This window comes from Ranitomeya variabilis, chromosome 5 (genome assembly GCF_051348905.1).
Source record: "Ranitomeya variabilis isolate aRanVar5 chromosome 5, aRanVar5.hap1, whole genome shotgun sequence".
NCBI classification, from domain to species: Eukaryota; Metazoa; Chordata; class Amphibia; order Anura; family Dendrobatidae; genus Ranitomeya; species Ranitomeya variabilis.
Window position 1 is genome coordinate 5,016,335 of NC_135236.1, and position 144,179 is coordinate 5,160,513.

At 47.5% G+C, this 144,179-nt stretch overlaps 2 protein-coding genes and 1 long non-coding RNA gene across 10 annotated transcripts in view; 1 reads left to right on the forward strand and 2 right to left on the reverse strand.

The window, feature by feature from the left end:
* Window positions 1–27,020: 27,020 nt before the first annotated feature.
* Window positions 27,021–77,736, reverse strand: CHRNB1 (cholinergic receptor nicotinic beta 1 subunit). 3 transcript variants are annotated; one of them, XM_077261492.1, is made up of 11 exons: window positions 77,517–77,736; window positions 52,127–52,266; window positions 41,537–41,581; window positions 41,191–41,300; window positions 40,994–41,102; window positions 40,747–40,894; window positions 40,480–40,671; window positions 36,587–36,810; window positions 36,328–36,491; window positions 32,889–33,036; window positions 27,021–27,372 (listed from the first exon to the last, which is right to left on the reverse strand). In XM_077261492.1, exons 1-11 carry the CDS (start codon window positions 77,572–77,574, stop codon window positions 27,232–27,234), a joined length of 1,479 nt encoding a protein of 492 aa, XP_077117607.1. In that variant the 5' UTR covers window positions 77,575–77,736; the 3' UTR covers window positions 27,021–27,231. The 3 variants fall into 3 exon arrangements, with proteins under 3 accessions (XP_077117607.1, XP_077117609.1, XP_077117610.1); XM_077261494.1 differs by lacking the exon at window positions 52,127–52,266 and having other exon boundaries at window positions 77,517–77,578; XM_077261495.1 differs by lacking the exon at window positions 32,889–33,036 and having other exon boundaries at window positions 27,236–27,372.
* On the forward strand, window positions 70,252–77,610 carry LOC143774153 (uncharacterized). The gene is made up of 3 exons (XR_013215482.1): window positions 70,252–70,315; window positions 70,421–70,456; window positions 77,524–77,610. It is a non-coding gene; the product is annotated as an uncharacterized LOC143774153 (long non-coding RNA).
* A 9,776-nt stretch (window positions 77,737–87,512) lies between the features above and the next one.
* Window positions 87,513–144,179, reverse strand: part of FGF11 (fibroblast growth factor 11) — a 1,303,510-nt gene continuing 1,246,843 nt past the window's right edge. For all 6 annotated transcript variants that reach the window (XM_077261507.1, XM_077261511.1, XM_077261509.1 and 3 more), the window contains 3 exons: window positions 129,296–129,399; window positions 120,182–120,380; window positions 87,513–88,016 (listed from right to left, as the gene is read on the reverse strand). In XM_077261507.1, the coding sequence (XP_077117622.1) occupies window positions 87,916–88,016; window positions 120,182–120,380; window positions 129,296–129,399 (404 nt within the window). In that variant the 3' untranslated portion in view covers window positions 87,513–87,915. The remainder of the gene's footprint in view (window positions 88,017–120,181; window positions 120,381–129,295; window positions 129,400–144,179) is intronic.

The window sequence follows — 144,179 nt, forward strand, 5'->3', positions numbered from 1 at the left end:
CTGTTCCTGCAGAGGTTGTGGGGCTGTTCCTGCAGAGGTTGTGGGGCTGTTCCTGTAGAAGTTGTGGAGCCGCTCCTTCAGAGGTTGGCTGCGCCTGTAGAAATTGTGGGGCTGCTTCTGCAGAGGTAGTGGGGCTCCTGCTGCAAAGATTGTGGGGCTGCTCCTGCAGAGGTTGTGGGGTTGCTCTTGCAAAGCTTGTCGGGCTGCTCCTGCGGAGGTAGTGAGATGGCTCCTGTGGAGGTTGTGCGCCTGCTCCTGCGAAGGTTGTGGGATGGCCCCTGTGGAGGTTGTGGGTTTGCGTCTGCAGAGGTTGTAGGGCTGCTCCTGCGAAGGTTGTAGGGCTTCTCATGCACAGACTGTGGTTCTGCTTCTATAGAGATTATGGGGCTGTTCTTGCAAAAGCTGTGTGGCTGCTCCTATAGAGATTGAGGCTGCTCCTGCAGATGTTGTTGGGACTGCTCCTGCGGACATTGTTGGGGCTGCTCCTGAAGAGGTAATCTGGCTGCTCCTGCAGAAGTTGTTCAGGCTGCTCCTGCGAAGGTTGTGGGGCTGCTCCTGCAGAGGCTGTGGGGCTGCTCCTATAGAGATTATGGGGCTGCTCTTGCAAAGGCTGTGGAGCTGCTCCTATAGAGCTTATGGGGCTGCTCCTGCAGAGGTTGGGGCTTCTTTTGCAGAGGTTGTGGGGCTGCTCCTGCAAAGGTTGTGGGGCTTCTCCTGCAGAGACTGTGGGTCTGCTCCTATAGAGATTTTGGGGCTTCTCCTGCAGAGGTTGGCTGGCTGCTATTGCAGAGGTTGTAGGTTTGCACATGCAGATGTTGTAGAGCTGCTCCTGCGAAGGTTGTAGGTCTGCTCCTGTGAAGGTTGTGGGACTGCTCCTGCAGAGGTTGTTGGGGCTGCTTCATGCAGAGGTTCGCTGGCTGCTCCTGGAGAGGTTGTGGGTTTGCACCTGCAGAGGTTGTAGAGCTGCTCCTGCGAAGGTTGTAGGTCTGCTCTTGCGAAGGTTGTGGAGCTGCTCCTGTGGAGGTTGTGGATCTTCTCCTGCGGAGGCTGTGGAGCTGCCCATTATAGAGATTATGGGGCTGCTCTTGCAAAGGCTTTGGGGCTGCTCCAATAGAGACTATGGGGCTGCTCCTGCAGAAGTTGTGGGGCTGCTCCTGTAGAGGATGTGGGGCTTCTCCTGCTGAGGTTGTGGGGCTTCTCCTGCAGAGGCTGTGGGGCTGCTCCTATAGAGATTATAGGGCTGCTCTTGCAAAGGCTTTGGGGCTCCTCTTATAGAGATTATGGAGCTGCTCCTGCGGAGGTTGTTCAGGCTGCTCCTGCAGAGGTTGTGGGGCTGCTCCTATAGAGATTATGGGGCTGCTCCTGTAGAAGTTGCCTGGCTGCCTCTTCAGAGGTTGTGGGTTTGTGCCTTCAGAGGTTGTAGGGCTGCTCCTGCGAAGGTTGGGGTTGCTCCTGTGGAGATTGTTGGGGCTGCTCCTGCAGAGGCTGTTGGGGCTGCTCCTGCAGAGATTGTGGGGCTGCTCCTACTTGGGTTGTCGGGCTGTGCCTGCAGAAGTTGTTGGGCTGCTCCTGCAGAGTTTGGGGGGCTGCTCCTTCAGAGTTTGTGGGGATGCTCCTGCTCTGGTTGTCGGGCTGCTCCTTCTCAGGTTGTCGGGCTGCTCCTGCAGAGTTTGTGGGGCTGCTCTTGCTCAGGTTGTCAGGCTGCTCCTGCAGAGTTTGTGGGGTTGCTCCTGTTTGGGTTGTCAGTCTGCTTCTGCAGAGTTTGTGGGGCTGCTCCTGCTCAGGTTGTGGGGCTGCTCCTTCAGGGTTTGTGGGGCTGCTCCTGCACGGGTTGTCGGGCTGCTCCTTCAGAGTTTGTGGGGCTGCTCTTGCAGAGGTTGTCTGCCCTGTAAGATGCTGCTCTGTAGATACAATGTTCGGCAGATCTTGGGCGTCTGGATTTTCCGGCCTCAGAATTATCCCGGAAAAGTTGTTGCTGTTTCCTTTTGTAATTTGTCCCCTTCCTGACGTTCTCCCATCCTCGGTCTGGCCTGTGCACATTCCATGGCTGAGACAGAACTCTTAAGTATATTCTTTCAGCGCAGACCCCCTCTCATACATATGGGGGTCCCGTATTCACCTTTTATATCTTTACTAGATGGTGGCCCGATTCTAACGCATCGGGTATTCTAGAATATGTATGTCCACATAGTATATTGCCCAGCCACGTAGTATACAGCACAGAACCACGTAGTATATTGTCCAGCTACGTAGTATATTGCCCAGTGACGTAGTATATTGCCCAGTGACATAGTATACAGCACAGAGCCACGTAGTATATTGTCCAGCTACGTAGTATATTGCCCAGGCACGTTACACAGGTTTAAAAAAACAAACAAACATATACTCACCTTTCGCAGGCGCGTTGTAGCTCTGTCGCCTGTGTGGGGTGCAGGCGGCAGCTTCCGGTCCCAGGGTGTGATGACGTCGCGGTCACGTGACCGTGTCGCGGTAACATGACCGTGATGTCACGGCAGGTCCTTGTCGCGCAGGATCTGTGATGTCGTTGCGGTCACATGACCGTGTAGCGGTCACATGACCGTGACGTCACGGCAGGTCCTTTCCGCGCAGGCGCGCAGGACTTGTGATGACGTCGCGGTCACATGACCGTGACGTCATGGCAGGTCCTGCCAGACCATCCTTGCCACCGGAACGTTCCGCTTGCATCGCGAGGAGCGGGAAAGGCGGCGTAGGTGAGTATATAATCATTTTTTTTTAATTATTATTATTTTTGACATTAGATGTTTTTCCTATTGACGCTGCATAGGCTGCGTCAATAGTAAAAAACTTGGTCACACAGGGTTAATAGCAGCGGTAACAGAGTGCGTTACCCGCGACATAACGTGGTCCGTTACCGCCGGCATTAACCCTGTGTGAGCGGTGACCAGAGGGGTGTATGCGGGCGCCGGGAAGTGAGTGCGGGGAGTAAGGAGCGGCCATTTTCTTCTAGACTGTGCGCGTCGCTGATTGGTCGTGGGCGTTTTGCCACGACCAATCAGCGACTTGGATTCCATGACAGACAGAGGCCGCGACCAATGAATATCCGTGACAGACAGAAGGACAGACAGACGGAAGTGACCCTTAGACAATTATATAGTAGATTCCTCTTTAATTGTAACTTTTTACATTTAATAGCGACCACAATATTGTACAGTTTCACTTGTCTTTCGCTAGGGGGACTTGTCAGGGAGTCACAGAAACACTGAACTTTAGGAAGGCAAAGTTTGACCGGCTTAGGCTAGTTTCACACTAGCGTTTTGAGGAGCTACGGAGGGCTGCGGACTTCCTCCGTGAAGCCCCGCCCCCGGCCGCACCTCTGCAGCTAGCCCCGCCTACTTCTGCATGCGGCCTGCGTACCTATCTTTAACATTAGGTACGCAGGTCGTACGTCTGTATGCGGATGCTTCCGCATGCGTCGTTTTGACGATGCGGCGACCAGCGTAGGACGCAGCTGGTTGCAATTTCTTTCTTTCTCTACATTGTCAAAACGAGGGGACATTCTCTGCGTCTGGAGGAGAGAAGGTTTTCCACCAACACAGAAGAGGATTCTTTGTGTACACTGCCATTCTAAAGTTTAGGGTCACACAGACAATTTTGTGTTTTCCATGAAAACTCATACCTTTATTAATCAAATGAGTTGCCAAATGAATGTAAAGTCTAGTCCAGACATTGACAAGGTTCGAAAAAAAGATTTATCTTTGAAATAATAATTTTCTCCTTCAAACTTTGCTTTCGTCACAGAATGCTCCCTTTGCAGCAATTCCAGCATTTGCAGACCTTCGGCATTCTAGCAGTTAGTTTGCTGAGGTAATCTGGAGACATTTCCCCCATTCTTCCAGAAGCCCCGCCACAAGTTGGTTTGGCTGATGGGCACTTTTTTGCACCATACGGTCAAGCTGCTCCCACAACAGCTCAATGGGGCTGAGATCTGGTGACTGTGCTGGCCACTCCATTACAGATAGATACCAGCTGCTGCTTCTGCCCTAAATAGTTCCTGTATAATTTGGAGGTGGCCTTTGGGTTATTGTCCTGTTGTAGGATGAAATTGGCTCCAACCAAGCGCTGTCCACAGGGTATGACATGGCGTTGCACAATGGAGTGATAGCCTTCCTTATTCAATATCCCTTTTACCTTGTACAAATGTCCCACTTTACCAGCACAAAAGCAACCCCAGACCATCACATTACCTCCACCATGCTTGACAGATGGCGTCAGACACTCTTCCAGCATCTTTTCAGTTGTTCTGCGTCTCACAAATGTTCTTCTGTGTGATCCAAACACCTCACACTTGTATTCGTCTGTCCATAACACTTTTTTCTTCCTCTGTCCAATGTCTGTGTTCTTTTGCCCATATTAATCTTTTCCTTTTATTAGCCAGTCTCAGACACGGCTTTTCCTTTGCCACTCTGACCTGAAGGTCACCATCCTGGAGACGTCTCTTCACTGTAGACGTTGACACTGGCGTTTTGCGTGTACTATTTAATGAAGCTGCCAGTTGAGACCTGTGAGGATCGATTTCTCAAACTACAGACTCTAATGTTCTTGTCTTGTTGTTCAGTTGTGCAGCGCGGCCTCCCACTTCTCTGTCTACTCTGGTTAGAGCCTGTTTGTGCTCTCCTCTGAAGGGAGTAGTACACACTGGTAGTAAATCTTCAGTTTCTTGGCAATTTCTCACATGGAATAGCCTTATTTTCTAAGAACAAGAATTGACTGTCCAGTTTCACATGAAAGTTATCTTTTTCTGGCCATTTTGAGAGTTTAATGGAACCAACAAATCTAATGCTCAAGATTAGTGTTGAGCATTCCGATGCTGCAAGTATCGGGTATCGGCCGATACTTGCTGTATCGGAATTTCCGATACCGAGATCCGATATTTTTGTGATATCGGGTATCGGTATCGAAACAACATTAATGTAAAAATGTGTAAAAGAAAGAATTAAAATAAAAAATATCGCTATACTCACCTGTCCGACGCAGCCTGGACCTCAGCGAAGGAACCGGCAGCGTTGTTTGTTTAAAATTCGCGCTTTTACTTGGTTACGTGAATTCCCGGCTTGTGATTGGTCAGGGCGGCCATGTTGCCGGGACGCGGACCAATCACAGCAAGCCGTGACGAAATTACGTCACGGCTTGCTGTGATTGGTCCGCGTCCCGGCAACATGGCCGCCATTAACCAATCACAAGCCGTGACGTCACGGGAGGCTGGACACGCGCGTTTTTTAAAAAGTGCGCAAGTCCAGCCTCCCGTGACGTCACGGCTTGTGATTGGTTAATGGCGGCCATGTTGCCGGGATGCGGACCAATCACAGCAAGCCGTGACGTAATTTCGTCACGGCTTGCTGTGATTGGTCCGCGTCCCGGCAACATGGCCGCCCTGACCAATCACAAGCCGGGAATTCACGTAACCAAGTAAAAGCGCGAATTTTAAACAAACAACGCTGCCGGTTCCCTCGCTGAGGTCCCGGCTGCGTCGGACAGGTGAGTATAGCGATATTTTTTATTTTAATTCTTTCTTTTACACATTTATATGGTTCCCAGGGCCTGAAGGAGAGTTTCCTCTCCTTCAGACCCTGGGAACCATCAGGGATACCGTCCGATACTTGAGTCCCATTGACTTGTATTGGTATCGGGTATCGGTATCGGATTGGATCCGATACTTTGCCGGTATCGGCCGATACTTTCCGATACCGATACTTTCAAGTATCGGACGGTATCGCTCAACACTACTCAAGATTCTTAACTAGCTCAAAGGAAGGTCAGGTTTATAGGTTCTCTAATCAGCCAAACTGTTTTCAGCTGTGCTAACATACTTGCACAAGGGTTTCCAAGGGTATTCTAACCATCCATTATCCTTCTTACACATTTAGCTAACACAAAGTACCATAAGAACACTGGAGTGATGGTTGCTGGAAATGGGCCTCTATACAACTATGAAGGTATTGCATTACAAACCAGATGTCTGCGGCTAGAATAGTCATTTACCACATTAACAATGTAATGTATAGAGTGTATTTCTGAATCATTTAATGTTAGCTTCATCGGAAAAAACTGCTTTTCTTTCACAAATAAGGAAATTTCTAAGTGACCCTAAACTTTGGAACAGTAGTGTATACACCCTGATATAGTCACTGCCAGCTCTGCAATAACAATAGGAAATAGCTGGCACCACCAATAGTTTTAACACCGATTGGACCCCTGTTACAGGCAGCTTATGGCTTCAGAGGTGCGGTTTACAGAGCAAGAGCAACAGAGTGATTAAATGTATATATTTTATTCAGAAAGATAGGCAGTGTTAATTAAAATATACAAGATGATACACAGTGGAAACAAACAATGCGATATATAAATGCATAAAGAAAAGAAAGTTGTCAGAGGAACAGCACAGATCTGGAGGGGGGGGCGCTCCGATTAGGAAATGGTGCAGTCCTTACTGCGTGCTGTATCTCCCAGCACTGATCATGGGATATAGGCCAGAACCCACTTTTACCTGGTGCCAGCCGCTCCAACCCACCTCCTCTGGTGACCTCGATGCGGACCGGTTAATGACATGCGGCTCAAGTACCAAAATGGTGAGATCCCCGATCTAAAGGATATCTATCTCCCTCGAGATCCCAGACCGTCAACATTAACACCATATTTCCTATCATCATTTTAGCTTTCTATTCAGACCACACATGAATATGATAGATCCATCATTCGGGGAGATATCGCCTCCTTAGTGCTGCGAGCTAACAAAACTTTTCTGATTTTACCCACATATGAGTATCTGCTCTCAGATCATGGATAAATCCGTGAGTTGGGTCAAACTCAGATTTTATAGCAATGGCATGGAAAATAGTGTACTTTCATTGTCCTGTGGCATTTCAGATATGCAGCTGTGCCGTCTGCCTCCCGACCAGGATTCGTCACCTTGACTTGATTCACACCTCTATAGTAATGAGAATGTACAGTCACAGTTCCTTTCCAACAATTGTCAGATACATGTTAATTTCTCTCTGTGTGCACTCCATGTCTGCTGTCCATCAGATAACCTGCTTCACTTACCTGTTGACAGCGATGAGTGCAGGCAGTGATCTAACTCCCCAGCCTCTGATCCACACCATTACACCTCCCAAAGTTTAATAAACAGAAAGGACAAACCATGTAGCTCACCTCATCCCTAGCCACACCGCAAACCATATATTATTTATATAGCACCATTAATTCCATGGTGCTGTAAATGAGTAAAGGGGTTACGTACAGGGTTATAGATAACCTTTACAGTAAACCAATTTACAATGACAGACTGGTGCAGAGGGGAGAGGACCCTGTCCTTGCGGACTTACATTCTTCGGGATAATGGGGAAGAGACAGAAGGTCGGGGGAGCGGCAGCTCTGGCGGTTGGTGAGGCGGCAGCTCTAGCGGTTGGTGAGGTGGCAGCTCTGGCGGTTAGTGACGTGGCAGCTCTGGTGGTTGGTGACGCGGAAGCTCTGGGGGTTGGTGACGCGGAAGCTCTGGAGGTTTGTGACACGGAAGCTCTGGCGGATAGTGGCATGGAAGCTCTGGCGGTTGGTGGCACTGCAGCTCTGGCGGTTGGTGAGGTGGCAGCTCTGGCGGTTAGTGACGTGGCAGCTCTGGTGGTTGGTGACGCGGAAGCTCTGGTGGTTGGTGACGCGGAAGCTCTGGGGGTTGGTGACGCGGAAGCTCTGGAGGTTTGTGACACGGAAGCTCTGGCGGATAGTGGCATGGAAGCTCTGGCGGTTGGTGGCACTGCAGCTCTGGCGGTTGGTGACGCGGCAGAATGGGTATTGCAGGCTGTAGGCTTTCCTGAAGAGATGGGTTTTCAGGTTCCATCTGAAGGATCCGAGGGTGGTGGATATCGGACTTGTTGAGCCTTAGAGTTCCAGAGGATGGGGGATATTCGGGAGAAATCTTGGAGGCGGTTGTTTGAGGAACGAATAAGTGTGGAGGAGAGAAGGAGGTCTTGGGAGGATCGAAGATTACGTGAGAGAAGATATTGAGAGATTAGTTCAGCGATATAGGGAGGGGAAAGGTTGTGGATGGCTTTGTAGATCATTGTAAGGCTAGTTTCACACTAACGTTTAGCCGGGCTGTGGAGGGATGCGGACTTCCTCTGTGGAGCCCTGCCCACTGCCGCGCCTCTTCATTCAGCTCCACCTACGGCTGCATGCGGCGTGCGCACCCTATCTTTAACATTGGGTACGCAGGCCATGCTACTGTATGCGGATGCATCCGCATGCGTCGTTTTGACAGTGCGGCATCTGCACGAAATTGCAACTCGTTGCGTTCGGCGCAGGTCATCGCACCATCAAAACGACGTATGCTTAGGCATACGCATACAGTGGCATGGCCTGTGTACCCAATGTTAAGATAGGGAGCGCAAGCCGCATGCAGCCGTAGGCGGAGCTGAATGAAGAGGCTGGCAGTGGGCGGGGGTTCACGGAGGAAGTCTGCAGCCCGGCAAAACGCTAGTGTGAAACTAGCCTTAGTAGTTTGAACTGGATTCGTTGGGGAATTGGGAGCCAGTTGAGGGATTTGCAGAGGGGAGAAGCAGGGGAGTAGCGAGGAGAGAGGTGGATTAGCCGGGCAACAGAGCTGAGGACAGACTGGAGCGGTGCAAGAGAGTTAGCGGGGAGGCCACAGAGGAGGGTGTTGCAGTAATCTTGGCGGGAGATGATGAGGGCATGCACAAGAGTTTTAGTAGATTGTGGGCTGAGGAAGGAACGGATTCTTGTAATATTTTTGAGTTGGAGGCGACAGGAGGTGGCAAGAGTTTGGAAGTGCGGCTTGAACGACAGGGCAGAGTCGAGAGTTACCCCGAGGCAGCGGATTTCAGGTGCAGGAGAGAGCGTGATGATGTTTACCGTAATAAATAGATCAGATAGGGGGGATATGTGAGATGGGGGAAAGATGATGAGGTCGGTTTTGTCTACATTGAGTTTTAGGAAGCGAGAGTTGAAGGAGGATATGGCTGATAGACACTCCGGGATTCTGGACAGCAGATAGGAGACATCTGGGCCAGAGAGGTAGATCTGAGTGTCGTCCGCATACAGGTGGTACTGGAAGCCATGGGACTTTGAGTTTTCCTAAGTCAAGGGGAAAAAAAGATGGAAAAAAGTAGGGGCCCTAGGACAGAGCCTTGAGGGACTCCAACAGAGAGAGGGTGGGATGAGGAGGTAGTGTGGGAGTGGGAAACGCTAAATGTGCAGTTGGAAAGGTATGAAGCAATCCAGGACAGGGCAAGGCCTTTGATGCCGAGGGAAGAAAGAATCTGTAGCAGTAGGCAGTGGTTGACTGTGTCGAAGGCAGAAAACAGGTCAAGAAGAAGGCAGATGGAGAACTGTCAGCTTTGGCTGTGAGTAAGTCATTAGTAATTTTGGTCAGAGCAGTTTCGGTGGAGTAGTGGGGGCGGAAGCCAGATTGGAGGTTGTCAAGAAGAGAGGTAGATGAGAGGTGGGAGGAAAGTTGACCATGGACATGCTGCTCAAGGAGTTTGGAAGCAAACGGGAGCAGTGATATGGGGTGATAGCTGGGCATAGCAGTTGGGTCAAGGTTAGATTTTTTGAGGATGGGTGTGATGGTGGCATGTTTGAATGCAGAGGGGAAGGTACCAGAAGTTAACGATAGGTTGAACAGATGGGTTAGGGCTGGAATGAGCATGTTAGTGAGGTTGGGGAGCAGGTGGGAAGGGATGGAGTCAAGTGCACAGGTGGTGAGGTGTGATTTGGAAAGGAGGTGAGTAAGTTCTCCTTCAGTGATGTTGGAGAGGGAAGTTATTAGGGAAGGGCAGAGGTCTGGTATATGGAGTGGTTGGGGTTGTGGAACAGTAAAGGTTTGCCTTGTTTGATCGATCTTGTTTTTGAAATAGGTGGCAAACTCCTCAGAAGAGATGAGGGGAGTTGGAGATGGCAGTGGTGTGTGGAGGAGAGAGTTAAATGTGCTGAACAGTTGTTTTGGGTTGTATGATGATGAAGATACAAGGTTAGTGAAATAGGTCTGTTTAGCAGAGGTGAGGGCTAGTTTGAAGGCAAGTGTATCTTGTTTGAAAGCAGTGAAGTTGCCTGGCAGGTGGTGTTTTTTTTCCAGTGCCACTCCGTGACTGGATGCTTGTCTGTGTTTTTTGGTGAGGTTGTTATGCCAGGGTTGCCTATTGATTTGTCGCACTTTGCCATGCATTAGAGGGGCGACTGAGTCTATGGCTGATGTGAGGGTGGAGTTATAGAAAGCGGTGGCGCTGTCCATGTCGTGGAGTGAAGATATGGAGGACAGGGGTAGAAGAGAGTGAGAGTCTGTGAATGTCTAGGTGTGCAAGGTTTCTGCGAGGATGTGTAGGGGGCAGATGAGGAGGACAAGGATGAGAAGATGAGTACACTGAGAATACTGAGATCCATAGACAATATGGAGAGGAGTCTTCTGCTCACAGAGCAGACGCTCAATGGGATAGATGGGGAGGGGGATGGTAGGATGGAGCTGCAGGACAGTAAGGCAGTTAGCTGGGTGACAGATAGAAGGCGGGGTAGAGGGAAGAGTGCCAGGGAGGCTAGTCCTGATCTGGCACACCCCAATAAGTTTGTTAAGTTGGCAGATGAGGGGGGTGCCAGTACAGGGGTAGCACTGCTGCAGCCAGGCATGTCCTCTGAAAGCCGGAGGAGTGACTGCTCCAGTAAGGAGGGAAATAGGAGAGCAGGGCAGGCCAGACAGGTGCTGGTAGTGGGGGACTCAATTATTAGGGGAACAGATAGGGCAATCTGTCACAGGGATCGTCGGACGGTGTGCTGCCTACCTGGCGCTCGAGTCCGACACATCGCTGATCGGGTGGACAGATTACTGGGAGGGGCTGGTGAGGACCCAGCGGTCATGGTGCACATTGGCACAAATGACAAAGTTAGAGGTAGGTGGAAGGTCTTTAAAGATGATTTCAGGGAATTAGGCTGCAAGCTGAAAGCAAGGACCTCCAACGTGGTATTTTCTGAAATACTGCCTGTACCACGTGCCACGCCAGAGAGGCAACGGGAGATTAGGGAGGTTAATAAGTGGCTCAAGAATTGGTGTAAGAAGGAGGCGTTTGGGTTCCTGCAGAACTGGGCCGACTTCTCAGTTGGCTACAGGCTCTACGCTAGGGACGGGCTGCACCTCAATGGGGAAGGGGCAGCTGTGCTGGGGGAGAAAATGGTTAGAAGGTTGGAGGAGTGTTTAAACTAGGGAATGGGGGGGAGGGTATTCATTTTATAGGAGGGGAAGATAGTGCAGATAGAGACCTGGGCACAAATAAGGAAGTTGGGGGTGGCGGTGGCATGGGGGGTGGGGTAAGAACAGTTAATAATTTAAGAAAGAATAGAGGTACAGAGAGTAACATCAAGTGCATGTATACTAATGCCAGAAGCCTCGCCAACAAAATGGACGAATTAGAACTAATGTTGTTGGAGCATAATTATGACATGGTGGGGATATCTGAGACGTGGCTGGATGAGAGCCATGACTGGGCTGTTAACTTGCAGGGCTATAGCCTGTTCAGAAATGACCGTACAGAGAAGCGAGGGGGAGGGGTGTGTCTATATGTAAAATCTTCCTTAAAACCCATCCGGCGTGAAAATATAGGTGAATTTAATGAAAATGTAGAGTCCCTGTGGGTGGAGATAAGGGGAGGGGGAAAAAATAATAAATTACTGATAGGGGTTTGTTATAAATCTCCAAAACTAATGGAAGCAACAGAGAATATCCTCGTAAAGCAAATAGATGAAGCTGCGACTCAAGGAGAAGTCATTATTATGGGGGACTTCAACTACCCTGAAATAGATTGGGGAACAGAAACCTGCAGTTCCAGTAGAGGTAATCGGGGTCTGACAACTATGAGAGACAATTACCTCTGACAACTGGTTCAGGACCCAACAAGAAGGGGGGCACTGCTAGACCTAATATTAACCAACAGGCCAGACCGCATATCAAATATAAGGGTTGGGGGTCACTGGGGGAATAGTGATCACAAAATAATAAGTTTTCATGTCTCCTTTAATAAGATGTGTAGTAGGGGGGTGACAAGGACACTAAACTTCAGGAGGGCAAATTTCCAACAGATGAGAGAGGATCTTGGTGCAATTAACTAGGACGATATCCTGAGACACAAAAATACACAAAGAAAATGGGAGACGTTTATTAGCCTCCTGGATAGGACCTGTGCACAGTATATACCGTATGGGAATAAACATACTAGAAATAGGAGGAAACCAATATGGCTAAATAGAGCTGTAAGGGGCGCAATAAGGGACAAAAAGAAAGCATTTAGAGAATTAAAGGAAGTAGGTAGTGAGGAGGCATTAAATAAATACAAAAATTAAATAAATTATGTAAAAAGCAAATCAAGGCAGCAAAGATTGAGACAGAGAGACTCATTGCCAGAGAGAGTAAAAATAATCCCAAAATATTCTTTAACTATATAAATAGTAAGAAACTAAAAAATGAAAGTGTTGGCCCCTTAAAAATAATCTGGGTGAAATGGTGGATGAGGATGAGGAAAAAGCCAATATGCTAAATGACTTTATTTCATCAGTATTTACACGAGAAAATCCCATGGCGACAATATGACTAGTGATAAAAATTCCCCATTAAATGTCACCTGCTTAACCCAGCAGGAAGTACAGCGGCGTCTAAAAATAACTAAAATTGACAAATCTCCGGGCCCGGATGGGATCCACCCCCGAGTACTGCAGGAACTAAGTACAGTCATTGATAGACCATTATTTTTAATCTTTAAAGACTCCATAATAACAGGGTCTGTACCACAGGACTGGCGTATAGCAAATGTGGTGCCAATATTCAAAAAAGGGGCAAAAACTGAACTCGGTAATTATAGGCCAGTAAGTTTAACCTCTACTGTGGGTAAAATCCTGGAGGGCATTCTAAGGGATGCTATGCTGGAGTATCTGAAGAGGAATAACCTCATGACCCAGTATCAGCACGGGTTTACTAGGGACCGCTCATGTCAGACTAATCTGATCAGCTTCTATGAAGAGGCTAGTTCCGGACTGGACCAAGGGAACCCAGTGGACGTAGTGTATATGGACTTTTCCAAAGCTTTTGATACGGTGCCACACAAAAGGTTGTTACATAAAATGAGAGTAATGGGGATAGGGGAAAATATGTGTAAGTGGATTGAGAGCTGGCTCAGGGATAGGAAACAAAGGGTTATTAATGGAGCACACTCGGACTGGGTCGCGGTTAGCAGTGGGGTACCACAGGGGTCAGTATTGGGCCCTCTTCTTTTTAACATATTTATTAATGACCTTGTGGGGGCATTCAGAGTAGAATTTCAATATTTGCAGATGACACTAAACTCTGCAGGGTAATCAAGACAGAGGAGGACAATTTTGTATTACAGGATGATTTATGTAAACTAGAAGCTTGGGCTAAAAAATGGCAAATGAGCTTTAATGGGGATAAATGTAAGGTCATGCACTTGGGTAGAAGTAATAAGATGTATAACTATGTGCTTAATTCTAAAACTCTGGGCAAAACCATCAATGAAAAAGACCTGGGTGTATGGGTGGATGACAAACTCATATTCAGTGTCCAGTGTCAGGCAGCTGCTACAAAGGCAAATAAAATAATGGGATGCATTAAAAGAGGCATAGATGCTCATGAGGAGAACATAATTTTACCTCTAAACAAGTCACTAGTGCGACCACACTTAGAATACTGTGCACAGTTCTGGTCTCCGGTGTATAAGAAAGACATAGCTGAACTGGAGCCGGTGCAGAGAAGTGCGACCAAGGTTATTAGAGGACTGGGGGGTCTGCCATACCAAGATAGGTTATTACACTTGGAAAAACTAAGGCTAAGGGGTGATCTTATGTTAATTATAAATATATGAGGGGACAGTACAAAGACCTTTCTGATGATCTTTTTAATCATAGACCTGAGACCGGGACAAGGGGGCATCCTCTACGTCTGGAGGAAAGAAGGTATAAGCATAATAACAGACGCAGATTCTTTACTGTAAGAGCAGTGAGACTATGGAACTCTCTGCCGTATGATGATGTAATGAGTGATTCATTACTTAAATTTAAGAGGGGACTGGATACCTTTCTAGAAAAGTATAATATTACAGGGTATATACACTAGATTCCTTGATAAGGCGTTGATCCAGGGAACTAGTCTGATTGCCGTATGTGGGGTCGGGAAGGAATTTTTTTTCCCCATGGTGGAGCTTACTCTTACCACATGGGTTTTTTTTGTCTTCCTCTGGATCAACATGTTAGGGCATGTTAGGTTAGGCTATGGGGTGAACTAGATGGACTTAAAGTCTTCCTTCAACCTTAATAACTATGTAACTATGTAGATGGTGGTCAGATAGGGGGAAGGGAGAGGTTGTGAGATTAGTGTATGTCCGTCTGCGTGTGTTGCTGTGGAGGACCACTGTGTAAGTCCAAAGGTTGAGGTAAGGGCCAGGAGCTTGGAGGATGCCGGCTGGCGGGTGTCAGTAGGGATATTAAAGTCACCCATTATGATGGTGGGGATGTCAGCAGAGAGAAAGTGAAGAAGCCAGTCGGAGAATTGGTCAATGAAGGCAGTGGCTGAGCCCGGTGGTCGGTATATGACAGCCATTTGGAGATTAAAGGGAGAGTAGATACCGTCAGAGTGAACCTCGAAAGAAGGGAGGATAAGGGAGGGTAGGGGTTGAAGGAGCAGATTTTAGAAAGAAGGAAACCCACTCCTCCGCCATGTCTGTTGCCAGAGCGAGGAGTGTGGGTAAAGTGGAGGCCACCATGGAGCTTGTGGCAAACAGAGCAGGCATTCCAGAGTGCCCCAGAGAGAGTAAGCAGGGGGTTGGGGTCAGTGCCACAGATTTTAAGTGAGAGGGCTTGCGGTAGTTTCTCATAGTGGGAGAAGGATAAGGGTGAGGATTAGTGGGATGTAGAGAGCGGGGGGGGGGGGGCAGGATTGAGGGATATGTCGCCAGCAGTGAGAATGAGAAGAGAAAGGGAAAGCAGGTGGGTGAAGGAGAGCAATCGGCTTATATTATATTTTAGTAGGTGAGGTCTGAAGTTGAAGAGCAGGTCTGCGGATGAAGCGAGGTGGGGGTTGGAAGAGATAGATATTTGGTTCGAGGGTGCAGGGGTTTGGGGTTAGTGAAGGAGAGTGAGGATTAGTGGAGCAAAAACAGTGGGCAAATGTGAGCATGCTTAAGGAGCAGGTGAAGAAAAGAGAGGCAAGTGAAATTAGAAGACGGATTAGTCTTACCGTCTGGCTGATTTCTGACGATACTCTTAAAAAGATGTCACTTTAAATGATGTCATATCTGACTAAAGTCAGATCTGACCAGCTCCATACAACTTATACCATTCAAGTGTCCATGAAATAAAGCCAGGTGAAAGGGAGGAGGAAGGAGGTGGAGGACAGTCACAGCAGGGGACAATTAGCAGATTGCAGTTAATACAACATTTGACTACCATCAAAGATGACAGAGGTAGGATAAGATTGAAAAATGGGGCTGTGAGGAGCACAGACATGTCAATATGCATTCAGAAAATCACACCTGAATCAGATATAACCTCCACATAATGACCTAATATTACCACATACAAGGGACAAATACCACCACACATGACCAGACCACATTGTCATAATATAGTGACGAAATAAAACCACATACATGGAACAAGTACCACCACACCTTGGCCAGATCACATATTACCACTACATACTGACTGAAGAATACCACATATAGGGGACAAATACCACCACACCATGACCAGACCACATATTACCACTACATACTGACTAATACCAGATACAGGGGACAAATACCACCACACCATGACCAAACCAGATATTACTACCACAGTTACCAAGTAATGCCACATACAGGGAACAAATACAGCCACATTGTGACCAGATCACATATCATTACATAGTGACTGCATAATAACACATAAAGGGGATAAATACCACCACACCGGGACCAGATCACATATTACCACCATAGTGAGTGAATACTACTACATACAAGGAACAAATACCACCACACCATGACCAGACCACATATTACCACCACATAGGGACCAAATAATACAACATGCGGGGGATAAATACAGTGACACTATGACCAGACCACATATTGCCACTACATAGTTACCGAATAATAGCTCGGTGCTGTCTAGAATGGAAGCAGGTGGCTCGGTGGTGTCTACAGTGGATAACAGCGGTGACTCAGTGGTGTCTACTGTGGAGAACATTGGGGATGTGTACAGTGGAACTCAGCAGTGGCTCAGTGATGTATACAGTGGAACACGACAAGGGCTTGGTGATGTCTAATAAAAGCATGGCGATGGCATCTACAGTGGAGGATGGGGGCTCAGGTGTCTACAGTTGAGCACGGTGGGGGCTCAATGATGTCTATAGTGTACCACAGCGGGGGCTCTGATTTTTACAATGGAGCATGGCAGGAGCTTGGTGAAGTCTGCTGTGAAGCATGGTGTGGTCTCGGTGATGTCTACAGTGAAGCATGGTGGTGGCTCGGTGAACGTCTACAGTGAGGCATTGTTGTGGCTTAGTGATGTCTAAAGTGAAGCATGGCCAGGGGCTGGCTGGCAATTTTCAGCCTGGGGGGCAATCACAAGGTAGTGGCCCTCGTGTTGCGGTGGCCCTCCTTTTCCCTGATTATATCTGGCCACTGCATTAAAGTAGCAGAGATAACAGACTTTAAAAACAGGCTGGTACACAGATATGGGAACTGAATGGAGCTTGCTGCATAGATATGGGAGCAGAGTCGAGCTTACTCCAGAGATATGGGAACAGAACGGAGCTTACTACAGAGATATGTGAGCAGAACAGAGCTTACTACAGAGATATGGGAGCAGAACACAGCTTATTATAGAGATATGGGAGCAGAACTGAACTTACTAGATTCAGAGATATGGGAGCCGAACAGAGCTTACTGCAAAGATATGGGAGCAGAACCGAGCTTACTACAGAGATACGGGAGCAGAACCGAGCTAACAGCAAGAATATGGGAGCAGAACCAAGCTTACTGCAGAGATATGGGAGCAGAACGGGGCTTACTACAGAGATATGGCAGCAGAAACGAGCTTACTACAGAGATAAGGGAGCAGAACCAAGCTTACTACAGAGATAGGGGAACAGAACCGAGCTTACTACAGAGATAAGGAAGCAGAAACGAGCTTACTACAGAGATATGGGAACAGAACAGAGCTTACTACAGAGATATGGACGCAGAACCGAGCTTACTGCAAAGATATGGGAGCAGAACCAAGCTTACTACAGAGATATGGGAGCAGAACCGAGCTTACTACTGAGATATGGGAGCAGAACCAAGCTTACTACAGAGATATGGGAGCAGAACCGAGCTTTTAGCAGAGAAATGGGAGCAGAACCGAGCTTACTGCAGAGATATGGGAACAGAATCGACCTTACTACAGAGATATGGGAGCAGAACTAAACTTACTACAGAGATATGGGAGCAGAACCTAGCATACTACAGAGATAAAGGATCAGAACCGAGCTTACTAGAGAGATAAGGGAGCAGAACCGAGCTTACTACAGAGATATGGGAGCAGAACCGAGCTTACTACAGAGATATGGGAGCAGAACCGAGCTTACTGCAGAGATATGGGAGCAGAACCGAGCTTACTACAGAGATAAGGGAGCAGAACTGAGCTTAATAAGTCTACTACATGGAACCAAGTCTGCTACATAGAAACTGGAGCAGAACTGAGATTATGACATACATACAGTACCATAATCTAGATTACTACATTGATAGAGTACCAGAACCAAGCTTATTGCTTAGATATGGTGCCACAACGGAGCGTACTTACAAACATACACACAACAATACAGCTACACAGTGCCTAGTACTATCACCACTACACAGAGAATACATAATATTATAATATCACCATTACCTTTACATGAAACTACATTCTATACAAAGACCAATGATGCCACCATACTCCCTGACAGAAGTTATGTCGCTTATCCATGTTATGTAAATAAAAGCTTATAACCTGACGTTAAATTCATCCATTGGTTGTATAAGTTATTCTTTTGAAAGCTGGAACCCTCCAAAATGTGATTTAGGTTAAGAAAATAAATTGTTATCAAAGCAGAAATATTGATCAGTTAATGGACACAGAATGGTCAGATTTTGGCAAGACAAAATTGTTGTTGCCCACAGACAAATAATTAACTTAAAATACAAATATATGTTGCATAACATTGATGAATGAAGTTGTGGTGCTCATCTAGATTCTTTGGTTTTGTCTTCCAAGCTTCCTCTTTCATCCTTCCCCAAACATGCTCAATGATGCTCATGTCTGGTGACTGGGCTGGCCAGTCCTTGAGCACCTTGATCTTTTTTGCCTGGAGGAACTTTGTTGTAGAGATGGATGTATGAGATGGAGCACCATCCTGCTGCAGAATTTGACCCCTTTTATGATTTGGAATATAAGAGGTAGCTAATACTTCTTGATATTTTAGGCTATTGATATTGCCTTCCACCTTGCAAATGTTTCGCACACCCCCATACTGAATGTAACCCCAGACCATGATCTTTCCACCACTAAATGTAACTGTCTTCTGGGTGTATTTTGGATCCATACGGGCTCCAGTAGGTCTCCTGCAGTGTTTGTGGCAGCTGTGGTGTAATTCTACTGAAGAGAAATCCATCTTCTGCCACTTTTCCAGTGTCCATCTATTTAGCAGGTTGTGGGAGTTTCCAGATGCCACACGGTTTTTTATTTGCCTTTTGTTTAGTGCTGGCTTCTGGGCACTGATTCGACCAAGGAGGCCATTTTGAGACAGAATCCTACAAACTGTTCTAGTTGACACAGGTAAAGGTTTAGGTGTGCACTCAGCCTTAATATGGCGAGGTGCTGGTGTAACGGACCAATGGCCCAGAAAAACAGTAAAAGTTAAGTTCACTGCACTCTCTCTAGGTTTCTTATGCAAAGTCTGGTATAAATTTATTATACATAAACTGGGAGCGTAACAGAATATTACAGCATCTGCGATTTTTTATATACAACGTTTCGGCTCAACCAGAGCCTTTGTCACGTAATCGCTTGTTCCAGCTAAGACAGTGATATACAGAGAAGGCGGAAAGTCCCAGCGGTGCAATATAAGCTCTATTGTAATCTAAATGTCTGCCTATGGAAGATCCTGTCCAGTAGTGTGGACCTGCAGTGTCTGTTATGACAAGCGGCGCTCCCGCGCCTTGCTAACGATCGGCGTGTCACGTGCGGTGAATTTAACTTTTACTAGTTGACACAGGGACTTGAGGTGACCAGACCTGTTGGAGCTCTGCTGCTGTGGAAGAGGGGCTTGCTTTGGATTTTCTAACCAACAAACATTCCTCCTGAGCTGTTGTCTTGCGGGGTCTGCCGGACCTGGGCTAGTCAAACACATCTCCAGTGTCATGTCGGACGCTGTTCACACTAGGGCGTCCGACAGACAGCGGTAATTCCTCATTCGTCCACTATATGCTCAGTGGCGCCGGCTAGATTGATCCAGATTGTTCAGGGTTAATCTGGCTGGTACTCGGGTTGGAGGCTTAGTCACAGCCATCGCCTTTAAATAGTTTTGCTGGGCTTTGGGCGTCGCCGATTATAGCTTGTGTCTTGTGCCTGGTGATCTCGGTCTGGAGTGGTGGTCTAGGAGAAGAAATATCGTATCTGGTGGTGTATTATCCTTTTGTCATATTTCTCCTTCCTATATTTGTATTTGTTTTGCCCTGTGCACATTATAGTGTTTTCCTGTGTGTCTGCGGCGTGGTGCGTTTTTCAGTTTTCCCTGTCTGTGCTTTCTGTGGGGGTTAGTGAGAGGTCTAATCACTGGGTGGCGGGTGGAGGTTTCAGCTTAGTACTGAAACAGGACTCAGGGTCAGGCCTGGCGGCCCAGACATGCACACCTTCAGTGTAAACTCTGGGAGAGGGACAGACAGGGTTTCCCTAGTTTGAGGGATATTGCAGGGGCCCCGGTAATCAGCTGTAGTCTACCCAGTACCCCCGTGACATCCAGTCTCTTCAAATCTTTTTTTTAATTCTTTGTACTTGACTCTGAGACACATTAAAGGTGCCCGCCACCTCTGCAGTGGATCTGGTCTTCAGCCTCTTGATAATCCAGGCTTTGGTCGCAGGGTGGATTTTTGGCATGTTGTCAAGAGCTCAAGTTGCAGTTCAAGTGAAGGTCTGGGGTGCTGGGTTTCTTTTTATACACACACACTAAATAACCGATCATTTACTGAGCACAGGTGAGGATGTAATCTAGGATTGGGTGCATTATATGACCAGGCGACAAAACTTTTGTCTTGCTAAAATCTGACCATTCTGTGTCCATTAACTGATCAATATTTCTGCATTGATGTCAATTTATTTTCTTAACCTAAACCACATTTTGGAAGGTTTCAGCTTTCAAAAGAATAATTTATACAACCAATGGATGAATTTAACATCAGGTTATAAGCTTTTATTTACATAACATGGATAAGCGACATTACTTCTGTCAGGGAGTGTACAACTTTTACTACTTGTATACTACAATACTGATCACTAATTTTAAAAAAGTACAACACTAAGTGCCATTGTATACAGGAACTCTGTATTTACGGTCAGTGTAAAGATACTACAGTGATCACTGGTGACATTATACACAGGAGATCTGTATAAGGTGTCAGTGTACAGGTAATACAGTGATCACCGCTGCCAGTGACATTATACATAGGAGCTTTGTATATAGTATACAGTGTATAGTGTCAGTGTACATGTAATACACTGACTCACTAGTGACGTCTCTAGCTGAAGTCCTTCATCTTTGCTTTTCATTTTCATCCAGCACAGACTGCCATCACTTAATAATAATAATAATAATAATAATCTTTATTTTTATATAGCGCTAACATATTACGCAGCACACATTATCATTGCTGTCCCCGATGGGGCTCACAATCTAAATTCCCTATCAGTATGTCTTTGGAATGTGGGAGGAAACCGGAGAACCCGGAGGAAACCCACGCAAACACGGAGAGAACATACAAACTCTTTGCAGATGTTGTCCAAGGTGGGATTAGAACCCAGGACTCCAGCGCTGCAAGGCTGCTGTGCTAACCACTGCGCCACCGTGCTGCCCAATTTTGCCACACTTCTGCAACTGAACTCACCACACTTCTTCCAGCCAGGACTCGTCTCTGCATAAAATAACACAGTTACCTAGAGCATGGCTTCCAGACCACATTCCCCACTTTTTCCCTTTCTTCTATACCATGTTCCAAATTATTATGCAAATTATATTTTTCTCAGATTTTCCTAAATGGTCTGTGCAAATGACAGTGTAATAAAAGTCATCACCCGTTAGAGTATACATCGAATTTTATTGGAGAAACCTCCCAATGATAACATTATAATCTCCAAAATGAATAAAAACTCAAAATGCACTGTTCCAAATTATTAGGCACAGTAGAATTTCTAAACATTTGATCTGTTTTAAAGAACTGAAAAGTCTCATTTGTGGAATTTTCAGCATTAGGAGGTCACATTCACTGAGCAAAAAAGCTATTTAACTCCAAAACATCCTAACAGGCCAAGTTACATGTTAACATAGGAACCCTTCTTTGTTATCACCTTCACAATTCTCGCCTCCATTGAACTTGTGAGTTTTTGGAGAGTTTCTGCTTGTATTTCTTTGCATGAAGTCAGAATTGCCTCCCAGAGCTGCTGTTTGATGTGAACTGCCTCCCACCCTCATAGATCTTTTGCTTGATGATATTCCAAAGGTTCTGTATAGGGTTGAGGTCAGGGGAAGATGATGGCCACACCATGAGTTTATCTCCTTTTATGCCCATAGCAGCCAATGACTCAGAGTTATTCTTTTCAGCATGAGATGGTGCATTGACATGCATGAAGAAGATTTTGCTCCAGAAGGCACAATTCTTATTTTTATACCATGGAAGAAAGTTGTCAGTCAGAAACTCTATATACTTTGCAGAGGTCATTTTCACACCTTCAGGAACCTTAAAGGGCCCTACCAGCTGTTTCCCCATGATTCCGGGCCAAAACATGACTCCTCTACCTCCTTGCTGACGTCACAGCCTTGTTGGGACATGGTGGCCATCCACCAACCATCCACTACTCCATCCATCTGGACCACCCAGGGTTGCTCGACACTCATCAGTAAACAAGACTGTTTGGAAATCAGTCTTCATGTGCGTCTGGGCCCACTGCAACCATTTCTGCTTGTGAACACTGTTTAGGGGTGGCCGAATAGTAGGTTTATGCACCACAGCAAGCCTTTGAAGGATCCTACACCTTGAGGTTCGAGGGACTCCAGAGGCACCAGCAGCTTCAAATAACTGTTTGCTGCTTTGTAATGGTATTTTGGCAGCTGCTCTCTTTATCCAATGAATTTGTCTGGCAGAAACCTTCCTCATTATGCCTTTATCTGCATGAACTCTGTCTGTGCTCTGTTTCAGTCACAAATCTCTTCACAGTATGATGATCACTCTTAAGTTTTCGTGATATATCTAATGTTTTCATACTTTGACCAAGGCATTTGTTATGACCTGGTGGTTAGGAGCACCTGGAATGACCTGATGGTTAAACTAGATGACAGGACAAGCTCTGGGGAGTGGGATCTCTGCTGACCGCAAACCCTAATTCTATTATACACACTAGAAATAGCCGTGGAGCGTACCTAACTCTCCCTAGACGCCTCTTCACAGCCTAAGAGCTAACTACCCCTAAAGATAGAAAATAAAGCCTTACCTTGCCTCAGAGAAATTCCCCAAAGGAAAAGGCAGCCCCCACAAATATTGACTGTGAGTTAAGTGGAAAGTCACAAACACAGGAATGAAACAGGTTTTCAGCAAAGGAGGCCAGACTTACTAAATAGACTGAGGATAGGAAAGGGATCTATGCGGTCAGCACAAAAAAAAACTACAAAAAGCCACGCAGAGTGTGCGAAAAGACCCCCGCACCGACTCACGGTGCGGAGGTGCCACTCTGCACCCCAGAGCTTCCAGCTAGCAAGGCAATATCATGTTAGCAAGCTGGACTAGAACTTAGCAAGTACTAATAAATATATTCAGTACACAATGAACAACAAATGAACTAGCAGGGACTTAGCTTCTGCTGGAGTAGACAGGTCATCAGAAAGATCCGAGAGAGATATGAACCAATACCGATACATTGACAGCTGGCATGAAGTAACGATCTGAGTGGAGTTAAATAGAAAAGCCAGCCTAGCCACAAACGAGGGCACCTGAGGAAGCAACCTCAGAACCAGCAGTTCCACTCACAGCCACCAGAGGGAGTCCACGGACAGAACTCGCTGAAGTACCATTCATGACCACAGGAGGGAGTTCGAGAACGGAATTCACAACAGGCATTGCACTATTTGATGCTTTTCAGCAGCAGAGAGATCCTTTTTATTTCCCATTTTGCTTGAAACCTGTGGTCTGCTTTATAATGTGGAACATCATTTTAAGTAGTTTTTCTTTAATTAGAATCACCTGGAAAACTAATGATCACATGTGTTTAAGATTGATTTCAGTGATCCATTGAGCCCTGAGACACAATACCATCCACGAGTTTATTTGAAAAACAAAACAATTAAATCTTTATGACACTTAAATCCAATTTGCATAATAATTTAGAACATGGTGTACACTAGACATCTGAATACAGAGGTGCACCCACAAACAATATATAATTGGTTATTATGCAACCTCATAGATTGTAAGCTTGCGAGCAGGGCCCTCATTCCTTTTGGTATCTGTTGATCTATGTGTTTATTGTTATGCTTAATGTCCATTGTCTGTACAAGTCCCCTCTAAAATGTAAAGTGTTGGCACTATAGAAATAAAATTATTATAATTATTATTATTAACTGACCATTCCAAATATAAATAATAATCCACCACTGTGCACCCACTAACTATAAATAGCCACTTTCCCCATTTAATATATAAATTAATGAGCACCTGTACTCTTTCCCCCAATTCATTACCAGTCACTTCATCCTCAACGCCCCCCACTATGTACCTACCACTCTAACCCTAACCCCGATTCATTATAGTTACATGCCCCTCCCACCCCAATTCATTGTCATGTCTTTCTCTCTCACCCTCTATTCATTATCAACTGCTCTACCCCACATTCAATACATCATTTACTTCCCCACCCTTAAAATTCATTACTTGTTCTTCCCCTAGATCATCATTTGCTCTCCCCACCCCCTCTTCAATTGATCATTTGCTCTCCCCACCCCCACCTTCAATTAAATTGCTGTCCCCTGTCCCTCACACTGAATTTATCATTTTGCAGTCCCCCCACTTTAATTTGAAGTCCCCTTCATTCATTGCAGTCCCCGATCACCCCCTCACTTCATCTGCAGTGCCCCTTCATCATTTGCAGCCCCCTATCCCCCTTCCATTTCATCATGAGCAGTCCCACATCAGACACATTTCATCATGTGCAGTCCTGCAGTCCCCTTCTCCCACTTCATCATGTGCAGTCCCCTTACCCCCCACTTCATCATGTGCAGTCCCCTTACCCCCCACTTCATCATGTGCAGTCACTCTTACCCCCCACTTCATGTGCAGTCCATCTTACACTCCACTTTATGATGTGCAGTCCCAATTACCCCCACTTCATGTGCAGATCACCTTACCCCCCACTTCATCATGTGCAGTCCCCTTTAACCCCCAATTCATCATGTGCAGTCCCCCTTAACCCCCACTTCATCATGTGCAGTCCCCCTTACCCCCCACTTCATGTGCAGCCCCACTCCCCCTTCATCATGCGCAATCCCCCTTACCCCCACATCATCATGTGCTGCCCCATTCCATCATGTACAGCCCCACTCTCCCCACTTCATCATGTGCAGTCTCCTTTATCCACTAAACTATCATGTACAGCCCCACTCCCCCTTCATCATGTGCAGCCCCACTCCATCATGTACAGCCCCACTCAACCTTCATGTGCAGCCCCACTTACCCCCTCACTCCATCATGTGCAGTCTCCTTTAACCAACAAATTCCATCATGTGCAGCCTCCTTACACCCCCCACTTCATAACTTGCAGTTACCCACCAATAAATTTATTTTATAAAGAAAACAAAAAAGTTCTTCATACTTACCTCACCAGTCGCTCCCCTGCAGTGCCTCTCTGCTCCTAGCATCCGGGTCATGTCGGCGTGTGCGTGAGGACGCCATCGCGCATGTCCAACAGCTAACCTGGAAGTATAGAGAACATGAAGGGAGCAGTAGCTGCGCAGCCGTCAAGGTGACAGCCAAGCATAGCTCCTGGCCCCAGCGCAGACGTGTGCGCTAACTGATGCGGCTGTGTCTGCTGCCAGCCGCGTCACAGTACAGCAGACATGGCTGCTCACAATTTGCTGTGTGGCTGTAGCCACCACCAGGCAGCCGGCCCTGAACAGCTGCTGGGGGAGCGGCCTGGGGGGCATTTGCCTCTTTGCCACCTGGGCCAGTCAGCCCCTGAGCATGGCAATGGCTTGGTGATGTTTACAGTGATGCATGGCAGTGGCTTGGTGATCTCCACAGTGAAAGATGGCGGGGGCTGAGTGATTTTTACAGTGCAGCTCTAGGGCTGGAGAAGTGCAGTGTGTGGAAGCAAAGATACATTCTACAGTGGTTTGCGAAAGTATTCACTCCTGTCCTGTTTGGGCATTTTTCGTGTTTTACTACCTCACAACTTGAAAATTTCACTTTTTTTGACAGTTTGCATCAGTTCATGTAAACGTGCCTACAATTGTGAACATTTGATTTTCCTGTTATGAAGCAAACAATAGGACAAAATAACTGTAAACTCCAGTGTGTATAACTATTCACCGCCCTAAAGTCAGTACTTTGTGGAGCCTCCTTTTGCTGCAGTTATAGCTGCAAGTCACATTGGGTCAGTCTCTGTGAGCTTTCCACATCTGACCACTTGGATTTTGCCCATTCCTCAAGGCAAAACTGCTCCAGCTCCTTCAGGTTAGATGGTTTCCTCTGGCGAACAGCGATCTTCACGTCTGACCACAGATTCTTCATTGGATTAAGGTCTGGGCTTTCTCTAGACCTCTCCAGAACATTTACATGTTTCCCCTTAAACCACTCGAGTGTTGCTTTACCAGAATGGCAGGTTTTGTTGAGGTACCATGTTCTTTCCATTTGAGGATAATGGATTTGATGGTGTTCCAGGGGATCATCAGAGATCGAGATATTTTTATTTTTTTTTTTTTATAACCCAACCATGACTTGTACTTCTCAACAACTTTGTCCCTGACTTGTTTGGAGATCTCCTTGGTCTTCATGGTGTTTGGTCAGTGGTGCCTCTCGTTAATGGTGTTTGGTTAGTGGTGCCTCTTGTTAATGGTGTTGCAGCCTCTGTGGCCTTTCAGAAAAAGTAAAGCATAAATACTGACAGACGTGTGACACTTAAATTTCCCCTTTGAAGATGGGGTGAATAATTTCACAAGCCACTGTACCAAGTATCAGGAAATCCTAGGAGACGGCTTGTCTTCTGTGAGGAGCTAAATTTTGGCCACCAACAGACCTTCTATCAGGACAGTGATCCCAGCACTTCACAGTCCACGGAATCTAGGTGTCTGAAATCCTCGCAGATTCTGGAAAGGCAGTTATAGTCACCTGAGCTGAAATCCATAGAAAGTCATTGGTGAAGATGTGGCTGCATCAATATTCAGCATATAAGATCCATTGTACATGAGGACTGGGCTAATATTCCTCAGAAACATTGGTAAGAGGTGGTGTCTGGTTGTGCGTTGTCTGCAGCAGGTCATCACAGCCAGAAGGGCAGCTGGTCACACAAACCAGAGGGGCAGCAGGTCACAACAGCCAGACATGCTGTACTAAGTGCTAAAGATGCAGGTCATGAATTAGGGAATATTTTATTGCAGGAGTATATACTGTGGGATATTCTACATATAGAGAATGAAACGTCATTGCAAGATCTGAAAAATGAGAAAAATTCTTTATTAAATTAACAAGACCAGCCGAGACCCCAACAGAGTCATGTTTTATCTGACCGTTGTGTGACGTGGGCGGTACATGTTTGGACAGTGATGCTAACAACATGAGAGCTATGGTGATGTTCGTGCTCCCTGTGACATACAGGACACCATTAGAACTGGGCTCACAGGCTCCAAAATGCGGAAACACAAAATCAGGGGAAAGGCACGTCTGGTGGGAGATTAAAGCTGGCGTCCAGGAAGATGGTCAGAGTCCCCAGAGTGGTGAAAATGATGAAAGTCCAGAGAAAGAGGCGGTCGACCACCATCGCAACGTACTGCCAGTCCTCCTTCAGCTGCCACAGGAAAGACAGAGGAATCAGCAGTAACTTATACTCCTGGCAGAGCTCAGTCTACAGGGCTATAATAATACACTGCTCAAAAATAACAAAGGGAACACTTAAACAACAGAATATAACTCCAAATAAATCAAACTTCTGTGAAATCAAACTGTCCACTTAGGAAGCAACACTGACTGACAATCAATTTCACATGCTGTTGTGCAAATAGAAAAGACAACAGATGGAAATTATCAAGACACTCAATAAAGGAGTGGTTCTGCAGGTGGGGACCACCGACCACATCTCAGTATCAATGCTTTCTGGCTGATGTTTTGGTCACTTTTGAATGTTGGTTGTGCTTTCACACTTGTGGTAGCTTGAGACGGACTCTACAACCCACACAAGTGGCTCAGGTAGTGCAGCTCATCCAGGATGGCACATCAATGCGAGCTGTGGCAAGAAGGTTTGCTGTGTCTGTCAGCGTAGTGTCCAGAGGCTGGAGGCGCTGCCAGGAGACAGGCCAGTACACCAGGAGACATGGAGTGGGCAGCAGGAGGGCAACAACTCAGCAGCAGGACTGCTACAGTCACCTTTGTGCAAGGAGGAAGAGGAGGAGCACTGCGAGAGATCTACAAAATGACCTCCAGCAGGCCACAAATGTGCATGTGTCTGCACAAACTGTTAGAAACCGACTCCATGAGGATGGTCTGAGTGCCCGACGTCCACAGATGGGGGTTGTGCTCACAGCCCAACACCGTGCAGGAGGCTTGGCATTTGCCACAGAACACCAGGATTGGCAAATTCGCCACTGGCGCCCTGTGCTCTTCACAGATGAAAGCAGGTTCACACTGAGCACATGTGACAGACGTGACAGAGTCTGGAGACGCAGTGGAGAGCGATCTGCCTGCAACATCCTTCACCATGACCGGTTTGGCAGTGGGTCAGTAATGGTGTGGGGTGGCATTTCTTTGGAGGGCCGCACAGCCCTCCATGTGCTCGCCAGAGGTAGCCTGACTGCCATTAGGTACCGAGATGAGATCCTCAGACCCCTTGTGAGACCATATGCTGGTGCGGTTGGCCCTGGGTTCCTCCTAATGCAGGACAATGCCAGGCCTCATGTAGCCGGAGTGTGTCAGCAGTTCCTGCAAGATGAAGGCATTGAAACTATGGACTGGCCCACCCATTCCTCTGACCTGAATCTGGGACATCATGTCTCGTTCCATCCACCAACGTCACGTTGCACCACAGACTGTCCAGGAGTTGGCGGATGCTTTAGTCCAGGTCTGGGAGATCCCTCAGGAGATCATCCGCCGCCTCATCAGGAGCATGCCCAGGCGTTGTATAGTAGGGAGGTCATACAGGCACATGGAAGTCACACACACTACTGAGCATCTTTTTCTTGTCATGAGGCATTTCCACTGAAGTTGGATCAGCCTGTAATTTGACTTTCCACTTTGATTTTGAGTATCATTCCAACTCCAGACCTCCGTGGGATATTAGTTGTGATTTACATTGATTATTGTTATGTTTTATTGTTCTAAACACATTCCACTATGTAATGAATAAAGATTTACAACTGGAATATTTAATTCAGTGATATCTAGGATGTGGTATTTTAGTGTTTCCTTTATTTTTTTGAGCAGTGTATTATTACTCCTTGAGGAGCTCAATCTATAGTGTTATAATACTATTATTTCTCCTGGCGGAGCTCAGTCAATAGGGCTATAATACTATTATTACTCCTAGAGGAGCTCGGTCTATAGGGCTATAATACTATTATTACTCTTGGAGGAGTTCAGTCTATAGGGCTATAATACTATTATTACTCCTGGAGGAGCTCAGTCTATAGGGCTATAATACTATTATTACTCCTGGAGGAGCTCGGTCTATAGGGCTATAATACTATTATTTCTCCTGGAGGAGCTCAGTCTATAGGGCTATAATACTATTATTACTCCTGGAGGAGCTCAGTCTATAGGGCTATAATACTATTATTACTCCTGGAGGAGCCCAGTCTATAGGGCTATAATACTATTATTACTCTTGGAGGAGCACAGTCTATAGGGCTATAATACTATTATTACTCCTAGAGGAGCTCGGTCTATAGGGCTATAATACTATTATTACTCTTGGAGGAGCTCAGTCTATAGGGCTATAATACTATTATTACTCCTGGAGGAGCTCAGTCTATAGGGCTATAATTCTATTATTACTCCTTGAGGAGCTCAATCTATAGGGCTATAATACTATTATTACTCCTGGAGGAGCTCAGTCTATAGGGCTATAATTCTATTATTACTCCTGGAGGAGCTTGGTCTATAGGGCTATAATACTATTATTACTCTTGGAGGAGCTCAGTCTATAGGGCTATAATACTATTATTACTCTTGGAGGAGCACAGTCTATAGTGTTATAATACTATTATTACTCCTGGAGGAGCTTGGTCTATAGGGCTATAATACTATTATTACTCTTGGAGGAGAATTACTCTTGGAGGAGCTCAGTCTATAGTGCTATAATACTATTATTTCTCCTGGCGGAGCTCGGACTATAGGGCTATAATACTATTATTACTCCTGGAGGAGCTCGGACTATAGGGCTATAATACTATTATTACTCCTGGAGGAGCTCGGACTATAGGGCTATAATAGTATTATTACTCCTGGAGGAGCTTGGGCTATAATACTATTATTACTCCTGGAGGAGCTCAGTCTATAGGGCTATAATACTATTATTTCTCCTGGAGGAGCTCAGTCAATAGGGCTACAATACTATTATTTCTCCTGGCGGAGCTCGGACTATAGGGCTATCATACTATTATTACTCCTGGCGGAGCTCAATCTATAGTGCTATAATACTATTATTACTCCTGGAGGAGCTCGGACTATAGGGCTATAATACTATTATTTCTCCTGGCAGAGCTCAGTCTATAGGGCTATCATACTATTATTACTCCTAGCGGAGCTCGGTCTATAGGGCTATAATACTATTATTACTCCTGGAAGGGCTCAGTCTATAGGGCTATAATACTATTATTACTCCTGGAGGAGCTCAGTCTATAGGGCTATAATTCTATTATTTCTCCTAGCGGAGCTCAGTCTATAGGGCTATAATAGTATTATTACTTCTGGCAGAGCTCAGTCTATATGGCTATAATACTATTATTACTCCTGGAAGGGCTCAGTCTATAGGGCTATAATTCTATTATTACTCCTGGAGGAGCTCGGTCTATAGGGCTATAATTCTATTATTACTCCTGCAGGAGCTCAGCCTATAGGACTATAATACTCTTATTTCTCCTGACGGAGCTCAGTCTATGGGGCTATAATATTATTATTACTCCTAGCGGAGCTCAATCTATAGGGCTATAATAGTATTATTACTCCTGGAGGAGCTCAATCTATAGGGCTATAATACTATTATTACTCCTGGAGGATCTCAGTCTATAGGGCTATAATACTATATTACTCCTGGCGGAGCTCCGTCTATAGGGCTATAATACTATTATTACTCCTGGCAGAGCTCAGTCTATAGGGCTATAATAGTATTATTGCTTCTGGCAGAGCTCAGTTTATAGGGCTATAATACTATTATTACTCCTGGAAGGGCTCAGTCTATAGTGCTATAATACTATTATTTCTCCTGGCAGAGCACAGTCTATAGGGCTATAATACTATTATTACTCCTGGAGGAGCTCAGTCTATAGGGCTATAATACTATTATTACTCTTGGAGGAGCACAGTCTATAGTGTTATAATACTATTATTACTCCTGGAGGAGCTCAGTCTATAGGGCTATAATACTATTATTACTCTTGGAGGAGCTTGGTCTATAGGGCTATAATACTATTATTACTCTTGGAGGAGAATTACTCTTGGAGGAGCTCAGTCTATAGTGTTATAATACTATTATTACTCCTGGAGGAGCTTGGTCTATAGGGCTATAATACTATTATTACTCTTGGAGGAGAATTACTCTTGGAGGAGCTCAGTCTATAGTGCTATAATACTATTATTTCTCCTGGCGGAGCTCGGACTATAGGGCTATAATACTATTATTACTCCTGGAGGAGCTCGGACTATAGGGCTATAATACTATTATTACTCCTGGAGGAGCTCGGACTATAGGGCTATAATAGTATTATTACTCCTGGAGGAGCTTGGGCTATAATACTATTATTACTCCTGGAGGAGCTCAGTCTATAGGGCTATAATACTATTATTTCTCCTGGAGGAGCTCAGTCTATAGGGCTATAATACTATTATTACTCCTGGAGGAGCTCGGACTATAGGGCTATAATACTATTATTTCTCCTGGCAGAGCTCAGTCTATAGGGCTATCATACTATTATTACTCCTGGAGGAGCTCCGTCTATAGGGCTATAATACTATTATTACTCCTGGAAGGGCTCAGTCTATAGGGCTATAATTCTATTATTTCTCCTAGCGGAGCTCAGTCTATAGGGCTATAATAGTATTATTACTTCTGGCAGAGCTCAGTCTATATGGCTATAATACTATTATTACTCCTGTCAGCGTTCAGTCTATAGGGCTATAATTCTATTATTACTCCTGGAGGAGCTCGGTCTATAGGGCTATAATTCTTTTATTACTCCTGGAGGAGCTCGGTCTATAGGGCTATAATTCTATTATTACTCCTGCAGGAGCTCAGCCTATAGGACTATAATACTCTTATTTCTCCTGACGGAGCTCAGTCTATGGGGCTATAATATTATTATTACTCCTAGCGGAGCTCAATCTATAGGGCTATAATAGTATTATTACTCCTGGAGGAGCTCAATCTATAGGGCTATAATACTATTATTACTCCTGGAGGATCTCAGTCTATAGGGCTATAATACTATATTACTCCTGGCGGAGCTCCGTCTATAGGGCTATAATACTATTATTACTCCTGGCAGAGCTCAGTCTATAGGGCTATAATAGTATTATTGCTTCTGGCAGAGCTCAGTCTATAGGGCTATAATACTATTATTACTCCTGGAAGGGCTCAGTCTATAGTGCTATAATACTATTATTTCTCCTGGCAGAGCACAGTCTATAGGGCTATAATACTATTATTACTCCTGGAGGAGCTCAGTCTATAGGGCTATAATACTATTATTTCTCCTGGCGGAGCTCAGTCAATAGGGCTACAATACTATTATTACTCCTGGAGGAGCTCGGACTATAGGGCTACCATACTATTATTACTCCTGGAAGGGCTCAGTCTATAGGGCTATAATAGTATTATTACTCCTGGAGGAGCTTGGTCTATAGGGCTATAATAGTATTATTACTCCTGGAGGAGCTCAGCCTATAGGACTATAATACTGTTATTTCTCCTGACGGAGCTCAGTCTATGGGACTATAATATTATTATTACTCCTGGCGGATCTTGGTCTATAGGTCTATAATATTAATACTTTGTTGTTTTCCATCCTCTTGCCCCATGGCTTCTCTTTTCTGGTTAGTAACTGGTGGTATTATGGTGCAGTTGTCTTTAGTGCCCCCCACTTGCACGATACTCACAGCATCGTAGTCCTCCTGCTCCTGCAGCTGCTGGGCGAGGTACCGGATGGCGCTGACCGCTGACTGTAGATCTGGAGGTAGAGTGAGACCCAGACTGGGACCATCCAGGAACCACTTCATGTCTCTGGAGAAGGCCTCTGCCTGGTACCTGAGTGGTCAGAGGACTCCAGAAATCAGTCCCTGATAAACGAACCCACAGCCAGAGTGGGCAATGCTGGTCTCCGCAGTATGAGAGCCTGGAGTTCCCCACTTTTATCCATCACCCCTGGTACACAGCCCCACACCTGGGGGGGTCACCGCGGGCCTCAACAGTAATGGAGCTTGGAGTCCCCCGATATTATCCCCCATCACCCACGATCCGCGGCCTCACACATGGGGTGGGCACTAGAGATGAATGGACTTATTCGGAAAATGCCAATCTCAAATTTGGCACAAACTTTGCACATTCAGATTCGTGTTTGTGCTTTTTTCTTAAAACTCTGCAAATATCGGTCAAACTTCAGTAAATGACCAAGTTCACTAAGTTTCACATGCCAGTGTTTCTGGTAGCAGCACGGGCCGCAAAACGTCCCAAACACTGATGACTTATGGATGATATCCCTCTGTCATTAGTGTGACATGTTCTGGCGCCTGGGAATCAGCGGTACTGTACGCGCTGTTCCCCTGCGCTGGGTGCTGAAGGCATCTCCCATCACTGTTCTTGCTCAAGCTGCAATCAGCGTTAGCAGGGGATAATGTTGAGTTATATTTAACTGTTAATGGGGTATTCATCAGCCACCGCCTGCGCTATAAATACAAAAATTGATATGGGTTCCCATGTATTTTTGCTAACCACCCAGGCAAAACTGACAGCTGCAACCTGCAACCTCAGCAGTCAGCTTCAGCAAGGGTGGTAATCAAGAATAGATCACCACTCTGTATTTTTTAATTATTTACATAAATAATTTAAAAAAACAGCGTGGGGTCGTCCCCAGTTTTGACAACCAGCCAAGCTAAAGCAGACAGCTGGGGGCTGGTATGTTGAGGCTGGTAAGGGGCCATGGCTATGGCACCCCCAGCCTAAATATAGCACTCGGCAGCCACCCATCTATTAGATGCTCCAATGCTGGTGCTTTGCCCGTCTCTTCCCATTTGCCCTGTAGCAGTGGCAAATGGGGTTCATCTTTGTGGGGTTGATGTCACCTTTGTATTACCTGGTGACATCAAGCCCACGGCTTAGTAATGGAGAGACATCTACAGTTAAGTCCATAAATATTTGGACAGAGACAACATTTTTCTAATTCTGGTTATAGACATTACCACAATGAATTTTAAACAAAACAATTCAGATGCAGTTGAAGTTCAGACTTTCAGCTTTCATTTGAGGGTATCCACATTAAAATTGGATGAAGGGTTTAGGAGTTCCAGCTCCTTAACATTTGCCACCCTGTTTTTAAAGGGACCAAAAGTAATTGGACAGATTCAATAATTTTAAATAAAATTTTCATTTCTAGTACTCGGTTGAAAACCCTTTGTTGGCAATGACGGCCTGAAGTCTTGAACTGATGGACATCACCAGACGCTGGGTTTCCTCCTTTTGGTCCCTTTAAAAACAGGGTGGCACATGTTACGGAGCTGAAACTCCTAAACCCTTCAACCAATTTTAATGTGGATACCCTCAAATGAAAGCTGAAAGTCTGAACTTCAACTGCATCTGAATTGTTTGGTTTAAAATTCATTGTGGTAATGTCTATAACCAAAATTAAAAAAAGGTTGTCTCTGTCCAAATATATATGGACTTAACTGTATAAGACACCTATCCATTACTAATCCTATAGCTATATGGTAAATAAAGACATAGCCAGAATAAAGTCCTTCAATTGAAAGAATGACGCAGACACCTTTAATGAATCTAAATTAAAACATACTCACGTTATTGCCCATTCCTTTGAAGCCCTCGTCTCCTGTAATAAAATAAATATCCCTCACCTGTCTGTCGCTCTGTCCCACGCCGTAATCCATATCTGGGGATTAACAATTTTCAACCTGGACGGTGCCAAGATGCGACCATCTAGGTGCATCCTGGTGCTTTGCCTGGCTCTTCCCACTTGCTCTGTGTCGGTGGCAAGTGGGGTTCATATTTGTGATGTCACCACACAATACAAAGGTGACATCAAGCCCATGGCTTAACAACAGAGATGCGAAAACTCATGAATGAGCTGCTGCGAGCACAGCATCAGTGACCAGCGGTGACGGCATCAATGTTACTGCCGGTCACCGAGGCTGCATTCCCAGATGCACCCCTGAACTGAGGTGACCAACACTCCGGTAAGATCAGCACTGCACCATGAGACTTTTTCATGGTGCTAGCGGGGATCTCACTGAGGTCACCGCAGTTCAGGGGCCCAGCTGGGAACACAGCCTCAGTGACCGGCGGAAACCTTGATGATGTCACTGCTCGTCTCTGAGGCTGCGCTTGCAGCAGATCATTCATGAGTTTTCGCATCTCTGTTGTTAAGCCATGGGCTTGGTGTCACCTTTGTATTGTGTGGAGACATCACAAATATGAACCCCACTTGCCACCGACACAGGGCAAGTGGGAAGAGCCAGGCAAAGCACCAGGATTGGTGCATCTTATAGATGTGCCTTTTCTGGGCGGCTGCGGGCTGCTATTTTTAGGCGGGGGGGCCATATTCATGGACCCTTACCAACCTGAGAATACCAGCCCCCTGCTGTCTGCTTTAGCTTGGCTGGTTGTCAAAAATGGGGGGACCCCATGCCTGCCATTTTTTAAATTATTTATTTAAACAATGAAAAAAACAGTGTTCCCGATACCTCTATTCTTGATAACCAGCCCTGCTAATGCTGACAACTGAGGGCTTCTGCCCACAGCTGCCAGTTTTGCTTTGCTGGTTATGGAAAATAGAGAGGAACCCATGTCAATTTTTCTTTAGTTTTAATGATTTATTTATAGAGCAATTGATGGGTAAATTGATGCCACTTTTCCTGGTGTCTGCCCCAAATTTTAGCTGTTTTGGCAGCTTTTTGCCCCCCCGCAGGTGTTGTCTATGCGTTTGGTTTTGCCTCCCATTGAAGTCAGTGGGTTTTGGGTATGTTCGACAAACCATTCTGCGAACATTGGCGCATTTGCCGATCCCAACTGAACCTTGAAAGGTTTGCTCATCTCTACACGTCACCCTGAGTAAATGGCCTCATAACCAGGGTGGGCACCTCTGACCTCCACAGTATGGGAGCCTGGAGTCCTCCTCTATTACCCATCACCGCAGTACATGGCCTCACACGCAGGGTGGGCACCGCTGGCCTCCACAGTAAGGGAGCCTGGAGTCCCCCTCTATTATCCATCACCCCCAGTACACCCGCTGGCCTTCCTGTTACTATCATCACCTCATTACGGAGTAGATGTGTCCTCGTCTGCGGATGGCTGAGACTCGTTACCTACCGTTCTGGTTTGGGGAAGATGAAGTCATTTTCAGGCCTCCGTATAAAGTACTCGTCCGCGTGTCGTGGAGCGGCAACAGTCCGTACTGGTTGAAGGGTCACTACGGGGGGCTCAGGCTTAGGACGACTGATCCGGAGATATCGGGGCAGAAGTAGGATGAAGATCTAAACATAGAAGGGCAACATTAACACAAGGAGAGCTCTTCTCCCCGATACACAGCCTCACAAATGTGGAGCACCACGCACGCAGCGCACCATACCTGCCGCACCCAGTGGGGCATATGGTGGGTGTTAGGGGAGCGGTGGTGCAGATTCAGGACCACCACACTCAGGATGACGGAGAAGGTGACGAGGATCATAGCGAACATCAGGTAGTTGACAATGATGGGAACGGCCAACGAGGTCTCCGGGACCTTATCAGCCAAAAGCAGCAGGAAGACGGTGAGGGTGAGGAGGGCGAAGATGGAGAGGGTCATCTTCTCACCTGGAGGAACACGGAATAGGAAGGACGACCAGAGGGAAGATCATGGAAAAACAGCATATACAGCGTCCTACTACACCGCTGTCTGTATAAACTGTCCTACTATACCACTGTCTGTATATACTGTTCTACTTTACTGCTGTCTGTATCTTCCATCCTACTTCACCGCTGTCTATATACACTGCAGTACTACATCGCTGTCTGCATATACCGTCCTACTACACCACTGACTGTATATAATGTTCTACTATACCGCTGTCTGTATACACTGCAGTACTACATCGCTGTCTGCATATACCGTCCTACTACACCACTGCCTGTATATACTGTCCTACTATACCGCTGTCTGTATACACTGCAGTACTACATCGCTGTCTGTATATACCGTCCTACTACACCACAGTCTCTATATACCATAAACATAAGGATGAATGACCTCGGGGAGATCAAAACATCCAACACCGCAGAGACACACCATCACGTGTTTCTCAACGCAGTGATCCAGAACACTGTCCACATCCCTAAAGGGAAATATGCAAATGCATGTAGAAAAGCCGCGGAGACACCATCACGTGTTTCTCAACGCAAGCAATGAATAACCAGGTCTTTCACCGGGAAGGAACAACCACACTGATGAGGGGCAAATACCCCAAAACAGCTGTCTGTGGATGTGGAGCGCCCCCACCGCCGCAGGGCCGAGGGGTACCCGGTACCGGGCCTTTCTGTCTCGGTTCTGGGATTGTCACGGTGGCTAGACCCGGTCCGTGACCCTGCTGAGGGGCGTCCAATGAAAGTTGAGAGTGATAGTGGTGTGGTGCAGGTCGCGATGAATAACGAGGACACAGGGTTGCAGTCTCTTTACCTCTTTACTGAAGGCTTCAAGATCCTCAATCCAGAGTACGGTTAACTGGGATATCTGAGACCGGCCGGTCCGATGGCACCTCCAGAGTTCCCTTTGCAGGTGGAAATCTGTGCCTTCCTTCTAGCGCTTGTGTGTTGTAGTCCTTCCCTGCTCAGCACCACGGGATAGTCCTCACAACTGTTGTGTCTGTTTCTGAAGTACCCTCACAACTGATTCTGATGTTCTTCTCTGTCCCCCAGATGATATGGCTAGGACGCACCCGTATGACAGGTAGGCCTGGAGTTCTTCCGGGACCCTAGTGTCGCCCCTCTCCCACTGTTGCCCCCTATGTCTGCTTAGGTGATTTAGGTGAGACAGCCCGCCTATAACTGACTGTCCTGCCGTAGGTTTAAAGTTTTGCTTGGAGCCTAATACTTCCTCGGCGTTCCGGCCACCGGCTACGCGCCTCAGTAGGATGTTGCCTCGGTCTTACAGCACGACTCCTACTGGTGTTATCTCCTTGTTGCGTTGATCTCGTTTCTTACTCTTCACAATAAACCTCGCTTCTTGTCCTTTCTTAGGGTACCGCCACAATGAAGTGCAGGCGCAGTCCCGTAACGTTCTTCCTGTTCGCTAGGCCTCTGTCAGGATCCCACCCCTGACAGGGACCCCTCTGAATCTTCCCCCACAACACCCTCTGCCACAGGATGTTGCCTGGTTCCAACCCAGTCAGCTTCTCTCTAACTTTCTATCTAACCCCCAGTTTTACCAGATTGTGAGGAGTGGCCTAATACATAGCGCCCTTAGCTCCCCCTGGAGGCCAGACTGTGAAGTGTATTGGTGTCTGTGATACCTGGTCAGGTGAACTCCTTCAGTGCCATCAGACGTACCATAGCCCCCTTAGCGGCGGAGCATCAGTACTGCAACGACCAGGACTCTAGGGCGCTGCAGATGGATACCATGTTTTGGCATAGGTGGTTTTCCTTTATTGGATGCTGCCCTTCCCGTGGTTGTTCCTTCCCGGTGAAAGACCTGGTTATTCATTGCTTGCATTGAGAAACACATGATTGTGTCTCCGCGGCTTTTCTACATGAGTCTGTATATACCGTCCTACTACACCGCTGTTTGTATATACTACACTACTTTTCTGTTGTCTGTATGTATCGCCCTACTACACCTCTCTCTGTATATACCATCCTACTACACAACTGTCTATATACACTGCACTTCTACACCGCTGTCTATATACACTGCACTTCTACACCGCTGTCTATATACACCGCACTTCTACACCGCTGTCTATATACACCGCATTTCTACACCGCTGTCTATATACACCGCACTTCTACACCGCTGTCTATATACACCGCACTTCTACACCGCTGTCTATATACACCGCACTTCTACACCACTGTCTATATACACCGCACTTCTACACTGCACTTCTACACCACTGTCTATATACACCGCACTTCTACACCACTGTCTATATACACCGCACTTCTACACCACTGTCTATATACACCGCACTTCTACACTGCACTTCTACACCACTGTCTATATACACCGCACTTCTACACCACTGTCTATATACACCGCACTTCTACACCACTGTCTATATACACCGCACTTCTACACCACTGTCTATATACACCGCACTTCTACACCACTGTCTATATACACCGCACTTCTACACCACTGTCTATATACACCGCACTTCTACACTGCACTTCTACACCACTGTCTATATACACCGCACTTCTACACCACTGTCTATATACACCGCACTTCTACACCACTGTCTATATACACCGCACTTCTACACCACTGTCTATATACACCGCACTTCTACACCACTGTCTATATACACCGCACTTCTACACCACTGTCTATATACACCGCACTTCTACACCACTGTCTATATACACCGCACTTCTACACCGCACTTCTACACCACTGTCTATATACACCGCACTTCTACACCACTGTCTATATACACCGCACTTCTACACCACTGTCTATATACACCGCACTTCTACACTGCACTTCTACACCACTGTCTATATACACCGCACTTCTACACCACTGTCTATATACACCGCACTTCTACACCACTGTCTATATACACCGCACTTCTACACCACTGTCTATATACACCGCACTTCTACACTGCACTTCTACACCACTGTCTATATACACCGCACTTCTACACCACTGTCTATATACACCGCACTTCTACACCACTGTCTATATACACCGCACTTCTACACCACTGTCTATATACACCGCACTTCTACACCACTGTCTATATACACCGCACTTCTACACCACTGTCTATATACACCGCACTTCTACACCACTGTCTATATACACCGCACTTCTACACCGCACTTCTACACCACTGTCTATATACACCGCACTTCTACACCACTGTCTATATACACCGCACTTCTACACCACTGTCTATATACACCGCACTTCTACACTGCACTTCTACACCACTGTCTATATACACCGCACTTCTACACCACTGTCTATATACACCGCACTTCTACACCACTGTCTATATACACCGTACTTCTACACCGCTGTATATATACACTGCACTTCTACACCGCTGTCTATATACACTGCACTTCTACACCGCTGTCTATATACACTGCACTTCTACACCGCTGTCTATATACACTGCACTTCTACACCACTGTCTATATACACCGCACTTCTACACCGCTATGTCTTCATCACAACACTTTCCAGCTTGACTAGCCCTCCTCTACGCTACTGCTTGCGGTGGAGATATGAGCCCATCAGTCAGTACAGTTTGTTACCTGCATCCGGGGGCAGATAAAACACAAAGATGGCAAGGATGGTAATGAGGACACATGGGACAATGATGTTGACGATGTAGAACAAGGGTTTGCGGCGAATCACCAGGTAAAAGGTGATATCTTCATAGGTCGGGTCTGTGGGGAGAGTGTTTTTCCGGGAAGATCGATGGCGAATCTCCCACTGACCATTCTCTGCAAGTATATGAGTCTCATCAGCCACGGTCTATGCAGCAATGGGACCCGCACACACCATGAACATGTCCTCACCCGTGAAGGTGTTTGGAAAGATGACCACTTGTGTTATTTCCTTTCCTTGTGAATCTCGGGGATGCTCTAGGGTGATTTCATCCGCTCCATAAGTTTGAGACCGGAACACCATGCTGCAGTTCTGCCAGTCAAAGGGAAAGTACTTCACCTAGACAAGAAGGATGTAGAGGACCATGGAGAAGGTCAGCGACCATGGGTGGAGGCCTGTGAAGCCAATATGGCAGAAGGATGCAGATGGTCTCCTCACCTCAATGCTGCAGCTGCTGTGATACAGGGATGGCGGGTGCCACGTCACATTCCCCTTCCAGTTAATCAGGACTTCCACCGCTAATGCAACGTCAAACTCGCCGTCATTGCTGCCAAAATGAAGAAAGACTAGGTGATGGTGGGAGCCCGAGGCCGCAGGAGCGCTATCACTGCAACTTGCCTCATGAACATACTCACTTGTTCATGAGCACGATATCTGGCTTCCAAACCTGATCAGAGGGGATCCGCAGGGTCTCGATACCACTGTATTGTTTGGGGTCCCAGGTGAGTCTAAGATCATTCCAAGCCTGTACAAAGCAGAAAATCACATCCAACACTGAAGAGAAGCAGCATGGTGGCTCCAGATCCATGTGAAGAGTGCACCGTTTGATGGAACCCCCATGTTTCCTGAGTGGGGTTCCCTAGACAGGTAGCATAACCTCGTCTATGTATTTGTGGTGTCAACAACCCAATGCTAGGAAGGTACAACCCCTAAAATGGTAAATATGTAGAAAGGAGACCTCATCCGCCGACCACCACTTACCAGATTCATGAAGCCCTTAGTTGTCAGCTCTTCATCCTTTTCGTTCTACAGGAGACAAAGGAAACATAAGTCAAGGGACTTTTCTTGTATACTCTTATCTCTCTCATAGACCTGTCTGTGGATACCATGCAAGGTCCATCGTGTCCCCATACAATGGTCTTGAGAAGATAAGGGCTGAAAACTGTGCATGAGGAGGAGCGGGTAGGCTCTAAGGGGGTATGAGCGGACGACACAGTGGCAGCTCTTCCTGGGAGATTCTGGGGCAGAGCGATAGGGATAACATGGCACCCTGTAGTGACATCTCTTCTTGGGGCAGTAGAATGGTGATAGCATGATGCCCTCTAGAGGCAGTAGAATGGGAATAGCATGGCGCCTTCTAGCGACAGCTCTTTCTGGGGCAGTAGAATGGTGATAGCATGGTGCCCTTTAGCGGCAGCTCTTCCTGGGGCAGTAGAAAGGTGATAGCATGGCGCCCTCTAGTGGCAGCTCTTCCTGGGGCAATAGAATGGTGATAGCATGGCGCCCTCTAGCGGCAGCTCTTCCTGGGGCAGTAGAATGGTGATAGCATGGCGCCCTCTAGCGGCAGCTCTTCCTGGGGCAGTAGAATGGGGATAACATGGTGGCCTCTAGTGGCAGCTCCTCCTGGGACAGTAGAATGGGGATAACATGGTGCCCTCTAGCGGCAGCTCCTCCTGGGGCAGTAGAATGGGGATAACATGGTGCCCTCTAGCGACAGCTCTTCCTGGGGCAGTAGAATGGGGATAACATGGTGCCCTCTAGCGACAGCTCTTCCTGGGGCAGTAGAATGGGGATAACATGGTGCCCTCTAGCGGCAGCTATTCCTGGGGCAGTAGAATGGGGATAACATGGTGCCCTCTAGCGGCAGCTCCTCCTGGGGCAGTAGAATGGGGATAACATGGTGCCCTCTAGCGACAGCTCTTCCTAGGGCAGTAGAATGGGGATAACATGGTGCCCTCTAGCGACAGCTCTTCCTAGGGCAGTAGAATGGGGATAACATGGTGCCCTCTAGCGGCAGCTCTTCCTAGGGCAGTAGAATGGGGATAGCATGGTGCCCTATAGCGGCAGCTCTTACTGGGGCAGTAGAATGGGGATAACATGGCGCCCTCCAGCGGCAGATCTTCCTAGGGCAGTAGAATGGGGATAGCATGGTGCCCTATAGCGGCAGCTCTTCCTGGGGTAGTAGAATGGGGATAACATGGTGCCCTCTAGCGGCAGCTCTTCCTGGGGCAGTAGAATGGGGATAACATGGTGCCCTCTAGCGGCAGCTCTTCCTGGGGCAGTAGAATGTGGATAACATCGCGCCCTCTAGCGGCAGCTCTTACTGGGGCAGTAGAATGGGGATAACATGGCGCCCTCCAGCGGCAGATCTTCCTAGGGCAGTAGAATGGGGATAACATGGTGCCCTCTAGTGACAGCTCTTCCTGGGGCAGTAGAATGGGGATAACATGGTGCCATCTAGTGGCAGCTCTTACTGGGGTAGTAGAATAGGGATAACATGGTGCCCTCTAGCGGCAGCTCTTACTGGGGCAGTAAAATGGGGATAACATGGTGCCCTCTAGCGACAGCTCTTCCTGGGGCAGTAGAATGGGGATAACATGGTGCCCTCTAGCGACAGCTCTTACTGGGGCAGTAGAATGGGGATAACATGGTGCCCTCTAGCGGCAGCTCTTACTGGGGCAGTAAAATGGGGATAACATGGTGCCCTCTAGCGACAGCTCTTCCTGGGGCAGTAGAATGGGGATAACATGGTGCCCTCTAGCGACAGCTCTTCCTGGGGCAGTAGAATGGGGATAACATGAGGCCCTCTAGCGGCAGCTCCTCCTGGGGCAGTAGAATGGGGAAAACATGGTGCCCTCTAGTGGCAGCTCTTGCTGGGGCAGTAGAATGGGGATAACAGGGTGCCCTCTAGTGGCAGCTCTTACTGGGGCAGTAGACTGGGGATAACATGGTGCCCTCTAGCAAAAGCCCTTTCTAGGGCAGTAGAATGGGGATAACATGGTGCCCTCTAGCGGCAGCTCTTCCTGGGGCGGTAGAATGGGGATAACATGGTGCCCTCTAGCGGCAGCTCTTACTGGGGCAGTAGAATGGGGATAACATGGTGCCCTCTAGCGGCAGCTCTTACTGGGGCAGTAGAATGGGGATAACATGGTGCCCTCTAGCGGCAGCTCTTACTGGGGCAGTAGAATGGGGATAACATGGTGCCCTCTAGCAGCAGCTCTTACTGGGGCAGTAGAATGGGGATAACATGGTGCCCTCTAGCGGCAGCTCTTACTGGGGCAGTAGAATGGGAATAACATGGTGGCCTCTAGCGGCAGCTCTTACTGGGGCAGTAGAATGGGGATAACATGGTGCCCGCTAGCGGCAGCTCTTCCTGGGGCAGTAGAATGGGGATAACATGGTGCCCGCTAGCGGCAGCTCTTCCTAGGGCAGTAGAATGGGGATAACATGGTGCCCTCTAGCGGCAGCTCTTCCTAGGGCAGTAGAATGGGGATAACATGGTGCCCTCTAGCGGCAGCTCCTTCTGGGGCAGTAGAATGGGGATAACATGGTGCCCTCTAGCGACAGCTCTTACTGGGGCAGTAGAATGGGGATAACATGGTGCCCTCTAGCGGCAGCTCTTCCTGGGGCAGTAGAATGGGGATAACATGGTGCCCTCTAGCGACAGCTCTTACTGGGGCAGTAGAATGGGGATAATATGGTGCCCTCTAGTGGCAGCTCTTCCTGGGGCAGTAGAATGGGGATAACATGGTGCCCGCTAGCGGCAGCTCTTCCTAGGGCAGTAGAATGGGGATAACATGGTGCCCTCTAGCGGCAGCTCTTACTGGGGCAGTAGAATGGGGATAACATGGTGCCCTCTAGCGGCAGCTCTTCCTAGGGCAGTAGAATGGGGATAACATGGTGCCCTCTAGCGACAGCTCTTACTGGGGCAGTAGAATGGGGATAATATGGTGCCCTCTAGTGGCAGCTCTTCCTGGGGCAGTAGAATGGGGATAACATGGTGCCCGCTAGCGGCAGCTCTTCCTAGGGCAGTAGAATGGGGATAACATGGTGCCCTCTAGCGGCAGCTCTTACTGGGGCAGTAGAATGGGGATAACATGGTGCCCTCTAGCGGCAGCTCTTCCTAGGGCAGTAGAATGGGGATAACATGGTGCCCGCTAGCGGCAGCTCTTCCTGGGGCAGTAGAATGGGGATAACATGGTGCCCTCTAGCGGCAGCTCTTCCTAGGGCAGTAGAATGGGGATAACATGGTGCCCTCTAGCGGCAGCTCATACTGGGGCAGTAGAATGGGGATAACATGGTGCCCGCTAGCGGCAGCTCTTCCTGGGGCAGTAGAATGGGGATAACATGGTGCCCTCTAGCGGCAGCTCTTCCTAGGGCAGTAGAATGGGGATAACATGGTGCCCTCTAGCGGCAGCTCTTCCTAGGGCAGTAGAATGGGGATAACATGGTGCCCTCTAGCGGCAGCTCTTCCTGGGGCAGTAGAATGGGGATAACATGGTGCCCTATAGCGACAGCTCTTCCTGGGGCAGTAGAATGGGGATAACATGGTGCCCTATAGCGACAGCTCTTACTGGGGCAGTAGAATGGGGATAACATGGTGCCCTCTAGCGGCAGCTCTTCCTAGGGCAGTAGAATGGGGATAACATGGTGCCCTCTAGCGGCAGCTCTTCCTGGGGCAGTAGAATGGGGATAACATGGTGCCCTATAGCGACAGATCTTCCTAGGGCAGTAGAATGGGGATAACATGGTGCCCTCTAGCGACAGCTCTTACTGGGGCAGTAGAATGGGGATAGCATGGTGCCCTCTAGCGGCAGCTCTTCCTGGGGCAGTAGAATGGGGATAACATGGTGCCCTATAGCGACAGCTCTTACTGGGGCAGTAGAATGGGGATAATATGGTGCCCTCTAGCGACAGCTCTTACTGGGGCAGTAGAATGGGGATAACATGGCGCCCTCTAGTGACAGCTCTTACTGGGGCAGTAGAATGAGGATAACATGGTGCCCTATAGCGGCAGCTCCTCCTGGGGCAGTAGAATGGGGATAACATGGTGCCCTATAGCGAGAGCTCTTACTGGGGCAGTAGTATGGGGATAACATGGTGCCCTCTAGCGACAGCTCTTACTGGGGCAGTAGAATGGGGATAACATGGTGCCCTCTAGCGGCAGCTCTTCCTAGGGCAGTAGAATGGGGATAACATGGTGCCCTCTAGCGGCAGCTCTTCCTGGGGCAGTAGAATGGGGATAACATGGTGCCCTATAGCGGCAGCTCTTCCTGGGGCAGTAGAATGGGGATAACATGGTGCCCTCTAGCAGCAGCTCTTACTGGGGCAGTAGAATGGGGATAACATGGTGCCCTCTAGCGGCAGCTCTTACTGGGGCAGTAGAATGGGGATAACATGGTGGCCTCTAGCGGCAGCTCTTCCTGGGGCAGTAGAATGGTGATAATATGGTGCCCGCTAGCGGCAGCTCTTCCTAGGGCAGTAGAATGGGGATAACATGGTGCCCTCTAGCGGCAGCTCTTCCTAGGGCAGTAGAATGGGGATAACATGGTGCCCTCTAGCGGCAGCTCCTTCTGGGGCAGTAGAATGGGGATAACATGGTGCCCTCTAGCGACAGCTCTTACTGGGGCAGTAGAATGGGGATAACATGGTGCCCTCTAGCGGCAGCTCTTCCTAGGGCAGTAGAATGGGGATAACATGGTGCCCTCTAGCGACAGCTCTTACTGGGGCAGTAGAATGGGGATAATATGGTGACCTCTAGTGGAAGCTCTTCCTGGGGCAGTAGAATGGGGATAACATGGTGCCCGCTAGCGGCAGCTCTTCCTAGGGCAGTAGAATGGGGATAACATGGTGCCCTCTAGCGGCAGCTCTTACTGGGGCAGTAGAATGGGGATAACATGGTGCCCTCTAGCGGCAGCTCTTCCTAGGGCAGTAGAATGGGGATAACATGGTGCCCTCTAGCGACAGCTCTTACTGGGGCAGTAGAATGGGGATAATATGGTGCCCTCTAGTGGCAGCTCTTCCTGGGGCAGTAGAATGGGGATAACATGGTGCCCGCTAGCGGCAGCTCTTCCTAGGGCAGTAGAATGGGGATAACATGGTGCCCTCTAGCGGCAGCTCTTACTGGGGCAGTAGAATGGGGATAACATGGTGCCCTCTAGCGGCAGCTCTTCCTAGGGCAGTAGAATGGGGATAACATGGTGCCCTCTAGCGACAGCTCTTACTGGGGCAGTAGAATGGGGATAACATGGTGCCCTCTAGCGGCAGCTCTTACTGGGGCAGTAGAATGGGGATAACATGGTGCCCGCTAGCGGCAGCTCTTCCTGGGGCAGTAGAATGGGGATAACATGGTGCCCTCTAGCGGCAGCTCTTCCTAGGGCAGTAGAATGGGGATAACATGGTGCCCGCTAGCGGCAGCTCTTCCTGGGGCAGTAGAATGGGGATAACATGGTGCCCTATAGCGACAGCTCTTCCTGGGGCAGTAGAATGGGGATAACATGGTGCCCTATAGCGACAGCTCTTACTGGGGCAGTAGAATGGGGATAACATGGTGCCCTCTAGCGGCAGCTCTTCCTAGGGCAGTAGAATGGGGATAACATGGTGCCCTCTAGCGGCAGCTCTTCCTAGGGCAGTAGAATGGGGATAACATGGTGCCCTCTAGCGGCAGCTCTTCCTGGGGCAGTAGAATGGGGATAACATGGTGCCCTATAGCGACAGCTCTTCCTGGGGCAGTAGAATGGGGATAACATGGTGCCCTATAGCGACAGCTCTTACTGGGGCAGTAGAATGGGGATAACATGGTGCCCTCTAGTGGCAGCTCTTCCTAGGGCAGTAGAATGGGGATAACATGGTGCCCTCTAGCGGCAGCTCTTCCTGGGGCAGTAGAATGGGGATAACATGGTGCCCTATAGCGACAGATCTTCCTAGGGCAGTAGAATGGGGATAACATGGTGCCCTCTAGCGACAGCTCTTACTGGGGCAGTAGAATGGGGATAGCATGGTGCCCTATAGCGGCAGCTCTTACTGGGGCAGTAGAATGGGGATAACATGGTGCCCTCTAGCGACAGCTCTTCCTGGGGCAGTAGAATGGGGATAACATGGTGCCCTATAGCGACAGCTCTTACTGGGGCAGTAGAATGGGGATAACATGGTGCCCTCTAGCGGCAGCTCTTCCTAGGGCAGTAGAATGGGGATAACATGGTGCCCTCTAGCGGCAGCTCTTCCTGGGGCAGTAGAATGGGGATAACATGGTGCCCTCTAGCGACAGCTCTTACTGGGGCAGTAGAATGGGGATAACATGGTGCCCTCTAGCGACAGCTCTTCCTGGGGCAGTAGAATGGGGATAACATGGTGCCCTCTAGCGGCAGCTCTTCCTGGGGCAGTAGAATGGGGATAGCATGGTGCCCTATAGCGGCAGCTCTTCCTGGGGCAGTAGAATGGGGATAACATGGTGCCCTCTAGCGGCAGATCCTCCTGGGGCAGTAGAATGGGGATAGCATGGTGCCCTATAGCGACAGCTCTTACTGGGGCAGTAGAATGGGGATAACATGGTGCCCTCTAGCGACAGCTCTTACTGGGGCAGTAGAATGGGGATAACATGGCGCCCTCTAGTGACAGCTCTTACTGGGGCAGTAGAATGAGGATAACATGGTGCCCTATAGCGGCAGCTCCTCCTGGGGCAGTAGAATGGGGATAACATGGTGCCCTATAGCGAGAGCTCTTACTGGGGCAGTAGTATGGGGATAACATGGTGCCCTCTAGCGACAGCTCTTACTGGGGCAGTAGAATGGGGATAACATGGTGCCATCTAGTGGCAGCTCCTCCTGGGGCAGTAGAATGGGGATAACATGGTGCCCTATAGCGACAGCTCTTCCTGGGGCAGTAGAATGGGGATAATATGGTGGCCTCTAGCGACAGCTCTTACTGGGGCAGTAGAATGGGGATAACATGGTGCCCTCTAGCGACAGCTCTTACTGGGGCAGTAGAATGGGGATAATATGGTGCCCTCTAGTGGCAGCTCTTCCTGGGGCAGTAGAATGGGGATAACATGGTGCCCGCTAGCGGCAGCTCTTCCTAGGGCAGTAGAATGGGGATAACATGGTGCCCTCTAGCGGCAGCTCTTACTGGGGCAGTAGAATGGGGATAACATGGTGCCCTCTAGCGGCAGCTCTTCCTAGGGCAGTAGAATGGGGATAACATGGTGCCCTCTAGCGACAGCTCTTACTGGGGCAGTAGAATGGGGATAACATGGTGCCCTCTAGCGGCAGCTCTTACTGGGGCAGTAGAATGGGGATAACATGGTGCCCGCTAGCGGCAGCTCTTCCTGGGGCAATAGAATGGGGATAACATGGTGCCCTCTAGTGGCAGCTCTTCCTAGGGCAGTAGAATGGGGATAACATGGTGCCCGCTAGCGGCAGCTCTTCCTGGGGCAGTAGAATGGGGATAACATGGTGCCCTATAGCGACAGCTCTTCCTGGGGCAGTAGAATGGGGATAACATGGTGCCCTATAGCGACAGCTCTTACTGGGGCAGTAGAATGGGGATAACATGGTGCCCTCTAGCGGCAGCTCTTCCTAGGGCAGTAGAATGGGGATAACATGGTGCCCTCTAGCGGCAGCTCTTCCTAGGGCAGTAGAATGGGGATAACATGGTGCCCTCTAGCGGCAGCTCTTCCTGGGGCAGTAGAATGGGGATAACATGGTGCCCTATAGCGACAGCTCTTCCTGGGGCAGTAGAATGGGGATAACATGGTGCCCTATAGCGACAGCTCTTACTGGGGCAGTAGAATGGGGATAACATGGTGCCCTCTAGCGGCAGCTCTTCCTAGGGCAGTAGAATGGGGATAACATGGTGCCCTCTAGCGGCAGCTCTTCCTGGGGCAGTAGAATGGGGATAACATGGTGCCCTATAGCGACAGATCTTCCTAGGGCAGTAGAATGGGGATAACATGGTGCCCTCTAGCGACAGCTCTTACTGGGGCAGTAGAATGGGGATAGCATGGTGCCCTATAGCGGCAGCTCTTACTGGGGCAGTAGAATGGGGATAACATGGTGCCCTCTAGCGACAGCTCTTCCTGGGGCAGTAGAATGGGGATAACATGGTGCCCTATAGCGGCAGCTCTTACTGGGGCAGTAGAATGGGGATAACATGGTGCCCTCTAGCGGCAGCTCTTCCTAGGGCAGTAGAATGGGGATAACATGGTGCCCTCTAGCGACAGCTCTTACTGGGGCAGTAGAATGGGGATAGCATGGTGCCCTATAGCGGCAGCTCTTACTGGGGCAGTAGAATGGGGATAACATGGTGCCCTCTAGCGACAGCTCTTCCTGGGGCAGTAGAATGGGGATAACATGGTGCCCTATAGCGACAGCTCTTACTGGGGCAGTAGAATGGGGATAACATGGTGCCCTCTAGCGGCAGCTCTTCCTAGGGCAGTAGAATGGGGATAACATGGTGCCCTCTAGCGGCAGCTCTTCCTGGGGCAGTAGAATGGGGATAACATGGTGCCCTCTAGCGACAGCTCTTACTGGGGCAGTAGAATGGGGATAACATGGTGCCCTCTAGCGACAGCTCTTCCTGGGGCAGTAGAATGGGGATAACATGGTGCCCTCTAGCGGCAGCTCTTCCTGGGGCAGTAGAATGGGGATAGCATGGTGCCCTATAGCGGCAGATCCTCCTGGGGCAGTAGAATGGGGATAGCATGGTGCCCTATAGCGACAGCTCTTACTGGGGCAGTAGAATGGGGATAACATGGTGCCCTCTAGCGACAGCTCTTACTGGGGCAGTAGAATGGGGATAACATGGCGCCCTCTAGTGACAGCTCTTACTGGGGCAGTAGAATGAGGATAACATGGTGCCCTATAGCGGCAGCTCCTCCTGGGGCAGTAGAATGGGGATAACATGGTGCCCTATAGCGAGAGCTCTTACTGGGGCAGTAGTATGGGGATAACATGGTGCCATCTAGTGGCAGCTCCTCCTGGGGCAGTAGAATGGGGATAACATGGTGCCCTATAGCGAGAGCTCTTACTGGGGCAGTAGTATGGGGATAACATGGTGCCCTCTAGCGACAGCTCTTACTGGGGCAGTAGAATGGGGATAACATGGTGCCATCTAGTGACAGCTCTTCCTGGGGCAGTAGAATGGGGATAACATGGTGCCCTCTAGCGACAGCTCTTACTGGGGCAGTAGAATGGGGATAACATGGTGCCCTCTAGCGGCAGCTCTTCCTAGGCCAGTAGAATGGGGATAACATGGTGCCCTATAGCGGCAGCTCTTACTGGGGCAGTAGAATGGGGATAACATGGTGCCCTCTAGCGACAGCTCTTCCTGGGGCAGTAGAATGGGGATAACATGGTGCCCTATAGCGGCAGCTCTTCCTGGGGCAGTAGAATGGGGATAACATGGTGCCCTCTAGCGACAGCTCTTCCTGGGGCAGTAGAATGGGGATAACATGGTGCCCTATAGCGGCAGCTCTTCCTGGGGCAGTAGAATGGGGATAACATGGTGCCCTCTAGCGGCAGATCCTCCTGGGGCAGTAGAATGGGGATAGCATGGTGCCCTATAGCGACAGCTCTTACTGGGGCAGTAGAATGGGGATAACATGGTGCCCTCTAGCGACAGCTCTTACTGGGGCAGTAGAATGGGGATAACATGGCGCCCTCTAGTGACAGCTCTTACTGGGGCAGTAGAATGAGGATAACATGGTGCCCTATAGCGGCAGCTCCTCCTGGGGCAGTAGAATGGGGATAACATGGTGCCCTCTAGCGACAGCTCTTACTGGGGCAGTAGAATGGGGATAACATGGTGCCATCTAGTGGCAGCTCCTCCTGGGGCAGTAGAATGGGGATAACATGGTGCCCTATAGCGAGAGCTCTTACTGGGGCAGTAGTATGGGGATAACATGGTGCCCTCTAGCGACAGCTCTTACTGGGGCAGTAGAATGGGGATAACATGGTGCCATCTAGTGGCAGCTCTTACTGGGGCAGTAGAATGGGGATAACATGGTGCCCTCTAGCGGCAGCTCTTCCTAGGGCAGTAGAATGGGGATAACATGGTGCCCTCTAGCGGCAGCTCTTCCTGGGGCAGTAGAATGGGGATAACATGGTGCCCTATAGCGGCAGCTCTTACTGGGGCAGTAGAATGGGGATAACATGGTGCCCTCTAGCGACAGCTCTTCCTAGGGCAGTAGAATGGGGATAGCATGGTGCCCTATAGCGGCAGCTCTTCCTGGGGCAGTAGAATGGGGATAACATGGTGCCATCTAGCGGTAGCTCTTCCTGGGGCAGTAGAATGGCGCCCTCTAGTGGCAGTAGAATGATGATAGCATGGCGCCCTCTAGTGGCAGCTTTTCCAGGGACAGTATTATGAGTAAGGCATGGCGCCCTCTACTGGCAGCTCTCTCTGGGGCAGTAGAATGGGGATAACATGGTGCCCTCTAGCAGCAGCTCTCTCTGGGGCAGTGCTATGGGGAGAGCATGGCGGCCTCTAGCAGCAGCTCTGTCTGGGGCAGCATTATTGGGTTATCATGGTAGCCTCTCTTTCTTGGGTATTCCGGCATGCAGTCTATCTTCTTACCAGGCTGATGAGCTGGGACAAGACCATCCCAACCTGTACGGTCACCTTCTCCTGGGGGTCCCTCGTAGGTCGAACATCAGCATTGTAACCTTCAAACAATTTGTCTCTCAGCGATCCCTCACTATTAGCAGCTCTCACCCCTGTCAATAATAGATGTGTCACATGATCAGGTCATGCTGGGAGTTGTAGTATTTCATGTACATAGCATAAGATAATTGCATTTTACTCATTCGTGGGGTTGGATCATGTTGGGGGAGTAGTGCTCTCGATCTAGTGTGTAATAGAATTTTATTAGAGATACTGCAGAGACTAAACTGAAAGGGATCAAAGATGGAGGGAAAAACACAATCAACACTACAAGGGACTGACGGGGCCAAACAGTCAATGCCGAGCGCCAGCTACCAGGAACTGCCAATTTCAGCCAACATGGCGAGCTACAGAGAGAAAGACCACGGGGTACAACAAGTGTGAGTGATCAGATAATGTAAGAAAGACCATCGGGTACCACCAGTGTGAGCAATCAGATACTATAAGAAAGACCACCGGGTACCACCGGTGTGAGCGATCAGAAACTATAAGAAAGACCACCGGGTACCACCGGTGTGAGCAATCAGATACTATAAGAAAGACCACCGGGTACCACTGGTGTGAGCGATCAGATAATGCAAGAAAGACCACCGGGTACCACCAGTGTGAGCGATCAGATACTATAAGAAAGACCACTGGGAACCACCAGTGTGAGTGATCAGATAATGTAAGAAAGACCACCGGGTACCACCAGTGTGAGTGATCAGATACTATAAGAAAGACCACCGGGTACCACCAGTGTGAGCGATCAGATAATGCAAGAAAGACCACCGGGTACCACCGGTGTGAGCGATCAGAAACTATAAGAAAGACCACCGGGTACCACCAGTGTGAGCGATCAGATACTATAAGAAAGACCACTGGGAACCACCAGTGTGAGTGATCAGATAATGTAAGAAAGACCACCGGGTACCACCAGTGTGAGTGATCAGATACTATAAGAAAGACCACCGGGTACCACCAGTGTGAGCGATCAGATAATGCAAGAAAGACCACCGGGTACCACCAGTGTGAGTGATCAGATACTATAAGAAAGACCACCGGGTACCACCGGTGTGAGCGATCAGATACTATAAGAAAGACCACCGGGTACCACCGGTGTGAGCGATCAGATAATGCAAGAAAGACCACCGGGTACCACCAGTGTGAGCGATCAGATACTATAAGAAAGACCACCGGGTACCACCAGTGTGAGCAATCAGATACTATAAGAAAGACCACCGGGTACCACCAGTGTGAGCGATCAGATACTATAAGAAAGACCACTGGGTACCACCGGTGTGAGCGATCAGATAATGCAAGAAAGACCACCGGGTACCACCAGTGTGAGCGATCAGATACTATAAGAAAGACCACCGGGTACCACCAGTGTGAGAGATCAGATACTATAAGAAAGACCACCGGGTACCACCAGTGTGAGCGATCAGATAATGTATGAAAGACCACCGGGTACCACCGGTGTGAGCGATCAGTTAATGTAAGAAAGACCACCGGGTACCACCGGTGTGAGCGATCAGATAATGTAAGAAAGACCACCGGGTACCACCAGTGTGAGTGATCAGATACTATAAGAAAGACCACCGGGTACCACCGGTGTGAGCGATCAGATAATGTAAGAAAGACCACCGGGTACCACCAGTGTGAGCGATCAGATACTATAAGAAAGACCACCGGGTACCACCAGTGTGAGCGATCAGATTCTATAAGAAAGACCACCGGGTACCACCAGTGTGAGCGATCAGATAATGTAAGAAAGACCACCGGGTACCACCAGTGTGAGCGATCAGATACTATAAGAATGACCACCGGGTACCACCAGTGTGAGCAATCAGATAATGTAAGAAAGACCACCGGGTACCACCGGTGTGAGCGATCAGATACTATAAGAATGACCACCGGGTACCACCAGTGTGAGCGATCAGATACTATAAGAAAGACCACCGGGTACCACCGGTGTGAGCGATCAGATACTGTAAGAAAGACCACCAGGTACCACCGGTGTGAGCGATCAGATACTATAAGAAAGACCACCGGGTACCACCAGTGTGAGCGATCAGATAATGTATGAAAGACCACCGGGTACCACCAGTGTGAGTGATCAGATAATGTAAGAAAGACCACCGGGTACCACCGGTGTGAGCGATCAGATACTATAAGAAAGACCACTGGGTACCACCGGTGTGAGCGATCAGATACTATAAGAAAGACCACCGGGTACCACCGTTGTGAGCGATCAGATAATGTAAGAAAGACCACCGGGTACCACCAGTGTGAGTGATCAGATAATGTAAGAAAGACCACCGAGTACCACCGGTGTGAGCGATCAGATAATGTAAGAAAGACCACCGGGTACCACCAGTGTGAGCGATCAGATAATGTAAGAAAGACCACCGAGTACCACCGGTGTGAGCGATCAGATAATGTAAGAAAGACCACCAGTGTGAGCGATCAGATACTGTAAGAAAGACCACCGGGTACCACCAGTGTGAGTGATCAGATACTATAAGAAAGACCACCGAGTACCACCGGTGTGAGCGATCAGATAATGTAAGAAAGACCACTGGGTACCACCGGTGTGAGCGATCAGATAATGTAAGAAAGACCACCGGGTACCACCAGTGTGAGCAATCAGATACTATAAGAAAGACCACCGGGTACCACCAGTGTGAGCGATCAGATACTGTAAGAAAGACCACCGGGTACCACCGGTGTGAGCGATCAGATACTATAAGAAAGACCACCGGGTACCACCAGTGCGAGCGATCAGATACTATAAGAAAGACCACCGGGTACCACCGGTGTGAGCGATCAGATACTATAAGAAAGACCACCGGGTACCACCAGTGTGAGCAATCAGATACTATAAGAAAGACCACCGGGTACCACCAGTGTGAGCGATCAGATACTGTAAGAAAGACCACCGGGTACCACCGGTGTGAGCGATCAGATACTATAAGAAAGACCACCGGGTACCACCAGTGTGAGCGATCAGATACTGTAAGACCGACCACCGGGTACCACCAGTGTGAGCGATCAGATAATGTAAGAAAGACCACCGGGTACCACCAGTGTGAGCGATCAGATAATGTAAGAAAGACCACCGGGTACCACCAGTGTGAGCGATCAGATAATGTAAGAAAGACCACCGGGTACCACCGGTGTGAGCGATCAGATACTATAAGAAAGACCACCGGGTACCACCGGTGTGAGCAATCAGATACTATAAGAAAGACCACCGGGTACCACCGGTGTGAGCGATCAGATACTATAAGAAAGACCACCGGGTACCACCAGTGTGAGCGATCAGATACTGTAAGACCGACCACCGGGTACCACCGGTGTGAGCGATCAGATACTGTAAGCAAGACCACCGGGTACCACCAGTGTGAGCGATCAGATACTATAAGAAAGACCACTGGGTACCACCGGTGTGAGCGATCAGATAATGTAAGAAAGACCACCGGGTACCACCAGTGTGAGCGATCAGATACTATAAGAAAGACCACCGGGTACCACCAGTGTGAGCGATCAGATACTATAAGAAAGACCACCGGGTACCACCAGTGTGAGTGATCAGATAATGTAAGAAAGACCACTGGGAACCACCAGTGTGAGCGATCAGATTCTATAAGAAAGACCACCGGGTACCACCAGTGTGAGCGATCAGATACTATAAGAAAGACCACCGGGTACCACCGGTGTGAGCGATCAGATACTGTAAGAAAGACCACCGGGTACCACCGGTGTGAGCGATCAGATACTATAAGAAAGACCACCGGGTACCACCAGTGTGAGCGATCAGATAATGTATGAAAGACCACCGGGTACCACCGGTGTGAGCGATCAGTTAATGTAAGAAAGACCACCGGGTACCACCAGTGTGAGTGATCAGATAATGTAAGAAAGACCACCGGGTACCACCGGTGTGAGCGATCAGATACTATAAGAAAGACCACCGGTGTGAGCGATCAGATAATGTAAGAAAGACCACCGGGTACCACCAGTGTGAGCGATCAGATAATGTAAGAAAGACCACCGGGTACCACCGGTGTGAGCGATCAGATACTATAAGAAAGACCACCGGGTACCACCGTTGTGAGCGATCAGATAATGTAAGAAAGACCACAAGGGGTACTGTTATGATCCGGTGACCTTGGAGCCGCATGAAACTTTCTCTGGAGTAGGTGGAAACTATACTGACCGCAGATCCTGAACTAACACCGCAACTAGAAGTAGCCGGGGGGTGTGCCTAACAAACCCTAGACACATCGACACAGCCGGAGGATTAAATACCCCTATAGATGGAAATAGGAATACTACCTTGCCTCGGAGCAGAACCCCAAAGGATAGGCAGCCCCCCCACGAATATTGACTGTGAGTAGGAGAAGAAAAGACACACGCAGGTAGAAAACAAGATTTAGCAAAAGAGGCCACTCTAGCTAAATAGTAAAGGATAGGACAGAATACTAGGCGGTCAGTATTAAAACCCTTCAAAAAATATCCACAGCAGATAATACAAAAAATTCCACAATCTAACTAAAGACGTGGAATGAATATCTCCAACCCCAGAGAATCAAACAAGACTGAGAAAATACTGACACAATCTAAGCTGGACAAGAAAACACAAAAGAATAGCATTGAATCATGAAGCACACATCATGTGTGCCACAGAAAAAAAAAACAGACACTTATCTTTGCTGATTTGGCAGAAAGGCATGAGGAACCAGGCAGAGGTCCTACACCTCCCAACAACAATTGACAACTGGCAAGGACTAATGAATCCTGCACACCTAAATACCCCAGTCAGAACTGCAATCAGCAGAAACACCTGACCAGGACTGCAACTCAGGAACAACTGCATTACCACCTACCACCACCGGAGGGAACCCAAAAGCAGAATTCACAACAGGGTACCACCAGTGTGAGCGATCAGATAATGTAAGAAAGACCACCGGGTACCACCGGTGTGAGCGATCAGATACTATAAGAAAGACCACCGGGTACCACCAGTGTGAGCAATCAGATAATGTAAGAAAGACCACCGGGTACCACCAGTGTGAGCGATCAGATACTATAAGAAAGACCACCGGGAACCACCGGTGTGAGCGATCAGATACTATAAGAAAGACCAACGGGTACCACCAGTGTGAGCAATCAGATACTATAAGAAAGACCACCGGGTATCACCGGTGTGAGCGATCAGATACTATAAGAAAGACCACCGGGTACCACCAGTGTGAGCAATCAGATACTATAAGAAAGACCACCGGGTATCACCGGTGTGAGCGATCAGATACTATAAGAAAGACCACCGGGTACCACCGGTGTGAGCGATCAGATACTATAAGAAAGACCACCGGGTACCACCGGTGTGAGCGATCAGATACTATAAGAAAGACCACCGGGTACCACCAGTGTGAGTGATTAGATACTATAAGAAAGACCACCGGGTACCACCGGTGTGAGCGATCAGATAATGCAAGAAAGACCACCGGGTACCACCGGTGTGAGCGATCAGATACTGTAAGAAAGACCACCGGGTACCACCAGTGTGAGTGATTAGATACTATAAGAAAGACCACCGGGTACCACCAGTGTGAGCAATCAGATAATGTAAGAAAGACCACCAGGTACCACCAGTGCGAGCAATCAGATAATGTAAGAAAGACCACCGGGTACCACCAGTGTGAGCGATCAGATACTATAAGAAAGACCACCGGGTACCACCAGTGTGAGCAATCAGATACTATAAGAAAGACCACCGGGTACCACCAGTGTGAGCGATCAGATACTATAAGAAAGACCACCGGGTACCACCGGTGTGAGTGATCAGATAATATAAGAAAGACCACCAGGTACCACCGGTGTGAGCGATCAGATACTATAAGAAAGACCCCCGGGTACCACCGGTGTGAGCGATCAGATACTATAAGAAAGACCCCTGGGTACCACCAGTGTGAGCGATCAGATAATGTAAGAAAGACCACCGGGTACCACCAGTGTGAGCAATCAGATACTATAAGAAAGACCACCGGGTACCACCGGTGTGAGCGATCAGATAATGCAAGAAAGACCACCGGGTACCACCGGTGTGAGCGATCAGATACTGTAAGAAAGACCACCGGGTACCACCAGTGTGAGTGATTAGATACTATAAGAAAGACCACCGGGTACCACCAGTGTGAGCAATCAGATACTATAAGAAAGACCACCAGGTACCACTGGTGTGAGCGATCAGATACTATAAGAAAGACCCCCGGGTACCACCAGTGTGAGCAATCAGATAATGTAAGAAAGACCACCGGGTACCACCGGTGTGAGCAATCAGATACTATAAGAAAGACCACCGTGTACCACCAGTGTGAGCAATCATATATTGTAAGAAAGACCACCGGGTACCACCAGTGTGAGCGATCAGATAATGTAAGAAAGACCACCGGGTACCACCGGTGTGAGTGATCAGATAATATAAGAAAGACCACCAGGTACCACCGGTGTGAGCGATCAGATACTATAAGAAAGACCCCCGGGTACCACCAGTGTGAGCGATCAGATACTATAAGAAAGACCACCGGGTACCACCAGTGTGAGCGATCAGATACTGTAAGAAAGACCACCGGGTACCACCAGTGTGAGCGATCAGATACTATAAGAAAGACCACCGGGTACCACCAGTGTGAGCAATCAGATACTATAAGAAAGACCACCGGGTACCACCGGTGTGAGCGATCAGATACTGTAAGAAAGACCCCCGGGTACCACCAGTGTGAGCAATCAGATAATGTAAGAAAGACCACCGGGTACCACCAGTGTGAGCGATCAGATACTATAAGAAAGACCACCGTGTACCACCAGTGTGAGTGATCAGATAATATAAGAAAGACCACCGGGTACCACCGGTGTGAGCGATCAGATACTATAAGAAAGACCCACAGGGTACCACCGGTGTGAGCGATCAGATACTATAAGAAAGACCACCGGGTACCACCAGTGTGAGCGATCAGATACTATAAGAAAGACCACCGTGTACCACCAGTGTGAGCAATCAGATAATGTAAGAAAGACCACCGGGTACCACCAGTGTGAGCGATCAGATAATGTAAGAAAGACCACCGGTGTGAGTGATCAGATAATATAAGAAAGACCACCAGGTACCACTGGTGTGAGCGATCAGATACTATAAGAAAGACCCCCGGGTACCACCGGTGTGAGCGATCAGATACTATAAGAAAGACCACCGGGTACCACCAGTGTGAGCGATCAGATAATGTAAGAAAGACCACCGGGTACCACCAGTGTGAGCGATCAGATACTGTAAGAAAGACCACCAGGTACCACCGGTGTGAGCAATCAGATACTATAAGAAAGACCACCGGGTACCACCGGTGTGAGCGATCAGATACTGTAAGACCACCGGGTACCACCAGTGTGAGCGATCAGATACTATAAGAAAGACCACCGTGTACCACCAGTGTGAGCAATCAGATAATGTAAGAAAGACCACCGGGTACCACCAGTGTGAGCGATCAGATAATGTAAGAAAGACCACCGGGTACCACCGGTGTGAGTGATCAGATAATATAAGAAAGACCACCAGGTACCACCGGTGTGAGCGATCAGATACTATAAGAAAGACCCCCGGGTACCACCGGTGTGAGCGATCAGATACTATAAGAAAGACCACCGGGTACCACCAGTGTGAGCGATCAGATAATGTAAGAAAGACCACCGGGTACCACCAGTGTGAGCGATCAGATACTGTAAGAAAGACCACCAGGTACCACCGGTGTGAGCAATCAGATACTATAAGAAAGACCACCGGGTACCACCGGTGTGAGCGATCAGATACTGTAAGACCACCGGGTACCACCAGTGTGAGCGATCAGATACTATAAGAAAGACCACCGGGTACCACCGGTGTGAGCGATCAGATACTGTAAGACCACCGGGTACCACCAGTGTGAGCGATCAGATACTATAAGAAAGACCACCGGGTACCACCAGTGTGAGCGATCAGATAATGTAAGAAAGACCACCGGGTACCACCAGTGTGAGCAATCAGATACTATAAGAAAGACCACCGGGTACCACCGGTGTGAGCGATCAGATACTGTAAGAAAGACCCCCGGGTACCACCAGTGTGAGTGATCAGATAATATAAGAAAGACCCCCGGGTACCACCGGTGTGAGCGATCAGATAATATAAGAAAGACCACCAGGTACCACCGGTGTGAGCGATCAGATACTATAAGAAAGACCCCCGGGTACAACCGGTGTGAGCGATCAGATACTATAAGAAAGACGACCGTGTACCACCAGTGTGAGCGATCAGATACTGTAAGACCACCGGGTACCACCAGTGTGAGCGATCAGATACTATAAGAAAGACCACCGGGTACCACCAGTGTGAGCGATCAGATAATGTAAGAAAGACCACCAGGTACCACCAGTGTGAGCGATCAGATACTATAAGAAAGACCACCGGGTACCACCAGTGTGAGCAATCAGATACTATAAGAAAGACCACCGGGTACCACCGGTGTGAGCGATCAGATACTGTAAGACCACCGGGTACCACCAGTGTGAGTGATCAGATAATATAAGAAAGACCACCAGTGCATCGGCTGACTGTCGGTGTCGCAATCTGCAGTGACCCAGCTGGAGTCAGGAGCTCTCTGGGTTCAGTGTTGCTTCAGCTAAATACGTTGATCTGTTGTCTTTATCCTGCTGTGCGGCACTTTGCAGCAGAAAGCCAAGTGTTGTATTTTTGTTGCCTCGTCTCTTTGGTGTCTGTCCCTTCCCTGTGTGTCTTACCTGCAGTAGGTGCGGCTAGTCACCGTCACCTGCCAGTGTACTAGCTGGGGCAGTCATAGGTGATATTTAGGGTTGAGGTATCCTGACGTCGGCAGGGGGAAGGACCTGGGTGTTAGGTGAGATCAGGGACAGGCTCAGGGCAGAGCTCAGGAGGTGACCATCCCTGATTCCCTATTGCCAGGGCCTTCCTCTCCCTATTCCATCGGCGTTGTGTTGTTGTGCCGTTTGGGGACAGACCGACCGTTGGGTCATGTCACACTGGGTCAGTCACTCCGTGACATTAACACCGACCGAACATTTATTTCTGGTAACCCATGGCCTAAATGCAGGCCTTTGCCCAACTGCTCCAGACTCTCACCAATGTGCTTAAGGAGCTGTGTGGTGAGGTGGTGCAGCAGATGCAGCAGTTGTTAGGGTTCTGGGCCTCGGCTCAGATGTAGGCTCAACCAGAACCTAAGGTATCTCTCCCTGACAGGTTTTCTGGAGGGAGAGATACATTTTTGGTGTTTCAGGAGGCCTGGAAGCTATACTTCAGGCTCCACCCTCATTGATCAGGGAGTGAGGAACAATGGGTTGGAATCATAGTATCTCTTCTTAACGGTGATCCCCAATCCTGGGCCTTCTCCCTGCTGACCGATTCACCATCTCTACGGCCGGTGGATGAGTTTTTTGCGGCTCTGGTGCTGATGTATTTAGATCCTGATGGTGTGGTGCCCCTGAGGGTCTAGTCGCCACAGGGGTACTGCATCTCAGCCAGAGGAGTGGTGTCACAACTCTCTGGTAAGAAAGGGACTCTGTACAGAACCATAACCCTTGCTCCCATCACTAGACCTCTCCAGGCCAGGGAGGGATTAGGTAGAAGGTGTGGGTGGAAGAGTGGATGAGGGGAGGAGAGATATAGAATGTCCGTGAGTCTGTGGGGAGGAGAGAAGAAGAGCAGACGCGAGACATGGTTGAAGCTGGGGACTGGAGCTGGTAGGAGCTTGTCCCAGCACGAGAGAGAGAGAATGGGAGAAGGGAGAGCAGCTCCCAGAAGGAACGAAGGGGTCCTAGGGGCACGGGAAGTGTGGAAACCACCCATGGGGCCTGCATCCACGCTGACCATCGCCAGGTGGAGGGACCAGGTCGCAGTAGGGGAGCCGGCCCCTGATCTAGTGGAGGAACAACAAGTCCCTGCTAGGACCCAGAGGCTGTCGTGTCTGCAAGTGCGACAGCCACATGCACATCTATTTCGCTGAAAAGGTAGACACAGAGGGTCAAGGGGACAGTGAAGACATCACCCAACAGGACTCGCGACTACCGACTTGGGACACAAGGGGGTTCTGGACAAGTGCCCCAATATACTGGAGAGTTGGCTGGACCACTAACACAGAGGACACAGCACCCTGCTGGGGAATAACATCTGAAATGTGAGTAAAACGTGAAGACTGCTCCCTTCTGTGTCCTCTGAATTCTTTCCTGCGTCACTTGCCCTGCACCACTGCCATCCTTCAGTAACTTTACTATACACCTTTAACTGCCCTTGGGCCCCGCTCCACCTGTGGGTAGCAGAACCATCCCAGCTGCATCACCATCGGCCTCAGTGGTCTTCTTAAGCAGCGTCGGTCATCTATAGCCGAACACCACAGGTGGCATCACGAAAAATCCTCTTTCCTATATAAACTTTATTCCCAAACATCAGTGCATTACTTTTATTGTGCACCCAGGGCCACACACCGAGTTACCGCTGACGTGACCACCCCTTGAAGAACCGTCCGACCCGGTCCCAAGTACCCTCGGCCCTAGCGGGTGTAGCAATGGCGTCTCCCTGGCGGAATCCCGTCTCTGTAAAATCAAGCAGAGGGGCTGGCCGGCTGAGGAGTACTGCTCAGAATTCAGGAGGTGGGCCACTGACACACAGTGGAGCCATTTTAATCAGGGTCTGTCCCCAAGGTTGCAGGATACTCTTGTGCAGTACGCCGCCCCAGGTCATTGGAGGCCGCCATGTCCCTTGCCATTCGGGTGAATAGACGCTTGAGGGAGAGGCATACACCAAATCTGCTCCCTGTTGTCCTTGCTAGAGAGGAGGACACACCTGAGCAGGCGGACGAACCCATGCAGGTGGGAGGAGTTGGTTCCCAAATGGGGTTGCCTGCAGTTCGCTGTGGTGTGATGGCATGTTTTTTCTGTAGGCAGACTGGTCATTTTATCGGGGTCTGCCAGGCTCGCGCCAAAGTGGCTACACCATCTAAGAAGCCGCGCCCCCCTGGTTGTGTGGAGGGAGGCGACAAGAGAGTGTATATCTCCTCCATATTGTTTTCTCAATGTACCTTACGTGCAGAAGTGGTGGTTGGCAGGGTGACTGAGACTATACCAGTGCTTGCGGTCAGTGGAGCGGGAGTCAATTTGGTGGATGCTCACTTTGTCCAGACCCGTGGCCTTAGGAGTAGGACTCTAGTGAGACCCCCCTTAGGGTGTGTTTCCACAGTCAGGAAACGCTGTGCAGAGCTGCAGCGTCAAACACGCAGCGTCCAGATGTTACAGCATAGAGGGGATTTCCTGAAATCCCGTCTCCACTATGCGGTAAATCACGCAGGCGGAAGACCCGCGAAAACGAACATGTGGCGCGTCTCTCCAGAACGCAGCATGTCTGCTTACAATGTGGAGATGCTCCTTTGCCGCACCGTAAATTTACCATAGACTATTATTAGGCAAAACCGCATCTAATGATTAGACACATGCGTAGTAACTGCGTAAACGCAGCTTACTACACGTCTCCTAATTTACATGCGGGCTCACCTGTCCCACCGCCGGAAGTCTGAGTCCACTGCAGTTCTCGCGATAACTTTGCTTACCGCGAGAACTGCCGTGCACGTGACTGGGGGTCATCTCCGGTCACCCTAGGCTGGTTCTCACGGTCAGCTGACCCCAAGAGCTGGAGTGTAGGTGATCGCCGGAGAGGTATCTACAAGCTCTGCTATGTCTGGGTGTCAGGCATCTAGTGACGAGCGAGTGGACTCGTTGCTCAGCTGGTCTCCGAGTATTTGTGACAGCTCGGAGATCTAGATTTTGTTGACGCATGATTTACAGCTGCTAGCCAGCCTGAGTACATGTGGGGGTTGTCTGGTTGCTAGGGAATCCCCACATGTATTCAGGCTGTCTAGCAGCTGTAAATCATGCAGCTGCGGCAACAAAAACTAAATCTCTGAGCAGTCACAAATACTCGGAGACCACCCGAGCAACGAGTCCACTCGCTCATCTCCACAGGCAGCCAGATGTAGCAGTACGACACTCGTTATTAAGGACTACGTCGGACACAAGGAGCATACTGTTGGTTTATTATTTTTTTTTCTTCCAGGAGAATAATGTCGTCGCAGGAATGAGCGTATAATAGAAATATGGTCACAACTGTGTGGTCTTTTATTTCATATAGCCCTTCACGGCCTTGCCCTTTTCCGTTTTTGCGTTTTCGTTTTTCACTCCCCTCCTTTCCAGACCCATAACTTTATAATTTTTTCATCAATTTGGCCATGTGGGGGCTTATTTTTTGCGGGGCGAGTTGTGCTTTTGAACGACACCATTGGTTTTAGCATGTCCTGTACTAGAAAACGGGAAAAAAATTCCAAGTGCGGTGAAATTGCAAAAAAAGTGCAATCCCACACTTGTTTTTTTGTTTGGCTTTTTTGCTAGGTTCACTAAATGCTAAAACTGAACTGCCATTATGATTCTACAGGTCATTACGAGTTCATAGACACCTAACATGTCTAGATTACGTTTTATCTACAGTAAGTGGTGAAAAAAAATACCAAACTTTCCTAAAAAAATAAATAAATTGCACCATTTTCTGATACCCGTAGCGTCTCCATTTTTTGTGATCTGGGGTCTGGTGAGGGCTTATTATTTGCGCGCTGAGCTGACGTCTTTAATTATACCATTTTGGTGCAGATGCGTTCTTTTGATCACCCGTTATTGCATTTTAATGCAATGTCGCAGCGACCAAAATAACGTAATTCTGGCGTTTCAAATTTTTTTCTCACTACGCCGTTTAGCGATCAGGTTAATGCTTTTTTTTTACTAAAAAAAAGGAAACAGAAAGCACTTGCGCTCCTAATGGTTCCTAAAAATGCTAAATGTAGAGTGCTGCTGGTGATTATGACAGGTTCTGTGTGGACCTGTAGAGTATATCAAATGGGAAAAATGGTATTCACCTGCGCTGTCTGCAAAAACGAACAATAAATGAAAAATAGATGAATAAATGAATAAGAGAGCACTTACTTAATGAGTAATCATTGGTCATGCAGTGGATGTTGTAATAGGTCCTTTAAGTGCTACCAGAATCTTTAGGGAATAAAAGAAGAAAGCATACCGTAAATGTTTGTATTGGTGAATATAGTGAACCTCTATGGATTTATAATATATACTCATGCAGATATTAGATGGAAATGTGCCATGAAGAGACGTGATCCCTGTGTGTCTGTGATTGATGCGGGTATTGACCACGGGTGCTTCATCTTCAGAGGTTTATAGTAGATGCCCCTGCTTAACCCCTTCGCGACATGCGCCGTACTAGTACTGCGCTGCCGGCACTGCATTAGTGCCAGCCGCAGTACTAGTACGGCGCATCGATCACCGCGGTCTCGCGCTGAGCGCCGCGGTGATCGGGTGCGGGTGTCAGCTGTATATGACAGCTGACACCCCGCAGCAATGCCCACGATCGGCGCTATCGCCGATCGCGGGCATTTAACCCCTCTGATGCCGCTGTCAATAGTGACAGCGGCATAGAGGGGGATCGCGCAGGGACGGGGGCTCCCTGCGCTCTCCCACCGGAGCAACGCGATGAGATCGCGCTGCTCCGGTGACCTGGAAGGAGTCCCCAGATCCAAGATGGCCGCGGGACTCCTTCCGGGTCATGAGATGACCCTGCTTGCCGGCGCCTGCTGAGAATTTCTAATAGCAGGCGCCGGCAAGCCTCTGCAATGTGCCTGTGCACACTGTCAGATCACCGATCTGTGATGTCACCCCCTTTTAAAAAGTTTAAAAAAAAATGTCCACATGTGTAAAAAAAAAGAAAAAAAAAATTCCTAAATAAAGAAAAAAAAAAAAAAAATTCCCATAAATACATTTCTTTATCTAAAAAAAAAAATCACACAATAAAAGTACACATATTTAGTATCACCGCGTCCGTAACGACCCCACCTATAAAACTATATCACTAGTTAACCCCTTCAGTGAACACCGTAAAAAAAAAAAAAAAAAACGAGGCAAAAACAACGCTTTATTCTCATACCGCCAAACAAAGAGTGGAATAACACGCGATCAAAAAGACGGATATAAATAACCATGGTACCGCTGAAAACGTCATCTTGTCCCGCAAAAAAAAAGCCACCATGCAGCATCATCAGCAGAAAAATAAAAAAGTTATAGCTCTCAGAATAAAGCGATGCAAAAACAATTATTTTTTTTATATAAAATAGTTTTTATTGTGTAAAAGCGCCAAAACATAAAAAAATTACATAAATGAGGTATTGCTGTAATCGTACTGACCTGAAGAATAAAACTGCTTTATCAATTTTACCACAAGTGGAATGGTATAAATGCCCCCCCTAAAAGAATTTCAGGAATTGCTGGTTTTTGTTCATTCCGCCTCCCAAAAATCAGAATAAAAAGCGATCAAAAAATGTCATGTGCCCAAAAATGGTACCAATAAAAACGTCAACTCGTCCCGCAAAAAACAAGATCTCACATGACTCTGTGGGCCAAAATATGGATAAATTATAGCTCTCAAAATGTGGTGATGCAAAAACTATTTTTTGCAATAAAAAGCGTCTTTCAGTGTGTGACAGCTGCCAACCATAAAAATCCGCCCAAAAAACGCTATATAAGTAAATCAAATCCCCCTTCATCACCCCCTTAGTTAGGGAAAAATAATACAATTTTAAAAAAATATATTTAATTTCCATTTTCCCGTTAGGCTACTTTCACACTAGCGTCGGTACGGGGCCGACGCATACTGTGCAAGTGCCGCACAACGGGGGCAGCGGATGCTGTTTTTCCACGCATCCGCTGCCCCATTGTGAGGTGCGGGGAGGTGGGGGCGGAGTTCCAGCCGCGCATGCGCGGTCGGAAATGGTGGACCGTCGGCACAAAAAAAGTTACATGTAACGTTTTTTGCTGCCGGCAGTCCGCCACAACACGACGCAACCGTCGTACGACGGTTGCGACGTGTGTCAATATATCACTAATGTTAGTCTATGGGGAAAAAACGCATCCTGCCGATGACTTTGCAGGAAGCGTTTTTTCGCCAAAACGACGTATTGTGACGTATGCAAAAAAACGCTAGTGTGAAAGTAGCGCTAGGGTTAGGGTTGGGGTTAGGGCTAGGGTTAGGGCTGGGGTTAGGGTTGGGGTTAGGGTTTCAGTTAGAATTGGGGAGTTTTCACTGTTTAGGCACATCAGGGGCTCTCCAAACGCGACATGGCGTCCCATCTCAATTCCAGCCAATTCTGCTTTGAAAAACTAAAACAGTGCTCCTTCCCTTCCAAGTTCTCCTGTGCGCCCAAACAGTGGTTCCCCCAACATATGGGGTATCAGCGTTCTCAGGACAAGTTGGACAACAACTTTTGGGGTCCAATTTTTCCTGTTACCCTTGGGAAAATAAAAACGTGGGGGCTAAAATATCAGTTTAGTGGAAAAAAAAATTTTTTTTATTTTCACGGCTCTGCGTGATAAACTGTAGTGAAACACTTGTTGGTTCAAAGTTCTCACAACACATCTAGATAAGTTCCGTGGGGGGTCTAGTTTCCAATATGGGGTCACTTGTGGGGGGTTTCTACTGTTTAGGTACATCAGGGGCTCTGCAAATGCAACATGACACCTGCAGACCAATCCATCTAAGTCTGCATTTCAAACGGCGCTCCTTCCCTTCCGAGCTCTGCCGTGCGCCCAAACAGTGGTTCCCCCCAATGTATGGGGTATCAGCGTACTCAGGACAAATTGGACAATAAGTTTTGTGGTCCAATTTCTCCTGTTACCTTTGGGAAAAAAAAAATTGCGGGCTAAAACATCATTTTGTGGAAAGAAAAAATGATTTTTTAATTTTCACAGCGCTACATTCTAAACTTTAGTGAAACAATAGGGGGTTAAAAGTGCTCACCACACATCTAGATAAGTTCCTTAGGGGGTCTTCTTTCCAAAATGGTGTCACTTGTGGGGGTTTCCACTGTTTAGGCACGTCAGGGGCTCTCCAAACACGACATGGGTTCCGATCTCAATTCCAGCCAATTTTGCATTGAAAAGTCAAATGGCGCTCCTTCCCTTCCGAGCTCTGCCATGCGCCCAAACAGTGGTTTATCCCCATATATGAAGTATCAGCGTACTCAGGACAAATTGCACAACAACTTTTGGGGTCCAATTTATCCTGTTACCCTTAGGAAAATAAAAAATTTGGGGCAAAAATATCATTTTTTGTGAAAATTAATATGAATTTTTTTCACGGCTCTACATTATAAACTTCTGTGAAGCACTTGGAGGTTCAAAGTGCTCACCACACATCTAGATTAGTTCCTTAGAGGGTCTACTTTCCAAAATGGTGTCACTTGTGGGGGTTTCCACTGTTTAGGCACATCAGGGGCTCTCCAAACACGACATGGGTTCCGATCTCAATTCCAGCAAATCTTGCATTGAAAAGTGAAATGGCGCTCCTTCCCTTCCGAGCTCTGCCATGTGCCCAATCAATGGTTTACCCCAACATGTGGGGTATCGGCGTACTCAGGACAAATTGTACAACGACTTTTTTGGTCCAATTTCTCCTGTTACCCTTGGTAAAATAAAACAAATTGGATCTGAAGTAAAAATTTTGTGAAAAAAAAGTTAAATGTTCAATTTTTTTTAAACATTCCAAAAATTCCTGTGAAGCACCTGAAGGGTTAATAATCTTTTTGAATGTGGTTTTGAGTACCTTGAGGGGTGCAGTTTTTAGAATGGTGTCACTTTTGGGCATTTTCTGTCATATAGACCCCTCAAAGTCACTTCAAGTGTGAGGTGGTCCGTAAAAAAAATGTTTTTGCAAATTTTGTTGCAAAAATGAGAAATCGCTGGTCAACTTTTAACCCTTATAACTCCCTAACCAAAAAAAATTATGTTTCCAAAATTGTGCTGATGTAAAGCAGACATGTGGGAAATGTTGTTTATTATCTATATTATGAGATATAACTCTCTAATTTAAGGGCATAAAAACTAAAAGTTTGAAAATTGCTAAATTTTCATAATTTTCGACAAATTTTTGTTTTTTTCACAAATAAATGCAAGTCATATCGAAGAAGTTTTACCACTATCATGAAGTACAATATGTCACGAGAAAACAATGTCAGAATCACCAGGATCCGTTGAAGCGTTTTAGAGTTATGACCTCAAAGTGACAGTGGTCAGAATTCTAAAAATTGGCCCTGTCACTTAGGTGAAAACAGGCTTCGGGGTGAAGGGGTTAAATAAATGTACAACCTTTATATAGGTATAGGGTTAAAACCTGATGAAGAAATGCACTGGTTGGCTGAGTAGCTATACTAGCACACCTGCCCTCTTTAGCCCCGTAGCGTGGTGACGTCACCAGTAGCTCCACCCACCCTCTCCGACCGCTACCTCAGTGCTGCATCCGGCCGGGGCACGCAAGGTCTCGCGGTCTCGCGGCTTCTGCCTCCACTCTCTCCTTAACCCACCACTCTGCCCTAGCGGTACACCGAGCGGTGCCTCAGACTTCCCGGAACCGCTCCCCTCCGCCCTCAGCACCACAGTGAGTACAGCATGTTTTATGTGCACATAGCAGTTGTGGCATATTAGTGCTCCACCATACTAGGGGAGCATTTCTCCTCATCTCAACATATAGGCAATCAATCCTAATCACAGTACTCCTTGTCAGCCAGCGCCTGACGGCCATCTTAGCACCTAACGGAATCCTGCGCTACTCCCACCAGTAGTAAGTGTATTGTGTACTGGGAAAACTAGACCGCATTTATCTAAAACCACACCTATAAAGGTTGTACATTGATTTAAGCAGGGGCGTCTACTATAAACCTCTGAAGATGAAGCACCCGTGGTCAATACCCGCATCGATCGCAGACACACAGGGATCACGTCTCTTCATGGCACATTTCCATCTAACATCTGAGTGAGTATATATTATACATCTATTTAGTCTCACTATATTCACCAATACAAACATTTATGCTTTCTTCTCTTATTCCCTAAAGATTCTGGTAGCACTTTAAGGACCTATTACAAACATCCACTGCATAACCAATAATTATTCATTAAGTAAGTGCTTTTTTATGCATTTATCCGTCTATTTTTCATTTATTGTTCGCTTTTGTAGACAGCGCAGGTGAATACCATTTTCCTACTTCTTTTTTTTATTGATAGATTGGGCGATTCTGAACGCGGCGATACCAAATATGTGTAGGTTTGATTTTTTTTTTTTACTATTGTTTTATTTTGATTGGGGTGAAGGGGGGTGATTTAAACTTTTCTTTTTTATTTCTTTTTTTTTTTTTGTACTTTTACCATGCTTCAATAGTCTCCATGGGAGGCTAGAAGCTGGCGTAGCCTGATCGGCACTGTTACGTAGGAGTGATGCTCAGATCGCTCCTATGTAGCAGAATTACTGCATTGCTTTGAGCGCCGACCACAGGGTGGCGCTCACAGCAAGCCGGCATCAAAAACCATAGAGGTCTCAAGGAGACCTCTGGTTGCTATGCCGACGCATCACTGACCCCCGATCATGTGACGGGGGTCAGCAATGCGCTCATTTCCGGCCCGATGGCCGAAAGCACTAGTTAAACGCCGCTGTCAGCGTTTGACATCAGCATTTAACTAGTTAATAGGGGCAGGTGGATCGCAATTTCACCTGCCGCTGTTGTGGGCACATGTCAGCTGTACAAAACAGCTGACATGTCCCGGCTTTGATGTGGGCTCACTGCCGGAGCCCACATCAAACCGACCTCCACAGTAATAGTACGGCGGAGGTCAGTAAGGGGTTAAAATACTTTATTCTGCATGTGTGTGTGTGTTTTATTAACCCTTACAGCACTCTATCATAGGCCGGGACTTTGTGTTGTTTAGGGACTAGTGGGGGAGGGGCCGAGACCTTGTGTCAGGATTCGAACCCAGCAGCTCTTGTGCACCAGACAGCATCTCTTCCTTCTGAGCTATTCAGCTCACTGGACAGTTCCGTGCTAACCCAAATATTTGTACCTATGTTGTTTCTGATGGTCTCCACCCTGAGTTCCTGCTGGTCACCACGCTGTATTTCTGATTGGCTCCATCTTGATTGAACACCCTACTTAAACCTGGCCTAGCGCTCCCTTCCTTGCAGCCTCTAGTCAGGCTTCCTTTCATCTGCTGCTTATCCTCAAGATACTACATTGCGGCTCCTGCGTACCGACGTCTAGCTATCCCTGACTACCTGCCACTGCTGCCCCTAGTGGGTGCAATAACACTGCTCCAAACCAGGTCAGTCCAAAATAGTTTGATTGCTTGGCTAAGAAACAGGTTGGCCCTAAAAAGTCTCACCAACCCCCAAGTCTAACAGGCTTCCCTTCTGTGTAATAGGAGAAGAGAAGGTAATTTCCCCTGAAGCAGACATTCCTGAAATAGGGGTGCCCAGAGAAAATTCTGGGTTCACCCAACATAGGGACCTAACTGTTAAAAACAGTGTTCAGTAAGGTAACTGATATAAACGGCATAGCACAGGAGTCGGGTACTGACACCAGGTTTCCCTATTTCATGTTGAGTGGACTTATTGTACCAGGTTACTAAGGTGAGGGAGGAGATAGTGGAGCAATTGTTGGTACCAGGACAATATAGACAAAGGTTGTTGGACATGGCCCATTCACATGTCTTGACTGGCCATCTGGGGGTGGAGCAAACTCAACAGGTCACTTGGATGTTCTATTGGCCCAGATATCACCAGGAAATTCCAAGATATTGCAAGTCCTGTCCCAACTGCTAGTTAACCACTACCACCTCTCACTTCCCAAATCCTCTTGTGCTACTACCCATCAAGGCAAGGCAACAGAGGGACCCCATTGAAACTCCATGTTGGCTGTATATGCCAGAAGGGGACATTGAGGATATCACAGTGGCAGACACACTGTCACCGGCCGAGATAGAAGAACTGCTTCAGCAAAACCAGAATCGGTTTTCGGAGTTGCCATGACATAAGCAAGTTGTTGAACATGAAATCCTGACAGAACCACATGTGTGGGTGAACCAAAGGGCTTATAGAATGCCTGAAGCCTAGCTTGAGGTGACTCTTGATGTAAAGGTGAGGAAAACGATGAGTCTGGGGGTTGTCAAGGAGTCAATTAGTGGTAAGTCCAGCCCCAGTGTCTTTAGCCGAAAGCCTGGTGGAGAGTGGCCTTTTTGCAACAATCACAGAAAGGTAAATGTGGTGTCTAAATGTGACACTTATCTGATGCCCCGCGTCGATGAGTTCCTAGGGAAGCTAGGTTCAGCCAGATACATCACCACTCTGGACCTAATAAAAGATTACAAATCCTTCTCTCTCAAAGTGCAAAGGAGAAGGCAGCCTTTTCTACACCTGACGCTTCCAGTATACCAGAATTCCGTGCAGGCTGCAAGGAGCCCCAGATACCTACCGGAGGGCCATGGACCATATCTTAGTCCCACCAAAAAAGTATGCTGCAGCTTACCTCTACGGTATTGTGATATTTAGCCTGGATTGGGTAAGTCATCTGCAGAAGGTCTAGGCGGTACTGGATGGGCAGAGAAGGGGGGACTTACCATAAACCCCAGAAGTGCGCCATGGGTAAAGAGAAAGAAAAATACTTGGGCTGCTCTGTTGGAAAAGGCGAAATAAAGTTGCAAGCAGAAAAGGGAGAGGCAATCCAAAATTGTCTGCAATCGGTCTCCAAGAAACAAGTTTGGGCATTTCTGAGAATGGTGGGATGCGATCGGTGGTTTATCCTGAATTTCGCCACGATAGCCGCCTCTCTGATTGACCTTTAAGGGCACGAAGACGTTGGTGGTCTAATGGACTCTTAAAGCAGAGCTGAAGTTCGAAGAGTTGAAACTCAGGGCTACAGGACTTCAACTTTCATGTGTAACATTGGCCTGGGAAGCTGCATGGTAGTGAAGATGCCCTGTCTAGACTTTCCTGTTTGGTGACTGAAGGTCCCAAAACCCCCGGCTTCGGGAAGAGGGGGCAGATATGTAGCAAAGTCACTGGCAATGTACTGGAGGGGAGGTATGTTTCACTAAGGATGTAAGCTTCAGTGGTAGCAACTTAGGAAAATGCTTCAGCACGCGGAATGCAGCAGGGGTTAATCAGCCATGTTTAGCGCTAGGTTAATTGAACAGCAGTAGAGTGAGGAGTCCAGAGGATAAATATTCAGCCTTCTAGTGCATTCAGTGTGGGGTGGGCCTGGAGGTGCAAGCCTCTGGAGCTATGGTTTCATGCTAAGGAAAGCTGAACCTTTTGATGTTTTTTACTGAAGCAGGCGGATTCCCGTAACGACTGTGTCATATGTTATGTTTTTGTTTTTTGCCAACATTGCACTGGTTTATGCAGTACTCTTAATAAACTAGTGGAAGACTTAAAGAGACAGTGTTCCTTTATGTGCAGCCAAGTGGGCCGATCTACCATAGTTGATGGAGAGTGCAGGCCAGATCCCTAGGAAGCAAGTGTGACAGCTGTGGCAAATTGTAACGTGTATTTTCCTAGCGATAGAATTGCGGGAGGGTTTGATTTTTGTGTGGCGAGCTGACGGTTTTATTGATACCACTGTGGGTACTTACAAACTTTTTCTTCTTTATTGCCCTTTTTAGGGAGGTGGCACTTTGCTTTTTTTTCTAATTTCAGCGTTCACCACACGGGTTTATTCATTTAATATTTTAGTATTATTTTGGTACATTGGACACCACAGTTGAAAATGTCATTTTTAATTATTTTTTTTTAAAGGAGAGAAAACCGAGGCAGGTTCACATTTTTATGTTATTTGTGTCTTCATTTGCCTTGTTATAAATGCAGTCCTGGTGACATCATGTCTGTATCACATGAGACCGCTGCAACCAATCACTAAGTTCACTCCTCTTGCAGGTTTAATCAACACAAGCTGTTGATCTCAGTGACTTTCGGCAGCCTGTAAAAAAAAGACTGGAACAGCGGCAGAGAGAGTGGATGATGGAGCAGAGGAAGGTGAAGGAAGTTAATTTTATGATTTATATCACACGCACGCAGATGAGGTACAAAAGATTGAAAAGGGAAACCCCTTGTAGGATGTTTCTCTCTGGGTCCATGGGACACTGTGACATTCAAAGCAGCAGCATCACTTGGCCTTCGAGTAGGGAGGACCACTGGGAGACGGTCCTAGGCCATAGAGGAGTGCAGAAGAAACTACCTGAGAGGAGCGCTGAGGAGACAGCCATAGGCCATGTAGGAGTGCTGAAGAAATTACCTGAGAGGAGCACCGAGGAGATGGCCCTAGGCCATGAAGGAGTGCTGAATAAACTACCTGAGAGGAGCGCTGAGGAGACGGCCCTAGGCCATAGAGGAGTGCTGAAGAAACTACCTGAGAGGAGCGCTGAGGAGACGGCCCTAGGCCATGAAGGAGTGCTGAATAAACTACCTGAGAGGAGGGCTGAGGAGACGGCCCTAGGCCATAGAGGAGTGCTGAAGAAACTACCTGAGAGGAGCGCTGAGGAGACGGCCCTAGGCCATAGAGGAGTGCTGAAGAAACTACCTGAGAGGAGCACTGAGGATACGGCCTTAGGCCATAGAGGAGTGCTAAAGAAACTACCTGAGAGGAGCACCGAGGACACAGCCTGAGGGCAAAGAGGAGTGCTGAAGAGAAGGCCTGAGAGGAGCACCGAAGAGATGGCCCGAGGGCAAAGAGGAGTGCTGAAGAGACTGAGAGGAGCACCGAGGAGACAGCCTGAGGGCAAAGAGGAGTGCTGAAGAGACGGCCTGAGAGGAGCACCAAAAAGATGGCCTGAGGGCAAAGAGGAATGCTGAGAGCCTGAGAGGAGTACCGAGGAAACAAACAGAGGTCAAAGAGGAGTGCTGGAGAGACCGCCTGAGAGGAGCACCAAGGAGATGGACAGAGGTCAGAGGATTGCTGAAGAGACTGCCTGAGAGGAGCACCAAGGAGATGGACAGAGGTCAGAGGATTGCTGAAGAGACTGCCTGAGAGGAGCACCAAGAGACGGACCGAGGTCAGAGGAGTGCTGAAGAAACTACCTGAGAGGAGCACTGAGGATACGGCCCTAGGCCATAAAGGAGTGCTGAATAAACTACCTGAGAGGAGTGCTGGGGAGACGGCCCTAGGCCATAGAGGAGTGCTGAAGAAACTACCTGAGAGGAGTGCTGAGGAGAAGGCCCTAAGCCATAGATGAGTGCTGAAGAAACTACCTGAGAGAAGCGTTGAGGAGACGGCCCTAGAGGAGTGCTGAAGAAACTACCTGAGAGGAGCACCGAGGACACAGCCTGAGGGCAAAGAGGAGTGCTGAAGAGACGGCCTGAGAGGAGCACCGAAGAGATGGCCCGAGGGCAAAGAGGAGTGCTGAAGAGACTGAGAGGAGCACCGAGGAGACAGCCTGAGGGCAAAGAGGAGTGCTGAAGAGACGGCCTGAGAGGAGCACCAAAGAGATGGCCTGAGGGCAAAGATTAATGCTGAAGAGCCTGAGAGGAGTACCGAGGAAACAAACAGAGGTCAAAAGAGGAGTGCTGGAGAGACCGCCTGAGAGGAGCACCAAGGAGATGGACAGAGGTCAGAGGATTGCTGAAGAGACTGCCTGAGAGGAGCACCAAGAGACGGACCGAGGTCAGAGGACTGCTGAAGAGACTGCCTGAGAGGAACACCAAGGAGACGGACCGAGGGTAGGGAGGAATACTGAGGACACAGCCCAGAGGGCAGAGGGGAGTGCTGAGGAGATTTCCCAAGTATAGGGAAAAATGCAGAGCAGGCGGCTCGAGGGTAGGGAGGAGCATTGAGGACATTGCCTGAGAGCAGAGAGGAGCACCAAGTGGACGCCGTGAGAGGAGTACTGAGAAAATGCCCCGAATGCAGAGAGGAGTTGGGAGAGTTAGGAGGTATGCTGCAGGAGTGGTATAATCAGAGGGGTGTAAGATACTGGGTGGGAGTGGTGTAACCAGAAGGCTGTGGTGTAACCAGGGGGTGTGATACTGGGTAGGAGTAATGTAACCAGAGACATGTGATGTAACCAGGTGGTGTACTGGGAGGGGGTGTGGTGTAACCAGAGAGATGTGGTGTAACCAGAGGGGTGTAATATACTGGGAGGGGGGAGTGGTATACGCAGAGGGATGTGGTGTAACCAGTGGGGTGTAATATACTGGGAGGGGGAGTGGTATACCAGAAGGGGAGTGGCAAAAGGGAGGGGCAGGGCTGACAGATTGATGAAGTCATAAGTCAGACAATATATAAAAGAAACTCGGCACTCAACTTAATCACAAATGAACTTTTATGTAGTCCAAGTTGTAGTAAAAAAGTCCACGTTTTTTAGATGGTATCACCGACGACAAGCAGTGGATACCGCGTCTGAAGAGGACATGCGATCCCATAAGGAAAAAGATTTTAACCAAATTCCGGATATCTATGTAACTTCCATTGGAATACCTACCTACCTCCATATTCGGATTACATGCACTTCTATAGGGATACCAGTATTCATCTGATACCATCTAAAAAACTTGTAGCTGATGAAGGTCGGAGACACTGAAACATTTTTTATTTACTACAATTTGGACTACCGTACATAAAAGTTAGTTTGTGATTAAGTTGAGTGCCGAGTTTCTTTTATATACTACTCTATGGTGCAGGACCCTACTCTGGCTCCCCCTTCGGTAGTCCTCACGGTGTTCTCTACATAAGCCAGACAATGGCACACAGCAACTTTTGGAGCAGGTTCCTGAAACAGTCTTGTTTTTAGACTCACCTCCATAATGGGGATCCCATGTGTTTACCAAAATCATCTAGAAAAAAAGTCCAGCTCACCATAGTAGACATCCTTAGGTGTTCGGAGCAGGGAGAACGCTGTGTCAAAGCGTGGGGCAATCAAAACATGAGAAATCCAGCTCAACGAACTTGTGACCAAACTCCTTCTTTATTCAGGTGCTCAGCAGAGGAGAAAACAACATCAGCGTTGATAGTTACATGATATGCGACATCGACGCGTTTCAGGTGACTACGCACCCTTAATCCTTTATCTTCATGGTGAATAAAGGAGGAGTTTGTTCACAAGTTCGTTGAGCTGAATTTCACGTTTTGATTACCAAAGTCAGCCCCATACACAGCCGGTAATACTGGGGGCCACGTTATCACCTCTGAGCTGTAACGGCTGCCTGTAATGTCACTGATATGTAGTGGATGATGACACAGGTTGGGAGTCTTAGTCTTCGAACTAGGGCTGATTGTGTTCTATGTGTAGAGTGTATCATATTCTAGCCATGCCATGCTGGGAGTTGTAGTACATTTCTTACCTTGCAGGACTGTGGCGGTCAGCAGTATAGTGGTGAGCAGTCTCCACGTCTCCTCCATGTCGTCTCTTCTGATCAGGGTGTTCTCTGGCAGCAGCTGCCGGATATGTCGGTGACAGACAGGACAGGGGGTCTGGTCTTGTCATCCAAAAATCCTCCGGCAGCTGTCACATGAGCCCCCGCTCCTCCGCCAGGCATTCCTCCGCTCACATATTTACTGTCCTGTCCATGAAGACCCAGATAATCGCACCATATACTTTTATTATGGGACCCTATTCCTCAGCACCGAGAAGAAGTGGAGGATGATGGAGACCACTGGACGGAGACGTCACTGATCTCTACAAGATGGAAGAATGGGCACAACCTCTTCACGTCCTCTGGATTATATCCTGCCAGAGTCTGAGCCTTGTTCAGAAATCCCGGCACCTCCAGCCTCAGCTCTCAATGAGGTTATTAATGATCATCTGAGGAAGGTTCTGTTGCTGAATCATGAGGATCCGCTGCCGGCAGCTCCTGTGTGATCACCGACCAATGCCCTCCTCAATGGAGACAAGTCTGGAGATGCTGCTGTAATGTAATGTGTAATCACCAACCATCACGTCTCCGATGTTCTCTACGGAGACAAGTCCGGAGACGCTGCCAGCAGCTCCTGTTTGATCATTGACAAATGCCCTCCCCGATGTGCTTGATGGAGACAATTCCAGAGACGCTGCTTGCTGCTCCAGCGTAATCGCCAACCAGTGGCGTCTCCAATGTGCTCTATGGAGACAAGTCTGGATACGCTGCCGGCAGCTCCTGTGTAATCACCAACCAATGATGTCACCGATGTGCTCAATGGATACAAGTCCGGAGACGCTCCTGGCAGGTCCTGTATAATGACCAACAAATAACGTCCGTGATGTGTTCGATGGAGAAGAGTCTGGAGACGTCACCAACCAATCATGTCTTCGATTTACTCAATGAAGGCAAGACTGGAGATGCTGCAGGCAGTTCCTGTTTAGTTATTGACCAATGACGTCCTCGATGGAGACAAGTCCGGAGACACTTGAGCCACAGGAGCACATTTAGGCCACACAGGGAGCTAACAGTAGGATGAGGAACATGCAGTCTGGAAGTGTTGTGTGGAAGAACATGTCCAAGGACACCTCTTGACGCTACCTTCAGTGGGTATGGAAAGTATTCAGACCCCTTTAAATTTTTCACTCTTTGTTCCATTGAAGCCATTTGGTAAATTCCAAAAAGTTCATTTTTTCTCATTAATGTTCACTCTGCACCCCATTTTGACTGAAAAAAACAAATGTAGAAGTTTTTGCAAATTTATTAAAAAAGAAAAACCTGAAATATCACATGGTTATAAGTCTTCAGCCCCTTTGCTCAGACTCTCATATTTAAGTCACATGCTGTCCATTTCCTTGTGATCCTCCTTGAGATGGTTCTACTCCTTCATTGGAGTCCAGCTGTGTGTAATTAAACTGATAGGACTTGATTTGGAAAGGCGCACACCTGTCTATATAGGACCTCACAGCTCACAGTGCATGTCAGGCCAAATGAGAATCATGAGGTCAAAGGAACCGGCCAATGAGCTCAGAGACAGAATTGTGGCAAGGCACAGATCTGAACAAGGTTACAACAGAATGTCTGCAGTACGCAAGGTTCCTAAAAGCACAGTGGCCTCCATAATCCTTAACCCTTTCGCGACATGCGCCGTACATGTACTGCGCATGTCGGGTCCCCTGCTTTGATGTGCGCTCCGGCGGTGAGCGCACATCAAAGTCGCGACATGTCAGCTGTTTTGTACAGCTGACATGTGCGCGCAATAGCGGCGGGTGAAATCGCTATTCACCCGCCGCTATTAACCTGTTAAATGCCGCTGTCAAATGCAGACAGCGGCATTTAACTACCGCATCCGGCCGGGCGGCCGGAAATGACGTCATCGCCGACCCCCCGTCACATGATCGGGGGTCGGCGATGCATCAGGAAGGTAACCATAGAGGTCCTTGAGACCTCTATGGTTACTGATCGCCGGTAGCTGTGAGCGCCCCCCTGAGGTCGGCGCTCACAGCACACCTGCATTTCTGCTGCTTAGCAGCGATCTGATGATTGCTGTTATGTAGCAGAGGCGATCGGGCTGTGCCTGCATCTAGCCTCCCTTGGAGGCTATTGAAGCATGGCAAAAGTGAAAAAAAAAAGTTTTTAAAAATGTGAAAAAAATATTAAAAATATAAAAGTTTAAATCGCCCCCCTTTCGCCCCATCCTAAATAAAACAATAAAAAAAAAAACCAAACCTACACATATTTGGTATCGCCGCGTTCAGAATCGCCCGATCTATCAATTAAAAAAAGCATTAACCTGATCGCTAAACAGCGTAGCGAGAAAAAAATCCGAAACGCCAGAATTACGTTTTTTTGGTCGCCACGACATTGCGCATCTGCGCCGAAATGGTATCATTAAAAACATCAGCTCGGCACGCAAAAAATAAGCCATCACCCGACCCCAGATCACGAAAATTGGAGACGCTACGGGTATCGGAAAATGGCACTTTTTTTTTTTTTTTTTTTTTTAAGCAAAGTTTGGAATTTTTTTTCACCACTTGGATAAAAAATTACCTAGTCATGTTAGGTGTCTATGAACTCGTAATGACCTGGAGAATCACAATGGCAGGTCAGTTTTAGCATTTAGTGAACCTAGCAAAAAAGCCAAACAAAAAACAAGTGTGGGATTGCACTTTTTTTGCAATTTCACCGCACTTGGAATTTTTTTCCCCGTTTTCTAGTACACGACATGGTAAAACCAATGATGTCGTTCAAAAGTACAACTCGTCCCGCAAAAAATAAGCCCTCACATGACCATATTGATGGAAAAATAAAAAAGCTATGGCTCTGGGAAGGAGGGGAGCGAAAAACGAAAACACAAAAACGAAAAAGGGCCGCGGCATGAAGGTGTTAAATGAAAGAAGTTTGGGACCACCAGAAGTCTTCTTAGACCTGGCCGTCCAGCCAAACTGAGCAATCATGGGAGAAGAACCTTTCATGAGAAGGTAAAGAAGAACCCCAAGATCACTGTGGCTGAGCTCCAGAGATGCAGTAGGGAGATGGGAGAAAGTTCCACAAAGTCACCTATCACTGCAGCCTCCACCAGTCGGGCCTTTATGGCAGAGTGGCCGGACGGAAGCCTCTCCTCAGTGCAAAATGTAAAAGAGTCTCGCACTCAACTTAAATATTTTTAGTTGTCAGTTTATTAGTACTAGAGGTAGCACTGGAAACGTTTCAGCCCGAATGGGCTTTCATCAGTCACTACAACATCAAGAAAAAGAAAATACAATATGGTATATAAACAACAAAACAAAACATACGTAGAACAAAAGTATATACAGAGTATCACAAGAATATAATTGTAGCCAAAAATGTAGAATTTTCATATTAATGGTGGTACCGCAGTGAAATCGTACATAATAACCTTGCTCAATATGTGATGTGAATCTCAGTTAATCTGAATAGAAATAGAAAATAGAATAAAAATAAAACCAAAATAGAACACATACCGTGCTGTGCCAACGAGCGTGTGGCGATAATTCCTATATTAGGATATAAATCATGCGCGGTGCCTAATGTGGCATAAGGAGAGAACACAAGGATCTGTAACCATGTGTAACCATAAAATGATCGGATGGCCAGATATGAAACAAGGGCTGTAGGAAATGAAGGGTCAGAATCTGTCAGCGCACAAAAGTAAAAAAGTAAAAAAAGGGGGTTTCCTATCAGGTTTGTGGGCGTAAAGTACAGTACCTGGAGGGGTGCCGCTGTGGTGTATGTGTTGTCCTCCCAGACGCGGAGTCCACCGCTCGTCTGGAGGATGTGTGTAAGCGGCGCGCTTAAATCTCCGAGGTCTGCACTGTATTGAGACGCCGCGACCGGAAGTGGCGTAATAGGATACAGCCAGACCGGAAACGCATGGCCGTGCGGGTCACGGTGATACATTATATATATATCCAAATTGATATCAGTCCGATCATTTTATGGTTACACATGGTTACAGATCCTTGTGTTCTCTCCTTATGCCACATTAGGCACCACGCATGATTTATATCCTAATATAGGAATTATCGCCACACGCTCGTTGGCACAGCACGGTATGTGTTCTATTTTGGTTTTATTTTTATTCTATTTTCTATTTCTATTCAGATTAACTGAGATTCACATCACATATTGAGCAAGGTTATTATGTACGATTTCACTGCGGTACCACCATTAATATGAAAATTCTACATTTTTGGCTACAATTATATTCTTGTGATACTCTGTATATACTTTTGTTCTACGTATGTTTTGTTTTGTTGTTTATATACCATATTGTATTTTCTTTTTCTTGATGTTGTAGTGACTGATGAAAGCCCATTCGGGCTGAAACGTTTCCAGTGCTACCTCTAGTACTAATAAACTGACAACTAAAAATATTTAAGTTGAGTGCGAGACTCTTTCACATTTTACTATATGGTTTGGGTACCTAGTCTCTGCACCAAACTATAGCAGTGCACACGGTGTTTATTCTTATATCTCCTCATTGCAAGACATATGAAAGCCGCACAGAGTGTGCTAAACAACACATGAAGGACTCCCAGACTACGAGAAATAAGATTCTCTGGTCTGATGAGATGAAGATAGACCTTTTTGGTGATAATTCTAAGTGGTATGTGTGGAGAAAACCAGGCACTGCTCATCACCTGCCCAATACAATCCCTACAGTGAAACATGGTGGTGGCAGCATCATGCTATGGGGGTGTTTTTCAGCTGCAGGGACAGGACTGTTTGCCATTGAAGGAAACATGAATGCGGCCAAGTACAGAGATATCCTGGATGAAAACCTCTTCCAGAGTGCTCTGGACCTCAGACTTGGCCAAAGGTTCTCCTTCCAACAAGACAATGACCCTAAGCACACAGCTAAAATAACAAAGGAGCGGCTTCAGAACAACTCTGTGACCATTCTTGACCGGCCCAGCCAGAGACCTGACCTAAACCCAATGGAGCATCTCTGGAGAGACCTGAAAATGGCGTCCACCAACGTTCACCATCCAACCTGACGGAACTGGAGAGGATCTGCAAGGAAGAATGGCCGAGGATCCCCAAATCCAGGGGTGAAAACCTGTTGCATCATTCCCAAGAAGACTCATGGCTGTACTAGCTCAAAAGGGGCTTCTATCAATACTGAGCAAAGGGGCTGAAGACTTATGCCCATGGGAGATTTCAGGTTTTATTTTTTTAATAAATTTGCAAAGATTTGTTCATTTCTGGGTTTTTTTCAGTCAGGATGGGGTGCAGAGTGTACATTAATGAGGAAAAATGAACTTTACTGAATTTACCAAATGGCTGCAATGAAACAAACAGTGAAACATTTAAAGGGGTCTGAATACTTTCCGTACCCACTGTATGTGGTTTCCATACCAATCTTCGACTATATATCAAAGCAAAATTGGAATTCATCGCTGAGGAATATTGACCTCCACTCCAGCTACCATTGCCGTGGTGATCTGCATCATGATCACCTTTGACAGCGGAGAAGTCAGTCCAGGGGTCACCAGTACCCAGACATCTGGCTCGTCGCCTATTGCTGACCTGACGGCTCCTGATGGATTATGTGACAAGTCCTGCTCGGTATGACACGTCCAGTTTTACCTGCGGTACAGAAGGGATCACTAACAGCCATTCTTCTAATCTGACAGTACCATGTAGGCAACGCCATGAAGAGGCCATAATGAGGGAACATCCCACTGTTCCTAGGCTGAGGATTATGGTGTAGGATAGGGGCATGTACAGCAGCTGGACCCCTCCAGATTTCATCCAGGGGCACTAACAGCTTGGTGTTGCAGTGATTTGGAGAAATATCCATCGTACTGGTCGCATGGCCAAAGTGTCCCAACAATACCAGAGTGTGGGTGCTGGTGCCGCTGTAAGCAGCCTGTGGGGCCGTGGGACTGCGGGGACTCTAGCATGTGGCTCAGATTCCAGACTAGACAATCCAGATGATGTGATGAGGTTGTGCCCATCTTCCAACATGTACAGACCAGTGACGTCTCCGTCCTGTCATCTCCATCATTCACCCCATCTCCTGCACGGTGTTGTAATTTCAGTGTGGAGGAGTGGATCGATCACATGCCCACCAGAAACCTCAGATGGCCACATAATATAGTGCTCAGCCCAACACAACACTTCATTCGTCACAGTGTCTTGGATTTTAGACTTGTGCAAGTGATTATTATCCAGAAGATTGTATAAAGTAGAGGAAGAGCTAAGCCCTGTGGTGGCCGGTTAGAGGTAGAACAGCACGGGGCCCGAGGCTGCAGAGGGGCCAAACCCAGAAGCCTGAGATCCGAGCCTCAACACCCAGACAGGCAAACAGTCATATGCTCAAAACAGAAGGACGGCGCCGGATGGCCCACCCGAAATCCACCGAGGGGAAGGGGAAACAAGGGAAGTCTGTGTGTGATATTACACGGGGGAGTGTCTGTATTACATGTGTGATATTACACAGGGGAGTGTCTGTATTACATGTGTGATATTACACAGGGGAGTGTCTGCATTACACATGTGATATTACACGGGGGGAGTGTCTGTATTACATATGTAATATTACACAGGGGAGTGTATTACACGTGTGATATTGCACGGGGGAGTGTCTGTATTACATGTGTGATATTACACAGGGGAGTGTCTGTATTACACGTGTGACAGGGGAGTGTCTATTACACTTGTGATATTACACACGGGAGTGTCTGTATTACATATGTAATATTACACAGGGGAGTGTATTACACATGGGATATTACACGGGGGGAATGTCTGTATTACACGTGTGACAGGGGAGTGTCTATTACACTTGTGATATTACACACGGGAGTGTCTATTACATATGTAATATTACACAGGGGAGTGTATTACACGTGTGATATTGCACGGGGAGTGTCTGTATTACATGTGTGATATTACACAGGGGAGTGTATTACACGTGTGATATTACACAGGGGAGTGTCTGTATTACATGTGTGATATTACACAGGGGAGTGTCTGTATTACATGTGTGATATTACACAGGGGAGTGTCTGCATTACACATGTGATATTACACGGGGGTAGTGTCTGTATTACATATGTAATATTACACAGGGGAGTGTATTACACATGGGATATTACACGGGGGGAATGTCTGTATTACACGTGTGACAGGGGAGTGTCTATTACACTTGTGATATTACACACGGGAGTGTCTATTACATATGTAATATTACACAGGGGAGTGTATTACACGTGTGATATTGCACGGGGGAGTGTCTGTATTACATGTGTGATATTACACAGGGGAGTGTATTACACGTGTGATATTACACAGGGGAGTGTCTGTATTACATGTGTGATATTACACAGGGGAGTGTCTGTATTACATGTGTGATATTACACAGGGGAGTGTCTGCATTACACATGTGATATTACACGGGGGAGTGTCTGTATTACATGTGTGATATTACACAGGGGAGTGTCTGTATTACATGTGTGATATTACACAGGGGAGTGTCTGTATTACATGTGTGATATTACACAGGGGAGTGTCTGTATTACATGTGTGATATTACACAGGGGAGTGTCTGCATTACACATGTGATATTACACAGGGGAGTGTCTGTATTACACATGTGATATTACACGGGGGGAGTGTCTGTATTACATATGTAATATTACACAGGGGAGTGTATTACACATGTGATATTACACGGGGGGAATGTCTGTATTACACGTGTGACAGGGGAGTGTCTATTACACTTGTGATATTACACACGGGAGTGTCTGTATTACATATGTAATATTACACAGGGGAGTGTATTACACGTGTGATATTGCACGGGGGAGTGTCTGTATTACATGTGTGATATTACACAGGGGAGTGTATTACACGTGTGATATTACACAGGGCAGTGTCTGTATTACATGTGTGATATTACACAGGGGAGTGTCTGTATTACATGTGTGATATTACACAGGGGAGTGTCTGCATTACACATGTGATATTACACGGGGGGAGTGTCTGTATTACATATGTAATATTACACAGGGGAGTGTATTACACGTGTGATATTGCACGGGGGAGTGTCTGTATTACATGTGTGATATTACACAGGGGAGTGTATTACACGTGTGATATTACACAGGGGAGTGTCTGTATTACATATGTAATATTACACAGGGGAGTGTATTACACATGGGATATTACACGGGGGGAATGTCTTTATTACACGTGTGACAGGGGAGTGTCTATTACACTTGTGATATTACACACGGGAGTGTCTGTATTACATATGTAATATTACACAGGGGAGTGTATTACACATGTGATATTACACGGGGGGAATGTCTGTATTACACGTGTGACAGGGGAGTGTCTATTACACTTGTGATATTACACGCAGGAGTGTCTGTATTACACTTGTGATATTACACGGGGAGTGTCTGTATTACACGTGTGATATTACATGGGGGGAGTGTCTGTATTACACATGTGATATTACACGGGGGGAGTGTCTGTATTACACGTGTGATATTACACAGGGGAGTGTCTGCATTACACATGTGATATTACACAATGGAGTGTCTGCATTACACATGTGATATTACACGGGGGGAGTGTCTGTATTACACATGTGATATTACACGCGGGAGTGTCTGTATTACACTTGTGATATTACACGGGGAGTGTCTGTATTACACGTGTGATATTACATGGGGGGAGTGTCTGTATTACACATGTGATATTACACAGGGGAGTGTCTGTATTACACATGTGATATTACACAATGGAGTGTCTGCATTACACATGTGATATTACATGGGGGGAATGTCTGTATTACACATGTGATATTACACGGGGGGAGTGTCTGCATTACACATGTGATATTACACGGAGAGTGTCTGTATTACACATGTGATATTACATGGGGGGAATGTCTGTATTACATGTGTGATATTACATAGGGGAGTGTCTGCATTACACATGTGATATTACACAGGGGAGTGTCTGCATTACACATGTGATATTATACGGGGGGAGTGTCTGTATTACATGTCTGATAGGGGAGTGTCTATTACACTTGTGATATTACACGCGGGAGTGTCTGTATTACATATGTGATATTACACGGGGAGTGTCTGTATTACACATGTGATATTACATGGGGGGAATGTCTGTATTACATGTGTGATATTACATAGGGGAGTGTCTGCATTACACATGTGATATTACACAGGGGAGTGTCTGCATTACACATGTGATATTACACGGGGAGTGTCTGTATTACACATGTGATATTACATGGGGGGAATGTCTGTATTACATGTGTGATATTACATAGGGGAGTGTCTGCATTACACATGTGATATTACACAGGGGAGTGTCTGCATTACACATGTGATATTATACGGGGGGAGTGTCTGTATTACATGTCTGATAGGGGAGTGTCTATTACACTTGTGATATTACACGCGGGAGTGTCTGTATTACATATGTGATATTACACGGGGGTGTCTCTATTACACTTGTGATATTACACGCGGGAGTGTCTATTACACATGTGATATTACACGGGGGAGTGTCTGTATTACACATGTGATATTACACGGGGGGAATGTCTGTATTACATATGTGATATTACACGGGGGTGTCTCTATTACACATGATATTACATGGGGATGTCTGTATTACATCTGTGATATTACACGGGGGGACTGTATAAACCTGTGATTTTACATGGGGGAGTGTCTGTATTACACCAGTGATATTGCACAGGGAAGTGTCTGTATTACACGTGTGATATTACATGGGGGAGTATCTGTATTACGCGTGAGATATCACATGGAGGATGTCTGTATTACATGTGTGATCTTACATGGGGGGTGTATGTCTTACACCTGCGATATTACACAAGGGATTCTGTATTACAGGTGACATTACACACAATCGTTAATTATATAATTTATTTGCATATATTTGGTTAGTAGACTGATGGCTCATCCTTCACAATGAGGGTCTGGTGATTTGGGGTCTTGATATATCTAGGGGCAGGTTAGTGCATAGAGCCGTATACATGAACACAGGAGAGGTTACATTTGCAGTACCATATACAGATGCTGGAAGATAGTTGTCAGGCTTCCTGAGATGCAGACCACGTGTCTTTCCCTTTAAGTGGTCCTAGGGGTCTCATATTTTTGCCTTCTCGGATGCAGCATGGTGGGTCCAGAAAGTCTTAGTAAAGCTCGTTCTCTAATGGAGACGCTGCTCCTCACAGTCCACGTATTCCCCACCTCTCCAAGAAGGTTGGAATTTATTGCATCGTCCATCATTTTCCTTCATCCTCCAGTTTCTCTCATCGGGCCCCTCGGAGCCGAGCACTCGGTTTTGGGGTCAGTCTTCTTGTGGGAGAGACTTTTATGACATCATGGAGAGAAGGTTCCTTATAGAGAGCAACTGCAGGACACAAGAGTGGGATCATCAGTCATAGTGCCTGCACATGTAGACCCCCAATGATAGATATCCTCCACGACTGGGACACTTACCTGTCATAGCTCTATACCCTCACCCCAGGGTTCCCCCACTGGTCATAGCTCTATACCCCCACCCCCGGGATCCTCCGCTGTTCATACATCTATAGCCTCGCACTCGGGATCCCCCACTGGTCGTAGCTCTATAGCCCTGCACCCTGGATCCCCCACTGGTCATAGCTCTATAGCCTCGCACACGGGATCCCCCACTGGTCATACCTCTATAGCCTCGCACTCGGGATCCCCCACTGGTCGTAGCTCTATAGCCCTGCACCCGAAATCCCCCACCGGTCATAGCTCTATAGCCCTGCACCCTGGATCCCCCACTGGTCATAGCTCTATAGCCCCACACCCGGGATCCCCCACTGGTCATAGCTCTATAGCCTCGCACACGGGATCCCCCACTGGTCATAGCTCTATACCCCCACCCCAGGATCCTCCGCTGTTCATACCTCTATAGCCTCGCACCCGGGATCCCCCACAGGTCATAGCTCTATAGCCTCGCACACGGGATCCCCCACTGGTCATAGCTCTATACCCTGCACCCGGGATCCCCCACTGGTAATAGCTCTATAGCCTCGCACATGGCATCCCCCACTGGTCATAGCTCTATAGCCTCGCACACGGCATCCCCCACTGGTCATAGCTCTATAGCCCCACACCCGGGATCCCCCACTGGTCATAGCTCTATAGCCTCGCACACGGGATCCCCCACTGGTCATAGCTCTATACCCCCACCCCTGGGATCCTCCGCTGTTCATACCTCTATAGCCTCGCACCTGGGATCCCCCACTGGTCATAGCTCTATAGCCCTGCACCCGAAATCACCTACTGGTCATAGCTCTAGAGCCCCGCACCCGGGATCCCCCACTGGTCATAGCTCTGTAGCCTCGCACACGGCATCCCCCACTGGTCATAGCTCTATAGCCCTGCACCCTGGATCCCCCACTGGTCATAGCTCTATTGCCCTGCACCCTGGATCCCCCACTGGTCATAGCTCTGTAGCCTCGCACACAGCATCCCCCACTGGTCATAGCTCTATAGCCCTGCACCCTGGATCCCCCACTGGTCATAGCTCTATTGCCCTGCACCCTGGATCCTCCGCTGTTCATACCTCTATAGCCTCGCACCCGGGATCCCCCACTGGTCATAGCTCTATAGCCCTGCACCCGAAATCCCCCACTGGTCATAGCTCTATAGCCCTGCACCCGAAATCCCCCACTGGTCATAGCTCTATAGCCCCGCACCCGGGATCCCCCACTGGTCATAGCTCTATAGCCTCGCACACGGCATCCCCCACGGGTCATAGCTCTATAGCCCCACACCCGGCATCCCCCACTGGTCATAGCTCTATACCCCCACCCCTGGGATCCTCCGCTGTTCATAGCTCTATAGCCCTGCACCCTGGATCCCCCACTGGTCATAGCTCTATACCCCCACCCCCGGGAACCTCCGCTGTTCATAGCTCTATACCCCCACCCCCTGGATCCCCCGCTGGTCATAGCTCTGTAGCCCCACCCCTGGGATCCTCCGCTGTTCATAGCTCTATACCCCCACCCCCTGGATCCCCCACTGGTCATAGCTCTATACCCCCACCCCCGGGAACCTCCGCTGTTCATAGCTCTATACCCCCACCCCCTGACCCCCACTGATCGTAGCTATATCCTTCAACCATGGGACCCCCCACTGGTCATAGCTATATCCTCCATCCCCAGGACCCCACTGGTTATAGCTATATCCTTCACCACTAGGACCACTACTGGTCATAGCTATATCCCCCACCCCCGAACTTTTGACGTTCAGGGTCCATATACTGTATGCCCATCCTCAACTGCTTTGAACGTGAGACTACCATCATTTTGTAGACAATCACCTTGGTTATCCAATACATAAATTGGACTTGCAACTATTTAGCATACGATTAGTTGTGATAAACCCGCACCTCACCACTTCGCCTGACGTCACTATTATGTTGGAGGGATCGCGTGGTATGGTCTCCTCACTTGCATCAACTTGACATTCCATACCCACTGGGGAGACGTAAGGTCAGCTTGGCACAGGGTTACATAGACAACCCTCTGCCAATACGGGCCGAGGGAGACACAGGGAGTGGCCCATGCAGTTGCTGACGTAGCACCACACTCGCTCACAACCCTGACAGACTAAGAGGCCCCTGTCACTAGCACCAGTAACACAGTGCCTTATCAGCCCAGTAGGACTGCCACCAATTCCTCATTAGATATAAGCCAGGTCCATTAACAGTGTGATTTCTAGAAGTGTGTTCTAAAAGTGTGGATTACATTAGAATTAAAACCTGAAAGATGTATACAGACTGTGCCCTGCTACCTGCCACCATCGCACTCTAACAAGCATCTCTATTCTTCCAACAGGTATGTTCATCCAGCTCTCCTACATGAAGCGCACATAATACATCACCCAGCTTTGCGCATAGACTTTCCCCTGCTCCTAGCATTGTGATGGTATGCCTTTCAGCTAACCCCCAACTTACTGTGTGATATTTATGACCTTGTTTACTTAGTCTTGATTGTATGCATCTGGTCGACCCTTAATTCTCTGACCAAGATGAGCAGAGACCACTCCTCTCTGCTCCACACCTGACCGCACTTAGTTTTCCATATATTGCATAGCACAAGTCCGCAGGACTTTAGTCTGCAGTGTGATTTCTAGAAGTGTGGATTACATTAGAATTAAAACCTGAATTGGAACTGAAGGGAACTGAAGGTAACTGGCCAGTCACTGTAAACAATGTTTCTGTTTGTTGTCACTTTTACCCCTATAATCTTTCACTTTCTGCAACCTCCCCCAATCCCCACACCAAGTAAGGAACTGTTCATCTCCTCTTCAATCCTCCCCATCCATCTCACCTCCTCCTCAGAACTGTTCCTTAACATACAATCCTCTGTCTCAAAGCACAGGCAGCCCCCTCACGCTCTCTCCTGCTCCCACCTGCTAACACTATCTCTGCTCCTTCTCACTGCTGGTGATATCTCTCCAAATCCTGGTCCTCCTCACCATATTCCCACAGTCATTTCTACCTCCCATCCACGCTCCATCACAAACTTCCGTAACCTCTCTAACCTTATACCCATTCGCCCAGCCCCCGCTTCCCCAGTCCCACTAACAGGAGCTCTGTGGAACGCTCGCTCTGTCTGTAACAAGCTTTCCTACATCCATGATCTTTTTGTTACTACCAAACTTTCCTTCCTCGCCATCACCGAAACCTGGCTCACCCCTTCTGACACGGCCTCCCCTGCTGCACTCTCTTACGGTGGCTTCCACCTTTCTCACACACCCCGCCCCAGCAGCAAGCATGGTGGAGGAGTTGGTTTTCTCCTGTCAGATAACTGCTCCTTCACCCCAATCCCACTGCCACCCTCTGTTACCCTCCCTTCCTTTGAGGTGCACTCTGTGCGCATCTACTCCCCCTCCAACCTCCAACTGGCTGTCATTTACCGCCCCCCAGGGCCAGCCACCACCTTCTTTGACCACTTCACCACCTGGCTACTTCATTTCCTTTCTGCGGACATCCCCACTATCATCATGGGCGATTTCAACATACCCATTGACACTTCCCTCTCAGCTGCCACTAAACTTCTATCTCTCTCTTCCTCCTTCGGCCTCACTCAATGGTCTTCTGCAGCCACTCACAAAGATGGTCACACACTGGACCTCATCTTCACCCGCCTCTGCTCCCTATCTAACCTCTCTAACTCGCCTCTTCCTCTCTCTGACCACAACCTTCTCACATTCTCATCTCTCTCCACTCCATGTCTAGAGTCCCCACCCCACAAACTTTCACACCCTCGCAGAAATCTTAAACATCTTGACCTACATTCATTCTCTGAATCCCTCCTCCCTCTCACAGACATAATTTCCATACACAATGCGGATGACGCTGCCGCTCTATATAACACCACAATAGCTGTAGCTTTGGAATCTGCTGCCCCACTTACACATACCAAAGCTCGCAAAATCAACAGACAGCCCTGGCACACCAGCCTGACCAAAGAACTGAGGCGAGCTTCCAGGGCTGCTGAGCGCAGATGGAAAAGATCCCACTCCAACGACCACTTAATCGCATTCAAACAGTCCCTCACTACTTTCAAGACCGCACTCGCCACAGCTAAACAAACCTACTTCTCATCTCTCATATCCTCCCTGTCTCACAACCCTAAACAGTTATTCAACACCTTCAATTCTCTCCTCCGTCCCCCAGCACCTCCTCCCTCCTCACTTATCTCTGCTGAAGACTTTGCCTCATTCTTCAAGCAGAAGATTGATAACATCAGAGACAGTTTTGGTCAACAAGCCCCAGAGCCCTTCCTCCCAACTTCCCTACCCTCCACCTCCAAAACCAACTACTCCACCATTACAGAAGATCAACTCGCCACTCTACTCTCAAGATCGCATCTCACCACCTGTGCACTTGACCCGCTCCCAACCCACCTCATCCCAAACCTCACCACAATCTTCATCCCAACCCTAACCCATCTCTTCAACCTATCACTAACAAATGGTGTTTTCCCCTCAAGCTTTAAACATGCCTCCATCACACCTATCCTCAAAAAGCCCTCTCTTGACCCATCCTCTGTATCTAGCTATCGCCCTATATCACTTCTCCCCTATGCCTCAAAACTACTGGAACAACACGTCTACCTTGAACTGTCCTCCCATCTCTCTTCTTGCTCCCTCTTTGACCGCTTACAATCTGGCTTCCGGCCACACCATTCCACTGAAACTGCCCTAACTAAGGTCACCACTGACCTTTTAACCACCAAGAGCAAGCGACACTACTCTGTTCTCCTCCTCCTCGACCTGTCGGCTGCCTTTGACACAGTGGACCATTCCCTATTATTACAGACCCTCTCATCCCTTGGCATCACAGACTTGGCCCTATCCTGGATCTCATCATACCTAACAGACCGGACATTCAGCGTCTCCCACTCACACACCACCTCCTCACCTCGCCCCCTCTCTGTCGGAGTCCCACAAGGTTCAGTCCTTGGGCCCCTGCTCTTCTCCATTTACACCTTTGGCCTGGGACAGCTCATAGAATCTCATGGCTTTCAGTATCACCTCTATGCTGATGACACACAGATCTACATCTCTGGACCAGATATCACCTCCCTACTAACCAGAATCCCTCAATGTCTGTCCACTATTTCATCCTTCTTCTCCGCTAAATTTCTGAAACTTAACATGGACAAAACAGAATTCATCATCTTTCCCCCATCTCACGTGACCCCCCCAACGAACCTATCCATTACAGTAAATGGCTGCCCACTCTCCCCAGTCCCACAAGCTCGCTGCCTCGGGGTTATCCTTGACGCTGATCTCTCCTTCAAACCACATATCCAAGCCCTTTCCACTTCCTGCCGACTTCAACTCAAAAATATTGCACGAATCCGTTCATTCCTCAACCAAGAATCTGCAAAAACCCTAGTCCATGCCCTCATCATCTCTCGTCTTGACTACTGCAACCTCCTGCTCTGTGGCCTCCCCTCAAACACTCTCGCACCCCTCCAATCTATTCTAAACTCTGCTGCCCGACTAATCCACCTGTCCCCCCGCTATTCTCCGGCCTCTCCCCTCTGTCAATCCCTTCACTGGCTCCCCATTGCCCAGAGACTCCAGTACAAAACCCTAACCATGACGTACAAAGCCATCCACAACCTGTCTCCTCCTTACATCTGTGACCTCATCTCCCGGTACTTTCCTACACGCAACCTCCGATCCTCACAAGATCTCCTTCTCTACTCCCCTCTTATCTCCTCTTCCCACAATCGTATACAAGATTTCTCTCGCGTATCACCCCTACTCTGGAACCCTCTACCACAACACATCAGACTCTCGCCCACCATCGAAACCTTCAAAAAGAATCTGAAGACCCACCTCTTCCGACAAGCCTACAACCTGCAGTAACCACCGATCAACCAACCGCTGCACGATCAGCTCTATCCTCACCTACTGTATTCTCACCCATCCCTTGTAGATTGTGAGCCCTCGCGGGCAGGGTCCTCACTCCTCCTGTACCAGTTATGACTTGTATTGTTCAAGATTATTGTACTTGTTTTTATTATGTATACCCCTCCTCACTTGTAAAGCGCCATGGAATAAATGGCGCTATAACAATAAATAATAATAATAATAATAATAATATTGGGCCAGAAATCAGTCCCTATAGCATGGAAAATTCAAGGATAGAACACTGACGTGTAGATTCGTGGATCGAGATAAAAGAGCAGCACAAGGTTAAATTATCTATTTAATTACCTTAAGGGTCCACTAGACAATACACTATATACTGTACACAATGGATATACATATACAATGGTCAGATATGAAAATACAGTTGGTACAAAAGTCATAAGCAGATAAATCATGTCAATTACTGGTTTGATGTTCAACCATGTGTGCTGGGCCGCATGGGGGCATGGGGCTGCAAGCTGATTCAGTTTTGTCCAGCACATTACACAACACCTCCCATAGAAGTGAACATCAAGCATGACAAAGAGAGAGAGCACATGGCCTTGCGCAAGCATTTATCCTCTTAGTTGGTCATACCCTTTTCGCCCCCGAGAGGGACTTTATCTCCCTCCACTGAGTGTTTGAAGTTAAAACTCCCAAAACCTATGAAGGATCATAACTTCCCAACATAACGTCAGTCGCCGGTGGTTCTGGCACCATTGGATCTGACTGGGCACCCCCTTATACTTGGAGACCAACCACAGCTTCTCTACCTGGCTTCTACTAGCTGTTCTGTGTATCTCCCCACCCTGGGGTGCTAGAACAGATCGAAACCGTGGAAGGCGTTCGGCCCGTTCCAGAGCTCTCTAAAATGTAACCAGTGTGTGGCTAGGATGTACGATAAATCCAAGCTGCCATTAAATCCCCCCATTTTTCACACATCCCCTTTAGAAGATGCTAGGGGGGCAGCACTTTCCAGTATTCCACCACGTGCCCATCCGCTACCTCCCCTCGTCAGGATAACCCATTGGCATTAACGTGGTCATGACCCTGCTTGTGGCAAATGGCAAAGTGGTACTGCTGGAGTGCAAGTCTCAGCATAACAACCTCCCATTCATTGTGGATAAGGTGTATAACCAGCTGAGGAGGTTGTGGTACATTTCCACAGTGAATTGGCGTCCATACAAGTATGGCTGCAGACACTACAGGGCCCACACAATTGCCAGGCATTCCTTTTCCATTGTGGAGTAGGCCACCTCCCTCGGCAGGAGCTTCTGGTTCAGGAACAAAATGGAGTGTTCTTAGCCCATAGAGTCAACCTGGCTGAGCACAGCACCAAGGTCAAAGTCACTGACATCGGTCTGTACTACAAACAACCGTGTAAAGTTGTCTGCTTGTAGTACTGGGAAGCTGGGAAGGGCGGTCTTCAGCACCTGAAAGGCCGTCTAACAGTCATTTGTCCAATCGACTGTGGAGGGCAGCTTCTTCTTGGTGAGGTCCATCTGGGGATTCCCCAGGCTACTATAGTGGGGATCGAATCTCCTACAGTACCCGGCGGTATCCAGGAAGGACATCACCTGTTTCTTTGTCCTGGGCATTGGGCCAGGATGTGATGGCGCTCACTTTCCCAGGCTCCAGCCTCAGGGCCCTACCTCCTACCCAGTGTCCCAGGTAGTGGACCTAACTTTTCTGGCTTAATGGTGAAGTCTGTCTAGCGGATCTGCCCGAGCACCTGTGCCACATGCTTAATATGATCTTCCCAGGTGGAACTGAAGATGGCAATGCCAGCCAAGTATGCAGCCACATAACCTTCAAGTCCCCTGAGCAGCGTGTTGACCATCTGCTGATAAATGTCAGGGACATTCTTCATGCTGAATGGCATCACTGTGGACTCGTACAGTCCAAGTGGGGTGATAAAGGCACAGCGCTCCTGTGCCTTGCGGGTCAGGGGAATCTGCCAATATCCCCGGCTCAGATTCATGATGGTCAGGTACTTGGCCTCTGCCAACTGATCGAGCAAGTCATCGATGCGCAGCATGGGGTACTCATTAGTGACCATGACAGCATTGAGCCTCCTGTAGTCCACGCAAAACCAAATTGTCCACTCCTTAGTTGGGACGAGGACTACGGGCGAGGCCCCAGCTCTGTTGGATGTTTAGATGACTCCCAGCTTCAGCATCTCCTTAATGTCCTGGAACATGTGCACTTTTGGGGAGACCCGATATGCTGAACACCAGATTGGGGGGTGATCACCGGAGTCCACGTGATGGACGGTCGACTCTGTCCTTCCGGGCTTGTTGCTGAACAAATCCGAGAAGGGCTGTAGGGCTGCCCTAGCCCTGGTGAGAGTATCCAGGAGGGTCTTCGCCTCTCCGTCTTCTGGCAGGTTGCATACCGGGAGGGAAGGCCTCCCACTCATGATATGCCTTCATCATGTTCACACGAAAGGCCTTGCGTCTTCCCTGCGTGTGGTCTAGTGTAACCAGGTATATTACAGAGCTGAGCTGCTGGTGTATGAGGTATAGGCCTTCCCAGACTGCCTGAAGCTAGTCCTGGTGTACGAGGACCAGCACCCACACCTTTTGAACCACCTGTTATGTCCTCTCACAAGTCTGGTTGTACCATTGCTTCTGGTCGGCCTGGGATTGCGTCATATTATCGTGCACCAGCTGTGCCTGCATCTTGTCACGAAAGCGCACAATATACTCGATCCTTGGCTGGACTGCCCCTCTGCTTATGAAACATCGCCTTCCACCTGCTCCCCACTGGTTATCTCCCTAGCTCTGCCCCTTGTCTCACTGGCCATCCTTGCAATCTTTTGTCACCGAGACAGAGCTGCAACCTGATGCACCCACACACCTTACAGTATTTTGCACTTGGACTGTCTGAAAACCCCAGCGACAAAAAGCTACTGCTGGTAATCTTTAGTGTCTGGAAGTATGGGTCCCACATTCACACATACTATTATCTTGATCACACTGAACTGCCACCACATGTGACGAACCCGCAATCTCACCTGACATCACTATTACGTCAGAGGGATCACGTGGTACGGTCTCCTCACTTGCACCCACTGGGGACAGGTATGGTCAGCTTGTCATAGTTTTACACAGAAACCCTCCCTTGCCTACACAGGCCCAGGGAGAAACAGGGAGTGAGAGGTTGTGGCCTACACAGTCACTGATGTAGCACCACACTCGCTCACAGAGTGGAGAGGCCCCTTTCACTAGCACCAGTGAAACAGAACCTTATCAGCCCAATAGGACTACCACCAATTTCTCGTTAAATTTAAGACTGGTCCCATTAATGGGATTATATCAGGCCAGAAACCAGCCCCGGTAGCATGAAAAGTTAAAGTCAAGAACATGTGAATTCATGGATCCAGATAAAAGAGCAGCCCAAGGTTAAATTATATATTTACCTGCCTTAAAGGGAAGCTGTCAGCAGGAATGTGCTCAGCAACTACAGACAGTGTCAGGTAGATGCCGTTATACTGATTAAAATGATACCTTGGTTGATGAAATCCGTCTTGTGGTTGTTCTGACCACTGTCCCTTTATGAGGTTATACCTATGGAACGCGTCAAAGGATTCCTGTGATTCTGACATTGTTTTCTCGTGGCATATTGTACTTCATGTTAGCGGTAAAATTTCCTCAATATTACTTGCGTTTATTTGTGAAAAAAAATGGAAATTTGGCGAAAATTTGGCAATTTTCCAACTTTGAATTTTTCATGCCCATAGATCACAGAGATATGCCACACAGAATACTTAATAAATAACATTTTCCACATGTCTACTTTACATCTGCACAATTTTAGAACCAATATTTTTTGGGGGTAGGAAGTTAAGGGTTAAAAATTGACCAGCAATTTCTCATTTTTACAACACCATTTTTTTTAGGGACCACATCATATTTGAAGTCACTTTGAGGGATCTATATGATAGAAAATTCCCAAAAGTGACACCATTATAAAAACTTCACCCCTCAAGGTACTCAAAACCACATTCAAGAAGTTCATTAACCCTTCAGGTGCTTCACAGGAATTTTTGGAATGTTAAAAAAAATGAACATTTAACTTTTTTTCACAAAAAATTTAATTCAGATCCAATTTGTTTTATTTTACCAATGGTAACAGGAGAAAATGGACCCCAAAAGTTGTTGTACAATTTGTCCTGAGTACGTAGATACCCCATATGTGGGGGTAAACCACTGGTGGGCGCATGGCAGAGCTCAGAAGGGAAGGAGCGCCTTTTTGACTTTTCAGTGCAAAATTGGCTGGAATTGAGATAGGACACCATGTCGCGTTTGGAGAGACCCTGTTGTGTCTAAACATTGGAAACCCCCCACAAGTGACACCATTTTGGAAATTAGACCCCCCAGGGAACTTATCTAGATGTGTTGTAAGAACCTTGAACCCCCAAGTGTTTCGCTACAGTTTAAAACACAGAGCCGTGATAATAAAAAATCCTTTGTTTTCCCACAAAAATGATTTTTAGCCTCCAGTATTGTATTTTCCCAAGGGTAACAGTAGAAATTGGACCCCAAAAGTTGTTGTCCAATTTATCCTGAGTACATTGATGCCCCATATGAGGGGTGGAACCACCGTTTGGGCGCATGGCAGAGCTCGGAAGGGAAGGAGCGCCGTTTGGAATGCAGACTTAGATGGAATGGTCTGTGGGTGTCACATTGCATTTGCAGAGCCCCTGACGTACCTAAACAGTAGAACCCCCAAATAAGTGACCCCATGTTGGAAACTAGACCCCCCAAGGAACTTATCTAGATGTGTCATGAGAACTTTGAACCCCCAAGTGTTTCACTACAGTTTATAACGCAGAGCAGTGAAAATAAATAATCTTTTTATTTCCACAAAAATGAATTTTAGCCCCTAATTTTGTATTTTCCCCAAGGGTAAAAGGAGAAATTAGACCACAAAAGTTGATGTCCAATTTGTCCTGAGTACGCTGATACCCCATATGTGGGGGTAAACCATTGTTTGGGCGCATGGCAGAGCTCGGAAGGGAAGGAGCGCTGTTTTACTTTTTCAACGCAGAATTGGCTGGAATTAAGATCAGACGCCATGTCGCGTTTGGAGAGCCCCTGATGTGCCTAAACAGTGGAAATCTCCCATCTCTAACTCTAACCCTAACCTGAACACACCCCTAACCCTAATCCCAACCCTAACCATAACCTTAATCACACCCCTAGCACAAACACGCCCCTACTCTGAACACACTCTTAAACCTAATCCCAACCATAACCCTAACCACACCTCAAACCCCAACACACCTCTAACCCCAACACATCCGTAACCCTAATCCCAACCCTAACCCTAACCACACCCCTAACCCTGACACACCCCTAACCCTAATCCCAACCGTAATCCTTACTGTAAACATAATCCAAACCCTAACCCCATCTCTAGCCCCAACCCTAACCCTAGCCCTAACCCTAGCCCTAACCCTAATGAGAAAATAGGGAAAATAATAATTTAAAAAATGTATTTATTTCTAACTAAGGGGGTAATAAAGGGGGATTTGACTTACTATTTATAGCAGGTTTTTTAGCGGGTTTTTGTTTGGCAGCTGTCACACGCTAAAAGACACTTTTTATTGCGAAAAATAGTTTTTGCATCACCACATTTTAAGAGTTATAATTTTTCCATATTTTGGTCCACAGAGTCATGTGAGGTCTTGTTTTTTGCGGGACCATTTTTGGGCACATGACATTTTTTGATCGCTTTTTATTACGATTTTTGGGAGGCAGAATGAACAAAAAACAGCAATTCATGAATTTCTTTTGGGGGGGTGTTTATACCGTTCCGCGTGTGGTAAAATGGATAAAGCAGTTTTAATCTTCGGGTCAGTACGATTACAGTGATACCTCATTTATATCATTTTTTTATGTTTTGGTGCTTTTATACAATAAAAACTATTTTATATAAAAAATAATTATTTTTGCATCGCTTTATTCTGAGGGCTATAACTTTTTTATTTTTTCTTTGTTGATGCAGTATGGCAGCTTGTTTTTTTGTGGGACAAGATGACGTTTTCAGCGGTACCATGATTATTTATATCTGTCTTTTTGATCGCGTGTTATTCCACATTTTGTTTGGCGGTATGTTGATAAAGCGTTGTTTTTTGCCTCTTTTTTTTTTTACGGTGTTCACTGAAGGGGTTAACTAGTGGGACAGTTTTATAGAACGGGGCGTTACGGACGCGGCAATACCATATATGTGCACTTTTATTTTTTTTTACTGAAAGAAATTTATTGGAACAATATATTTTTTTTTTCTTTATTTTTTTTATTTTTATTTTTTACATTTTTACTTAGTCTTGGGAGGAGGGGGGGAAATCACTATATATTGTCAGATCGCTGATCTGACACTGTGCACAGCACTGTGTCAGATCAGCGATCTGACAGGCAGTGCCGCAGGCTTGCCGGAGCCTGCTCTCAGCAGGCGCCGGCAAGCCACCTCCCTGCAGGCCCCGGAAGGAGCCCCGGGGCCACCTTGGATCCGGGGTCTGCAGGGAGGAGGAGGTAGGAGAACCTCTGAACAACGTGATCACATCGCATTGTTCTGAGGGTCTCCGGGAAGCATGCATGGAGCCCCCTCCCTGCGCGATGCTTCCTTATGCCGCCGGAACACTGCAATCATGTTTGATTGCAGTGTTTCGGGGGTTAGTGTGCTGGGAGCGGTCCGTGACCGCTCCTCGCCGATAGTGCCGGATGTCAGCTGTGATAATCAGCTGATACCTGGCCTCGATTGGCCGCGCTCCCCCCGTGAGCGCGGCTCATCGCGTATGACATATTATTCCATCCATGGGAATTAGGGCCCGGGTCACCTCGATGGGATAGTACGTCTAATGGCAGAAAGGGGTTAAAGAGATTCTCATGCTTCGGGGTGACCTGTAGGCGGGCAAGGGGCTTTATGTAGTGCTCTGTTTAAGTATTCATACTGATGGCTTGTGACAGGCAACTGATCTCTCAGTGACCTGCCCCCTATTTTACATATAGATTATTATATGTGTGTGTATATATATATTATATATATATATATATATATATATATATATATATATATATCTCACCTTCAGCAGGCAGGCACCGGCACCGGCACCTGCGCTGCAGCATGATTGCCTCTATAATGTGCATTAAATTGTTTTATTTAGTGATATACATTGATTATGAAAAAAAAAATCTTTCTCAAAATGGCTCCGGCTGCGTCTGCACAACAGCATCTATCAGCAATCCAACAGATGCCACTGCGCAGGCGCCACCTTGGTTAAGCATTTTTTTCCCTCTAGCAAAACGGCCCCGGTGGCGAATGCGCAGTAGCATCTATCGGATCGCTGGTACATGATACTGCGCAGGGGCCTCCAGCGTCATTTTGGTGGAGACAGTTTTTTTTCCTCTAGTAAAAAAGTGCTGCACGCGCATGCCTGCTGAAGGAGATTTGTTTTTTTAATAATTATAACAATCAGTATGTAAAATAGGGGGTGGGTCAGTGACTCATCAGTGACCGGTCTTAAGCCATCAGTATGAAAACCTAAGTAGAGCACCGCATGGAGAACCCACCACAGGCCGCCCCGGAGCACGAGAATCTCATTAACTCAAACCTGAAAATAAAGATTAAACAACAGTAGGGGGATGGGCTATTCATGACGTACCTGCTGTCCCAGCACCGCTATGTTATGGTCATATCCACTTGTGTACAAGATATTGTGTAAGAAATAGATAATGTTGTCCTTTGATATGTCACTTAATAATGCTAGAGATTGGTACTAGTTGGTGTATTGGTGTATTACTGTGGCTTGTTAAATATATAATAATATATATTTATATACACATACACAGTACAGACCAAAAGTTTGGACACACCTTCTCATTTAAAGATTTTTCTGTATTTTCATGACTATGAAGATTGTACTTTCACACTGGAGGCATCAAAACTATGAATTACCACATGTGGAATTATATAGTTAACAAAAAAGTGTGAAACAACTGAAATTATGTCTTATATTCTAGGTTCTTCAAAGTAGCCACCTTTTGCTTTGATGACTGCTTTACACACCCTTGGCATTCTCTTGATGAGCTTCAAGAGGTAGTCACTGGAAGGAGTTCCCAGAGATGCTTAGCACTTGTTGGCCCTTTTGCCTTCACTCTGCGGTCCAGCTCACCCCAAACCATCTCGATTGGGTTCAGGTCTGGTGACTGTGGAGGCCAGGTCATCTGGCGTAGCACCCCATCACTCTCCTTCTTGGTCAAATAGCCCTTACACAGCCAGGAGGTGTGTTTGGGGTCATTGTCCTGTTGAAAAATAAATGATGGTCCAACTAAATGCAAACCGGATGGAATAGCATGCCGCTGCAAGATGCTGTGGTAGCCATGCTGGTTCAGTATGCCTTCAATTTTGAATAAATCCCCAACAGTGTCACCAGCAAAGCCCCCCCACACCATCACACCTCCTCCTCCATGCTTCACGGTGGGAACCAGGCATGTAGAGTCCATCCGTTCACCCTTTCTGCGTCGCACAAAGACACAGTGGTTGGAACCAAAGATCTCAAATTTGGACTCATCAGACCAAAGCGCAGATTTCCACTGGTCTAATGTCCATTCCTTGTGTTCTTTAGCCCAAACAAGTCTCTTCTGCTTGTTGCCTGTCCTTAGCAGTGGTTTCCTAGCAGCTATTTTACCATGAAGGCCTGCTGCACAAAGTCTCCTCTTAACAGTTGTTGTAGAGATGTGTCTGCTGATAGAACTCTGTGTGGCATTGACCTGGTCTCTAATCTGAGCTGCTGTTAACCTGCGATTTCTGAGGCTGGTGATTCGGATAAACTTATCCTCAGAAGCAGAGATGACTCTTGGTCTTCCTTTCCTGGGGTGGTCCTCATGTGAGCCAGTTTCTTTGTAGCGCTTGATGGTTTTTGCAACTGCACTTGGGGACACTTTCAAAGTTTTCGCAATTTTTCGGACTGACTGAACTTCATTTCTTAAAGTAATGATGGCCACTCGTTTTTTTTTACTTAGCTGCTTTTTTCTTGCCATAATACAAATTCTAACAGTCTATTCAGTAGGACTATCAGCTGTGTATCCACCAAACTTCTGCTCAACACAACTGATGGCCCCAACCCCATTTATAAGGCAAGAAATTCCACTTATTAAACCTGACAGGGCACACCTGTGAAGTGAAAACCATTCCCGGTGACTACCTCTTGAAGCTCATCAAGAGAATGCCAAGAATGTGCAAAACAGTCATCATCAGTCATCAAAGCAAAAGGTGGCTACTTTGAAGAACCTAGAATATAAGACATAATTTCAGTTGTTTCACACTTTTTTGTTAAGTATGTAATTCCACGTGTGTTAATTCATACTTTTGATGCCTTCAGTGTGAATTTACAATTTTCATAGTCATGAAAATACAGAAAAATCTTTAAATGAGAAGGTGTGTCCAAACTTTTGGTCTGTACTGTGTATGTGTGTATATATATATATATATATATATATATATATATATATATATATATATATATATATATATATATATTATACTTTGGTATTGGTGCTATGTTAAGAATAGGGAAAGCGTAGTAGTGTCCAATTATGGCCACTAGATGGTGGGCACTATAATACACGGGAACTTAGTGTAAGTAAATGGTTAACTGTAGAAGGGGCTGCTGTGTGGTAAGCTAGAAACGTTTCCCTCAGGTAGTCAGAAGGGCTTGAGCGCCCGAAGCATCCACACGGGCTCTAGGCCCAGGACACCACAGCAGACAAGTAATGTTTCAAGTGGAGGATACAGTCATTCAGAGTCCTATAGGGACAGAAGGACAGTATACAGCTGCAGAGCTACTGCAGTTTGAGTTGAAGAATAGAAACAGTCTGGGAAAGTACAGGGCGCAGATGGTTCAAGATGTGGCAGATCATGGCATGGGCAGATACTCTCAAATCCGGGGTGAAACGGATGAGGAAAACCCAGATACAGTGAGTACTGTACTGAAGGACGTGGGACTGAGTATAGGGAAGATGCAGGATGTGTACTGTATGAAGCCTGATGTTTATGCTGATTCTGACAAGAATATGCTGCAAAGTGTATTGAGTAATGTTCTAGTCGGCAGGATGCGATTACCTCGCAATGCGGAGAACCCACGAAGAAAGAAGATGATGATTTAAGTGCCACTGTTGTGACCACAGAGAACAGTGATGAAGATTTTGAGGATGCTCTTGAAATGCTGAAGGTGACAAACAAACTGGACTTGACTTACACCATGAAAAAGATTGATCATGTGGATGTGGCCAAGATGGCGACCATAAAGATGGCGGGAAATGTTGTTGAAGAAGAAGATGACAACAGGGACCCCCTCCTTCGTGGGCGTATCAGTACCGTATTGGCGCCAAAATGCACCTGTCGATATTCCCCGGACCGTCCCTGGTGGGTGCAGATGAAGAAGAGAAAACCTCGCCCTCCCTTACAGAATTCAAGCAAATGGGTGGAGTTGTCGGGGGCATCCCCACCTGACAATGGATGGGGCCTAGAAGGAAAACCCGGGTGCAGCTGCATGGCGCCATTGTGTGATCACGGATCGGCAGCGATGGAGCACTCCTGCACCCATAGCTACAGAGGTATAGGCCGCGTGGAGTGGAGGTGGTGGCAGGAGGACGAAAGAACCTGACCCAGCAGATCGTAGGAGGACATCGTAGAGGTCCATACTCACCAGTTGCGGAGAGGCCTCTAGAGCGGGAGCAGCGGATGTTGGAGCCACTGCAGCATCCAGAGTCAGAACAGCGTGCAGAGTGTGTCACGGCGCCAGGAGAAGAAACCATGTTATCCGGAACCCAAGTTGTTCGCTCAGCGAGAACTGAAGAAAGCGACCGCCCTGGAGGAACCACTGCCAGATGCCGAGGATGAGCCGGAACTTTGTCTTACAGCCACAGATTTCGCAGCCGCACCCGCGGATGGATTCAACGTTCCCGGGACGAGCGCAGCTCCTGCAAGGGTGAGTGAACCTCAACCCCTGACCCCGGAGGGATGGTCCTTGGCACAGGCCCCTGTTTCGGGGGCAGTCGTCCCCTCGTCCAGATAGGGGGGTATGCTCCCCAATCCTGTCCCGTGGAGGCCCAGCCCATCTCCAACACCGCCATGGCCCTGGGCACCCTTCATTTTCCCCGACCAGCGGAGGGCCCTTTTCCTACTCCCGGGCAGGCGGCCTGGATAGAGGACCTAATTAAGTGGAAAAAAGCAGTGGGAATAGGAGGTGTGGGCCGAATTGCGCCTGGAGAAGGCGCTATGGAATGCTGACTCACCCGCGAAAGGCTGGTCTACACTGATATTAAAAAGAGGATATGGATTTATCTGTGGGGATGTAACGGACGCAAAGATTTATGTTAATGCTGCGTCTGTGAAATTCGGTAAACCTTTGAAGGAGGGTGACAGAGTTACATTCTTCAAGGAGGACTGCCCCCAGGGGTATTACGCAGTTGCAGTCACCCTTGAGGAAGTAGATGACCTGGGTCTTTGCTTGGGCCTAAATGACCTGACCAGTCCTCCACTGCTTCTTGGCAACCCATGACCCAGCTGCAGAGTCGTCTTCAGCCCTTAATAGGGCATGGGACTCAGCTACTTTTGCAGCTGCACGAGATGCGCACCGTTGAATTGAAAATAAGTCTGTTTCTTTTTAAAAACATTTGTGCACGTTGCACCTATGACTTAAAGTAAACTGGACTGTTCAGCGTCCCTGCAGGCGAAGGAGCCCTTGAGCACCACAAGGGATGGCGTATAATATGGCCAGATGGCCTAAGTACATGAACACTTTGTTTTGTTTTTGTTGTGCCCTTTCTGCTGGAAAGCAGGAACTTGCCCTGGGACTGAGCCCTGACTTGTGTGTGACTGCAGCAACAGACTGTTTCCGAGACAGGCAGTTCACCCGGCATTAGAGGGGCAATACTCACCTTGAGGGGCGGGGAACGACTTCCCCTTAAGGACTGCTGACCTAATGCTTAGGTCTTCTTTTTTGTGAACTGTGCTCTTCTCAAAGGAAGGGGGGTTCTACATCAAAGGACTTTACGCTCTTGAGTAATGGGCAGTGTATCATACATATGTTTTATTACATTTTATGGACTCTGCTCATACTGAGCTGGTTTAATTGTCTTATTCTCATGCTCCTCCCTGCATGGAGTATTATCTGTACAGTATTAAAGTTTTATACCATGTTTGGTTGAGGACAACCAAATTTAAGGAAAGGGGGAATGTAGGGGGATGGGCTAGTCATGACGCTGCTGCCATCCCAGTACCGTTATGTTATGGTCATATCCACTTGTGTACAACCACAAGCCGGATTTCAACAACCAAGGTATAATGTTAATCAGTATTACCGAGCCAACCAGACACTGTCTGTAGGTTACTCAGCACAATCTTGCTGACAGGTCACTTGAAGGGCACACTATATAAACAATGGTTATACATATACAATGGTCAGATATGCAAATACAGGTGATAGTAGAAAAGTTGCAGATGCAACTGAAAAAAGCAGATGAATCATGTAAATTACTGGTTTGATGTTTGACCTTGTGTGCTGGGCCACATGGAGGCATGGGCCTGCCAGCTCATTTATTTCCTTTCAGCACATTACACAATGTGGTCTCCCCCTTTAGAAGTGAACAGCAAGCATGACAAAGACTGAGCACATGGCCTTGCACAAGTATTTATCTTTTTGGTTGGTCACATCCTTTTCACCCCCGGGAGGGGCCTCATCTCCCTTACCTGGGCGTTGAAGCTAAAACTCCCAAAACCTATGAAGGATCATAACTTCCCAATGGAAGGTCAGTCGCCAGTGGTTCTGGCACCATCTGGCCGGGTGTCACGGTGAGACTAGGTGGGTGAGAGCTAATAACCCGGGCCCCTGCAATTTCCCTCAGACTAGGGAAATACTGACTGACCCTCTACCTGGAGTTTACACTGATGGTGTGCATGTCCAGGCCCCGAACCTCACCCTGTCTCCTGTTTCAACCCTAGGCTGAAACATCCGCCCACCACCCAGTGAAGAGGTAATACACCAATACCCACAGTTAGCACAGACAAGGATAAAGGAAAATATACACCACACCGCAGTCACTCAGGAATACACTATACGTAAATGTGCAGGGCAAAAGAAATACAAATATAGGAAGGAGTAAATAAGACTAAGGAAAATACACCACCAGCAACGAATTTCCAACAACCAGCTCTCCACTCCAGACCGAGATGATAACGCACAAGACAGAAGCTATAATCGGCGACGCCCAATGATCAGGAGAACTATTTAAAGGCAATGGGCATGGCCCAGCTTCCAATCCGAGGATCAGGTAAATTAACCCCGGAACAGCTAGATAAAATCTAGCCAACGCCAATGAGCAAATAGTGGTCAAAAGCGGAATTACCACTGTCTGTCGAACGACCTGGTCTGAACAGCGTCCGACATGACAGTACCCCGCCTTCTACGAGGGACCCCAGAGCCCTCACGGCTTATAGGACCCGTCTTGTCTGGATGGCGACTATGAAAAAACCTGACCAGCTGATTCGCATGAATATCCGAGGCTGGTACCCAGGACTTCTCCTCAGGCCCATAACCACGCCATTGTACCAAGTACTGTAAAGTGCGACGCACTACACGAGAGTCAACCACCTTGGAGACTTCAAACTCCAAATTACCATCCACCAAGACTGGAGGTGGCATAGGCGCCGCGTCCACAGAACCCACCACCTTCTTTAGAAGAGACCTGTGGAACACGTTGTGTATCTTATACACCGTAGGGAGCTCCAATCGGTACGCTACTGGATTAATGACGGCGGTGACCCTAAATGGACCAATAAACCGTGGACCCAATTTAAGGGTATTTTGAGTCTTATGTTTTTTGTGGATAACCACACCCAGTCATCCACACTCAGGTCCGGACCTGGCACACGCCTACTGTCAGCCACACGTTTGTACCTAGCACCCACACTCAACAGGCGCTTTTTAACTCTCCTCCAGACTGACGACAATTGTGCTCCTAACTGGTCCTCCTCTGGAACGCCGGAAGAGCCCCTCTGACTCAAGGTACAAAATTGAGGATGTAGCCCGTAAACACAAAAAAACGGAGACTCCTCAGACGACTCCTGGCGGTGATTATTGATGGCAAACTCAGCCAAAGGAAGAAAGGTAGACCACTCCTCCTGGTTATCAGAGACAAAGCAGCGTAGGTACTGTTCCAAATTTTGGTTCATACGCTCAGTCTGACCATTTGACTGAGGATGGAACGCCGAAGAATGAGACAACTTGATCCCCAGCCGTGAGCAAAATGCTTTCCAAAATTTTGCCACAAACTGAGACCCCCTATCAGACACGATGTCAGACGGAACCCCATGAAGTCTGACCACCTCCTGCACAAATACCTGAGACAGAGTCTTTGCGTTAGGCAACGAAGGCAAAGACACAAAGTGCAACATTTTAGAAAACCGATCAACAATTACCAAGATGACCGTGTTCCCAGCAGAGGAGGGCAAATCAGTGATGAAATCCATGGAGATTTCCGTCCACGGCTTACTAGGTACCTCAAGAGGAAGTAGTGTGCCAACAGGACGGGAGCGAGGCGTCTTAGCCCTAGCGCACGTGGTACAAGCTGACACGTATGAGACCACGTCCTGTCGGATCTTGGGCCACCAAAACCGACGTGACACCAACTCCAAGGTACCTCTAACCCCTGGGTGGCCAGCCAGGACAGTATCATGATGCTCCGCCAAAACCTTTAAGCGGAGATGAAGCGGTACAAAAGATTTGTTGATGGGAAGCTCAGATGGTACCTCCTCCTGAGCCTCGGCAATCTCAGCCTCAACCTCGGTAGTGAGAGACGAAACCACAACACCCTTTTGGAGGATGGGTACTGGATCTTCCCGAGGTTCACCCCCCAGAAAACACCTGGACAGAGCATCCGCCTTAGTGTTTTTAGACCCCGGTCTGTAAGTGACAACAAAATTGAACCGCGTGAAAAACAATGCCCAGCGAGCCTGCCTGGGGAACAGACGCTTGGCTGACTCCAAATACAGCAGATTCTTATGATCGGTAATAACAGTAACCTGATGTACCGACCCCTCCAAGAAGTGTCGCCATTCCTCAAAGGCCAACTTGATTGCCAACAACTCCCTGTTGCCGATATCGTAGTTACGTTCGGCGGACGACAGTTTCTTGGAGAAATAGGCGCATGGACGCAAACCACTCAAAGATGAGCCTTGTGACAGCACCGCCCCCACACCAACCTCATACGCATCGACTTCCACAACAAAGGGTTTAGATACATCTGGCTGCACCAGAATGGGGGCTGAAACAAAACTGTTCTTAAGAAATTCAAATGCGCGCACAGCAGCCTCAGGCCAAACGGAGAAATTGGTACCCTTTTTAGTCATGTCAGTTAGCGGTTTAGCAGTGATGGAAAAATCCTTGATAAATTTCCTATAGTAGTTAGAAAACCCAAGGAACCGCTGAAGTGCTTTCAGGTTATCAGGACGTTCCCAATGCAGCACCGCCTGCACCTTAGTGGCGTCCTTTTTAAAACCAGAAGCAGACACAATATAACCCAAGAAAGGCAACTCTTGAACAGAAAATACACATTTCTCAAGTTTAGCATACAGCTTATTCTCTCTGAGAAGCTGTAACACCTGCCTGACATGATTTAAATGAGCATCACGGTCGCAAGAATATATGAGGATGTCATCTAGGTACACGATAACAAATTTCCCCAAAACATGCGAGAACACATCATTGATGAAATGTTGGAACACTGCAGGTGCGTTAGTCAACCCAAAAGGCATCACCAAATTTTCAAAATGACCCTCAGGGGTATTAAAAGCCGTCTTCCACTCATCACCTTGACGGACTCTTATGAGGTTGTATGCCCCCCTGAGGTCAAGCTTGGTAAACCACTTAGCACCCGCCACCTGGTTGAACAAATCTGGTATTAATGGCATAGGGTATGGATCACGAACCGTAATCTGGTTCAACTCCCTGAAATCCAAACACGGGCGTAATCCGCCATCTTTCTTCTTCACGAAGAAGAACCCTGCTGCCACCGGCGAGGATGACGGCCTGATGTGCCCTTTGCTCAAGCTTTCAGCAATATAATCTTTTAACGCTTGTCTCTCTGGACCAGAGATGTTAAACATCCTTGCTTTAGGCAACTTGGCCCCTGGTTTAAACCTGATAGAACAGTCATAGGGACGATGTGGTGGCAACTCTGAACAACCCTTCTCAGAGAACACATCCACAAAATCCAGAAGTGACTCCGGAACGCTTGAAGTCACCGCAGCCACACATGTGGCCAGGCAATTCTCCTGGCAGAACTCGCTCCACTGAATTATGTCCTGAGTTTTCCAGTCAATTACCGGGTTGTGCATGGACAACCAAGGAAAACCCACAACCACCTGAGCAGGAAGATTCCTGAGCACCTTACATGTAACCCGCTTGGAATGTAGAACCCCAATGTGGAGTTTCACCTCAGCCACAAATTCAGTAATCTCCCCCTGAGAGAGAGGAGCAGCATTGATGGTGACCACGCGGATAGGATGAGACAGTTTTTCAATCCTAAAACCTGCTGTGCGCGCAAACTCCTCATCAATGAGATTTGTGGCTGAACCACTATCCACAAAAACAGTAATTGGCAGCTCACTGCCAGCGATAAAAACCTTAGCAGGGAGCATGCATTGAGAAACCACCATGGAGGATATAGATAAGCTCAGATTGGTCTCCTCCACACCCTCTGAGCTTAGAAGTTTTCCGCCGTTGCGTTTTTCTTGGACAGCAGAGGACAGATGTTAATAAAATGACCAGTTTTACCACAGTAAAAACAGGCTCCCTGCTTCCTGAGCTCAGGGGCTCGACGCTTCACATGTGACACCCCTGCGATTTGCATAGGCTCCGTGGGCTCACCTGCAGCAACCTCACGTGAACCTAAACCCTCTCCCATAGGCGGTGTCTCATGCTCCCCCTGACGCAAACGGCGATCAATGCGGACAACCAGACTCATAGCGGAATCTAGAGAAGCAGGAGTCTCGTACATCAGAAGGGCTTTTTAACCCTTCCAGAAACCCCATGAATAAACTGACTCCGCAATGCTGGATCATTCCATTGTGTATCGATTGCCCAGCGACGAAATTCAGAACAGTAATCCTCTGCAACTCGCTCCCCCTGGCGAATAGTGCGTATCTTAGATTCTGCTAGAGCCATTCTGTCAGGCTCATCGTAGATTTTTCCAAGAGAGGAAAAAAAACTCTCCACAGAGTCAAATGCAGCAGAATCAGATGGCAAAGAAAACGCCCATGCTTCCAATCCCCGATTAACAATGACAACACCAGGCCCACACGCTGAGCCTCATTACCCGAGGAGATCGGGCGCATACGGAAATATAGTTTGCAAGCTTCACGAAAAGAAACAAATTTACTGCGTTCCCCAGCAAATTTTTCAGGCAAAGGGAATTTAGGCTCAGCAACTCTTCCTGTCGCTCTAGCTTGCACATTAGATACTGCTAGTCCCTGTTGCTGAACTGCCCCCCTCAACTCAGTGACCTGTAGGGACAGCGCCTCCAACTGGCGGGTTATGGAAGTCATGGGATCCATGACAAAAGAAAGAAAAAAAAAAAGAAGCTTTTTTTTTTTTTTCTTTTCGTTGTTGGGCCGATTATAATGTCACGGGGAGACTAGGTGAGCGAGAGCTAATAACCCGGGCCCCTGCAATTTCCCTCAGACTAGGGAAATCCTGACTGACCCTCTACCTAGAGTTTACACTGACGGTGTGCATGTCTAGGCCTCGACCCTCACCCTGTCTCCTGTTTCAACCCTAGGCTGAAACCTGCGCCCACCACCCAGTGAAGAGGTAATACACCAATACCCACAGTTAGCACAGACAAGGACAAAAGGAAAATATACACCACGCCGCAGTCACTCAGGAATACACTATAAATGTGCAGGGCAAAAGAAATACAAATATAGGAAGGAGTAAATAAGACTAAGGAAAATACACCACCAGCAACGAATCTCCAACAACCAGCTCTCCACTCTAGACCGAGATAACAACGCACAAGACAGAAGCTATAATCGGCGACGCCCAATGATCAGGAGAACTATTTAAAGGCAATGGGCATGGCCCAGCTTCCAATCCGAGGATCAGGTAAATTAACCCCGAAACAGCTAGATAAAATCTAGCCGACGCCAATGAGCAAATAGTGGTCAAAAGCGGAATTACCACTGTCTGTCGAACGACCTGGTCTGAACAGCGTCCGATATGACACCGGGTCCCCGTTACACTTGGAGATCAGACACAGCTTCGCTACCTGGCTTCTACTAGCCGTTCTGTATATCTCCCCACCCTGGGTTGCTAGATCGGATCGAGACCCTGGAAAGTGTTCGACCTGTTCCAGAGATATCGAAAATGTGACCGGTGTGTGGCTAATATGTACGATAAATCCATATTCATCTTAAATCTCACTATGACATTGCCCTCTGACTGGATAGAGCAGTTACACAAAGTGTGTTCCGCAGAAGGTCATCTTGTATGAGCTTGGATACTAGCTGGTGTGGCTGTACCGCCTGCTGAGCCAGGTGTCCTATTACAGCTACACGTACTATAGGAAGATTGTAAGCTGCCATTAAATCCCCCATTCTTCACACCACACTGCTTTGAGAGTGAGACTACCATCATTTTATAGACAATCATCTTGGTTATTTCATCCATAAATTTGACTTGCAACTATTTAGCATATGATTAGTTATGCAGATTCTTGTTATGTCACTGCATTTTTACGGTTTTGTTTCTAAAAATTAAAATTGTTATTTTAATTATTTTGTTAGTATTTTCTAAATCCACCTTTGGCTTTCAACATTGCCTGAATCCTTCTGGGCATGCTCTCGATCAGACTCAAACATGTCTCGACCAAAATCTGATCCCAGGTCTCTTTTACACGTTCCCACAGTTGGTGCACACTGGTCGCCTCACTTGGGTATATATACAGCTTTTTCTTCAACTCTGCTTACAAGTGTATGTTTGGATTGAGGTCTGGCGACTGTGGGTATAATCCAGCACCTCTACTTCATTGTCATTGAACCAATTCTTCGCCAATCTCGACAGATGCTTCGGATCATTGTCCTGCTGAAACACTGTCGTCCTTTTCATACCCATAGTACTAAAGTGTAAGAAGTAACTCATCTTGTAGGATACTCACATATAGCTCATCATTGAGACCACCACCGATTTTAGTCAACTATCCAATGCCTTTGGCAGTGAAAAAACCTCATATCATCAGGATTATTCCACCAAACTTGACAGTTCCTTCAATTTCTTGATCTGTCGGCCCTTTTTTTCTTGTTTCTTCCAGACCCATTTATATGCATCAGAGGTAAGTCTATTGACTTTCGTCTCATCGCTCCAACGACACTTCTTAGGCCATGTTCACACTTTGCGTTTTTTACCGCGGAACCGCTGCGATTTTGATGCTGCGGGTCCGCAGCAGTTTGCATAGCGTTTCCATTTACATGTAAACCCTATGGAAACCGCAAACCACTGTGCACATGCTGCGGGAAAAACCGTGCAGAAACGCAGCGGTTTAAAACCCGCAGCATGTCACTTCTTTGTGCAGAATCGCTGCGATTCTGCACCCATAGGAATGCATTGAACCGCTTACTTCCCGCATGGGGCTGTGCCCACGTTGCGGGAAGTAAGCAGATAATGTGCGGGTGGTACCCGGGGTGGAGGAGAGGAGACTCTCCTCCAGGCCCTGGGAACCATATTTGGGGTAAAAAAAAAGAATAAAAATAAAAAATCATGATATACTCACCTCTCAGCGCTGCACGCGGCCGGTCGGTCAGAGTTGCTGTGCGAACAGGACCTGCGGTGACGTTGCGGTCACATGGCCGTGATGACGCCGCGGTCACATGACCGTGACGTCACGAAGGGTCCTTCTCGCTCAGCATCTTTGGAACCGGAGCGCCGGGTGCAGCGCCGAGGAGATCCGGACATCAGAGGGTGAGTATAACCAATTTTTATTATTTTTAACATTACTATTGATGCTGCATATTGCTGCATATGCAGCATCAATAGTATAGGCGGAAACCCGCAGCGGAAACCGCGGAACAAACCGCGATAAATCTGCAGGGATAACCGCAGCGGTTTTGCCCTGCAGATTTATCAAATCCGCTGCGGGAGAACCCGCAGAGGGACGCCGCAAAGTGTGAACATGGCCTTATGACGATATTGAAGTCAAGGGTTCTTCACCTTTTTTTTCGAGCCACAATTCTAGACTTACTTGTCTGTAAAGTGTCGCACGGAGCTTGCATAGATGTCTGATCTCACTATTATGAAACATACGAGCCTACTCCACTGCCATGTTTGGCAGAACATATAGACCTTGTGATGAGCCGACTTGTTGACTCCGATATTTTGCCTGGACGTTCACCTCTTGGCATCTGAAGGGATGGACGGACTTCATGTCATATTCTTCCAGCTGTCACGACGCTCACATATTGCAGTTTGGCAATTTTCTTGGCTGAGAGACGGCTATCGATGAGGTGGATGATGCGGTTTCTCTTTTCTTGGGAAGTCGTCTCATGCTCCTCGATTCAACCAGTGACCTTCCACTTGGGAATCATCCTAATAACACACGGAGCTATTAGGGAATGTGAGGACAGGTTGTAATTTGTAGTATTCAGGAAGAAAAAGATTTTTCCACCATCAGAAACAAAACAGTAACAATGCAGCGACATGACGAGAATCTGCATGACTAATCATATGCTAAACAACTACAAGTCAAATTTATGGATGAGAACCAAGATGATGGTCTGTAAAATGATGGACGTCTCACGATCAAAGCAGAAGTGCATAATGAAATATGGAGCCTGAACGTCAGAAAGTCTGAACATTGTTACCCTTGTGCTCTTTAGTGTGTATCCCGAACCCCTGCGATCCCCCACTATTCAAAGCTATATCTCTCCACCCTCGGGACCCCCTACTAGTCATAGCTATGCAGCGCCCCAGAGTCCTGGTCGTTGCAGTGCTGTGGCTTCGCCACTAAGGGGAGCCATGGTACGTTCGATGGCACCGAAGGAGTTCCTCCAATCAGGTATCACAGACACCAATATGTTTCACAGCAGGGCCTCCGGGGGGAGCTAAGGGTGCTATTCATTAGGCCACTCCCCACCATAGTGGGTAAACTGGGGGTCAGGCAGGAAGTTAGTGAGAACGCTGACGGGATTGAACGGAGCAACACCCTGTGGCAGGGGGTGTTGTGAAGGGAGAGACTGTAGGGTCTCTGCCAGGGGTGGGATCCTGGCAGAGGCTTGGCATTGAAAGAACGTAACGGGTCCGCGCAGGCTCCTGGAAGCGGCGGGACTCAGGAAAGGACTAGAAGCGAGATAGATTGTGCTGAGTGAGAAACGAGATCAAGCAGAAGGAGAATACCAGCAGGGGTTTTGTTGAAAGAGGCAGCACCCTGCTGAGGCGCAATACCGGTGGCCGGAACGCCGAGGGAGTGGATTAGAATACAGCTTCAAGCCATACTCCAAACAGCGGCAGGACAGTCGGTCTCAGGCGGGCTGTCTACCACATATCACCTATGAAGTCTTGGGGGGCAATTGCGGGAGAGGGGCGACTCTAGGGTCCCGGAAGAACTCCAGGCCTACCTGACAAACGGGTGCCATTCCAACCTGAATACAGGGAAGGGGTGGATTACAGAGGAACATCAAATCGAGTTGTGAGGGAACTTAAGAAACAGACACAACCGTTGTGGGGTTACTTTCCGTAAGCACAGCAGGGAAGGACTACAACACATAGCGCTAGAAGGAAGGCACAGATTTCCACCTGAGAGGAGAACTCTGGAGGTGCCATTGGACCGGCCGGACTTGCGTAGCCTGGTGAACCGTGTTCTGGACTGAGGACTCAGAGATCTCCAGTAAAGAGGTAAAGAGACTGCAACCTGGTGTCCTCGTTATTTACCGCGACTTACACCCCACAACCGCACCGCTACATCGCTACCATTACTACTACCTATTTCACCGGACGTCCCCCACTGACGGACAGGGCCACGGACCGGGTCTAGCCACCGTGACAACCCCGAGACTGAGAACTAGAGGCCCGGCTCCGGGTACCCCTCGGCCCTGCGGCGGTGTGGGGGTGCTCCAACTTGGCGTCACGAACAGGATCTACTTAAGCCTGAAGAATCAGGTCATGTGTGCCTAGAGACTGTGATTTGTTGTGCTTGGACTGTACTTTATTGTAAGACTGTGCTGCGCCATTAGCCGCCAAAAGTTCCCGCCAAAAGGCGCCGCCATTGCTACACCCAAGGGGAAGGAGGGCGTGTTATGGGCGGAGACTCCCAGTGTGGCGCGAGAAATGGCTACCGCCCCCTGCACTTCTGGCTGCAGAGGAATGACCTGCCCCAAAGCAGAAGAGAAACACCCCTTGATATGCAACGGCGAGAGGCTGGTGACGGAGAAGCCCGACCTCAGAGAAATGGCGGAGTTAGGTGCATGCACTGCCAGCGACTATCAGGTGGCGATGATGAACGGCGAGTGCCTGAGCGAGGAAGAAGCGGTTCAGGCCTGCCTTTCTTCACCGGAGATGGACCGGAAGCCTGCGGATACGACAGCGAAGCTACGTCCACCAATCCCGACCTCGGAGTTAGAGGAGGAGGAACCACAGCAAGCGGAGCGGAGTCCGAGCATCCCATTGGAGGAGCCCCGGTCCGGGCTGCAGCCGACTCCAGCGTCCTCGTTAACGGACCAGAGCGACACCGATGGAACCACATCAGGCGCAGGTATGGGCGGCGCCCCTACTCCCCTGGACGGTTCTGCTCTCCCGACCGATCCTCCTCACAACAGTAACCCCGCGTTTACAATCGACCGGGCGGTTCTCACCCCCGGCGCGTTGGGGAAGTTGTTACCACCATTGCCAACCAGGTGGGGAGAGCCCATAGAAATGGACCCAGGAGGGGTGATGTTCCGATGGGATGTTCCCTGGGTCGAGCAGGATGGGATTCCAATGGAAGGTCTCACTATTGCGATACTTACCTGGGACCAATACAAACAATGCGTGCTCCAGCATTGGGGGCAGCGCACTGAAGTTGAAAAACGGGAACTGCAGGGCAAAAAAGTGATCTATGATGGGACGGATGCTGTCAGGCGAGGGACGGTGGCGGCATTCCACCCAAAGAAGGGGTGGGGTTCCATTTGGGAGTCGGGTCTACCTACTGGCATCTTCGTTGCCGGCTACGATGTGGAGACTCCCTGCTGTGATCGAGAAGGTGAACCGCTCCGGGAGGGGGATCAGGTGACGTATATCCGTCACTGGAACACACAAGGATGGCGTGCCCGGAAAGTTCAGCGATACGAGTCTGAGGGAATGGCACCTGTGGCCCCAACTGTGGTCAATCCAGGGCTGCCAGACCTTGTTACTGTTTCTACTGTACGCTTTGTAGCAGCTCCTGAACTTGCCGACAGAGTTAGGCTTCAAATTCAAACAGCAGGCGACCAGGTGGTCCCTGCGGAGCTTGCCGCTGGTGTCCGCGCTACAGTGGCCGGGGTTCAGGAACCCAAGCCACCAGAAGAAGGATAAACCTCGATACCATGAAGATGTAAATAGTTTTCCTTTAACTGTTCCTGTTTGTTGCTAAAACCCGTCCAGGGTTAATGGATCCCTGTGTTTGTTCTGAGTTTTCCTAAAATTTTGCACAAGTTTAAAGAACTGCAGAAATCATGGACTGTGCATGATTCGAACTTTCTTTGTAAATAGTTTGCACCTTCTTAAAGGTGCTTCCTACTGGTTTTAGCCAAAGACACTTTGCGAAGATATTTGCCCTATTGGTTTGAGCCAGAGACACTTTGTGAAGATACCTTTTCTACCGGTTCTAGTTAAAGACACTTTGCGAAGATACCATACTGGAACCTTTGCGTGGGCTGGTAGGCTGAGAGAACGAGCTACCTCAGAGAGACTTGGTCCCCTCTTAAAGGGGATGTGAAGAATTGAACTTGAGAGAGATACTGTTGCAGAACAGTAAAGCTATAATGATGCTAGAAAAGAATGTAACTGTTTTCCATGAAAAGTTAAATGTGTTCAATTTGTTTGAAATGTGAAACCTGAATAATGTTTTGAAAGGTGCAGAGAGCCCGTAGGGGTAGAAGTAGAGATAAAGTAAAGAAGTAATGATGAAGGTGAGGATAGAAGGTAAACCCTGCGTCCCCATAGAAAGTTACTTTGTTACTAAGGACAGAAAGTGAACCCGTAGGGGTTAGAGAGTGAGTCCTTAAAGGAGCCGAGAAAGAGCGGGCTCAGAGTTCTTTAAATGAAAGGAATGTTATGTCTATACTATGTATAGTAGCGAAAGGCAGTAGGCCCTGGCTGAACGGGGCGGTCCTGTAAAAGAAAGGAGAGGCAGTAGGTCTGGTGCCATAGGGACAGGCGGTCCTGCAGGTTCAAAGTAGGAGAATGTGAAGTTACCTTGCCCTGTAATGTGATTATAGCAAGGCCTTTGGTAAACTAAGAGTGTTTGTTTCTTAAAGGCAATGTTAATTTATTGTTCTAGAATTTGCACTAAGTAGAATACCCGGTTGGGTAACAGGAGTTATGTATAGCCTGTAATTTATAAAATTGACTATGTTTGTAACGTTAAAAGTGTCCTCACCTCCCATAAAGGGAAGCCTGTTCAAGTATACTTATCGTTTTGCACTCAACAAAATTGTATGTCTTTTTGCTAATCTGTATTGTTGTTTTTCTTCCCAGTCCCGGAGTACTGTGTTTAACCAGGGGGGAGTGCAGCGCCCCAGAGTCCTGGTCGTTGCAGTGCTGTGGCTTCGCCGCTAAGGGGAGCCATGGTACGTTCGATGGCACCGAAGGAGTTCCTCCAATCAGGTATCACAGACACCAATATGTTTCACAGCAGGGCCTCCGGGGGGAGCTAAGGGTGCTATTCATTAGGCCACTCCCCACCATAGTGGGTAAACTGGGGGTCAGGCAGGAAGTTAGTGAGAACGCTGACGGGATTGAACGGAGCAACACCCTGTGGCAGGGGGTGTTGTGAAGGGAGAGACTGTAGGGTCTCTGCCAGGGGTGGGATCCTGGCAGAGGCTTGGCATTGAAAGAACGTAACGGGTCCGCGCAGGCTCCTGGAAGCGGCGGGACTCAGGAAAGGACTAGAAGCGAGATAGATTGTGCTGAGTGAGAAACGAGATCAAGCAGAAGGAGAATACCAGCAGGGGTTTTGTTGAAAGAGGCAGCACCCTGCTGAGGCGCAATACCGGTGGCCGGAACGCCGAGGGAGTGGATTAGAATACAGCTTCAAGCCATACTCCAAACAGCGGCAGGACAGTCGGTCTCAGGCGGGCTGTCTACCACATATCACCTATGAAGTCTTGGGGGGCAATTGCGGGAGAGGGGCGACTCTAGGGTCCCGGAAGAACTCCAGGCCTACCTGACAAACGGGTGCCATTCCAACCTGAATACAGGGAAGGGGTGGATTACAGAGGAACATCAAATCGAGTTGTGAGGGAACTTAAGAAACAGACACAACCGTTGTGGGGTTACTTTCCGTAAGCACAGCAGGGAAGGACTACAACACATAGCGCTAGAAGGAAGGCACAGATTTCCACCTGAGAGGAGAACTCTGGAGGTGCCATTGGACCGGCCGGACTTGCGTAGCCTGGTGAACCGTGTTCTGGACTGAGGACTCAGAGATCTCCAGTAAAGAGGTAAAGAGACTGCAACCTGGTGTCCTCGTTATTTACCGCGACTTACACCCCACAACCGCACCGCTACATCGCTACCATTACTACTACCTATTTCACCGGACGTCCCCCACTGACGGACAGGGCCACGGACCGGGTCTAGCCACCGTGACAACCCCGAGACTGAGAACTAGAGGCCCGGCTCCGGGTACCCCTCGGCCCTGCGGCGGTGTGGGGGTGCTCCAGCTATATCTCCCACCCTTAGGACCCCCCACTGGGAATGGCTATATCCTCCTGCCCCAGGACCCCCCATTGGTCTTAGTAATACCCTCACATTCCTGGAATCCCCATTAGTCATTGGTCTCTCATGTAGACGTCCCCTCGTCTCCTTACCATCTGTCAGCTTTGGAAGAAAGTGACCGGCTGGTCTGTGTTTCTTCACCCGGTTTCCTTCCATGGCCCGCCCATCCTTGTTGAGGCCCAGGTACCAAAACCGACCAGAGCCGCACTGCCGGTAAAGTGTCGAGGAATAGGTGACAAAATAATTGTCAAAAACACTCTCCTTAAAGCGACACTCAGCTGTGAAATGAACCTGAAAAAGAACGAGGGGGAAAAGGATGAATAAGGGTCTGGCAGAGTGCGACAAAATGTGTGTAGGGGAAGGTATAGAGGAAAGGAGGCAGGTATAGAAGACAAGGGGCAAATACAGAGGACACAACACAGGGGGCAGGTACAGAGGAAAGGGGCCAGGTACAGAGGACAGGGGGGCAGGTACAGAGGACAGGGGGGCAGGGAGCAGGAACAGAGGTCATGGCACACGGGGCAGGTACAGAGTACAGGGAGCAGGTATAGAAGACAAGGGGTAAATACAGAGCACACAACACAGGGGGCAGGTACAGAGGACAGGGGGCAGGTACAGAGGACGCGGCACAGGGGGCAGGAACAGAGGTCATGGCACATGGGGCAGGTACAGAGTACAGGGACAGGTATAGAAGACAAGGGGTAAATACAGAGGACACAACACAGGGGGCAGGTACAGAGGACAGGGGGCAGGTACAGAGGACAGGGGGGCAGGTACAGAGGACACGGCACAGGGAGCAGGAACAGAGTACAGGGACAGGTATAGAAGACAAGGGGTAAATACAGAGCACACAACACAGGGGGCAGGTACAGAGGACAGGGGGCAGGTACAGAGGACAGGGGGGCAGGTACAGAGGACACGGCACAGGGAGCAGGAACAGAGGTCATGGCACACAGGGCAGGTACAGAGTACAGGGAGCAGGTATAGAAGACAAGGGGTAAATACAGAGCACACAACACAGGGGGCAGGTACAGAGGACAGGGGGCAGGTACAGAGGACAGGGGGCAGGTACAGAGGACAGGGGGCAGGGAGCAGGAACAGAGGTCATGGCACACGGGGCAGGTACAGAGTACAGGGAGCAGGTATAGAAGACAAGGGGTAAATACAGAGCACACAACACAGGGGGCAGGTACAGAGGACAGGGGGCAGGTACAGAGGACGCGGCACAGGGGGCAGGAACAGAGGTCATGGCACATGGGGCAGGTACAGAGTACAGGGACAGGTATAGAAGACAAGGGGTAAATACAGAGGACAACACAGGGGGCAGGTACAGAGGACAAGGCACAGGGGGGCAGGTACAGAGGACAGGGGGCAGGTACAGAGGATGCGGCGCAGGGGGCAGGAACAGAGGACATGGCACATGGGGCAGGTACAGAGTACAGGGACAGGTATAGAAGACAAGGGGTTAATACAGAGGACACAACACAGGGGGCAGGTACAGAGGACAAGGCACAGGGGGGCAGGTACAGAGGACAGGGGGCAGGTACAGAGGACGCGGTACAGGGGGCAGGAACAGAGTACAGGGGGCAGGTATAGAAGACAAGGTAAATACAGAGGACACAACACAGGGGGCAGGTACAGAGTACAGGGACAGGTATAGAAGACAAGGGGTAAATACAGAGGACACAACACAGGGGGCAGGTACAGAGGACAAGGCACAGGGGGGCAGGTACAGAGGACAGGGGGCAGATACAGAGGACGCGGTACAGGGGGCAGGAACAGAGGACATGGCACATGGGGCAGGTACAGAGTACAGGGGGCAGGTATAGAAGACAAGGTAAATACAGAGGACAACACAGGGGGTAGGTACAGAGGACAAGGCACAGGGAGCAGGTACAGGGGGCAGGCACAGAGGACAAGGCACAGGGGGCAGGTACAGAGGACAAGGCACAGGGAGCAGTTACAGGGGACAAGGGGCAGGTACAGAGGACAAGGCACAGGGGGGCAGGTACAGAGGACAGGGGGCAGATACAGAGGAGGCGGTACAGGGGGCAGGAACAGAGGACATGGCACAAGGGGCAGGTACAGAGGACACGGCACAGGGAGCAGGTACAGAGGACACAACACAGGGAGCAGGTACAGAGGACACAACACAGGGAGCAGGTACAGAAGACAAGGCACAGGGGGCAGGTACAGAGGACAAAGGGCAGGTACAGAGGACACGGCACAGGGGGCAGGTACAGAGTACAGGGGGCAGGTACAGAGGACAGAGGCAGGACATGTCCATGTAGAAAGGATCCTGCTGTGCCAGAGGAAAATGTCTTATAGTATAACTGGCTTTATTTCCATAGCAACCAATCAGATCTCCACTTTCATTTTACCTCAGCAGTGTAAGAAATATTAAAGCCATAATGTCTTCCCTGCTAGTCAGGTAAATCTCTGTGGAGGGCAGTAATGATGTGTGATACACGGTGTATGTGATAGTGGAGGGCCGCAGTGATGTGTGATACACGGTGTGTGTGATAGTGGAGGGTGGCAGTGATGTGTGATACACGGTGTGTGTGATAGTGGAGGGCGGTAGTGATGTGTGATACACGGTGTGTGTGATAGTGGAGGGCGGTAGTGATGTGTGATACACGGTGTGTGTGATAGTGGAGGGCGGTAGTGATGTGTGATACACGGTGTATGTGATAGTGGAGGGCGGTAGTGATGTGTGATACACGGTGTATGTGATAGTGGAGGGCGGTAGTGATGTGTGATACACGGTGTATGTGATAGTGGAGGGCGGTAGTGATGTGTGATACACGGTGTGTGTGATAGTGGAGGGCGGTAGTGATGTGTGATACACGGTGTATGTGATAGTGGAGGGCGGTAGTGATGTGTGATACACGGTGTATGTGATAGTGGAGGGCGGTAGTGATGTGTGATACACGGTGTATGTGATAGTGGAGGGCGGTAGTGATGTGTGATACACGGTGTATGTGATAGTGGAGGGCGGTAGTGATGTGTGATACACGGTGTGTGTGATAGTGGAGGGCGGTAGTGATGTGTGATACACGGTGTGTGTGATAGTGGAGGGCGGTAGTGATGTGTGATACACGGTGTATGTGATAGTGGAGGGCGGTAGTGATGTGTGATACACGGTGTATGTGATAGTGGAGGGCGGTAGTGATGTGTGATACACGGTGTATGTGATAGTGGAGGGCGGTAGTGATGTGTGATACACGGTGTGTGTGATAGTGGAGGGCGGTAGTGATGTGTGATACACGGTGTATGTGATAGTGGAGGGCGGTAGTGATGTGTGATACACGGTGTATGTGATAGTGGAGGGCGGTAGTGATGTGTGATACACGGTGTATGTGATAGTGGAGGGCGGTAGTGATGTGTGATACACGGTGTATGTGATAGTGGAGGGCGGTAGTGATGTGTGATACACGGTGTGTGTGATAGTGGAGGGCGGTAGTGATGTGTGATACACGGTGTGTGTGATAGTGGAGGGCGGTAGTGATGTGTGATACACGGTGTGTGTGATAGTGGAGGGCGGTAGTGATGTGTGATACACGGTGTATGTGATAGTGGAGGGCGGTAGTGATGTGTGATACACGGTGTATGTGATAGTGGAGGGCGGTAGTGATGTGTGATACACGGTGTATGTGATAGTGGAGGGCGGTAGTGATGTGTGATACACGGTGTATGTGATAGTGGAGGGCGGTAGTGATGTGTGATACACGGTGTGTGTGATAGTGGAGGGCGGTAGTGATGTGTGATACACGGTGTATGTGATAGTGGAGGGCGGTAGTGATGTGTGATACACGGTGTATGTGATAGTGGAGGGCGGTAGTGATGTGTGATACACGGTGAATGTGATAGTGGAGGGCAGTAGTGATGTGTGATGACGACAGAGTGAGGGGAGAAGTCTATGTTTTGACTGTCCGATGGGGGCTTGTTTGAATCAGGAAGTGAGGGAAAATATGGAAGGACAAATATATTGAGATTTTTCCCCATTATCATTGGATAAATGTAATCTTGGTGCGGTTAAACCGAAAAAGAAAGAAAGAGAAAGAAAGAAAGAAAGAAAGAAAGAAAGAAAGAAAGAAAGAAAGAAAGAAAGAAAGAAAGAAAGAAAGAAAGAAAGAGAGACATCGCCTCATTCCTCGAACTTGTAGTGGTTGTAAGCGTTTACTATATTGTCTAGTGTGATTGGCGAGAAGGCGCCTGATAATTGTTCGGCTCTGTTTTTCCTATTTGGACTCGATCAAGGAGGCTTACTGTACTTATGGTGGTACAGCATGGCTGCGTTATGATGAACAATTTAAGCAGAGGAAAACTGGTTTGACCAAGTTTGCGCTCAGACCATAAGAATATTAGCTTACGGTTGCTCCTAATAGCAGCTGCAAAATCATCATCGCAGTCTTTCCCAAGAGTTCTGGAGGTGCTGCCAGTATTGCCACATCCTCTTCCGGTACAAGAAAAGGTATGTGTTGGCAATTCAATGAAAAAGAGTGTCGTTTTGGATCATAATGCAAGATTAGCATGAATGTTCTGGATGTGGGGGATACCACAGTCGTCCCAAATGTTTTAAGAAGGGAAACGGTTAAGCCAGCGAGTCTTCAGGAAATAGGAAAGACTCCATTGGGAGAGTAGATCGTATGCTACCTTTTTTATGTAGGTATCCTGAGGTTCTCTGCTTGTTGGACAAGGGTTTCACTTTTAGTTTTAAGATCCCATCTTTGGTTGAACTGTGTGCTATGCAGCTGAACAATTTATGGTCAGTCCGTATGCACAGGGAGTTGTTAGGGACAAGTTGATTTTGATAAGTAAGTCGAGTGGGTGCATAGGCTTGGACGGGGGTCATTAATAGCCAAAACGGATGTTGAGTTGTGTTCTGTTTGCTTTTGGTGCATCCGGAGAGTTTTCATTTGTTAGACTGTTTTTGGGATGATAGTTTTTATGTGGATTGTTATTTGCCTATGGGTTGTTCGATTTCATGCACTTATTTTGGAAATGTAGCTGTTTCATTGAGTGAGTAGTGAGAGAGGAGTCCGGTTTGGACTCATTTTTGCATTATTGGATGATTTCTTTTGTGTTGAACGGATTTGTTCGCTGCTGTTCAGTACAATAGAACAGGTGACCCAAAGTTTCGGTATTCCATTGACTTATGAAAAGGCAGAGGGACCATCAACAGTATTGAAGTTTTTAGACATTGAGATTGGCTGTCAAAATGGAATGCCGTTTGCCAGCGGACAAGTTATTGGATTTGAAGGTCAGCGTACAGGAGGCATTACAGGCCAAAAACTTTGACTGCGGCAGTTGCAATGTCTATTAGGTAAACTTGTTTGCAAAATTTTGCCTATGGGTAGAGTGGATGGCACAATCTACAGCGGGAGTTAAACACCTTCAGCATTTTGTTCGGTTGAATGGGGAGCATATAGCGGATCTGAAGGTTTTGGGCTGACTTCTTGCAGTTGTATAATGGATGATCAATGTGGTTGTAACCAGTATTATCCAATGAGGACTTGGTACTTTATACTGATGCATCGGGGCAGGTGGTTTTGGGGCCTACTTAGGTGGTCGTTGATGTGTTGGTGAATGACCGGATACATGGAGAGCTTTGTGTGTGATAAAGAACATGGCCTTGTTGGAAATATTTCCTATTGTGGCTGCTTTGGCAGTTTGGGGCTTTGAGTTTAAGAGGAAAAAAGTGTGTTTTATGTACGACAATTTAAGCATGGGTCATAGTATAAATAACATGTCGGCAGAATCACCTCCACTGGTTGCTTTATTGCATCACCTGGTTTTGAAGTGCTTACAATTTAATGTCTGGTTTTGTGCTGCCCATGTACCTGGTATACACAATTCAATAGCTGATGCTTTGTCTCGCTTCCAGTGACAACGGTTTTGGGAGCTGGCACCGGATGTGGAGAAGCAAGAAACTGTTTGGCCTCATCAGATCAGTTGTGGGATTTGGTTTCGGTTCAGCTATGAAATTGGTTAGGAAATCGGTCTCGCCAAACACAGAAAAAAAGTGACAAGTCATAAAACAGGGATCACAACAAATGAAAAAATAAACAAAAATCGGTCTCGCCGGCACTTGGAGAAAGTATGTGGCAGCTTGGCATCAGTGGCAGGAGCTTATGAGTGGGTTTACATGTCAATTTATATCCATAGAAATGAAAGACAAAAGAAGTGGCACTCACCCGATGATGCTGTACAAAAAAATGTCCTTTATTCAGAGCATACGCTCACAGACATATAGTGGAGAGGCGGCTTGGTAAGGAGAGGAGTGCAAAGGGAGGCAAGAGCATCATCGGGTGAGTGCCACTTCTTTTGTCTTTCATTTCTATGGACTTACATTGCTGTTAATGTTGAGCACCACCCTTATGCTATTGCTAACTGCATGCCGCAGTGGATCTTGATCGGGTCTCATATGCCCATATGCCTAGTGACGATAATCTGAAATTCAGACATATCTCAGCTGTGAGTTCAACACCTAGTGCCATTCCTTTTCTATTTTTACACACAATGTCAATTTATATGATCATGAAAGAATTTGAAGAGGGTTTGTCGTCCGCCGTTGTTTCCGACAGGATAGCAGGATTGGCGTTTTTCATTAAGTTAATTCGTTGTAAGATGTTCTGAAAGATTTTTTGGTTCGTCAGTCGCTGACAGTGTCTCGGAATAGTCGGATGATGAAGCAGTGGAGTCATCCACTATCTTTCCCAGTTTCGAGTAAGTTATTAAGTTTCCTTAAACGAGGGTGGAAATAGGAATATGAGTGTCGTTTGTTTGGGGCAGCATTTGTTTTTCTGATCTTTGCGAGTGGGCGAACTTGTAAGAATGTGAAGTGTCATGGTGGTTTATATTCAAGGATGTAGTCTGTGGTCAGATGTGGTATGGTGTCATTTAACGCTTTGAAAGATGGATCTTTTTGGCAAGAGTTGCGTTGTAGAGCTTTGAGAAGTGCAAGGAATGGAACAGTGTCCAGTTAGATGGGTTTCGTCATTTGTGGAAGTAAGAGGTTCAGATCCTGGTTATTTGTTAATACATCAGGATGGGTCTGCATTGTAGGTTTATCAGTTTGTTACTACATTTCAGAGATAATTCAATCGATGCTGTTTAAATGGTGCAGATTTTGGGTCCCATTCTTTTTGGATTGGGCCTGCTACAGAAGTGGCACGTTGGAGTTTGGGTGTGAATGCTGAGCGCAGGATTGGCCGTTTGGAGCCTGCTAGATATCGGTCCTATATTTGGCCTCACTTGTGAGTTGTGATATTCATGGATGATGTCTGTCCTTTGAACGTATACTCTTCACAGCTTTCATTGATTCATGTAGTTACACACCCTCCTCAGCTATTTTTTGTTTCTGTATTTCAAGAATCCCCCTTTTGATCTGGGTGTTAGGACATTCTAATGTTTATCGGGGTGCCGTTCGGGCCGCCGTGAGGCCGGCTGGATGACAATTCGGTCTTCCAGAGAGGTTGCGCTGGATTGGGGTTATCAGTATGTTCTGGAGCACATTATTGCCCGAATTTCAATTTCATATTGTTTTGGATAGACCACCTGATAGTCTTGTACTGTACACGGGTGGGAATAATTTGGGTGCTAGCACGTCGTGGGATTTGATCCGTGACATTAAGTATGATAGCCTTAGGCTCTTGTCATCCCATCCAGGTTTGGTGCTCATCTGGTCCGAAATTGTAGCGTGCCTCACATGGAAACATGCGTCATCTGTGGAAAGGATTAATAGCGCTCATTAAAGTTAATCTCGTCTCGTTTTGTTGTGAGGCTCAGTGGGGCGGTGGTATGGCACAGCGAATTGGAAGCCCCTTCCAGGGAGTTTTTGAGGTCGGGTGGAGATCATTTAAACTCAATTGGCATAGATATTTGGGCTTTGGCACTAATAGGTGTTGAGAAGGCTTTAGGTCTGTGGTGGGACTCACATGCATAAGGAGTCATGCCTGCTCGCTGTAGTGGAAACAGAAGGTGGGAGTTTTGGAAGGTGGTGGATTGCACAGAAGGACAGAGGAGAACCCAGTACAGGGACTGTTAACCCCCATATGGTGCAATATCCTTGCTACAATTACAAGTAGGTCCCTACTGGGCTTAGGTCTCAGCGGGACATCTGGTGCAGGCAACATGCAGCTGGGTGCCGATGTGGTGCGGTTGAGGATGGTGTGGAGGAGCTGTTGTTGCAATATGGAAAACTGGAACTTTCATTGCATGTTCCCCCTCCTTTTGAGGTGGTGATACTATTTATTATTGAGACTTTGATGTTATTTCTTGTTGTTATTTTATTAAATGAGTCTGTTGTGACCTTTTTACATCCAACGTTACACAGCGATGTTTTATTTTAGGTAAGAAGTTGGGAAAGGATTAATTGTGGGGCCTTATCTGTATAGGGAAGGATCATATCCTCAAGTTGTTATGACCTGTCTCCTTCAGACTTCATATAGATCTACAAAGAGTCCAAAAAATACCCATAATAGATCAGACACGTGCCAGAAGCCTTCACCAAGAAGCACTGCCCAAGACAGCATTCAATAGAAACACCCACCAAGATGCACATCCCACTCATAACAGTCAACTAGAGATTATACCAAGACACAGAGTACAAGACATTCAACTGGAGATTTCACCAAACAGCAGAGCCCAAGTCAATATATTGGACAGAAACATTCACCAAGACGCACAGCCTAAGATTCAACTTCAACAGGAGCTTTCTCCTAGAATTAGAGCTGAAGACAAGACATACACTTGGAGATTCTAGAAAGATACAGAGCCCAAGACAAGACATACAACAAACACATTCATCAAGATTCAAAGTCCAAAGACTCGACTACAACAGGAGCTTTCACCTAAAAGCAGTACCCAAGACAAGACATTCACCGGAAATCTTCATCAAGACGCAGCACTTACAACAAGACATTCAACAAAACATTTATCAAGATCTGGAGCCCAAGACAAGACTTCAACAGGTAAATTTAAGAATTCACCCACATTGCCAACACCATGAGGGCTGCTACTACTGCTGTTACTACTAGATGAAAAGTACTCCTACAAAGTTAGTGTTTCCAAAGGCCCTAAAGAACACTCGTCATATAATACTATAGAGGAAGTGATCTACACATGGATCCACCATGTGGATGAGAGGTTTTACCTCGTGGTAATGAACTACCAACCACTCAGTGAAGGAATAAAAAACTCACCGAGTTGTAGAGCCGTCCTTCTGAATTCATGGCCACATACTGACCACACGCTGAGCTCTGTATGGCAACAACTCGGAGACCCACAGGAATAACATTGAAAAGAGCTTAAAAAAGGGACAAACAAACAAATTTAATGTAAAGATAAATGTAGAAAGACTGTAGAGACTGTGGTCATGAGTCAGTGGTTTCTGAGACACCAGAAAATCACGGAGAGTCTCAAATTTCTGTAAGATTCAGCTGTAGACCAAAGACCTTCACAGGGAACTATTCAAAGTGTCTGATACCCAGTAGCCTTGTCCTCTGAAGTTTTCAAACTTTTCAATATTGGCTTCTTCTGCTGGTGAAGTGTCTACATGTACAGTAGTCCACATAGAAGCCATCTCCACCATCTTTCCTACTGGGTGACCATTTCTCACTACCTTGTAGTATGAAGGATTATGAATTTTCTTAGGTAATTTGTAGAGAGCATTGTAAGGTGTAGAGATGAAGCATGGCAGCTTATGGTCTGTTAACCGATTAGGCCGGGTTCACATTACGTTTACAGCAGCCCGTTCAACACATACGGTAACGGGCTGCTGTAAACGCAAGTGCCTGTATGGCAGCACCCTAGTGCAGATAGAGCATCTGCTAGCTCTATCTGCAGTAGCGGTGACGGACCCGGAAACGCTGCAGCCCGCGTCCCAGGGTCCGTCACTCAATGACGGCACATCCCTAGCGCACGCCCATTGTGGGCGTGCGCTAGTGATGCGTCCGACATTGGAGTCAATGGTGGCGTTAACAGGCTACGTTACACCGCGTTATGCCGCTGTGTAACGTAGTCCGTCTAACGGACGCCAGCAACGCAGTGTGAATCCAGAGTTCAGATAAATCGTAGATGCAAATGATTAGGTTCAGATTTAGGACCTAGAACTTGATATAACTGAAAGTGTAAGGTTATAGCTTTGGGCAAGTAGTTTCCCATATGGGACACAGTAACAATGTTTAGATTGAAAAGAAAGGCTTTCGTTTGTCACCTCTAGGATGCAGTCAGTTCCTTGCTCCTCTGATCTCCATGCTACAGTACCCAGTCGTCTTGCACTTGTTTTCCACCCTGTAATACTTCACATGTTCCTGTGTTCTCATAGCCATAGTACATATTGTGATCCCCTGCTCTCCATCATATGGTACCTGATCTGTTCCTGAGCTTCCCTCTTCTCTAGCCTCTAGTATCTAATGTGTCCCCTGCGGTTTTCCATCCTGTAGTGCTGATTCTGGGAAAATACTAAAACCCTATGTGTCATATTTGTCTATACCTATGCCTATGGTAGATATTTTAGTCGTATAGAGTGTAGTGGAAAGGAAAACTAAATTAAGAAAATGAAACTGTAAAAAAATCTAAAATAGGCATAGGTATAGATGAATGTCACGATATGGTATGAAATATCACAAGTTTAGTCTTCTTGCTAGCATGCTGTGGGCTAAGCCCCCCTTCTTGGAGTGATTCTGCAACAGTTTGTAGCTGCAAATTCCTGACTTTCAGCTCACAAGCCCTCATCCCCCCTCGCCAAGGTATTTACGACCGGCATTTCCTGTAGTGGAAAGTGACCAGCTTTAACTGAATGAGAAACTTCCAGAATCATGAAAGTCCTTTGTTCTGTTTTTGTAAGATATTAGGCAAATCATTTAAGATAGGAACACAAAAATATATATTCTTACTTCCCCTCGGTGGAGCTATCCATCACTCTAAACACGGGCTTCTAACTCCATCCGGTAAAGAAGTAGGGATTTCTCTGTCAATATGCATGACAGATAGGACATATTTGATCTCATTAGAATGCCCACATTAATCCGAGATGAATGCTGGATGTGGTATGATTATGGCATGTTCTGTAGCGAAGTTACGGGCATCAGTTATATTTAATGCACAGTTAGGAGAACTGAAGAGGTAGGAGGGTTTGGGAAAGCCAGCCCTTTCTGTGAGGTCACCGGCTGAAGGTTTTAAGTGCTGGCAGGCGTCCAAGAGAGTGAGTTTTCAGTTTTTACCTGAGCTGTCTGTCTGCTGTCTATCCAGACCTACTGATGCATTTTGACGTATGGGAACTCCACTAGCCTGGTTGCCTGCAATGCTTTGAACAACTGTAAGTGTTATTTCTCATGTAATCCTTGTTTTTTTTATATAATTACTTTGTACATATTTGCAATTGTCTCATGTTGTAACATCTTTATAGAACTTTTTATAAACACTGCATAAACTTTATGAGTATAATATTTAATACTAGTTTGTTCTTCCTGTTCTAAAACGTACCCTAAGCCTTCTGAAGGGAATTTACGCTACTGTTTTGGGTTAGCTTCGGACCCGTTTAATCGAAGCTGGTGGCGGCACTACCGTGTGCAGGCCTTTGGGTGACATTGCAGCGACTGCGGCGTTGATAATTATTGTTCCTGCCTGAGTGGGAGTAGTTATCGCGTCGCTGCAGCGTGCCCAATAGCCAGTACATAGCAGGCAGCCTTTCTGGCGACTAATTACCCTAGGTGCAGTACCTAATCTGACCTGAGAGAAAGGGGGGCGCCAGAGAGCTGCAAGGTTTAAGTAGAACTGTAAGCGGGATATACATAAATCCCTGCAGATCGTGGTATATTGAAGAGCAGTGGGATACCTGAAATAAGCCCCTGCTGTAAACTAAGAGGTCCCTAGCCTTGTGTGTGTTTCTTTTTTCATCACATTGTGGCAATGGAGGGATAACTAAGATAAGCCCCCTGCACATGTGATAGCCGTCTGTTGGTCTAAAGTCACCCCAATCCGTGACATATTGGTGTAGGTGGTCAGGAATCCCTGTGGATTTCGTGACCAATTGGTGGCAGCGGCTAGGGGATCGTGACAATGAATATGACTAAAATATCTACCATAGGCATAGACAAATATGGCACATAGGGTTTTAGTATGCACCCTGATTCTGTTCCTTACGATGTCGGAACTAGTCTTGTTTTTTCTGATTCCTTTCCTCAGCTCTTGCCTATTCCTGTGCCTTCTTCCCCCTGGTGATCCAGTTCATGTAGGCTCTGACAGCAGTGATTAGTGTATTTCTGTGCTCTCTAGTCTCCACCCTGCAATACATGGTAGGTTGTTTGTTCTCCCTGACCTACCTAATAGATTCTTAGGCAGCTTTTTTTCCCACTTCCATATGATACCATCAAGTTTCCATTCTTCCTGTTCTATGGTACCATGTATGGTTCCATGCTATCTGTCCTCCAACCAGGAGTACCAGTTATATTTCTGTGCTTCCTAGTCTCCACCATGTGGTACCAAGTAGGTTTTCGTTCTCCCTGATCTACCTAGTTGATAGTTGAGCACCTTTGTTCTTAACCCTATAGTATCACCATGTTTCATTCCTCTCTGTTCTGTGGTACCATGTATGCAGGGCCGGCATTAGGGTAAGGCAGACTAGGCAGCTGCCTGGGGCCCCCACTCCCTTGGGGGCCCCCAGCATCTACAGTAGTGATGTGTCGTTCGTGAACGAGCTGACACAAAGAGCCGGCTCCCTGCTGTGAACGATGGGAGCCGGCACGCCAGTGAGAGCCACTAAAATTCCTGAATGGCTTTCACTGGGCGTAAAATCCCGGGCTTCGGCATGTGTAACTCCGCCCACCTGAGCAAAACCCCGCCCACGCTTCAATTTATTTGGCTCTAAGAAGTGGGCGGAGTTTCTGCGGTAGGTGGGCGGAGCTTCAGACGCCTGAACAGATATTCAATAGGGATCCATTTAGGATCCAAAAAGAGCCGTTTTGTGAGCCGAAAGAGCCGGCTCTTTTTGGTGAGCGGAGCCATGAGAGCCGGATCACCAAAAAGAGCCGGACTGCCCATCACTAGTCTACAGCTGAAGCTTCACTGAAAAGAGCATTATCAGTGAAGCTTCCGATGTAGAGACTGGTTAAGGAGCTGTAGTGAGATCACGATCAGTGACCTGCCATGTGACCGTGATGTCACCATAGGCCATGTGCTCTGGGACTGTGTGGACTCTGGATGTTTCTGGCAGTGAAGCCCACGAGCACCGCCCACTGAACCTCCCCCATCAGAGCCATAGAAGTGCTGATTGGCCAGTGCTCCTGTCCTCCTGCACTGATTGGCCAGTGCTCCTGTCCTCCTGCACTGATTGGCCAGTGCTCCTGTCCTCCTGCACTGATTGGCCAGTGCTCCTGTCCTCCTGCACTGATTGGCCAGTGCTCCTGTCCTCCTGCACTGATTGGCCAGTGCTCCTGTCCTCCTGCACTGATTGGCCAGTGCTCCTGTCCTCCTGCACTGATTGGCCAGTGCTCCTGTCCTCCTGCACTGATTGGCCAGTGCTCCTGTCCTCCTGCACTGATTGGCCAGTGCTCCTGTCCTCCTGCACGGAGCCTCTGAGGGGAGAGAAGCCTAGAGATGGCAGCCACCAACCTGAGCTGTGAGGTAAGTAGTGTTGCCCTGTGTGTGCCGCTCCTGGGGATGATGGCTCCTATCCTGCTGTCAGCTCCTCCTGCAGCCCCAGCAGAGCAGAGGACAGGGAGGTGTCTGCTGGGAACAGGAGTCGCCGCACCTGATAATGGGGGACATCTCCTTCCCTCCAGCATAAAGCATGTATCTGAGGTGTGTGCAGTGTGTGTAGTGTGGCGTGTATAGTGTGGTGTGTGTATAGTGTATAGTGAATGGTGTGTATGTGTGGTGTGTGTATAGTGTGTGGTGTGTATAGTGTGTATGGTGTGTATAGTGTGTGGTGTGTGTATAGTGTGTGATGTGTGTATAGTGTGTGATGTGTGTATAGTGTGAGGTGTGTGCAGTGTATGTGTGGTGTGTATAGTGTGTGGTGTGTATAGTGTGTGGTGTGTATAGTGTGTGGTGTGTATAGTGTGGGTGTAGTGTGTGTAGTGTGGCGTGTATAGTGTGTGGTGTGTATAGTGTGTGATGTGTGTATAGTGTGTGGTGTGTATAGTGTATAGTGAATGGTGTGTATGTGTGGTGTGTGTATAGTGTATAGTGAATGGTGTGTATGTGTGGTGTGTGTATAGTGTGGTGTGTGTATAGTGTGTGGTGTGTATAGTGTGTGGTGTGTATAGTGTGTGGTGTGTGTATAGTGTGTGATGTGTGTATAGTGTGTGGTGTGTGTATAGTGTGTGATGTGTGTATAGTGTGTGGTGTGTGTATAGTGTGAGGTGTGTGCAGTGTATGTGTGGTGTGTATAGTGTGTGGTGTGTATAGTGTATAGTGAATGCTGTGTATGTGTGGTGTGTGTATAGTGTATAGTGAATGGTGTGTATGTGTGGTGTGTGTATAGTGTGTGGTGTGTGTATAGTGTGTATAGTGTGTGATGTGTGTATAGTGTGTGATGTGTGTATAGTGTGAGGTGTGTGCAGTGTATGTGTGGTGTGTATAGTGTGTATAGTGTGTGGTGTGTATAGTGTGTGGTGTGTATAGTGTGTGGTGTGTATAGTGTGGGTGTAGTGTGTGTGGTGTGTATAGTGTATAGTGAATGCTGTGTATGTGTGGTGTGTGTATAGTGAATGGTGTGTATGTGTGGTGTGTGTATAGTGTGTGGTGTGTATAGTGTGTGGTGTGTATAGTGTGTGGGGTGTGTGGTGTGTGGTGTGTAGTGTGTGGTGTGTATAGTGTGTGGTGTGTATAGTGTGTGGTGTGTATAGTGTGTGGGGTGTGTGGTGTGTGTGGTGTGTGGTGTGTAGTGTGTGGTGTGTATAGTGTGTGGTGTGTATAGTGTATAGTGTGTGGTGTGTGTATAGTGTGTGGTGTGTGTATAGTGTGAGGTGTGTGCAGTGTATGTGTGGTGTGCATAGTGTGTGGTGTGTATAGTGTGTGGTGTGTGTATAGTGTGTGATGTGTGTATAGTGTGAGGTGTGTGCAGTGTATGTGTGGTGTGTGTGTAGTGTGTGGTGTGTGGTGTGTATAGTGTGTGGTGTGTATAGTGTGTGGTGTGTGTAGTGTGTATAGTGTGTGGTGTGTATAGTGTGTGGTGTGTATAGTGTGTGGTGTGTATAGTGTGTGGTGTGTATAGTGTGGGGTGTGTATAGTGTGTGGTGTGTATAGTGTGGGTGTAGTGTGTGTAGTGTGGCGAGTATAGTGTGTGGTGTGTATAGTGTATAGTGAATGCTGTGTATGTGTGGTGTGTATAGTGTATAGTGAATGGTGTGTATGTGTGGTGTGTGTATAGTGTGTGGTGTGTATAGTGTGTGGTGTGTGTATAGTGTGTGGTGTGTGTATAGTGTGTGGTGTGTGTATAGTGTGTGATGTGTGTATAGTGTGAGGTGTGTGCAGTGTATGTGTGGTGTGTATAGTGTGTGGTGTGTATAGTGTGAGGTGTGTGCAGTGTATGTGTGGTGTGTATAGTGTGTGGTGTGTATAGTGTGAGGTGTGTGCAGTGTATGTGTGGTGTGTATAGTGTGTGGTGTGTGTGTGGTGTGTATAGTGTGGTGTGTATAGTGTGTGGTGTGTATAGTGTATAGTGTGTGGTGTGTATAGTGTATAATTTGTGGTGTGTGGTGTGTGTGTAGTTTGTGGTGTGTGGTGTGTGTGTGTATAGTTTGTGGTGTGTATAGTGTGTGGTGTGTGTATAGTGTGTGTATAGTTTGTGGTGTGTGTATAGTTTGTGGTGTGTGTAGTGTGTGGTGTGTGTATAGTTTGTGGTGTGTGTATAGTTTGTGGTGTGTATAGTGTGTGTATAGTGTGTGGTGTGTATAGTGTGTGCGGTGTGTGTAGTGTGTGGTGTCTGTATAGTGTGTGGTGTGTGTATAGTGTGTGGTGTGTGTATAGTGTGTGGTGTGTGTATAGTGTGTGGTGTGTGTATAGTGTATGGTGTGTGTATAGTGTATGGTGTGTGTATAGTGTGTGGTGTGTGTATAGTTTGTGGTGTGTGTAGTGTGTATAGTGTGTGAATAGTTTGTGGTGTGTGTATAGTGTATGGTGTGTGTATAGTGTGTGGTGTGTGTAGTTTGTGGTGTGTGGTGTGTGTGTATAGTTTGTGGTGTGTATAGTGTGTGGTGTGTGTATAGTGTGTGTATAGTTTGTGGTGTGTGTAGTGTGTGGTGTGTGTATAGTTTGTGGTGTGTGTATAGTTTGTGGTGTGTATAGTGTGTGGTGTGTGTATAGTGTGTGGTGTGTGTATAGTGTGTGTATAGTTTGTGGTGTGTGTAGTGTGTGGTGTGTGTATAGTTTGTGGTGTGTGTATAGTTTGTGGTGTGTATAGTGTGTGGTGTGTGTATAGTGTGTGGTGTGTGTATAGTGTGTGGTGTGTATAGTGTGTGGTGTGTATAGTTTGTGGTGTGTGTATAGTTTGTGGTGTGTGGTGTGTGTATAGTGTGTGGTGTGTGTATAGTTTGTGGTGTGTGTATAGTTTGTGGTGTGTGTATAGTTTGTGGTGTGTGTATAGTGTGTGGTGTGTGTATAGTGTGTGGTGTGTGTATAGTGTGTGGTGTGTGTATAGTGTGTGGTGTGTATAGTTTGGTGTCTGGTGTGTGTATGGTGTGTGGTGAGTATATGGTGTGTGGTGTGTGTATAGTGTGTAGTGTGTGTATAGTGTGTATAGTGTGTGGTGTGTATAGTGTGTGGTGTGTATAGTGTGTGGTGTGTATAGTGTGTGGTGTGTATAGTGTGTGGTGTGTATAGTGTGTGGTGTGTATAGTGTGTGGTGTGTATAGTGTGTATAGTGTGTATAGTGTATAGTGTGTGGTGTGTGTGGTGTGTATAGTGTGTGGTGTGTATAGTGTGTGGTGTGTATAGTGTGTGGTGTGTATAGTGTGTGGTGTGTATAGTGTGTGGTGTGTATAGTGTGTGGTGGGTATAGTGTGTGGTGGGTATAGTGTGTGGTGGGTATAGTGTGTGGTGGGTATAGTGTATAGTGTGTGGTGTGTATAGTGTGTGGTGTGTATAGTGTGTGTGGTGTGTAGTGTGTATAGTGTGTGGTGTGTATAGTGTGTGGTGTGTATAGTGTGTGGTGTGTATAGTGTGTGGTGTGTATAGTGTGTGGTGTGTATAGTGTAAAGTGTCGTGTGTGTGTGGTGTGTATAGTGTATAGTGTGTGGTGTGTATAGTGTATAGTGTGTGGTGTGTATAGTGAATGGTGTGTATAGTGTGTGGTGTGTATAGTGTGTGGTGTGTATAGTGTGTGGTGTGTATAGTGTATAGTGTGTGATGTGTGTGGTGTGTATAGTGTATAGTGTGTGGTGTGTATAGTGTATAGTGTGTGGTGTGTATAGTGTGTGGTGTGTATAGTGTATAGTGTGTGGTGTGTATAGTGTATAGTGTGTGGTGTGTGTGGTGTGTATAGTGTATAGTGTGTGGTGTGTATAGTGTGTGGTGTGTGTGGTGTGTATAGTGTATAGTGTGTGGTGTGTATAGTGTGTGGTGTGTATAGTGTGTGGTGTGTATAGTGTGTGGTGTGTATAGTGTGGTGGGTATAGTGTGTGGTGGGTATAGTGTGTGGTGGGTATAGTTTGTGGTGTGTGTGGTGTGTATAGTTTGTGGCGTGTATAGTTTGTGGTGTGTATAGTGTGTGGTGTGTGTATAGTGTGTGGTGTGTGTATAGTCTGTGGTGTGTGTATAGTCTGTGGTGTGTGTAGTGTGTGTTGTGTATAGTGTGTGGTGTGTGTAGTGTGTGGTGTGTGTATAGTTTGTGGTGTGTGGTGTGTGTATAGTGTGTGGTGTGTGTATAGTTTGTGGTGTGTATAGTGTGTGGTGTGTGTGGTGTGTGTGGTGTGTGTATAGTGAGTGGTGTGTGTATAGTTTGTGGTGTGTGTATAGTTTGTGGTGTGTGTATAGTGTGTGGTGTGTGTATAGTGTGTGGTGTGTGTATAGTGTGTGGTGTGTGTATAGTCTGTGGTGTGTGTAGTGTGTGGTGTGTATAGTGTGTGGTGTGTGTAGTGTGTGGTGTGTGTATAGTTTGTGGTGTGTGGTGTGTGTATAGTTTGTGGTGTGTATAGTGTGTGATGTGTGTGGTGTGTGTGGTGTGTGTATAGTGAGTGGTGTGTGTATAGTTTGTGGTGTGTGTATAGTTTGTGGTGTGTGTATAGTTTGTGGTGTGTATAGTGTGTGGTGTGTATAGTGTGTGGTGTGTATAGTGTGTGGTGTGTATAGTGTAAAGTGTGTCGTGTGTGTGGTGTGTATAGTGTATAGTGTGTGGTGTGTATAGTGAATGGTGTGTATAGTGTGTGGTGTGTATAGTGTGTGGTGTGTATAGTGTATAGTGTGTGATGTGTGTGGTGTGTATAGTGTATAGTGTGTGGTGTGTATAGTGTGTGGTGTGTATAGTGTGTGGTGTGTATAGTGTATAGTGTGTGGTGTGTATAGTGTATAGTGTGTGGTGTGTGTGGTGTGTATAGTGTATAGTGTGTGGTGTGTATAGTGTGTGGTGTGTATAGTGTGTGGTGTGTATAGTGTGTGGTGTGTATATTGTGGTGGGTATAGTGTGTGGTGGGTATAGTGTGTGGTGGGTATAGTTTGTGGTGTGTGTGGTGTGTATAGTTTGTGGCGTGTATAGTTTGTGGTGTGTGTGGTGTGTGTATAGTTTGTGGTGTGTATAGTGTGTGGTTAGTGTGTGGTGTGTGTATAGTCTGTGGTGTGTGTAGTGTGTGGTGTGTGTATAGTGTGTGGTGTGTGTATAGTTTGTGGTGTGTGGTGTGTGTATAGTGTGTGGTGTGTGTATAGTTTGTGGTGTGTGTATAGTTTGTGGTGTGTGTATAGTTTGTGGTGTGTGTATAGTTTGTGGTGTGTATGGTGTGTGGTGTGTGTGGTGTGTGTATAGTTTGTGGTGTGTATAGTGTGTGGTGTGTGTATAGTGTGTGGTGTGTGTATAGTGTGTGGTGTGTGTATAGTGTGTGGTGTGTGTATAGTGTGTGGTGTGTGTATAGTGTGTGGTGTGTGTATAGTTTGTGGTGTGTGTATAGTTTGTGGTGTGTGTAGTGTGTGGTGTGTGTAGTGTGTGGTGTGTGTATAGTGTGTGCGGTGTGTATAGTGTGTGCGGTGTGTATAGTGTGTGCGGTGTGTATAGTGTGTGCGGTGTGTATAGTGTGTGCGGTGTGTATAGTGTGTGCGGTGTGTATAGTGTGCGCGGTGTGTATAGTGTGCGGTGTTTATAGTGTGCGGTGTTTATAGTGTGCGGTGTGTATAGTGTGTGGTGTGTGTATAGTTTGGTGTATGTATAGTTTGTGGTGTGTGTAGTGTGTGGTGTGTATAGTTTGTGGTGTGTATAGTGTGTGGTGTGTGTATAGTGTGTGGTGTGTGTATAGTTTGTGGTGTGTGTAGTGTGTGGTGTGTATAGTGTGTGGTGTGTATAGTAGTGTGTGGTGTGTATAGTTTGTGGTGTGTGTATAGTTTGTGGTGTGTGTGGTGTGTGTTACAGTTTGTGGTGTGTATAGTGCGTGGTGTGTGTATAGTGTGTGGTGTGTGTATGTTTGTGGTGTGTGTATAGTTTGTGGTGTGTGTAACACGTGTGTGGTGTGTGTATAGTTTGTGGTGTGTGTATAGTGTGTGGTGTGTGTATAGTGTGTGGTGTGTGTATAGTGTGTGGTGTGTATAGTGTGTGGTGTGTGTATAGTTTGTGGTGTGTATAGTTTGTGGTGTGTGGTGTGTATAGTGTGTGGTGTGTATAGTAGTGTGTGGTGTGTATAGTTTGTGGTGTGTGTATAGTTTGTGGTGTGTGTGGTGTGTGTACAGTTTGTGGTGTGTATAGTGCGTGGTGTGTGTATAGTGTGTGGTGTGTGTATAGTTTGTGGTGTGTGTAACACGTGTGTGGTGTGTGTATAGTTTGTGGTGTGTGTATAGTGTGTGGTGTGTGTATAGTGTATGGTGTGTGTATAGTGTATGGTGTGGTATAGTGTATGGTGTGTGTATAGTGTGTGGTGTGTGTATAGTGTGTGGTGTGTGTGGTGTGTATAGTGTGTGGTGTGTGTATAGTTTGTGGTGTGTATAGTGTGTGGTGTGTGTATAGTTTGTGGTGTGTATAGTGTGTGGTGTGTGTAGTGTGTGGTGTGTGTATAGTTTGTGGTGTGTGGTGTGTGTATAGTGTGTGGTGTGTGTATAGTTTGTGGTGTGTATAGTGTGTGGTGTGTGTGGTGTGTGTATAGTGAGTGGTGTGTGTATAGTTTGTGGTGTGTGTATAGTTTGTGGTGTGTGTATAGTTTGTGGTGTGTATAGTGTGTGGTGTGTGTATAGTGTGTGGTGTGTGTATAGTGTGTGGTGGGTATAGTGTGTGGTGGGTATAGTGTGTGGTGGGTATAGTGTGTGGTGGGTATAGTGTATAGTGTGTGGTGTGTATAGTGTGTGGTGTGTATAGTGTGTGGTGTGTATAGTGTGTGGTGTGTATAGTGTGTGGTGTGTATAGTGTAAAGTGTGTCGTGTGTGTGGTGTGTATAGTGTATAGTGTGTGGTGTGTATAGTGTGTGGTGTGTATAGTGTATAGTGTGTGATGTGTGTGGTGTGTATAGTGTATAGTGTGTGGTGTGTATAGTGTGTGGTGTGTATAGTGTGTGGTGTGTATAGTGTATAGTGTGTGGTGTGTATAGTGTATAGTGTGTGGTGTGTGTGGTGTGTATAGTGTATAGTGTGTGGTGTGTATAGTGTGTGGTGTGTGTGGTGTGTATAGTGTATAGTGTGTGGTGTGTATAGTGTGTGGTGTGTATAGTGTGTGGTGTGTATATTGTGGTGGGTATAGTGTGTGGTGGGTATAGTGTGTGGTGGGTATAGTGTGTGGTGTGTGTGGTGTGTGTGGTGTGTGTATAGTGAGTGGTGTGTGTATAGTTTGTGGTGTGTGTATAGTTTGTGGTGTGTGTATAGTTTGTGGTGTGTATAGTGTGTGGTGTGTGTATAGTGTGTGGTGTGTGTATAGTGTGTGGTGGGTATAGTGTGTGGTGGGTATAGTGTATAGTGTGTGGTGTGTATAGTGTGTGGTGTGTATAGTGTGTGGTGTGTATAGTGTGTGGTGTGTATAGTGTATAGTGTGTGGTGTGTATAGTGTATAGTGTGTGGTGTTTGTGTGTGTATAGTGTATAGTGTGTGGTGTGTATAGTGTGTGGTGTGTGTGGTGTGTATAGTGTATAGTGTGTGGTGTGTATAGTGTGTGGTGTGTATAGTGTGTGGTGTGTATAGTGTGTGGTGTGTATATTGTGGTGGGTATAGTGTGTGGTGGGTATAGTGTGTGGTGGGTATAGTGTGTGGTGTGTGTGGTGTGTGTATAGTGAGTGGTGTGTGTATAGTTTGTGGTGTGTGTATAGTTTGTGGTGTGTGTATAGTTTGTGGTGTGTATAGTGTGTGGTGTGTGTATAGTGTGTGGTGTGTGTATAGTGTGTGGTGGGTATAGTGTGTGGTGAGTATAGTGTATAGTGTGTGGTGTGTATAGTGTGTGGTGTGTATAGTGTGTGGTGTGTATAGTGTGTGGTGTGTATAGTGTGTGGTGTGTATAGTGTATAGTGTGTGGTGTGTATAGTGTATAGTGTGTGGTGTGTGTGGTGTGTATAGTGTATAGTGTGTGGTGTGTATAGTGTGTGGTGTGTGTGGTGTGTATAGTGTATAGTGTGTGGTGTGTATAGTGTGTGGTGTGTATAGTGTGTGGTGTGTATAATGTGTGGTGTGTATATTGTGGTGGGTATAGTGTGTGGTGGGTATAGTGTGTGGTGGGTATAGTTTGTGGTGTGTGTGGTGTGTATAGTTTGTGGCGTGTATAGTTTGTGGTGTGTGTGGTGTGTGTATAGTTTGTGGTGTGTATAGTGTGTGGTGTGTGTATAGTCTGTGGTGTGTGTAGTGTGTGGTGTGTGTATAGTGTGTGGTGTGTGTATAGTTTGTGGTGTGTGGTGTGTGTATAGTGTGTGGTGTGTGTATAGTTTGTGGTGTGTGTATAGTTTGTGGTGTGTGTATAGTTTGTGGTGTGTGTATAGTTTGTGGTGTGTGTATAGTTTGTGGTGTGTATAGTGTGTGGTGTGTGTGGTGTGTGTATAGTTTGTGGTGTGTATAGTGTGTGGTGTGTGTATAGTGTGTGGTGTGTGTATAGTGTGTGGTGTGTGTATAGTGTGTGGTGTGTGTATAGTTTGTGGTGTGTGTATAGTTTGTGGTGTGTGTAGTGTGCGGTGTGTGTAGTGTGTGCGGTGTGTATAGTGTGTGCGGTGTGTATAGTGTGTGCGGTGTGTATAGTGTGTGCGGTGTGTATAGTGTGTGCGGTGTGTATAGTGTGCGCGGTGTGTATAGTGTGCGGTGTTTATAGTGTGCGGTGTTTATAGTGTGCGGTGTGTATAGTGTGTGGTGTGTGTATAGTTTGTGGTGTATGTATAGTTTGTGGTGTGTGTAGTGTGTGGTGTGTATAGTTTGTGGTGTGTATAGTGTGTGGTGTGTGTATAGTGTGTGGTGTGTGTATAGTTTGTGGTGTGTGTAGTGTGTGGTGTGTATAGTAGTGTGTGGTGTGTATAGTTTGTGGTGTGTGTATAGTTTGTGGTGTGTGTATAGTTTGTGGTGTGTGTGGTGTGTGTACAGTTTGTGGTGTGTATAGTGCGTGGTGTGTGTATAGTGTGTGGTGTGTGTATAGTTTGTGGTGTGTGTATAGTGTGTGGTGTGTGTATAGTGTGTGGTGTGTGTATAGTGTGTGGTGTGTGTATAGTTTGTGGTGTGTATAGTGTGTGTTGTGTGTATAGTTTGTGGTGTGTGTAGTGTGTAGTGTGTGTAGTGTGTAGTGTGTGGTGTGTATAGTGTGTGGTGTGTATAGTAGTGTGTGGTGTGTATAGTTTGTGGTGTGTGTATAGTTTGTGGTGTGTGTGGTGTGTGTACAGTTTGTGGTGTGTATAGTGTATAGTGTGTGGTGTGTATAGTGTGTGGTGTGTATAGTGTATAGTGTGTGGTGTGTATAGTGTATAGTGTGTGGTGTGTGTGGTGTGTATAGTGTATAGTGTGTGGTGTGTATAGTGTGTGGTGTGTGTGGTGTGTATAGTGTATAGTGTGTGGTGTGTATAGTGTGTGGTGTGTATAGTGTGTGGTGTGTATATTGTGGTGGGTATAGTGTGTGGTGGGTATAGTGTGTGGTGGGTATAGTGTGTGGTGTGTGTGGTGTGTGTATAGTGAGTGGTGTGTGTATAGTTTGTGGTGTGTGTATAGTTTGTGTTGTGTGTATAGTTTGTGGTGTGTATAGTGTGTGGTGTGTGTATAGTGTGTGGTGTGTGTATAGTGTGTGGTGGGTATAGTGTGTGGTGGGTATAGTGTATAGTGTGTGGTGTGTATAGTGTGTGGTGTGTATAGTGTGTGGTGTGTATAGTGTGTGGTGTGTATAGTGTGTGGTGTGTATAGTGTATAGTGTGTGATGTGTGTGGTGTGTATAGTGTATAGTGTGTGGTGTGTATAGTGTGTGGTGTGTATAGTGTGTGGTGTGTATAGTGTGTGGTGTGTATAGTGTATAGTGTGTGTGGTGTGTATAGTGTATAGTGTGTGGTGTGTGTGGTGTGTATAGTGTATAGTGTGTGGTGTGTATAGTGTGTGGTGTGTGTGGTGTGTGGTGTGTATAGTGTGTGGTGTGTATAGTGTGTGGTGTGTATAGTGTGTGGTGTGTATAGTGTGTGGTGTGTATAGTGTGTGGTGTGTATAGTGTGTGGTGTGTATAGTGTGTGGTGGGTATAGTGTGTGGTGGGTATAGTGTGTGGTGGGTATAGTTTGTGGCGTGTATAGTTTGTGGTGTGTGTGGTGTGTGTATAGTTTGTGGTGTGTATAGTGTGTGGTGTGTGTATAGTGTGTGGTGTGTGTATAGTCTGTGGTGTGTGTATAGTCTGTGGTGTGTGTAGTGTGTGGTGTGTGTAGTGTGTGGTGTGTGTAGTGTGTGGTGTGTGTATAGTTTGTGGTGTGTGTATAGTGTGTGGTGTGTGTATAGTTTGTGGTGTGTGTATAGTTTGTGGTGTGTGT

Bases quoted from the DNA above. Each gene is read 5' to 3' on its own strand.
- CHRNB1 (XM_077261492.1), bottom strand. From the start codon at position 77,574: ATGGAGGAGACGTGGAGACTGCTCACCACTATACTGCTGACCGCCACA. The intron at 36,811-40,479 runs GTAACAAACTGT...GTGTTCCTCCAG, and splicing joins TTATCTGCCCCCGGATGCAG to GTGAGAAGATGACCCTCTCC. The intron at 33,037-36,327 runs GTAGGTAACGAG...CTGACCACTCAG, and splicing joins ATCTTCCCCAAACCAGAACG to GTACCAGGCAGAGGCCTTCT.